General features: G+C 40.3%; 3 protein-coding genes across 8 annotated transcripts; 2 read left to right on the top strand and 1 right to left on the bottom strand.

Moving 5' to 3' along the window:
• Window positions 1–452: 452 nt before the first annotated feature.
• On the top strand, window positions 453–91,120 carry pan2 (poly(A) specific ribonuclease subunit PAN2). 3 transcript variants are annotated; one of them, XM_052009677.1, is made up of 27 exons: window positions 453–587; window positions 3,786–3,834; window positions 4,567–4,886; window positions 6,092–6,261; window positions 6,799–6,919; window positions 7,549–7,626; window positions 19,265–19,532; window positions 20,513–20,855; window positions 22,014–22,110; window positions 23,865–23,984; window positions 24,798–24,917; window positions 26,896–27,024; window positions 31,200–31,399; window positions 31,886–32,034; window positions 33,093–33,199; window positions 34,384–34,482; window positions 35,338–35,411; window positions 37,638–37,779; window positions 41,034–41,171; window positions 43,288–43,347; window positions 44,154–44,244; window positions 44,888–45,045; window positions 48,384–48,527; window positions 48,958–49,137; window positions 52,807–52,900; window positions 54,560–54,760; window positions 90,977–91,120. In XM_052009677.1, exons 3-27 carry the CDS (start codon window positions 4,575–4,577, stop codon window positions 90,994–90,996), a joined length of 3,615 nt encoding a protein of 1,204 aa, XP_051865637.1. In that variant the 5' UTR covers window positions 453–587; window positions 3,786–3,834; window positions 4,567–4,574; the 3' UTR covers window positions 90,997–91,120. The 3 variants fall into 3 exon arrangements, with proteins under 3 accessions (XP_051865637.1, XP_051865636.1, XP_051865638.1); XM_052009676.1 differs by lacking the exon at window positions 90,977–91,120 and adding an exon at window positions 57,172–57,649; XM_052009678.1 differs by lacking the exons at window positions 52,807–52,900; window positions 54,560–54,760; window positions 90,977–91,120 and having other exon boundaries at window positions 48,931–49,059.
• Window positions 62,934–84,627, bottom strand: inpp1 (inositol polyphosphate-1-phosphatase). Of its 4 annotated transcripts, XM_052009682.1 has the most exons (7): window positions 84,349–84,627; window positions 78,452–78,660; window positions 71,622–71,855; window positions 70,344–70,404; window positions 66,642–66,842; window positions 65,775–65,946; window positions 63,074–65,010 (listed from the first exon to the last, which is right to left on the bottom strand). In XM_052009682.1, exons 3-7 carry the CDS (start codon window positions 71,823–71,825, stop codon window positions 64,524–64,526), a joined length of 1,125 nt encoding a protein of 374 aa, XP_051865642.1. In that variant the 5' UTR covers window positions 71,826–71,855; window positions 78,452–78,660; window positions 84,349–84,627; the 3' UTR covers window positions 63,074–64,523. The 4 variants fall into 4 exon arrangements, with proteins under 4 accessions (XP_051865640.1, XP_051865642.1, XP_051865641.1 ...); XM_052009680.1 differs by lacking the exon at window positions 78,452–78,660 and having other exon boundaries at window positions 62,934–65,010; XM_052009681.1 differs by lacking the exon at window positions 78,452–78,660 and having other exon boundaries at window positions 71,622–71,852.
• On the top strand, window positions 91,015–112,271 carry sarnp (SAP domain containing ribonucleoprotein). Its single transcript, XM_052009685.1, has 11 exons — window positions 91,015–91,153; window positions 92,396–92,495; window positions 94,252–94,298; window positions 95,571–95,641; window positions 96,437–96,488; window positions 98,684–98,757; window positions 100,664–100,689; window positions 102,855–102,880; window positions 104,542–104,610; window positions 109,908–109,991; window positions 110,576–112,271. Exons 1-11 carry the CDS (start codon window positions 91,115–91,117, stop codon window positions 110,615–110,617), a joined length of 630 nt encoding a protein of 209 aa, XP_051865645.1. The 5' UTR covers window positions 91,015–91,114; the 3' UTR covers window positions 110,618–112,271.
• The last annotated feature ends 9,625 nt before the right edge of the window (window positions 112,272–121,896 follow it).

Below are 121,896 nucleotides of genomic sequence, written 5' to 3'. Positions count from 1 at the left end.
CCTTCCCTCCTTCCCCCTCCCTTCCTTCCCCCTCATTCTCTCCCTCACTTCCCCTGCCTCACTTCCCCTGCCCTTAATCCCCTGCCATCATTCCCCCTCCCTCCCCCCCCATTTCCCCTCCCCTCACCCCCATTCTCCTCTTCTCATTGCCTCTTCTCCACCCTTCCCCTCATTCCCCCGCTTCCTTACCCACACCCTCCTTCCCTCTTCCCTTACTCCTCTCCCCTCCCTCCTCCACCCTTATCTTCTCATCCCCGCTATCTTTTTGCCCCATCTTTCTGTGATTACGCCCTACCGCTTTATTTCGAGTTCACTTCTGGATACGCGAGAGTCAATTCTCTATCCGGCATCCGTACACGTGCCAATATAAAACCCGCCTTTATCTACTGCTTCAATTGGTTGAAACATATAAACAATAAGGGTTTGCAAACAGTTGATTGGGTGTAATGGTTGTCAATTTGAGTAGGGGTAGCTGCGGTTGTGGGTTCTGGGTAGTAGGTTCGGTTTTGAAGCTTCGGCCTGTGGCGCCTGTTTATTTTTTTATTTGTATTTAATGCGATATGATAAATGTTAAAGAGGAAGTGCTGGTAGGTTTAATACTGAAACGCAATGAGTGGGCTTCGAAAATGGAATTAGTGAAAAGCAATCGGGAAGAACACTTCCGAGATGTGGTTGGGCCTGGCTGACATTTTAGCTCGGATCTCAACGTCTGTGTCGCTGAATATCGTTGGAAACCTAGTCTGGTCCGAGCTTTCTGAGATCTTAAAAATCAGAATAATGGGAAATATCCGTTAGCTTTTAACAAAACTGGTTGAATTATCTGTAGCGTACTAGACGTTCCGGCAGCTAAACTGGTTCTATATATTGCTAGAAGATTTAATTATAAAAACAACATGGGTATCTTGAAGTTTCTACTTGCTCGACGGCCCATGAGAGCTGATGTATTTTTTTCTTTGTTGGCCTTTCCAACTGTGACTCAGTGGGTGTCACTCTTGCCTGTAGATTCTTAGTTCAAGCTCCTAGTCCAGAGCGCACAAATCTGGGTTGATAGTGTGGTGCTGAGGCAGCATTGTCAGAACGATCATCCTTGGAATGAAGTGTTAAACCCTGTCTGCCTTTTTGGGTGAACGTAAAGGATACCAGGTGTTATTTTGAAGAAGAACAAGGGTGTTATTTCCTGAGTCTTGAGGCTAACGTTTACCCCAAAATGAACATCTCTATAAACTTAATCTGGCAATTAGCACATGGTTGTGGGAGCTTGCTGTCCTTGCATTGTAAAAGTAACTATCCTGAAATATTTCATTTTCTAAAGTACATTGTAGTGTTCTGATGGGACATGAAAAGTGCTGTTTAAATGCAATTCTCTTTCTGTAGCTTTTTCCACTTGAGCTCTTTCTTAGGAAAGGCACAAAGTAGCCAGACTTTCTGCACACATTATTTGCCCAGTTTTGTCAAGTAGGTGGTTGCTCCTCTTGACCCTCTGGTATCAGTGTACACTATGAACACTTAATCTTGTTGCCATTCTGTCTTTATAATGCTTTTTTTTTACCATCTATGTTGTGTAAATGATGTAATGAGCCAACTGAGGAATGATGGCAAATGAGTTGCTGTATTATGCTATGATATGTGATCAACTTGGCCTTTGGGGTCAAATTCCACTTTCCTACTGCTACATTTCGAATTGTCTGTTTTGTTCTATGTAAATGTCATAACAGTAGGAAATCATGATTTCCTTGGAAGCAATGATCAGGAACATTAAAGGGTCACGATTAAATAATATTTGACTCCACTCCTGACCCATTCTCCATTCTTAGAATTTGTTTGTCTTTGACCAGAAGACTATTTAATTTCCAGATTCTGTGACATTTTTAAAAAAAGTGTAGATTGTTTTGCTTTGAGGGGTTTCATATAGCATGCTTTCTTTTTGACCATTACAATGGATAAGATTTGAACCATTGATGAAAATGTCAGTGAACTCATTTAAAGTTGATGGTATTGATGGGTGCACTTGGCTGTCAGTGAATTCTTACTATTTGTCTCAGTGGTCTTTGTAATAGGCATTTTATGAAAGAGTGGATGGCCCCTCCTGAATCACTGCAATATTTCCACTTCAGGGATTTGGAATTGGTTTGTTATTGAACGTGTACTGAGGTACATGGGAAAAACTTGTCTTGCGTACAGATCAATTCATTACACAGTTCATTGACATATTACAAACTAAAACAATAACAATGCAGGGTAAACTAATAGCTACAGAGAAAGTGCAGTGCAAGTAGACAATAAGCTGCAAGGTCACAGTAAGGTAGATTGTGAGGTCAAGAGTCCATCTTATCGTACTAGGGAACCATTCAATAGTCTTGTAACAGTGGGATAGAAGCTGTCCTTGAGCCTGGTGGTACGTGCTTTCAGGCTTTTGTATCTTCTGTCCAGTGGGAGGGGGGAGAAGAGAGAATGTCTGGGGTGGGAGGGGTCTTTATGCTGGCTGCTTTACTTAAGCAGCAAGGAGTGTAGACAGAGTCCATGGAGGGGAGGCTGGTTTCCATGATGTGCTGAGCTGTGTCCACAATGCTCTGCAGTTTCTTGTGGTTGTGGGCAGAGCAGTTGCCATACCAAGTCATGATGCATCCAGATAGGATTCTTTCTATGGTGTATCAACAAAAATTGGTGAGGGTCGACAGGGACATGCCAAGTTTCTTTAGCCTTCTGAAGAAGTAGAGTCACTGGTGAGCTTTCTTGGCTGTGGCATCTACATGGTTGGACCAGGACAGGCTATTGGTGATGTTCATTCCTAGGAACTTGAAGCTCTCAACCCTCTTGACCTCAGTACTGTTGATGTAGACAGGAGCATGTGCACCATGCCCCTTCCTGAAGTCAATGGTCAGCTTTTTTGTTTTGCTGACATTGAGGAAAAGGTTGTTTTAATGACGCCATGACACTAAGCTCTATCTCCTTCCTGAACTCTGACTCTTTGTATATTTGAAATACCACCATAGTGGACTGTATCATCTGCAAACTTATAGATGGGGTTAGAGCAGAATCTGGCCATGCAGTCATGGGTGTTTTGGGAGTAGAGTAGGGGGCTGAGGATGCAGCCTTGTGGGGTATCAGTGTCGAGAATAATCATGGTGGAATTCTTGTATTCTGTTGTGAGACTTGAATTAATAGCAAATTTGTTATTGATTTCCGCCTAATTCATTGAAGCAGTTTAGAGACACTTCACTTTGAACCCTGCCTCATTCATTTCCTGAAACTCTTTTTGTTAATCTGCTTGTTTCAATGGTGTGTCTTAGCTCAATTTATATCTTACTTGAAGCAATTCCTGATGACTTATTTATCCGGCAAGTAGCAAACCCATTACAGAACAGGCAAGTTGGCATTGTAAGCTTATCTCAGAAATCTCTGGGTTCAAAGGTGGAAACTTGGTCAGGGCTTCCACTCCTGCTCACTATTCAGTAACCAGCTCCTGAACATATGCAAGTATATTTCTGGAATAAAGTCAATAGGCTGTGATGTTCTATGGTGTTGAATTGCTTGGCAGTATTTACCTTAACAAATGCATTCTGGTCACTTGAGCAGGAACCATCAATTGCCCAGCAACGTATTAATCTTTTGGGCAAGGGAAAATGTTAGGATTTCTGTTTTCATATGGTATTAGGGAAATGTTCCCAGCATGTGAATGTTTCTTCAGAATAGTTTTGATGTGATCACTCTTTAATTAGAAATGGGTTGTAATTTGGAGTGATTTGTATTCTTGCTATTCCCAATGCTTTTGATCTATTTTGTAGCTTTGACGTGTTTATAAATACATGGAAGATTGGACTTTGGAAGCCAGTGGTAAGTGTAAATCAGATGCTTGTATCTGTGTTTAATTTGTGGTATTTACTTTCATGGTTACCTGGCCAAATAACATGGCTTGATTTTAAACATTATTTCTTTTCAATTTATGATGAGAAAATGTTTGTGTGGATGAATGGTGATTAATTGATGCTGTAAAATGGGAAAAGTTGAGTGGAGTTGTACCTTGAGAAACATAGAAGGCTGGAGGTATTACAAAAAGCCAGGTTCTTGTAGGGCTCAAATGAAGAGGGTTTGGGAGTTACCTGAATCCTTGCATATGCCTTGTCTTTGAAGTTCTCTGTCTGCTAACTTGTGTGTTTAAACTGCTAGATTTTGGAAGGGTTGTAGTGGTTTTACTTTAATTTCAGTTCAAGTATTTTTCATGGTGGATTATGGACTCGCACATTTGACTTTGTAATTTGTGCATTGATAGTGTTTCACTGCACAACAAATGTAATAAATACTAGTACTGATTTTAACATGAAAACTTCTGAAGTTAAAACACCTCCTAGTGTTTGGTAATGGTGTGAGTGAAATAGTCCATATTTTATCAGGCCTGTGTACAATGCAGTAACAGAATCTTCTAGCTGTAGAGTTTGTAGGGCAAGGTATTGTCAGATGAGAAAACTTAGTGGGCATACAAAAGAAAACAAAATACTCTGGTGGTTAATGGATTGAAAATCTGTGCCATTTTGTCTGGAATTACTTCCTTTTACTTTTCATCCCCAGAGTAAACCATGAATTTTAATGGTCTTGATTCTGGCCTTGGAGAATACACATCACCCCTGCACCCTGGAATCAGCACTTCCCTGGAACGCTCAATTGAGCATTCGCTGGATCCCAGACTTGACCCAACCTTGCTGCAGAATATGGAATTGGAAGGAGATGGCGTCCAGTTAGATGGCATGTCGGTCTCTGTGTCTGAATCTGTACATCTTGTGGAAGGCATGTATTCAGAGCTGCACACAGTTGTTGCAGAAGTTGGAGTCCCTGTAACTGCATCACATTTTGACCTTCAAGATGAATTGCTTTGGGTGGGAAATCATGGGGTAAGTACAGTACAGTTTCTGCAACCAAGAAAGATTGCTAATACTTGGTTTAGAATGGAGGTTTTGGTGGGCAGTGCTGGATAAGGGATTAGCATGTTGTACTTCCATTGCTTCTCTTTGTAGTCTGGATGATTGCTCGTCACAAAATGACAGTTTGCAATGCACCAATGTTGCAAATTTACCACCTGCTTGCCCTTATTTCTCTGTCTGAAGCAGCAAAGTTAAGCAGCTTGAGAGTTGAGAACAAGCAATGAATGATTGGATGGCATACCGTGTGTGTGCTTAATTAAAGGATTGTAATTAAGCTGTTAAGAACTTCCATTTAATTCATGTAGTGTGCTAAGCTCTAGGTTTTGAAGGAATGATGTATTACTTATCAGCTGTTTGGACCTTGGAATTTCCCCTTTTTCTTTTTAAGTAATGATTAATCCAGTTGAAATTAAACTAATAGCACTGAAGACTTCCCAGAACTTGGATAGCATTCTGCCTGGTTACATCCCTAAAAATGTTTGAAAGTATATTAATTCATTGATGGTGGATGTGGGATCAGAAAGTGCTTGATCCCAAGATGCTCCAATATTGATGCAAGAGTGGCTGTGGGGGATTGATAGAAAAGGCCTTAAGCCACCCCCCCCCCCCCCCATCATTTTCTTCCTTTTATTGAGGAAATCCCCAAATCCCATTCAACTTTTCCCCACAGCAATGTATGAGATGGGGATGTTATTAGCTCTGTTTCAAAAAAGGTGTTTCCTTGCATTTCCCCTTTTCACCCTTGAAATCTGTGTTCTGTTGTTCTTGAACCTTGCAGTAATGGGGGCAGCTTCTCTTGCAAGTTGTTTTAATGCATTCATTTTTGTTTTGAGTGCTTGTAGGTTACTAAATTGCCAAAACACATACCTAGATTCATTTAAAGGTCTTGTTCTTCTTGAAGTGTTGAGCTATTTCTTGTTAAGTTAGTCTTTTAAGATATTCTTCAGGTTTGAGAGTTGACTAAGGCATATGATGAAATTGCCTTACATTATAGGCATTTGATTTGGGAGAAACAATAAACAAATTTGAAATGAAAATCTAAATCTTTGAATTGTCACTGGTGTAAATAAAAAGTACCGCTAGTTTTGGTTTTGCTTGATGCTTCCTTGAGGAGCAAGTGAGCACTTTACCTTCATAGATGCATAACTAAATTTATTTTTGAACTTTCTCTCTAGGGCCATGCAACCTCTTTTTTTGGTCCTACTATGGAACGATACTCATCCTTTCAAGTTAATGCCACAGATGACATACGTCAGATACAGAGCATAGAAAGTGGAGTTCTCTTTTTGAATAAGAATAACCTCAAATGCTTTACTCGAGGAGGTCTTATAATGTTTGATTATGTGTAAGTTTATTTTACATACTTGGTCTGTTGCAGTTTTAAAGTAAAACTATATAAATTTAAAGTGAATACAGAGTGAATGAGTTTACGAAGGTTGTATAGCTGCAGTTTTATTCCCCCCCCCCCCCCCCCACTGGCCTCACTCCTAAGTTTTCATCTTCCTCCCTCTTGTGCAGGTGTTAACTAGAATATTTTCAGTGCTCACTTAAATGGCTGTTCCTGTGTAGACTTGATTGCTTCTTTGTCATATGCTACCATTGGTTTGGCTGCATATCTGCAGAGTGTTAGGAACCAAATTAGATGGCTGCAAAACATTCCTGTTAATCTACCATTGATAAGCTTGCTATTTTTCACTGTGCAAACTTGTATGAGGAATGGACATTTAGGAAATCTGAGGGTTGCTGATGCTTCTGGCATTGTATTCCAGAGTGAGTTGGCACCTCTAAGAAGGAAGAAAACTTCAAGTGAACAAGTTTGTGTTTCTTTTCACATCCTTGTCTGTTCCAATAATTGAACTAAGTGCTTTCTTTTCATGTTTAGTATGGATGAAGCTGAGGATATGCACAGCCTCCTTCTCACTGACAATAATTCTGTTCTACTGGGGGGCCTTCAGAATCATGTCCGAGAAATAGACTTAAATGCAGTACAAGAAAGTGAAAAGGTAAAGTTCTGAGCACAAACCTCAAGTGTAAATATTTTAAAATTCTTTAAAGCTGATCTTCTCACTAATTGCTGTAAAGCACGTTAGAGGATGGAATATTGGAGTCGCAACGTCATTGATGCTAACTCATAACACTTGGTCTGCCTTTGAATCAATGTTAGAAATGATCATGAACCAGACTCTCAACCATCTGAGTGATTTTGATTTCCTTAGTACAGATAATTGATCAGTACTACATGGATGCCACAGCCATCCCTTTCTTCTCATAATCTGAAGAAAATTGTTTATTGGAAATCCATAAATTTGAGTTTAAAATCTACAAAAAAAATTGTGATTTGCTGTTTCTCTTTTGCTCTAATTTTTTTTTCTTCAGGGTCTCTATTTCCATACTTTATCCTTATTACCACCTCCATTTTTACTCCAGTCCTTCATCCCATCATTTTAAATGCTGTTGAAAACTGGATTTGAGCTGTGTGTGATTAGCCCAGTGCTCTATCCAGTTTCCTGCTCTTGTGTCCACAGATCAAGGCTTTATAAACATCTTGGAAACTTTTATTTTTAACATGTTCTGAATGGTGATATTTTGTATTAATATATATGGAGTTTCATTTTTTTTTCTTTCTTTCCAGTACACAGTTGAGGTTCCAGGAGTCACAATCATGCGGCAGTCTAACCGCTTCTTCTTTTGTGGCCATACATCAGGAAAGGTACTTGTGTAGAAGCTACTGAATTTAAAACTATTTGTAGCAACAGGAAAAAAGACAATAGTCTGAACGTACTGATTCCTCTTCTAATTGTTGCTACTATCTTCTTGCCATACCTGTTGTTCCCTTCCCAATCTTAAAACATGTACAACCTGTCTATGCAGTATCTGGTAGGTAAATGTGAAGTTATCTACTTTGGTATTTGGTGTTGTTTAAATTATAAACTAGGAAATATTGATTATACAAAAGGAGTTGGGTGTTTTTGTACATCAGTTCACTGAAAGCAGAAATGCAGGTGCAGCAAGCAGTTAAGGAGGCAAATGTTATGTTTGCCTTCATTGCAAGTTTTACTACATCAGTAAGGATGTTTTACTACAATTACACAGGGCCCTGGTGAGACCACACCTGTCATTGTGTGCAGTTTTGTCTCCTTGCTTAAAGGATGCCATAGAGGGCGTGTATCAAAGGTTCACCACACTGATTCCTGGGATGATGGGACTTTTTGCATGAGGGGAGATTGGGTCAATTAAGCCTGTATTCACTATGGTTTGGAAGAATTGGAAGACTTTATCGAAACATACAAAATTCTGACAGGGCTCAATAGGCTGGATGCAGGAAGGATGCTTGTGGGGGGAGGGCTCTAGAACAAGAGGTCACAGTTAAAGGATAGAGGGTATGACATTTAGGAGGAGGATTAGAATAATTTCTTCACTGGTGACCCTGTGGAGTTCCCTCCCACAGAGGTCTGTGGAGGTTATTGCTTCTAAATGCTAAAGCCACAAGGGGTCTGGGGAGAATGGGAATGTGGTATTGTGATTAAAGGATCAGCAGTGATCATGCTGAATGGCAGAGCAGCCTTAACAGGCTGAATGGGCTACTACTTATTTTCCTTTTTGTTTTTCTATTCTGTCTGCCTTAGTCTTTGCTAGTTTATTATTTCTGTAGCTCTATTTTGTGGATAGAAAGACATTGAATGTGGTTTCCCTTCTTTCTTCTATCCATTTTCCACTCAATTTCTAATTTGTAGTGAATATTGGGGACTGACTTCATTTAGGCTTGAATGAAGTTGCTTGTTCTGTGTACATTAGTAAGGATGTTTTGCTACAATTATACAGGGCCCTGGTGAAACCACACCTGTCATATTGTGTGCAATTTTGTCTCCTTGCCTAAGAAAGGAAGCACTTGCCATAGAGGGAGTGTAGCAAAGATTGTAATTGTAGTCTATCTGGCAAACATTGTTTTTTAAGGTCACATTAAGAGTTCAGGGAGATTTTTTTTAAATAATTCATTATTGAAGGGAAAATAGTATTTAGAGTAGTAATTAGATACTGATTGACCTGCTGAGTTCTTCCAGTGTTCTGTTTATGTTGTGGAAAAGTAGTACATTTGGAAAGTCCTTCTAATCATGTTGTGATATTTTTGTCATCTAGAATATTGAACACTCCACTTCCCTGTGGACATCTTGTCTGATTTCAGAAGAAAGCATCAACTTTTCAAAATATTTCTTATGGGGCCACTGGGAAAACCCTAAAAGGTTCCAATTCTTGCTGCTGGAAAATGTGCTTAAATTTTGGATTTGATGATCAGCAGCTGGGGATTACCTCTGACTGTTATAAGTAAGATCAGCTGAACTATACCAAGTGCAGCCTCTCCTCAAATAATTTCCAAATGTATAACATAGGGAAGTTTACAAACATTACTGATATGGTTATCCATTCCAGAGACTTGAGTGGAATAATCTCTAGATTGATGCTTCCAATGTAGCATAAAGTGCTGCTATTTACAGATGGAATATTAAACCAGGACCCCACCACCTCCTCCCACCCCCCCCCCCCCCCCCCCCCCCCAATTCTCTTGGGTGAATGTAAGAAGTCCAGAGGCTCTGTTTGGAAGAAGAGCAGGAGAGTTCCAGCCAATGTCCCAGCTTGGTCAACATCATTTGGTCTGTTGAGCCTACAGTGAATTCTTATAGAACAATGTGTTCAGTCTCATTCCTCTACTTGTAACCCATGATTCTGCAAATTGATTTCCCTGAAATCCCTATCCTGTTTTGAACCTATGATTGACTGGGTTTCATCAGCTTTATAGGCAATGAGTTTGGATTCATAACCACTATCTAAATATATATTTGAAGAAAAAATCTCTCGGCACCTGTGTCTTTCCCATCATTTTGAATCTGTATCAGTCCTCAAACCATCTGGTAATAGGAATAGCTTCCCTTTATTTACCTTTTCTAAATACAACCTGATTTTGTACAAAAACAGGAAATACTGAAAATATTCAGCAGGTCAGGCAGCATCGGTGGAAAGAGAAACTGGGTTTAATGTTTCAGTTCTTAGACCCTTTGTCAGAACTGAGAACTGAAAACAAGTTAGTTTTTCTGTTTTTGTTTCAGATTTTTCAGCATCTGCAGTTTTTGATTTTCATGATATTGTACACCTCCATTGAATTTCCTTTTAACCTGCCATTTGCAAGGGAATAAGCCTAGCTTCTCTAACCTTGTAGCTGAAATCTCTCCTTGGAACTATTCTAGTCAAACCAAAAGCTATAGATGTTGGAAATCAAATAAAACAATGCTGGAAATACTCAGCAGGTTGGGCAGCATCAATAGAAAGAGAAATAATTAATGTTTTGGGTTGATGATCTCATCAGAAAGGTCATCAACCTGAAACTTTACCTCTGTTTCTCTCTGCATAGATGCTGTCTAACCTGCTGAGTATTTCCAGCATACTTGTAAATCTCTTCTGTGCCCTCTGTAGGACAGACAACCTTCCAAAAGATAAGATTTATAAGGTATCTTTATTAGTCACCTGTACATCAAAACACAGTGAAATGCATCTTTTGCGTAGAGTGCTCTGGGGGCAGCCCGCAAGTGTTGCCATGCTTCCAGTGCCAACATAGCGTGCCCACAACTTCCTAACCCGTACATCTTTGGAATGTGGGAGGAAACCGGAGCACCCAGAGGAAACTTGCGCAGTCATGGGGAGAATGTACAAACTCCTTACAGACAGTGGCTGGAATTGAACCCGGGTCACTGGTGCTGGAATAGCATTATGCTAACAAAACTGAACTGGAAAGCTTTACTCCTCTTGAGGCCTAATTGGTGTTTTAGAAAAGTACAAAATAACCTTCCTGCTTTTGTACTATGCGCTTCTATTTCTAAATCCCAGGAACCCATGTGCTTTGTTAAGAACTTTATCAACATGTGTCTCTTTCAAAAATTTGTGCATATATGCACTCAGGTCCCTCTTGCAGCACGCCCTTTAGAACTGTGCCATTTAAACAATGTTTTTTCTCTTAACTCTGTCAATGTTTCATTTGACACAACTCTATTAAATTTCATCTGCCACTTGTCTGTCAATAATGCCAGCCTATCTGTAGTTTTGCAGCCTGTTACTACTTGAAGTTTAGTGTCCTCTGCAATTTTAAATTTTACCTATATACAAGTCATTAATATATATCAAAAAAATACTGTGGCCCTAGCAAACCCTGGGAACACTTCTGAACCATCCTGCATTCTGGAAAACAACTATTTACCATGACTCCTTGCTTTCTGTCCTTGTTATCTTTTCATTTGTGCTGCCAATAATTCTATAGCTGCCAGCCATATCCCTCATTTCATTCAGGCTAGTCAACAAATGATTTGCCTTCAACAAATCCATGGTGGCTAATTTTAATAACTGGAGCTTCTCAAAGTGCTGATTTTAATTTTTTTATGATTATTATTTCGAAATGCTTTCTTGCACAGAGGTTAAACTGGCCGGTGGTTGCCAGGCATGCACTCGCATCCCTCATTAAACAAGGTATTGGTTTATTACTGTCACTTGTACCAAGGGTTAGGGTTTCTGCAATCTTGTGGCATATTCTGAGATGAAGAACACAAGTAGCCCATTCAGCCCCTCAAGTCTGCTTCATCATTTGATAAGATTGTGGCTGATACCTTAAAAACCATTTTCCTGCCCCTTTTCCCTGTGTCCCTTCATAGAACAAATCTGAGCTTGCTGCCAGGAAACTAACTGCATGTGGCTAGCTACAGTGCACCTGAAGATTTGCTACTCTGAGTGGAAAACATTGTTCCTCACTTCAGTCTCAAGTGGCTTATCCCTTATTTTGAGATATGACTCCCTAGTTCTTGAATTCTTATCCTGGGGAAATAACACCCTACAGTTAACCTGTTGAGCCCTTAAGAATTTGGTATGTTTCAATGTCACCTCTCATTAGAACATAGAACAGTACAGAATAGGAACAGGCACTCCAGTCCACCATGTCTGTGCTAAACATGATGTCAATCTAAACTAATCCTGTCTGTCTGAATGTGGGCTATATCCCTCCATTCCCTGCCTGTTCATTTCTTTCTAAGTAACTCTTAAATGTTGCTATTTAAGGGGGGGGGGGGGTGGTGACTCTAACTATCTACCCTATCTCTGCCTCTCATAATTTTATATACTACCATTAGGTCACCCCTTAGCCTTCAACACACTCCCAGAGAAAACTGTCCAAGTTTGTCCAACCTTTCCTTTTGTAGGTAATAGACTCCAAACCAGGCAACGTTCTGGTGAACCTCTTCTGCACCCTCTCCAAAGACTCCATATCCTTCCTATAGTGTGGAGACCAGAGCCACACACAGTGCTGTAAATGTGGCCAAACTGCAGTTTTATGCAGCTGTAATGACTTGCCAACTTGTATTATACTGTGCCCAGATTGATAAAGGCAAGCATGCTATATGCCATCTTTACCACCCTATCCACCTGTGTTGTCACTTTCAGGGAGCTATGGACTTGCACCACAAGATCCCTCACCGTCCTTCTAAGGGTCCTGCCATTTACTGATACTTTCCTCTTGCATTTGACCTCCCAAAGTGAATTTCCTCACACTTGTCTGGATTAAACTCCCATCTGTCATTTCTTCGCCCAAATCTCCAACAGATCTATACCCTGCTGTATCAATTCACAACCTTTCTTATTGTCCACAACTCCACCAATTTTTGTATCACCTGCAAACTTGCTAATCAGACCACCTACATTTTCATCCAAATCATTAATGTATATCACAAACAACACTGGTCCGAGCACCAATCCTCGTGGAACACCACTGGTCACAGACCTCCAGTCAGAAAAGCATCCCATTGCCCTCTGTCTTCTATGACCAAGCCAATTTTGGATCCAATTTACCAACTTACCACTGATATCATGAGAGTTGACCTTCTGGACCAGCCTACCGTGAGGAACCTTGTCAAATTTATGTTAACTTGTGTTTGTCATGTTTCTAATGTACTGTTCTGCTGCAAAAAGCTAATTTTCATGGTATTTGTACCCTGTGTATGTATGCTTATGCTGACAATAAATTTGAAATTGAACTTGCTCTACTAAAGTCCACGTAGATGACATTCACTGCCCTACCCTCCCCTCATCAATCATCTTTGGCACTCCCTCAAAATAAAATCAATGGAATTTGAGAGACTGAGCCTTCCCTGCACAAAGCCATTCATCCAGACTATAGAAAATGGAGTGCTAGTTTGCTCAATCCCTCCTCACGACAGACTTTCAATCCCAGGAATCAGTCTGTTGAATCTTCACTGCATTCATTCTGTGTTAAGGACACTCCTTTTGCATAAGGAGACCAAAATTGTACACAATATTCTAAGTGTGGTCTTAACAAATTTGTAATAATTGTAGTAAAACATCTTTACCCTTGCACTCAAAACCTCTTGCAGTAAGGACCAGCATTCTTAATGGACCAGCTTTCTTAACTGCCGACTGCATCTGCATGTTAGCTTTCAGTGACTTTTGTACAACGGTACCTGGGTCCCTTTGAACATTAACATTTCCTGGTCTCTTGCCATTTTAAAAAAAAATCACATTTCTGTTTTTCTTTTCGAGGTGGACGACACATTTTTGCATAGAAACATAGAAAAATTACAGCACAATTCAGGCTCTTTGGCCCACAAAGCTGTGCCGAACATGTCCCTACCCTAGAAATTACTAGGCTTACCCATAGCCCTCTATTTTACTCAGCTCCATGTACCTATCTAACAGTCTCTTGAAAGACCCTATCGTATCCGCCTCCACCGTTTCCAGCAGCCCATTCCACGCACTCACCACTCTCTGAGTAAAAAACTTACCCCTGACATCTCCTCTATATCCACTCCCCAGCACCTTAAACCCATGTCCTCTTGTGGCCACCAATTCAGCCCTGGGGAAAAGCCTCTGACTATCTACCCGATCAATACCTCTCATCATCTTATACACCTCTATCAGGTCCCCCCTCATCCTCCGTCTCTCCAAGGAGAAAAGGCCGAGTTCCCTCAGCCTGCTTTCATAAGGTGTGCTCTGCATTCCAGGCAGCATCCTTGTAAATCTTCTCTGCACCCTCTCTATGGCTTCCACATCCTTCCTGTAGTGAGGCAACCAGAACTGAGCACAATACTCCAAGTGGGGTCTGACCAGGGACCTATATAGCTGTTGTACTCCATCTTCCATGTTGGTACCTGCTCACTTAGCTTGTCTACATCCCCATGAATCCTCTTTACAGTGTCCTCTTCCCAACTAATTTTGTATCATCAGGATTGAAACGTTGACATTTGAACCCTTCAGCCAAATTGTTGAGTATAGATTATAAATGGTCGAGGCTGAAGAACTGGTTCATGTGGTCTCGGCCAGTCAACCTGAGAAAGGCCAGCTTATTCCTGCTTTGATTTCTATATGTGAACTAGCTCCCAATCAATGCCAGTATTTTAATGTCAATTCCATGCATTCTCACCTTGTTCACCAGCCTGTGTGGGACCTTATTGAAAGCCTTCTGAAAATTCAGATTCACCCCCTTGTCTACTCTACCAGATACATCCTCAAAGAACTCCAGTAGATTAGTCAAACATGTTTCCCTTTCATAAATCCGCGTTAACCCTACTTAGCTTATTTCTAAGTGTATAGATATCACATTCTTAATAGATTGTAGCATTTTTCCAGCTTCTGACGTTGGGTGAACAGGTCATCAGTTCCCTGTTTTCACTCTCCCTCCTTTCTTAAATAGTTGGCTCACAATTGTTACCCTTCAGTCTGCAAGAACCATTCCACAATTTATAGATGATGACTCGTGCATCCACTATTTTCATCGCCACCTCTTTGAAAACTCCTGGTTGTGGATCATCAGATCCTTGGGATTTATCAATTCTTATGTTTATTAACCATAGTTATACTATATTTCCAAATACTGGTTCCTTTTTATTTCCTCAGTTGCACTGTCCCTTGATTTTCCAGATTTCTTTGTCTTCCGTGAATACAGATGTAAAATATTTCATTCCTCTGCCATTTCCTTATTTCCAAGGTAGATTCTCCCACGTTTGCTCTTGCTAACTTTTTTCCTTTTAGTATGCCTATCGAAGCTCTTGCTATTTGTTGTTGTGTTTCTTGCTGATTTAGTCTTGTATTCAATTTTTCCTTTCTTTATCAATCTCTTTGTCATCCTTTGAAAGCTGTAATGCTCCCAATCTTCAGAGTTGCTGCTTTGTCTGGCAACTTTTGTAAGCCTTGCCTTGGATTTAATACTATCTTTAATTTCTCCTGTAATATATAGTTGGTCCACTCTTTCTGTGGAAGAATGGCAATCCTGAATCTAGGTTGCATCCCATTTGAGCCAGGTAACTTGTTTACTTTGAATAGAGCCAGCCAGCCTTTGTAATTCCTCTCATGATTTCAGTTTCATAATTATTTCTGCTACTTCTGCTTCTATGCTGGTTAGCATTCCGGATTCATTCCCAGGAACGAGAGTGCTTATAGAGTACTAAAAGAGGTCATAATAGCATTACATTTAGTGAGGTGTGTTACCATTGGTGCTGCTGTGCCAGGGACCTGTTGTAAATTGCTGCCCTTTGCTGGAGTTCCTGCAGCAAAAAGTTGCCCATTGCTCGATGTGGAGAGGCTGCTAGTGAGAGCTGGAGTTGGGTGGGCCAAGGTGAGTGGTGCTGAGATGTGGGGTTCAGGGCTGCACCCTAGCTGGGGTTCTATGTGTTGCTAGACTGCCTGGATCTCAGAGGGGAGATCCCATTAATTTCATTCACTCTCCTTATTTCTCTGTACCCCTGCAAATTATTCTCTCTCATGCCCATCAACCCTCCTACACGAATGAGTAGCTTACAGTAGCCTACCAGCATGTCTTTGGGATGTGAGAGGAAACTGGAGCACCCAGGGGAAACCCACACAGTCACAGGGAGAATGTGTAAACTCCACACAAATGTTACTCGAGGTGAGGGTTGAGCACTGTTTACTGAAGCTGTGTGGCACCAATGCTGACTGCTGTGCCATCCATCTTTGTAATCTAGGGATCTCTGGTTGTTGTTCCCCTATATTTCCCCCTTGTGGCAAGATGCCCAACCTGCTCATTACAGCTTTAAACTAAATAAAGTGGGAGAGAGGGGGTCCTGTGGAGATTCATGTAGCATGTTAGAGAGAAAAGGCAGTAAAGTGATTGGGATAAGGATAAACAAGTTGCGTCAGGAGGGGACAGAGCATACAGATAAGAGTGCATGAACAATTAGGGTCTGGGGAAGGAAAAAATGGTAACAAGATGGATTGATAGACATTTTAGCAATTTTGTTTTGCTAACACTATTTAAGATAAAACAGCTGTAAAGGTGCAGTGACGGAATTTGTGAAGCGGTTGTAGTAAGGTAAACAAATTAATGGTGCAAATGGATTTGAGTGGATACAATATAACTGCCATTACAGAGATGTGGCAGCAGGATAACCAAGGCTGAGAGCTGAATAGCCAGGGTTATTTGATATTTAGTAAAGACTGGCAATAAGGAAAAGGTGGCGTGATGGTGCTGTTAGTAAAGGATGAAATCGAAGCAATAGTGAGAAAGACTATTGCTTTGGATAATCAAAGTGCAGAATTGGTCTGGATGGAGCTAAGAAGCACATAGGAGCTGAAAGCATTGGTGGGAGCTTACTATAGGCCTCCAGGTAGCAGTAGTGAAGGGGATGACATCGAACAGGAAATCAGAGATGCATGCAACAGAGGCATGAACTTAATTGTGGATGATTTTAATCTACATATAAACTCTTCAAACCAAATTAGCAATAATACTGAGGTGTATGAATTCCTGGAGCATGTGGCAGATGTTTCTTTTAGATCTGTACATTAAGGTGCCAACTAGGTAGTAGGTTATGTTAGACTGGGTACTTTACAAATCTTATTATTTGGGATCCTTTCAGGAAGTGTGATCATAACCTATTAGAATTCATTATTAAGGTGGAAGCTGAAGTAATTCAATTTGAAATTATGGTCTTAAATTTAAAGAAATGAAACTACAAAGGTATGAGGAGTAAGTTGGCTACGATAGATTGGGGAGTTCCATTGAAAGGAATGACAAGTAATGGCTTACATGTAAGAAACAAATGTAGGAGCTAAAAAAAGTTGTATATTCCTTACTGCAGCATGAATGCAAAAGGAAAGCCAACCCAATTATGGCTAACAAAAGGAGTTGAGGACCATGTTAGATCCAAAGAGTAAGCATATAAAAAGTAGCAGGTCTGAAGATTGGGAGCAGTTTAGAATTCAGCAGAAATGGTCCAAGAGATTAAGAGATCAAATAGAGTATGAGAATGAAGTAGAAGGTGTACTGTAAAAGCTCCTACAATAATGTAAAAAGGAAAATGTTAGTTCCTTGTGGTCAAAAGTGGGAAAATTTATGAGGAGGAACAAAGAAATGCCAAAGCAATTAAAGAAAACTTTGGCTCTGTCCTCACGGAAGAGGACACAAGTAGGTTCTGAGAAATGCCAATAAACCAAGAGTCCAATGAAACGGAGAAATTAAAGGGAATTATTATCGTGCTGGAGAAATTAATAAAACTGAAAGCCAGTAAATCTCCAGGGCCTGATAATTTGCATCCAAGTGCACAAAATGAGGTAGTCATGGAAATAAAGTTTACAATAATAATCATCTCACAAAGTTCAATAGATAATGATACAATTCCTTCAGATTCAAGGGTGTAACAGTGCAGGAGGCCACAGACAGGTCAGAGTGGGATGGAGAATTAAAGTGGCAGGTAACAGGAAACTTGGGGTCACCCCTGCCACCTCAATACTGGATGAATTAAAATTTCCTCCATCTATGTACAGAAAGACCAAAGCTATTGTCTTTAAGGCCATGCCACAAACTCCATTCTCTAGATAATCACTCTACCACTCTCCCTGGTAACTGTCTAAAGCTGAGCCAAACTATTTGCAACCTTATCATATCTAGTCCAAACTCTTTGGGTTCAAATATGTGTCATCCTTAAGACCTCCTATTTCCACTTCCATAACATTGCCTGATTCTGCCTATGCTTCAGCTCATCCCCTGTTGAAACTATTTTCCATTTCTTTGTCACCTCAAATCATGGCTATTGTAAAGCACTACTGGCTAAACTTTACCATGGCCCCTTTGCAAATCTAAGGTCATCCAGAGCTTGACTATCCATGTCCTAATTTGGACCTGTCTCATTTGTTGAAATTAACCTCATTGGAAATGAGAAAAACATTATCCTCCCCCAGTATCTACACTTGTATTATTTCCAGCAATAATGGGTAAACCACTGATGGATTTTACTCTTTCCCCTTGTATCTTCATCTAATTCAGCATCAAATTGAATATGAACTATTGCCAAGACTGTGGTTGGGGACTGAGTGGTATAATCAATCAGTCACTGTCTTTCTATTTTTAGGCTCTGGGTTTAAATTAAGCCCAGTACAATGAAAAGGTAGTCTTCCTGGCTGCTTGTATTCTTTGCAGCTTGTCTTGTTCAGTCCTCCATCCCTGTAGAGATGAGACAACAAGGTTTTTTTTAAAGTAATTTCCAATCTCGGGTAGGGGCTGTAAGTCAAAGGAAAAAAAAGTTCATTTTCCCTCCGTCCACACCTCCACCCTCCTCCAAAGAAATCCCTTCAGTGCTTTGTAATCCTGTTCCTGTGAAGCACATTTGAGGGAACAGTCTTGTTTTTTTTTCTCTGTCGTTGAGCTCAATCTAATTTTGTGGTTTTATTTTTGAAATATTCATGGAGGTAGCAGCTTCAAAACCACCAGCATGTCCAGGGCAAGTGGTTGCAGCTTTCTGTGCAGAAGTAAGACTTTTAAAAAAATTTTACAGCAGAAGCAGAACTGAAATACACTTAAGAATAAAGGAAGAACAAATTAGTGCTGTCAGTTTTTAGAATTGGCAACTAATTTCCCACAAAGGCCAGAATGGCTGACCAGGTCTAATTCATTTCTTTCCCCTCAAAATTCCTCCTCTTTCTCCCTGCTCAAGGTGGTTTGAATGGTGCTGGCTTCCCACCTGAAGCCACTCTTGAACTGAGACACAGTTATGAAGGGTTGATGGGGAAAGGTCATTGCAATTGTGGCATGTCCTAGACTTCCATATGTGCATGTTTTTACTGAAGGGTACTGGATCGTGGCAAGGATCGGACACCCGAGCTGCACCCCGCTGGTCACAACCCACAAATGGTGAGACCAATTTGTGGTATTCCAACTGCTGCGTGGCTAAGATTGAGGCTGGGACTTTCCTGGATTGTGTAACATAATACCACAGTGGTGGTGTGTTCACTACTATTGAATAAGAATGTGCAGATTGCTTTTATTGCTTAATGATTCTTTTGTGCTTTAGGTATCTCTCCGAGATTTAAGAAGCTTTAAGTTGGAGCATGAGTTTGATGCTTACTCTGGAAGCCTTTCTGATTTTGATGTACATGGGAACCTGCTGGTGACATGTGGCTTCTCAAATCGAATGAATGGGCTGTCTTGTGACAGATTCCTCATGGTATACGACCTTCGCATGATGCGGGCTATTAGCCCTTTGCAGGTTCATGTGGATCCCCTCTTCCTGAGATTTATTCCTACATATACTTCAAGGCTAGCCATCATCTCTCAATCAGGTATCTTACAAAAGACGAAAATTATAATGTCTCCATGGAACTTGATATAAGTATGAAGTGCTATACTGAAATGTTAGGAGCATTACATCATGTAACACACACATCATTTTTCTGTTGCTTAGATGAAAATGTGTCACTTGAGTGCAAGGATCAATGAGAGGTTAATTGTTGGGGAAAATTTTATTTTGGTTTGCAACTGTTATGAATCCTGAATTTCTCCCTAAAATCAGTTGAAACCAAAAGGAAATGAATAAATTTCCTCCTTTAAAAGACATCTGCATTTGACTCATCGCCAAGCTCTTATTTATAGTTTAGCTATTACTCTTATTACTTCAAGTACAGTGAATAATAATGATTGAAGCCTCATTCGAGGCAGTTTTTAACGTTTGCTATATCCTTTATTTTTGTTCAAGTCCAGTGCTATTTACTCAATTGAAAGTTTTTCTATTAACACGGCTATATGTCAACTCTGTCAGGGATAAACGTTTTAAAAAGTTCTGGCATCTGATAAAATTGGGACCATGATGATGATAATGTGGCAACATTAAAAGAAAAACAGCCAAATATAATCAGTGCCAGCTGCAACAATCAGAAAGGTGATGAAATGTTAACACTTGGATGTTGTATGTAAATGGGAAAACATTTTGGAACATGAGTAGACTGTAACACACCTGAGAGGTCCAGATGGTGTTTATAAGAAACCTGATCTCTGCTATCATGGTTTGACAGTGCATGAATGCTTCGCAATATCCTTCCAGTTAATTGTCAGGTTTTAACGTTGCGTCATGGTAACACTAAAGCTGACTGCATCCTCAAACAAGCCACTACTGGAGAGTGCCACTGAAATGGTAAGTATTTATGAAATATGCAGTGGATGGGATATGGGCTAAATGTAGCAGGCAAGCACATGCTTTTATTATTGGTAAAAGATCTCATTCGAGCTACAGTTTGTTGCAGCAATATTTTTTTTTCTCCTGCAGGACAGTGCCAGTTTTGTGAACCAACAGGCCTTGCAAGTCCAGCAGATATTTTCCATGTAAACACTGTGGGACAGTTGGTTATGACATTTGATGTATCCTCTAGCAAGCGAGCATTGGTGTTTGGAGATTCTGGAGGGTGTGTGCATCTATGGGCAGACTCGCCAGATGCTACATTTAATGCATACTCCCGTGAGACTGAGTTTCCAATGCCCTGCATGGTAGATACACTGCCACATCTGGACTGGAATGATGATCTCTTGCCTTTATCCCTCATTCCAGTACCTCTTATCACAGAGTCTCTGTTGTCTGACTGGCCAACAGCCAACTGCGTTGTTACACCCAGGTAATTAAAGTTTGTATTAGAATTCTTATAAATGGAGACACACAAAATATTGCTTACATTTATTGAATTTGCTTATTATCAAATACATTTACTCTCTACAACACTGACATTTTTGACTGATTTTATTTCAATAACTTCCATCTGGGCCATTGTTCCTTCAATTGTTGATATCCTTATTATTTCTCCCAGTGGATAAAAAAAAACAAGGCCACTTCATTCCTCTTTTTGTTCACTTCTGGGTCTTGTTTTTTTTCAATTTGCAGGTTATACCAAATGCAGAACCTTGTGCTCAGCCTACGTAATCAAAAGCCATCACATATAAAGGGTTTTCACAAAAGATTGGTGTGTTCGCAAGACTTTGCGCATCAGCAACATGCATTGAATTCTTTATCCCTTGTGTATCTATCTATTCCTCCTAAATGTGTTTAGATGCCTCTCTCCATTTATTTTCCACAGAGTACCATGCAGCATCATATCCATAAGCAAAATGCTTACTCCTAGTATCCAAGAGATGTATGAGAGCATCTTTCTGAATCTTCCACTTCTGATCAAGAATTAAAACTGCTATTCATGTTCCCTCTCCGCCCTCGATCATGTCATAATGGGACACTATCTCTGTACCCAAGTGTGCCGCACCATTTTTCTGTTCTTAAATTTGAGACAGCTCTGAATTACTATTTTGTGATGTGAGGGGGGAATTGAATAGTTTAGAACTCATTTGTTTCAGACCATATCTGTTTAATGTGGTTTGTGCTGATGGTGAAATGAACACAGACTCACAAAAAAAGTATTTTCAGTTTGAAGCAATTTTACTATTGTGGTTGGCAATATCAGATATTGTTATTTTTCCTTTGGTATTTTCCTTGCAACTTGTTCATCTAACATGTTTGGCTGATCATAATGTTGGAGGAGATCTCGTATCTTTTTCATATTCATCATGGCATAATATTGTTTGTACATGAGAATTAGTGTCTAACTTAAGACCGAAGAATTTCTGAAATGGAGAAAAAGCAAGCCAAAATATATTAATATATTTATAGAGTACCAAAATGCCCTAATGTCTTTTCTTGACGATATACAGTTCACTTTGAAGATCTTGTAATCTCCCAGTATCTTACCATGTCTTTTTTATATTAAATCTTCTGTGTACTTTTTCAGACGAGCTCCACCTGTTGACCTTGAGATATTGCGTACAATGAAGAAAGTTGGGTTTATCGGTTATGCTCCAAATCCCAAAACAAAGCTGAGAAATCAGGTAGGGAAAAAGTATTTAATTTTGTACCAGTAATTTAATGATATACTTGAGGCATGTGGCCATGATGACATTGGTTTGATGAGAATGACCAGGAGGTCCAGAAGTTAATTAACCACAAGTGCATGGAAACCATCATGCCTCTAGGTGAATGGTGGGAGGTAGCTCTACAAAACTCTGAAGTTCTGAGGTCCAACAAAATAACTTGTGATTGAAGGAACAAATGGTGGATGGAACGATCAGAGCAGTCTAGTAATTCACTGGTAATTGCAGATACCTTGATTATTCAAATCCATCATACATTTTGATGGACAGAATTCACACCATGATTAAGGGAGTAGCATTTTGTCACTCAGATGTAGTTGAAGAAGACCCTTGTGATTACTTTCCCTGTGGACAACAGTGAGGGAACCCTTTTTGTCATTACCACAATCAGCTGCCCCTTCCCAAGATCGTAGTCATGATTAAAGCATCCAAGGTACCCCAGAGTAGAAGAAAGTTACCCTCGACTCCAAAGGAGTACTGAAGGAAAAGAGGAAGAGTGTTGAGCATATCATGCCACGTAGTTATTGTTGCATAGTAGCTTAATTTGGAAAGTACGAACTGAATGAACTAGTTTCAGTTAACAAAGCAATGGTCCTCATTAAAGAAAAAAAATGATGCCAAGCTCTCTCAATTCCCTGATCAGAGTGCACTTGACCAAGAAAGGAAAAAATGATCCAAGATCCTCAATCTGGCAGTCCCACGTGTATTTTCAATACCTCAAATCTGGCTTAGCTATGATTCCCTTTCTGATTAACAAGCCTAATGTAGCCTAAGGTTTACAGGTGAAGGTTATGGAGGTGGTGTGGTGTGTGTGATACTGATTCCCACCTGGAAGTGAGCCTAATAATCTACAGACACACAGAAGTGGGCACTTTACCATTAACTTGTTTCATTTTTTTCCCCTCTTGTTAAGACAATTCTATAAATTTCCCTTCAAGGAAGTCCCTAACCTCTGGTTCCTTTTCCTGTATGGCCAGCCCAAGATGGGAACTGGTCTGTAATTATGGTCGTGAGTGTTAGTGCCATGATATAATTGTGCCACAACATATTGCCCTGTAACCTTTTAGTGAAACTGCATGTAGGGAAAATTCAACTTTTTTGTATTTGAATTCCAAAGCAATTGCTATTGTGACTTACTTGGATTAGATAGGATAGTTGGCCACTTTGGGAATTGAGTAACTTCAGTTATGATACATCCATATCAGTCCAAGTCAAATAATATTTGCAGTTTAAAATGTATTGCATTTAAATTTTCCAACAGAATCTAGTGCTCTACCTGAATGTAGAATCAACAATTCACAAATGTGCCTTAGCTTCTCCTCTTCTCAAGATACCGATTCATGGTTGTCCCTAAGCTAGAAGCCTGTGGAACAAATGCCAAATGGCTACTCTTCAAATTTTCATTTAGTGCGGTGAACAAGCAGTTCCACTACTGGAGTATAACTGCCAAGGCTGATTGTGTGCGTACCTTTCTGGAGAGATCACTGAATAATGAAACTAGCTTTAGCTATGCTAATTGTAGGGTTGTTCCCACTGCTGTGCCAGGTGAAGTTGTCAAATACAGCACAGCCCAAGAATTGATGCTAAAATCTTCTGATTTATATGATTTAACAATACACTTGCTTGACTGTTTCCTACTAAGCCATTTGTAGATCTTAGTGTATTTTACTCTTTTTAAGATAATATTTCCATTAATAGACATCTCTTTATAGGTTCCATATAAACTGAAGGAGATGGATGTAGAATTTGACAACTACAATCAAATCCCAGAGTCTCCTATTGGAAGGGAAGAAGATACTCATCTCTACATGGTCCCGAAGAAATATCGAAAGGTCTGATGCAAAGAAAAGGCATACTTTTGAGATGGTTTATCATTCGATGTCTGGCTGCCTTGAGTACTTGAGATTTAAAGTTAAATCAATACTGATGTCACCTTAAAGAGAACTGAGGAGATGTGATAATGTATTTCTGAAAGCTAATTTATTTTAATAGAAGAGTAGTTTATCAGGATATGCTCCTGTTCCAGAATACTATGTTTTAAGGAATTTGTGCCCCTGAACATGTAATGTGGTTTGACCTGGGCTGCTTTCTAGTGCTTGGCAAACTTCTGGCTATTTTGTTTTCCATAAGTCAGCCACCCAGATCTCTTCCCCAGGTTTCCATCGCGATGTTTGTCGACCCGCTGCCCTGGAGCAAGAAGATTGAAGTGTTGTACAGTGGTGGGAAGCCCACAGGAGTGGATATGGAACACAGGGATCTTGCCCTGTATTTTGTCAGGGAGAATATGTGGAAGTGTTGGCCAAGTCCCTGAATTAGCTAGCACTGCTCCTTCATTAACCTGGAGTTTTTTGCCTGGTCTTCAACCTACATCTTTTTCCACACTGCCCCTTCCTCCTCTCCCTCCGTCCACCCCTCCCACCTTCCATCCCACCCCCGCCCCTGCCCCTGCCCCTACAGCAACCCCACCCACCACCATCACTTGCTTTGACGTAAATATTTTCTCTCTCTTCCATTATCAATTGGGCAATGCAATAGCTGTATGTATTTTTGGTTATGACTATCAAATTGATTATGAAAAACTCTTAGGTATATTTGCCCTGTGCCTAAATTTATTCAGCAGTTTGATTGTAAATGTATTTGTTTAGGTTACTATCAAATATTCAAAACTTGGCTTGGAAGATTTTGATTTCAAGCACTACAACAAGACCTTGTTTGCGGGGCTGGAGCCACACATTCCCAATGCTTACTGCAACTGCATGATTCAGGTCAGGGGCGTTCTTCCAGTCTTTCATTACCTTCCTTTAGTCAGCACTAATGCATATTAAATGAAAGTGAACTAACACCCTGGCTGTGATAATGGAGGTTGTGATTTTAATCGGGAAGTTTGCATTCTAGTTTTCTATGTTACCATGTGTTAGTACTCCATTCTGCAATTCATAATCACCTTGCCGCAATTGTAATTTTTGCAAAATTTATGGATTCTATAATGATCACAGAATTGCAATATCTTTACAGCATGGAAAAGACCATTTGACATGCCTGACTTTGTACTGGCTCTACGTAAGAGCAACCCAACTAGTCCCATTTCCCTATCCTTGCCCAATAGTGCTGCAGATTCTTTCATTTCAGATGTTTATCTAGCTACCTTTTGAAAACTACTGTTGAATTTGCTTCTGCTGCTATCTGATCCTAATCACTTGCTGTGGTTTTTCTAAAAGACTTTTTCTTTTGCCTGTCATCTTCATTTTATGTCCCCTATGTTTTTTTTGCCCTTCCACCAGTAGGAAGTTTCTTTCTATTTATTCTCTGTATCCCCTTAATGCTTTTAAATACCTCCTGTCAGATCCCCTTGCAACCTCTTCTCTTTTATTTAAAGAGAACAGCCTGAGCTTCAGTCTCTGGATGTAATTAAAGTCCCTCATCCCTGTAATCAGTTTGGTAAATTTCTTCTGCACATTCTCCAAAGCCTTCATCTTTCAATAAGTTTGCTGCCCACAAATGAACACAATATCAAGTTGTGGTAGAGCCAATGTTTTTCTTTTTGAGGGAGGAGCCCACAGAGGGATCCCTGTGTCTGGGCCTGGGTCAGGGTCAGCAGCCAACAGAGAGTAGGAGGTAAATGGTGGGTATGGTGGCTATCCTGCGGAGGTTTCAGGGAGTCAACGTGCCCTGCTACTGAAGGGCAGTTGGTAGCCAGATGTGAGAGGAATGGAAACGGCACCCAATCCTGGCCATCAGTGCTGAGTGCCTCCACTGTTTTCACCTGAAGGCAGAGGAAGGATGGTGCTTGCTTAACAGAAACCATGAGAGAGAACTTAGCAGGTATAAAATGTTATTAATTTTTAATGTACTTCCCCACACCCAATAAGATGAATATGTTTGACCTTTTTCAAATTGTGCTGTTAATAAAAAGTAAATATTTTTCTGCAATTCTCTCTAGTTCAGCCACAGTTCTGTGAATTTCATCCTCCAGTTTAAGTAGGGCCTTATTCTTCTTCTCATTTGTGACTATGCAAGTGCTAATTCATCATAATTAATACACAGAGGGTGCTCAAATTGAAACTATTGTTATTTTTGTAGTGTTTGAAATTCATTTAATTTGCCTTTTTAGAATTTTAGTTCCTTTGCATATTCATTCTTCACTGGTTAATGGATATTACTACTGGTTTAGTTGTGCTTCCACTTTGTTGTGCACATATTAATAAGAAATGGGTTTATTCCCACAGCAACTTCTTCATCTTTGCTATACAGTTTGCAAAGGTGAGAGAATACTGTGAGTAGAATCCAAGTATTTCCTAATGTAGATGTAGGGAGATTTCCAAATGAATCATTATCGCTGAAAAGAGTGGGATAAGCAAATGAATTGTGATTATTTTTTCTTTTCCTGCTTGATACTTAAATTTGTTTTAAATTCCATTATTTCACTATAAATTGAAAATACTGAACTTTACTGTGCAAGTGTGCCAAGCCACAAAGGTCAGATGTGGTTTTGTGCCTATAATTTCTACGTACTACACCCTCCCAATTTCCAGTTATCACTGCCCTGAAGAAGTGATTAGTGAGTAGATAAAGGGCAGGTGTTTTCCCCCAGGAAGGAAAAGTAGAAATAATAAAATATCTATCACATTCATGTGAAAACTTACAATTTAAGATGTGTATATAATCCAAATTACAAACAAATGTTTATCTTGGTGTTTTATGAATTTGTATTTTGTCTTCCTTTGATTTCTTCTCCCATTGTAGGTGCTGTATTTGCTGGAGCCCATCCGCTGCCATGTTCAAAACCATCTGTGTCAGAAGGAGTTTTGCTTGGGCTGTGAACTTGGATTTCTGTTTCACATGCTTGATCTCTCAAGAGGTGACCCATGTCAGGTAAGTGAATGTTGAGCTAGTAAAGTGGATTTGGCTCGTGTACACTTGATGTGATCGTTGATCGTGGTGCTCATGGTGTGGATTGTTTTAACTGCATCATCTTGGCCAGAGTTGCTCTCCACATTTTGTATACCAAACAGCTACTAGAAAGAAAATGCTGGGAACGCTCTTGGGCAACATCTGTAAAGAACAGGCAAAAGCTGTATGGAAAGCACTTTTATTTTGGTCAGGAGATGCAATCATAAAAATGGTCCAATCCAAAATTTTCCTTAATCAATTAATTCACAGGATGTGGGTGTTGCTGGCAAGGCCAGCATTTATTGCCTATTCCCAGGTGCCCCTGGGAAGATGATGAGCTGTTTTCTTGAACAACTGCAGTCCTTCTGGTGAAAGTGCTTCCACAGCGCTGTTGGGGAGAGTTCTGTGATTTAGACCCATTGACAATAGAGGAACAATGATATATTTGCAAGTCACAGTAGTGTGTCTCTTAAATCTCTTGTTCTTTCTCCCTTGGAAATTGGCCTTTCTTTAAGAAGAATTTTTTTTGAAAATTATATCGGTTGTAACGATTATGATTAAACCCAACCACAATGTATTGGTGAGCCATAATTTAATATTGTATTGTACTGGATAAGTTTTAGTTCTGAAATGTGATTTATTTATTATGTATGAATAGATTTGGAGCTGTTTTTTGTTCATGATAACTGGTGGCAGGCACTACAAAGAAGCAGTGAAAATCATACAGGAAGTGCACATTTAAGCTGATATTTTTATTATGATTAATGAAGTGAATGTTGGTGAATTTAATAAATGTATGAACTTGGTTAAAGGTGAAATAACTAACTTCAGTTCTACAATTTAAAAACAGGAAATGGTGAAATTGCAAAGCAGCTTAGTCAACATCTGAAACGAGGTTTCCACCCAAAGTGTTAGTTTATCTTTCAAGTGCTGAATGGTGTGCTTTATTTCTAGTTTCAATTTTTTCTAAAGACAGATTTCCGATACCCACCATTTCTGTTACCTTTTTGCAATTAAATTTTATTTTAATACCATTCTAGCCTGCATTTCTCTCTGATCTTTCCAAGTCATGATCACTTTGCAGGTCTGGATGCCTCAGTTTCTTCTAAGGCAACTCTGTCTAGTTTGTTATGAACAGACACACAGACTAGTAGATAGACCACATTTGCCTGGTTTACCTGCTGTGCCAGTTATGAATTGCCAGCCCTTAGTTGGCACAGGATTCCTGCTATGATTGGTAGCAGCAAGAGTGGGTCATTAAGCTTGTATCCTACCACTTTGCCAAAGTTGTGTGCTATTGCACTCTGCTATTATTAGCATATAAAATGTAGAACAGATTGGGCCCTTCAGTCCACCAGGTCTGTGTTGGCCATGATGTCAATCTAATTAATCCCAAGTGCCTGCACGTGGTCCATATCGCTCTACTCCCTGCCTGTTCTGTCTAAATGCCTCTTTGCCTCTTAAGCATTGCCTTAAACCTATGGCCTCTAGTATTTGACATTTCACTCTAGCTAGGGAAAGACTCTGTCTGTCCTATCTATACCTCTATCATTTTTCCCCTCTGCCACTGATGCTGCAGAGAAAACAGTCCAAATTTGTCCAACCTCTCCTTGGACATAATCCACTCCAATCCAGGCAACATCCTGGTGAACCTCTTCTGCACCCTCTCCAAAGCCTCCACACTCTTCTTGTAGTGTGGTGAACAGAACTGCACGTCGTACTCCAAGTGTGGCCTAACCAAAGTTTTGTAGAGCTTTGATGTGACTTTCTGACTTTTATACTCAATACCTGGACAGATGAAGGCAAGCACGATGTATGCCTTTACTGTCCTATCCATTTGTGTTGCCATTTTCAAGGAACTATGTACCCAAGATTCCTCTGCACATCAATGATTATTGTGCAGAATTTTTGCTGCAAACTCTGCAAACTGTTCAAAACTAATTTAAATAATTCTTGGATGAGTGGAATCTTGTGCATCTTTGAGCCCCTGCTCGGTGGAAAAGTAACTCCAAAAGCAATGTGATGAGCAGCACAGTTCATAAAGTGTCCCAATATATAGTCATCATTCTTGTGACCATGCATACCCAGTGGTTCTAGCAGCTGAAGATGCAGAGCTTCCACGGCAGTTGCTTGCATCTTTGCAATGCAGTGAAAGCATGATCCAAACCCAATATATAAGAAGCAACACTTTCCAAGCAGCTGTCATGCCAGACCTCAAGAATTTCCACATAACAATATCAATTTAGAATGTGCTAGTGCTTTAATCTGGGGCTCATGCCCAGTGCCACATGCCTAGTTTACTAGTTACCAATTGCTTATTCCAGGTCCTTGTATGGAGATGCTTGGCAAAGAATTATGCTCACGTGCTCAACCTGTCCTCCAGGATGCCTACCAGCTGTCACTTTAGACCATAGCCTTCCCTTCTCTGCCAATGTTTCCAATTTCTGCCACAATTTCACCTTTCATACCATGAAGAAGCACTATCTGAACTTAATCATGCTACACCAGATTATTCTCCACTGAGACTTTCCTGTAGTTAAAGGAGAAAGACCAAAATAACCGTTTCCAGCTTGGCCTTGCAATTTATCATGGGTTCAATATTTTAATGTGCCCGGATCCCCAGATATTGAAACAAGTGAACGTGAGATTCTGTACCTTCTAATTGGTCCTTTCCAAATGACCTCTTAAGCCATAAAACAACATGTTAGGAGGTACATACAAAGAATGACTTTTGTTTAATTCATTGTTGAAGAGTTCTTCTCTACCTCCACCCAACTCCCCCCACCCCTGTCAAAAATAAATAGCAGACAAAAATCAATGAATTCAAGAAAAAAAATGGCAGCATACCAGGACATAGTATGGTAGTCCCTGGGTTACGCAAGGGTTCAGTTCAAGAGAACAGTCCATGAACCGAGGGCTAATTAGGAAAGCCAACAGAATGTTACTGTTTATTGCTAATAGCATTGAATGCAAAAGTGGGGAGGTTATGCTTCAGTTATATTAAGCCATTACTGAGATCTCATTAGTACTGAGTACTGTATTGGCCTCCTTATTTAAGGATGTAAATGTGTTGGAAGCAATTCAGAGAAAGTTTATTAGGTGAATACCTGGAATGGGAAGGTTGTCTAATGAGCAAATTTTGGACCGGCAGAGTTTGTCTTTGCTGGAGTTTAGAACCGTGAGAAGGGACTTGATTGAAACATGAGATCCTGCAGGGTCTTGACAGGGTGGTTATGAAAAGAATGCTTCCTCTTGTGGGAAGATTTGGAACTAAGTGTTGCTGCTTGAAAATAAAAGGTTGCTCATTCAAAATGGGTGAGAAAAATGTATTTCTCTTGAGGGTCATGAGTCTTTAGAAGTATCTTCCTTGAAGAGCAGTGGAAGCAGAGTCTTAAATATTTTTAAGAAAGTGGCAGATAAGGTTCTTGATAAGTAAGTGGGTGAAAAGGTTACTGTGGGTGGATGGGAACGAGGAGCTGAGGTTACAATCGGATCAGCCAAGATCTTGCTGAATGGCGAAACAGGCTTGAGGGATCAACTGGCTTGCTTCTCATAATTTATATATGCATGTGTTTGTATATGTTTGTCGAATGGTGGACGAAAATGAGGAAACATTTTGTAATAAGTTTGGAACTGCAACTATAGTAACAAATGGAATATTTTATTGAATTGAAATTGTCAGCTGTACTAAACCAAGAAAACAAGTTGATAGATCAGAAAGACTATCCCATTGTGACTCATCCATCCATCTAGAAAACCTACAATCTGCCCATCATGGGAAGGACTTTGGTGGTGGTGGTGGGTGGTGGGGGGGGTGTGGTGAAGAGAACTTCATCTGGCTCCCTTGATTTACAAAAACTTGAAATGTACAGCAGGTCTGTTTGCATGTCTGAAAAGAAACAAACATTTAATGTTACAGTTGTAAACCTCTCTTCAAAAGGCAGGGGGAAGAAAGCTGTCCCCTTTTGTGTTGGTGGTTAGTGCCATGGCTGTATAGAAGTAAATGATGGTCAACAATACTCTTTTCTCTACTGTTGAACATCTTGTACCTCGTCTCAAACACATGACTGTAGTCCCAGTTAAGCTGTGGGTGGCTGTAAAATTGGGGGTTAAAAAATAATGAAAGGAAATATAAAACGTGATTTTGTGTCTAATAGGCCAGCAATTTTCTTCGAGCTTTCCGAACTATTCCAGAGGCATCAGCTCTGGGGTTGATCTTGGCAGATTCAGATGAAGCGACTGGGAAGGTGAATCTGGGCCGACTTGTACAGAGCTGGAATCGGTTCATATTGACACAGCTACACCAGGAGACACAGGAGCAGGAAGGTCCACAAGCCTATCGGAGTGTCATGGGGAGGTGAGACATTGCTATTGTAAGATAGACTGAAGCCGATTCATTTGTATTCAAAGCGTGGGCATTGTGCAATGGGAATTTTATGCACTTGAGGGGAATCCCTCATTGGTATCTTCACAATTCTTATGTCACAGAGCAGCCATTTCTGAAAAATTATTCTTTAATGATAGATAATATCAGCTATCCACTTGTAATAAACTATGATAAATGGTGCCAGTTTTTGACTGCTGTAGGTAACGCTGTAGATAACACTGTACCTCAGCACCAAAGGAAGATATTTTTATGTGGTTTTGCTTCTGTCTTCACCCTTCACACCACTGCATTCTAGATCTCAGCCCCATTCCTGCAGGGGATGGAGAAAAGACTCAGTGGTTTATGATGCCCCCTTGTCCTTCATACACCAAAATTCATGCTCTGTTTGTATCATGTTGATCATAATATACTATATAAATGCAACACCCTCATGAACTGTTTTCCCTTTAACTTCAGTACATTTGGATCCTCTGGTGAATCTGTGATAGGGAAGCTGTTTGGTTGTGAAGTTGAGAACTGTAGCACTTGCCGTTGTGGGAAGGAAACTGTTCGAGTTTCTTCGAGCCTGCTTTTTACCTTGCAATACCCTGATATAAATACTGCTGGTGAGTAATGCATGGAAAAATGTTTTGTTTTGCCTTTACCATTGCACCATTTCACCAGGATAATTTTAAACTCTTAACATATGAATTTTGTGTGAAATTTCAACATTAATTAACCATCTGTTTCCTGTGGCATTACATCGTTTTTTATTTCTTTTTTTAAGAGGTAAGTGTCAATTCAGGTAAGTGACAGTAGCCCATGAAATGCATTGATCTCAAAATGCTTTGAATGTCAAGAAAGAAATTTTAAAAAAATGTTTATATGTACTTTGTCAGCTTTTACCATTCATAAATTCCTGTGTTCGTACTTAAATTGAAAACGCTGTCTGTAAACTTGTCGCATAGTGATCTCATTGTCCAACTAGTGATATTCAAGCTTTGTGCCTTTCAGTCTGTACTGCAAAGAAAACTCCGAGATTGGAACCAAATCTATCTCTTTCCCAAATTGCCACATGTTTTGCTGCTTATTATGAAAAATCTATACTACATGAAAGTAACAATGTTTGACTTGCATTTCTGCACCCTGGTCCAGTTCTCTATTTTCTAACTTTGTTTTACATGAAGGTTACATGTCGTCTTGTCTTCCTAAATGGTAATCTGCTTGTAATGTATTACTCATCAGGTACAGTGAGCACTCCCTATCAGTCTTTATTTCAATACTTACTCCATTACCCTTAGGTTTGGCTTAAACTGAAACAGCAGTAAATCAGAAGAGGTACAGAACATCTGAATCAAACTGTCAGAGACACTATGATAATCTTACGAAAGTAACCAATTCTGAAAGACCCATCCAGAAAACCTACCAACAATAACTTTAAAAATGCTAATCACGTAATTTGAGGAACAGAACTTGTTCCCTATTTTATGTAGCTGAAAATTGTAACTGTTCAAAATGAGGTTTTGACCAACAGAAACAATTATTTTTGTTGGAATGTGACCAAATTTGTAAATGGGCAGGAACTGACGTGTGAAAAGAAATTTGTGTGCTTTGTATTTATTCTGTGAACTTGATTGTCAAAAATGCTCTTTATGTACTAAAGAAGTGCCTCTTTTTGCTTTAGACAAAGCTATTCGACAGTATGAATTTGCTGAAGTGCTGAAGAGAAGTATTTGCCTTGAACAGAACACCCAGGCCTGGTGTGAAAATTGTGAGAAGTACCAGCCCACGGTTTGTATACTTGGGCTAGGGAAGGAGCAAGGGATGCAAATATTTTGCCAATAAAGTCTTGGTATATCTATTAGCAGCTATGTAGAAAGCCAGAATGACACCATGACTTTGCACATTGGGATGATTGGAAAGAAGCAGCCTTAGGTCAGGAGCTAATTTCTAAGAACTTAAGGAGTTCAAATCTTTGACTTGTACTGGTGCCTTGAGCTGTCTAATCTAGTAAAGTATCAAACAAGAATCAAAAATTACCTTTCATTAATGTCTGCAGTTCAGCACAATCTGACTGGAGATAGTTAAAGATTTCCTGCCAGGTTGTCCTCTGCAGCACCTGTTGTATTGTTGTCCTTATCTTCCATAACCTGTTCTTTTGATTGGCAGGTTGCCAAAGTATGGTTAAACTTTCAATCATTAAATTTTTTTAAGTACCTGTGAGCAGGGCTGTCACTTCAGAATGGTCTTGGGACAACTTGTCTCCAGCAAACTTAAAAATTTTCCTTAATTCTGTTTTTTTTTTCCTAAAAGCTTACTAAATGCAGTGATCCAGCCTGTAGGATCATCTGCTACTTCAAAACTAGTACTGAGAGGTTATTGTGTTCTAGGAGATGCATTCCTTTGGAAAAGCTGTTGAGCTTGAGCCCCATTTTAACAGTTCTAATGCTGGTGAAAATGTGGTTGCATTACTAATTGAAATATTACTAGGACTGTTGACATTCTATTTATGTAGCCAATGCAAAACTTTTGGTGCATTTAAATAGGAATCTTACTGCAAAAAGAAAGCTGTGCACTGTGTGTGTGTGTTTGTGTGTGGGGGCAGGGGTGGGGGGAATAAATTAAATATATGGATCCTTTTCCCTTGAATTCCTTAATTGATTACATTGGAGTGCATTTTGTCATGGCACCTGAGAATATATTTTGGATTTGAATGTAACAGGGCCATATGGCCATTCTACAGAAAATAATAATTAAATTCTTCCAGAAGTGTCTCAAATCAAGGCTGCTGGTTCAATAGTAGTGCCCTGAAATAGTAGATTGGAGTCTTTGACAACTGTTTTTAGTCTTTGAGCTGAGTGAGTATTGGTAACTTTCGTATCACTGTATTGCCATCTTGTGGCACTCTATCAAAATGTGCCATACATTGACTCTTGAGTTTCCAGTGTTGACTGGACATTGTGGTTTTTCTCCAGGTTCAAACCAGGAATATTCGATGCTTACCTGATGTTCTTGTTATTAACTGTGAAGTCAATAGCACAAAGGAAGCTGAATTTTGGAAATGCCAAGCAGAGGTCTGTACAGAGGATTTGATTGTTATTTCAAATATGCATCCTATATAAATCTGCCAGAACTATTTTCAGGGGTTGCATCCCATTTGGAAAATAGGAAGTGTTCGCTCTTTCAAGAAGATTCTGGAATAAATAAATAACTTGTTTGGTGCAGAAATAAGATTATTCTCTGAAATAAGTGATTCCCTGATTGAAGAGAAAGTTGGTGGTTATAACTTTAGATCTCTGCTATAGTGGCTTGGTGAAGTAGTATTGGGAGATGCTTAAGAGCAGTTTGCCTGATTGATGAAATGTGGTGCAGTGATTTTAAGCTAATTTCAATAGCAGAGATGAGCCTTACACTCTGGAAATACAAGATTAATTAGTACTTCAACACCATTTGAGAGTCTGGGCAGTGTTCCCTTTCAAGACCAATATATTTTTTCCTGAAGTTTGTTGCTACAGGGTGTACTATTGAATTGTATTGATGAGGAAAATGTTAGATTTAATGCATTAGCTTTGTAGCTGGGATAGCAGTAGGGGCTTTACTGTTTGTCTTTGCTTTCTATCCTAGTATCAGTCAGGGGCCCCAGAAAGTGAATATGAAGGCATTGTAAGGTGAGGATGGGCTTGAACTTCACTCTAGTGTCCTTCTTGGCAATAGTTTGTAGGTGACTGTTTAGTGAGAATAGGCTAGAGTTTGGCTGTATGGCTTTCTATACCCAATCATCTGACTTGGTTACATGAATAATGAAATGTTAGCTACTGTACATGAGTTGGCACCTTCATGATTAAGAAAAGAATGGAGATGGGGGCTATTCGAATTCAACTGGCAGCTTAAGAATATTCCAGCAGTAATGTATTTTATCTTTGTCACAGTATGAATTGCGCAATAAAATGAGGAAGGAAGATTTGGAAGCAATAAAAATGAAAGAAAATAATCCAACAGAATGGTAGGAATTTTACAAAGTATTTTCTGTCGGCATGAGAGATAAACTCAATTCAGGAGGTTTTATTCAATAACTGTCTTCCCTTGGTGTTCTGATCAAGAATAATGTGTTGTCCCCAACACATGGTCACAAGGAACAAGATTTTCCACCCAAACCTCAAAACAAAACACTGCTTACAAAGTGGGTTAATATTAAAAGACTGATACCCAAGGGTAGATGTTTGTGCTTGTGAATCAAAGATAACTGGGTAGTGTACTTTCCACTTCTGGAAGCGTTTTGAACTACTAATTTGTACTCCTATGGTCTGACATCATTGCCTCCATTCCAATTAGTTTAATAATTCAAATAAATGGTCCTATCAATGGGAAGTGATATGTGCCAAACCCCTTCTCCACCTCACCCTTGTCATTGGTTGATGAGTTCTCTAACTTATGCCACCAGCCACCCTCACAGAATGGTACAGCACAGAAACAGGCCCTTTTGTCCATGCTGATCTTGATCCTTATCTACCTGCGTTAGACCTCTGTGCCTCTTCTATCGAAGTGTCTGTCCAAACACCTTTTAAACATTGTAATTTAACCTGCCTCCATCACCTTCATCACCTTCTCTGGCAGCTTGTTCCAGATATTCAGCACCCTCTATGTGGGGTTGGGAGGGGGTGGCGGGTGAGCAAGGACTTGTGCCTTGGATCTCCTTTAAATCTCTCTCTTCTCACCTTAAACCTATGTCCTCTAGTTCTAGACTTTCCTGCCCTGGGAAAAAGGTTTTGACCGTCTGTTCTGTCATGCCCCTCATAATTTTATAAACCTCTAAGGTCACCCCTCAGCCTCCTACGTTCCAGTGAGAATAAACTCAGCCTATCCAGTCTCTTATAACCACAGCCCTCCATTCCAGGCAACCCTCTTTTTTTTCTGCAAATCGGTCTTAAGTAGAGATTGTTTAACCATATAAACGTGTTAATGTGAAGGCTTTGAACCTTTAGTGTAAACAGTAAATGGAAATTTATCAAAGAAATGAGATCACTAAGGAGAATTCTAGTAAACAGTGTTTGTGAAATGTGGAGCAACGTGATAACAGCCTTGTATGATTTGATTTTAATTATCTGAAGATTTCAAGTGCAGCAGCAGACATCAGTTGGTGCAAACTGGAGGAACGGCACCTCATTTTCTGTCTTGGAACCTTGCAGCCTAACAGCATGAACATTGAATTCTCCCACTTTAAGTAATCCCCACATCCCTCCAAACCCCTCCCCCCCCCCCAACCATACCTCTTCTTTTCTTTTCTTCCCTTTCCTAGCCTATCTCTTTTTTCCTCTAACCCCTTTGTTTTTCTCTCCTTACCTTTGACCCATCCCCTGGTGGATCTACTCTCCCCTACTCCCCTGCACCTGCCCATCACTGTCTCTTACCTGCATCTACCTATCACCACCGTGTGCCCACCCCGCCTCCCCTCTTTTATCCACCCATCACTGCTCTGCTTTTCCCTCCTATATATTGGGCTTCCCCTTTTCCTATATTCAGTCCTGAAAGAGGGTCCTGACCCAAAACGTTGACCGCCGGCTTTACTCCACGGATGCTGCCTGGCCTGCTCAGTTCCTCCAGCATCATTGTGTTTTTCATCAGTTGGTATTCATGGTTTCAGAGTAGATGATGCCTTTTGAACCAAGCAAGACAGAAATTTTGTACAAGACTGGGAGTTTTACAACTTCTGATTAAAGCTAGCCAGCAACTTCCACAGTTAGCAGAGGAATCCCACAAAGCTATATCAAAATGAGGTTTTGGATAAAACTGCCCATTTCTTTTGTTGTCCTATGCAAAGTTTCAACATTCTCTTTTTCTTATTCCCCCCCCCCCCCCCCCCAATAAAGCTTCTCTTTCACAATAAAAGAAACATGAGTTATTTTGTTAATTATTCATTATGTGAACTTGCCAGTTCTATTTGTATCATAATGAATGTGCCATGACTACCTTTACTGATGTGGTATTTATATACTTGGCAAGTTGAAACACAAAGATTTTATGTAATGATATTTCCATCAATACACACATTAATTACTGTATCCCACTCATATCCTTGGATAAACTCTGCTATCACAGAATTAAAAAAAAATGCTTTGAAGTAATCCTGCACCAAAAGAGAAAAAAAATGACCAATTTCATCCTGATTTGTTGAGTGATAATAATGTAAAGTCTTCATTTACCAGTGGATGCTTTGACTTTTTGTTATCAGGGAAGCACTTTGTAATGCAGAAGGCCTGAGTTTCTATACATCAATTGAAGAATTGAAAAATATTTGGATGCCAAATTCTATCAAGATGAAGCTGACTAAAAACAAGGAGCTAGAAGTCACAAACTGGACTGAAAACGAAGGCGTATGTAATTAAAATTTAATCCCTTGATGTATCTTTTCAAACCTTCCCTTAAGAGATTTGATTCTGATGTTTGTAATATTTTGGTAAAAATCAGAGGTGATCAAAAGTGAAATGCGGGTGGTGATGAGCAGAGCTGTAATCAGGAAGATTGGATAGCCAGGTTATTATCTTTCTATGGCATTGGAAAGTAGGGGCTAAACGGTTCTCTCTTTAGCTGGGGGGGTGGGAACGTGAAGATGAGCTGCTCAGAGCAGGGATGTGGAAGCAGATAACATGCACCTCTTTGAGGGAGTTGGTTTCTCTTGCAAATTGTATTTAAATAAAAAGAGCACATTTGAGGACTGTAAATAGGAGGAAAGACCATTTTGAAATAGGGTAAATAGCCAGTGTCTGTTTCCCAAAGTAGGAGTGTCCAAAGCTAAATTTTTCACACAGAGTAGTTGGTATCTGTGATGGGCTGCCAGAGGAGGTGGTGGTGGCAGGAACAATAACAACATTTAGGAGGCATTTGGATAGGCACTTGAATGAGCAAGGGAAATGAAATTAATGCAGGCAAGTGGGATTAGTATAGATGGGTATGATGGTCAGCATAGAAGCAGCAGGGCCTCTTGCAGTGCTGTACAACTCTGTGAAATGTGAAGTTGACTTGACTATTAAGTTTCCAATTGATGTCCTGGTTAATATTCTTTTTTGGGTAAAGAAATGTTTGCATAATCACTATCCCCATAAATTAGTAAACTTGGAATCATAGAGTTTTACAGCACAGAAACAGGCCCATGCCAAGCAGGTGAGCTAGTCGCATGTGGCCCATATCCCTCTAAACCTTTCCTATCTATTAACCTGTCCAAATGTCTTTTAACCATAATTGTACCCACCTCTACCACTTCCTCTGGCAGCTTGTTCCATATACCCACCACCCTTTGTGTGTGTGTGTTTTGGGAGGGGGGGGTGGGGTGTGTGCAAGAAGACCTGCCCCTTGGGTCCCCTTTAAATCTTTCCCCTCTCACCGTAAACCAATGGCCTCCAGTTTTAGACTCCCTTACCCTGGGACAAAGACTGTGACTATCTACCCTATCTACGCCCCTTGATTTTATAAACCTCTATCCGGTCACACCTCAGCCTCCTACCCTCCCGGGAAAACAGTCCCAATCCCTCCTTATAATTGCCTTCAGTCTTGGCAATGTCCTTGTAAAACCTTTCTGTGCCCTCTCTAGCTCATTCACATCCTCCTTATAGTATCATGACCAGAACCCCACACAACATTCCAGGTGCAGTCTCATCAATATCTTGTACAGCTGTAACATGACGTCTCAACTCTTGTACTCAATGGCCCTGTCTGATGAAGGCAAGCATGCCTTATGCCTTCTTCACCACCCTGTCTACCACTTTCAAGGGACTATGCACTTATACCCAAAGGTCTCTCTGTTCTATAATACTCCCCAGGCATCTGTCATTTACAGTGTATGTCTGGCCTGGTTCATCTTCCCAAAATGCATCAGTTTGTACTTTTCCAAGTTAAATTCTGTCAGCCATTCCTTTGCCCGCTTTCCCAGTTGATCTAGGTCCTGTTGTAACCTTCGACAACCTTCTTCACTGTCCACCAAACCACCATTTTTTGGTGTCATCTGCAAACATGCTAATCATGCCACCTATGTTCTTATCCACATCGTTAATCTATATGACACAACAGGGAATCTAGCACCAATCCCTGTGGCGCACCACTGGACACAAACCTCTAGTGTGAAAAACATCCTTCCATTACCACCCTCTTGCACCTACCACCAAGCCAATTTTGTATCCATTTTGCTAGCTCACCCTGGATCCCATGTGATCTAACCTTCCAGACCAGTCTACCATGCAGGACCTCGTCAAATGCCTTGCTAAACTGCAAGTAGACAAGGTCTTACCACCCTGCCATGCAATGCTGACCAGCTGTAATCAGGTCTTGCTTTTCTAAATGCAGATAGATGTAGTCTCTGAGAATTGCCTCCAATAACTTCCACATTACTGATGGTTAGGCTCACTGACCTTTAGTTCCCTGGCGTGTCCTTGCAGCCCTTCTTAAATAAAGGCACAACATTAGCCACCTTCCAGTCTTCCAGTACCTCACCTATGGCTAAGGAAGGTACAAAATTCTCTGCCAGGTTCACAACAATTTCTTCCCTTGCATCTTACAACGTCCCAGGATACACTTGGTGAAGCCCCGGGGATTTATCCACCTTTATGCACCTCAAGACCACTAACACCTCTTTTAGACCTAATATGAAATTTAAGAAAAGCTATCAGCATTTAACTGTAATCGTGCAAGTAACTTGCCTTTGCACAGGAACCGTGAACAGTACTGAAGCATTGTAGTAAGGTTTAGAGTTGCTAGAGGGAGCACTCTTCTTTGCATAATTCTCTGCAAACTTAAATGGCAAAAACCTGGTATCTATATTGATACAAGGTGGATTGCTGAGATGTGCTGGAGAATTGAAATGTTCTATTCTGGTCCTCATGTCCCTTTCTCCTTAAAGGCTGGTTATATCAGATTCCGGTTTCAAAAATGATGTTCATTAATTTTGTATTTTATGGTTCTCGTTTGGAAGCAACTTGTCCTGGATGTCCCTCCAGGGTTTGTTAAAGGATTGAGTTCTGTCTCTCTGGATGATGAATATTTTGCATGTAGTTCTTTCTTTTCAGTTGGAGATGGCAACAAAACAGAATGGAAATCAATTTGTGTATATTCACAATACAAGAAATGAAAACTTTGGAATTCCTATTTTATCATATTTTAATACTGATTTAAAGGAAATTAAAATGCAATTTAAAAGAAAAGCCAAGCCAGATGCAGGTAGTAGATGGATTGCTGTTGTAAAGTTGACCTGTGCAAATTGGAAGAGGGAAGCCCTTCTGAGTTACAGACTTGGGATTTTAGGACAGTGCCCAATAATTCACTGAGTCATTTGAGGAAGGAAAGGGAAGAGATCTGGGAAACATTAATTTTAAAGATGTGTTGGAAATTGCATGCTGTTTCCAAAATTCCAGTTTTATTTTTAACAGTGAAATTTTGTGTTAACAACATAAATCTTTTAAATAGGAATTTTTTCCGATGCCTGAATAGCATCAGAAAGGTTTTTTTTGTTTAAGACAACAAATTAGTATTCATTTTAGTGTTTGTTCAGTATATTTCCAGTGCTATAAGCCAATCACTCGGTCGTGATAAAGAAGTTATTAAGCAGACTGTTTACTACTACTTTGGTCCTGTTCTGTAGCTGTCTCCTTTAGAAGATGAGGAGAACACCTATTTGTACGATTTGGTGGTGACCGTGGCCCATATTTTAGATCCTCGGACAGGTGGCAGTCTTGTGGCTCATATTAAAGTTGGGGAAACTTATCACCAGCGGAAGGAGGTATAGTATATGTCCAAATATGTCTTGACATTGAAGAATTTTAGTGCATCAATGGAGTGGTATTATGAAGGGTAGAAATGTTGATACTTGAAAATCTCAATTTTCTTAATTAACTAGATCAATTTTTTTTATAATTTAACATAATCAAGGATTGCTATTGTTATAACTGAATATGTATTTCTGTAATCTCTACATTGATAAAAGGTGTTTGTCTGGTGGAGTTTACCAATTTCAAATACTGTTAAACATAAATTTAACAAAAGATTTTCCAAACATCCAAATACTTTCTTTCCCTTCTACCACCAATGATCCACAAAACACCTTTTTAAAATTAAAATTCTAGCAACCAAAGATTTTCAGTTTTATTTTTACTGACTAGCATCTCAATCTAATAAGATCATCACTGAGAGTAATGGAAAACGAAGTCATTGAGGTAACCTTCCTTTCCTGCTGCAGTTATTTTCTCTATAGCCAAACGTTTTCTACACATCTAATGAGCATAGACTGGTCTGCAGTAAATTATATTTTGTTGGGTTCAAATTGTGTTTACAAAATGCAAAGTAAATATAGTTATGTAAAGTGCATCATTTTAGGATCTTGGCAGATTATCATTTGACCTTGTACAAATAGTCCCAAAGCTCCTTTGAAAGTAATCTCAGAACCATTATATGCAAGATTTTAGTGAGCAGAGATCAGAAAGATTTGTAAGATAAGATGAGATTTCTTTATTAGTCACATGTACATCAAAATACACAGTGAAATGCATCTTTGCGTAGAATGTTCTGGGGGCAGCCCGCAAATGTTGCCACACTTCCAGCGCCAACATAGCATGCCCACAACTTCCTAACCCGTATGTCTTTGGACAGCGGCCGGAATTGACCCCAGGTCACTGGCGCTGTAATAGCATTACGCTAACCACTACATTACCGTGCCTACCCATGATCTGCTTGGGTAGAAGTTAAAACCTGACCTGATTATGGCCAATCTGAACCCGACCAGAGCCCAGGAATTTATAGATTTTTTTCCCTCCCCTATACTTGACGCGACCATTGCAGTCAATGGGTTTGTCCATAGAATCCTGTCCTGGGCTCTCCATAACATATAGGCATTGAAAAACACTTGCTAAAATGTGGTTAGTGCATTTTCAGCGTGGTAAACATTTTTGAGCTGGAAATTGAAACATGTTGAAATAACACAAGTTAAAACTCATGGTCTACCAGGCAGCAATGATCCCTGCCCTCCTACCTGAGACCTGGTCTACCACCTCGCGACACTAGTAAAATACCACCAACGTTCTCTCTGTAAAATCATCCAAATTCACTGGAAGGCTTAAGCAAGCCAACATTGGTCTCTCTCAGGCCAACATCCCCATCATTGAGACTAAATTACTGGTGGGCTACATTGGGCTGGCCACATCATTCACATCTCCACACTCCTGAACTGTACACTCTATTCTGACCTCAGTGGACAGAGAAAAATGCTGAAAGCTTTCTTGAAGTGCAACATGTTCATTTACTCCTGGGAACCTCTGGCTCATAACCAGTCAAAGTGGAGAAGGAGCTTTTGGGATGGTATTGAGAACCTCGAGGCCATACATTGGGATCACACAGAACCCATTAGCCACCTCAGAATCCACAGAACTGGCGTGGCAGCAAATCATCTTTGATCCTGAAGGACTGTCTGAGAAGGAGGAAGTTAATTATTGTGTCGTCCCTGAAACAGACACTATTGGGTACCCAGGCTCAAGGGAGGTTGCCAAATAGCAACTGCTAAGTTTAGGTGAACCTTTTGCACTTTTAAAAATTCTAAGTTGGTACAAGAGAAAGGCTTTACCACTACCTGAAAAGCACCTTGGACCATAACTTTCAAACTGGGTTCCTGGATTCAAGTCTGCAGCACAACGTCACTGAGGATATCTGTTTATTGATATATAATTTATTTTGCTTTGTTAGTAATACAGATGGTCTATGCAATAATGGAAGGAAAAATAATGCATAATTTGTCTTTTGGAAATGTGTGATATTTGTGAGGTTTCAGTAGTGCAGTAGTGTTTAAAAACTGCTGCCTTAAGTGTAGATATAACATCTGTAGCTCATGCAATGTTTTTGTGTTTCAGGGTGTCACTCATAAACAATGGTATCTGTTTAATGACTTCCTCATAGAACCAATTGACAAGGTAATTGACATTTTTGAGTTTTTTTTAAACCACCATTCTATATTGGTTTTCAAAACAATTTAGAATGTGTACTACATGTGCATACTTGGCCTAAGTATTGATCGGAAATCTGCGTCCATTTGTTCCACAAATAATTTCCCCCTTTGTAAGACTTGCAGAAAATTCTTTGTATGCCTTCCACCCCATCACAGACCTCTTTGTTATCTTTTCCTTTGCACCTCGCACCCACCACCAACCACACGCACCCCTTTCCCCGCATCTTAAAATTTTGTTTTATTTCTCGTTTTTCTGATGATGGGTCATTAATTTGAAATGTTAACTCTGTTTCTCATTCCATGGATGCTGCCTAACCTGCTGAGAATTTCCAGTATTGTTTTTATTTCAGGATGTAGGTATCCTAGTGAAGTGGGTCAGAGTAAGGAAATGTGGTTTTGTGCCTTGATTCTACAAACAACAAGCTCTGTTTGTTGGTTGTTTGGGGTGAGGGGAGGGATCATTGTTGGGCATTACCCAGAAGTAGGTTACGGAGCAGCATCAGCACAAACCCCATGGAATAGCTTGCATGACTTTCATCTTATACCAGAGTGAGGTAAAGTGGGGAGTTCTTTTAATTAGGAGACCAACAAGAAATTTTTGAAGCAACAAACAATCCGCTGGAGAAACTCAGTGGCTCAAGCAGTATCTGTGGGAGGAAAGGAATTGTTGACATTTCGGGTCAAAATCCTGCATCAGGACTCTGATCAGAATTTTTTGAAAATTGTTTAGATTGTGGTATATTTAAACATTTGTATTGTTTTATTTTGCAGTGTGAAGCTGTGCAGTTTGATTTAAGTTGGAAGATCCCCTGCATTCTGTACTATGCTAGACGGAATCTGAATTCAAAGTATGATTTAACCAGTAGGTAACACTTTGTGATTCATGCATTCCCAACTGGAGGTGACTAGGCTGATTGATCTACTCCATCCTCACCACAGCAGAGCTGGAACTATGCTTTGCATGCTGCAGTTAACTGCTTGCTTGCTAATAATACCTGTGTAACTGTGATGACAAAGACATCCTCCTGTCTAATAGCCATTTAAAAAAGGGGAAGCTTTGTCATCCTCGGGTAATACTGAGCTTTGCAGACCAGGTTTAAACCCACAGGTCTTTACTGGTAAGTTGCTAAATATATGGGTTTGGTTTCTCTGTTGAAACAAATTGTCTCTTGTTTGTGTATTCACCAAAATCTATTTAAAATGATACAGCCATAAATAATTACAATGTTTTGCTAAATTACGTTAACTGTGTTCCAACCACTTAAACCAGCGGTATAATTTGAACAGTTTGCATAATCTGCTGCTTTATTCTTGGTATGGAATAACTCAACCTAGCTCATTTGGTAGTGGTGCCTTTTTTTTAAATTCCTGTGAGCAACTTGGGGATATTTTCCCCCACATAGGTGGGCGATTGTTAATATCTTCTAATGGTCATTGCGCATACACTGACCTGCTTGTAATGCTTATGCTTTGTCGATAACCTTTTTTTTCCCCTCTCCTTTCAGTAAAGAATCCAATTGAAGCTAGTGTTTTGCTGGCAGAAGCATCTCTAGCTAGAAAGCAGCGAAAGTGCCATGCAACTTTCATTCCACTAATGTTGAATGAAATGCCCCAGCCCAATGATTTAGTGGGTTTGGATGCAGAGTTTGTCACACTGAATCAGGTACATGTGTTTTTTTTTCTTGGGATAGAGGATGACTTGCTTCAACTTGGGTTCTGAAGTAGCTGATGAGATCAATGTGGGATTGTCCTGCAGATGGGCTAAAGGGGTGGCCAGCTTGGTGTGCTACTTTTTGCCACTTATTCTGGGCTTCTGTGTGTTCATGGACTCAGTTCTCATGCCATCTGGAATGTGCCTTCTCCTCTTTGAGCAGTCATGGGCCAGGGATTCCCAAGGGTCAGTGGAGATGTTGCATTTTTTCTAAGGAGGTTTTGAGCAAATCCTTGATTTTTTTTCTTCTGTCTCCTCTAAGTAATCTTTCTCCATGATAGAATTTTGTTATCGTCTGTCTGTTTCAGGAGTCTGGTGTCGGGTATGTGACCAATGTGGCTGACTGAGTGTAACTAGGACCTCAGTGCTTGGGAGGTTGACCTGGCAGGGGGCACTGATGTTTCACTTATCCTTCCAATTAATTTTGCAACAATAGCATTGTTGTTATTTTTCCAATGTCTTGAGATCTCTACTGCAATAGTCCAGGTCTCCGAAGCAGATAGAAGGGCTAGGATCATTGCTGCCTGGTAGACCGTGAGTTTTGTGCCAAATCGTCATACACCCTTTCCTCAATCGACCAAAGGCTGCTGGTGCCTTGAAGCTGGAGGTGAATTTAATCATCAATGTCTGCCTTTGCCAAGCGGTGGATCCTGAAATATAGGCAATGGTCTGTTTTCCAGGGTCTTGCTGTGAGCCCTTGTTGTCGGAGGGCAGTGTTGTGCATTGGGTCAAGTTGGTCGAGGATCTTTGAGTGCAAGGCCCATCCTCTTGAATGCTTCTGTGAATGAATCGACAACTGCTTGGAGCACCGTTGTTGATTCATTCACAGACATGTGCAAATGCAAGTGTCGTTTGCATTCTACTGCTTGGCTACCCACTTTCAGATGACTTTGGTTCTGGAGTGTAGGTAGTGCAGGTTGGACAGTTTCCCATTAGTCCTGAAGGCCAACTCCACTTCTGTGGAAAGGTGGTTGGAGGTGTGGTGCAACATTATGGCACAAAAGATTGAGAAAAGTGTTAGAGCAATGACTATCATGCTCAACACTGGTCATCGCTAAGGTTAACTCTGTTATAGACCTGTTGGTTAGAGTTGGAGCTTGCATGCCATCATGAAGCAATCATAAAATGGTAACTAATTTCTGCAGGCAGCTGAATTTGAGATTCCACAATCTCTCTCAATTTATGGACTCAAAGGCTTTAGTAAGGTCAGGAAAGGTCATGTATAGTGGTTGATGGTGCTCCTTGTATTTCTTGTGGAGTTACTCTGTGGGGAAGATAATGTCCACCATGACTCTAGATGGGCAGAGTACATGTTGCAATTTGGGGAGCAGCCGTCCTGCCACTGGGAGGAGGCAGTTAAGAAGGACTCTGGTGATGATCTTCCCTATGGCAGACAGCAAAGAGTCCTGTGTAGCTGCTACAGTTGGACTTTTCTCCTTTCTTGAAGGTGGTCATAATGATGACACCTCTGAGGTCCCCTGGTGACTTCAGAGGTGTCACCATTGCGACCACCACCTCCTCTTCTCACATTTGTATATTGAGATTGTGCAGTTGTGGCTAAAGCTCTTCATCACCAAATTTCAGAACTTTAATGGGGATAATGTCTAATCCTGAGGCCTTGCTTTTTAGATGGGATATGGCCACCTTGTCAGTCAGGAGTGGCCACAAGGCTTGACCAAATTGATTGCTGTGGGATGGAGTTGAGAGCAGTTCTATTAAGGGCAGACTCTCAGTTGTCTTCAGTGTTCCTCTCCAGTGGCTGTTGACTGACCCTGCTGTTCAGTTCACCCCATTCTTGGCTCTCAGTGGTGTGGGAATGTGTGTTTGGGCTATAGATCTTGATGGGGCCAAAGAACCCATGCACGTGATGGCTGTCAGTGAGTTGTTGAGCTTCCTTCACTCTATATCTACCATGTGTTCTTCAGATTGCAGGATTTCTGCTGAACCTCTACCTTCAGGTGCCTGGATAGGTGTTTCTTTTTCCTCGAGGGACAGTGGAACATCTAATCCAGAAATGCCTTATGATTGGAATTAAATTAGCTCCTTAATCCACTAGGCATTCTTCTCAAACCGGCCCTAGTTCATCTTGGCCAAGAGTCTCTTTGCAAGTGTTGATTATAGTGAACTTCGGGGCAGCCCATAAACTCAGAACACTGGGGCTCCTGAGGGCTGAGTTGCCAGGCTGTCTGTGAGGCGCTGTCTGTGAGGCACTGTCTGAGAAGAGCTATCTCTGTGGGGTCCTTGAGAGCTTTGATATCAACCATCTTTGCGGCAATGTTTCTGATGACACAGATGTTCTGGAGCACAGTTGATGGAGATAATAGAACGGATTAGGCTGTGGTCACTCCAGTGGTTATTGGTGCCTGTCATTACGCAGGTGATGCAGACACCTTTGCAGTCCCTCACTTGAATGATGATGTGTTTTAACAGGTGCCAATGCTTGAACCAAGGATGTTGTCATGAAGTTTTCTGCTTGTCCTTGTGATAAAACAGGGTGTTAGCAATGACATTGTACATACATTAAGCAGCTTGTCAAAGGCAGTTGAAGTTGCAAATTTTCCTGGGGGTAGAAAAAGTTTCCTTTTTAATGCAATTACCTAAAAATTTTTCTCATGCTTCAATTTCACCTCTTTTTTTTCCTCCCAGTAAATGTTTTTGACTTCCCTTGTTTTCCCTCCTACAAGTCCAGAAGCTGAAATAGTGTGGGCAGTGAGTTTTCCAAGTAACTATTAGCACTACCAACCTACAATTGGGGAATGGCAGGCAAAAATGGGTAAACCTTGTGATGTTATTGCTAGAGTAGGGATTTTCTTCAGGGTTAAGGCAAATTATGTGAGTCAAGTGCATAGTGTTACTGTATGACCCAAACTGGAATTACTTTGATGGTATTGGATGGAAAATATTTCAGTTCTGAACGCTGAGATTAATTGATTTGATTAGTAAACATCGTATCCCAGTGAAGTTTAGTGAGTGTTTAAAAGACTTGTTTTAAGATGATTGCTTGTATATTAATATATTCTTAAAGTTTTAAGATTATTTATATTAATAAGACTTGCAGTTTATGTATGTAATTAGAAGTGATTTTTTTCCCTCCTTTGGAAGGAAGTTAAACATCAATATGCTGTGTTAAATATGTACATCTTTTTGTCTTCTATGTCTTGCTTACTGTCAGTTGGCATTGTTTTATTTGCTAGTTACGTGGTTCGTTTTGTGGTGTTTTATAGTGCTTGCTCAGAAAAATCAGAATCAGATTTATTATCACTGACATATGACGTGAAATTTGTTCACAGGAAGAAGCAGAGCTGCGCAGTGATGGGACAAAATCCACCATCAAGCCCAGCCAAATGTCGGTAGCAAGGATCACATGTGTACGAGGTCAGGGACCAAATGAGGGAGTTCCCTTCATTGACGATTACATCTCCACACAGGAGCAGGTAATGCCATGAGCAATGGTGCCATTGATCTTGCTGCCTAATTTGGGAACTTATGTTTTGTGGTTGATCAAGTATATTGTTTATTTCACCAATGCAAATCATTACAGACTTAATCAGCTGTGAGATGCTCTGTTCTCCGTTCATTCCTGGGCTTTAAGTCCACCATGCTGGTTTTAATTTCTCTTTGCTAAGCAGAAAGGCACCAAATAGAGATCAAGCACCTTCTCTTGGCAAGAGGGGAAATCCTGGCAGCTCGGCGTGGTATCATTGTAAACCTGGCAGCAGGTTGTGCACATTTCAGCTGCAGGATCTGCTGTGTGTGGGAAGAAGGAAGTATCTCTTCTGTTGGATAAATGTTATTTAGATTCTGTCTGAAAATGATCTTGTGTGCTTATTCCACAAGTTTGTCTTTTGGAAAAAAAAACAATAGGTTGTGGATTACCTGACTCAGTATTCTGGAATCAAACCTGGGGACCTTGACGCCAAAATCTCATCTAAACACCTAACCACCTTGAAGTCAACGTACCTGAAACTAAGGTTCCTCATTGATGTTGGAGTGAAGTTTGTGGGACATGGGCTGCAGAAGGACTTCAGAGTCATAAATCTTATGGTAGGTTTAGAAAGTTCACATAAACACAGTACTTGGAATAAGCCACTTGATATGGCACCATGTATTTGTGGACACTTCCGTTGTCTCCTTCCCTCTTTCATCTCCATTGTGTCAAGTCTTGCAATGTTGGTACCTGGTCTCTTTGTTTCCCCTATCCTTAGACACTGAAAAGGGGAAAATATTGTTAACAGAGGTTAAATAAGGAAATGTTCACTTTGATGCAGTGTACAGACTCTTAAATAGGGTAACACTAGATTTATTCTTGGGGTAGGAGGAGAAGAGGAGACTATTTTCCCCAAAAAATACACCAATCACATGCAGAAACTGGCGACTCAACCCAGTAGTTCTCTACTGGCATTTTTCTCCATAAACCATGGTGAGGTAAATAGTATAAATTAGTGGGTGAGGCCTAAACCATTGACCCAAAAATGAGATGTCCAGTGGTCCAATCCCACCACGGCAATGTTAGCATTAAAGTTTAATTAAATAAGCTGACTTAAAAAGCTAATATGAAATAATCATTAAGAAGCTACCATTACATAAACACAAATCTGATTCACTAATGTCCTGTAGGGAGGGAAATCTGCCATCCTTATCCAGTCTGGACTGTAAATGAATCCAGAAACACAGGAATATAGTTGATGCCTAATTATCCTCTGAAATGGCTTGAGGGCACATGGGGATGAGTAATAAGTCCCTTGCCTTGCCAGTTGGACTACTATTTTTGCTTTCTTTTTGTTAAGCAACTATCTCATTTCCTTTTCAAGTTGAGTGCAATGGTTTGGGACAGATTTCTTCCCCCCCCCACCCCCAAATGTTTTACCTCTGATCTTAAGTTGATGTTACCTTGTTACTATTTCACTGCTCTCTTTGGCTATGCCGTGAAGTTTTACACAGTGGTGTTGCTCAAGTGTGCAATCTAATCATTGCCAGTCCTTTCCAACTGCTGCAAGCCTACAATGGCAGCCACTGGTCCTTGATAACTGTCTGATTGCTGCACTACATCAACAAACTTTTCTTTAAAATAACTGCAAATGTTGAATCAGGTCTGCCAGCATCAAAAAGGTTGAAATATAAAAAGCCCCTAAAACTGTTAACATAATTAACATCCTCAAAATGAGAATACCTTGAGTCATATTTCCTTTTCCTAAAGGAGCCCCGCACACTCTCCCCAATTATGTCCCTTTCATCTTTCTCATAAAGACTGGCAAATACTGGGAAACAAACTGGTAATTTTTAGGGGGAGCCCAACCCGCTCCAGTCCCGAATGTGGAAGTTAGATCGGTTTCGGTATGACCTGCATTGTTTTTAATGATTTTGTTATGTCATTAAGTGACATAACTTTGTTTTCATTAGATACGGTGGTAATTATTGCCCTGTAGGGCTTTAAGTGTCAACCACCTGAAGGCCAGACCAGGGTAGGGGTGCTGAGTCTCCTTCCCTGGAGGCAGTACTGAACCAGTGGTGTGTTTTTTGTCTTTTTTCAATCTTTTAATTAGTTTTCAAATTAATACAGATTAATATATCAATGTTTATACATGTAATACAAAGAGATCAAGAGAACAATCATGACATGGATAATTATAAACAACAATAAAGTATAAAAAAAATCTGTAGATCCAACAATCTGTTAGCGAATGAATATAATATAAAAGAAAAAGATTTATTATAAAATATAAAAGAAAGAAAAAAAAACCAAAACAATAAGAAAAATTATAAACAATATATCAAACCAAACTAAGCTAAAGAAAAAAAAATTCTAAAAAAAACAGAAAAAAAAGGACTAAAATTTCTCAATAGAAACAGAGCAATATTATGTCGTCAACTCCGTTCCTCTAAATTGAAAGGTTACTATAAGGGGATCTATATCATGTGAAAATATTGAATAAATGGACTCCAAACTTCCTCAAATTTAAGCGAAGGATCAACAGTACCACTCCTAATTTTTTCCAAGTTTAAACATGATATAGTTTGAGAGAACCATTGAAAAGTAGTAGGGGGTATTGGATCCTTCCAGTGGTGTGTTTTTTTCTGCAATTTTTGAAGCTGTTTTCTGATGGGGATCTACAGATGGCCAAAGTTATTGAATTCTATATCACAGCTTTCTTTGGGGTTTGAAATCTTGACCTCTGGATTGCCAATGCTGTACCTGTATCACTCAATTACCATTGCTCCATGATTGCAGTTGCTTAAGCTGGATTCACTTGCTGTTTGTGGGAAAAGTGGGTGTGGTTCTTTTCTCACCTCTCTGCCTCTCAAGGGTGCTGATTCACGTTGGGGTGATGTTCTATAGGAGCCAATGTCATCTAAGTTATCATTTTTGTTATGATGAATGGCAGCAGTGAGTGGTAATCTAACTTGCTGGGGGGGCATATTGGAAAGTGAGACTGGTCTTGCTTTGAATTCCCACCACAAATTAGAAGGAACCCTGACTTTTAATCTATTGTTGCGCAGACAAACTGAGATGATTCTCATGCTTGTATTGCTTGAGAATTTCACTCTAGCACATTGCAGTACATTTAACAACTGAGCAGCCTTGGGGGTTTTGGAAGCAGAAATTCTTCATTTCTGAAAATGAAAATTAGCCTGTAAAACTGCAGTGGGGCTAGTTTTCTGACCCACTGCCCGTACTTGCACCCCTGTAGCTGCCTGGCTGCCAACAACCTCAAGACTTTGGCTCTTTGACAGTCTCATGAGCAGATCATGCCAAGAGGGACAGCCAGGCCGTTACATGTTGCATCCTGAGACCCTGCTGGCCTTTAATAGGTTGTATTGTCGAAAGCCTGTTTCACTGTTTTTAAAGGTCTCAAATTAATTTTTAAAAATTAAATAAAATGAAAACATTAAAATATTAATTAAATTAAAAACATGCACAGAGGAAAAAATATCTCAAAAGCTGAATAAGCTTATTAATGAAGGCTGGCGATCCCACTTGCATGAAAGGATCTACATGAAAAGTGCCAGTTATGGTTTGTCTAAAACAGAGTTGCAATACTATTGTATTTGGCTCCTTGATTCAGTAAGTTATTGAATGCTCCAGTGGTGAATCCAAGAATGGAGCAAGAGTTTGGCCATGCCTGTATCTGACCTCCAATATATTGTACTTTTGCATTGCAGTGTGCAAGTAAGTAAGTCTGGAATGCACTGATGTGCACGCTGCAGCTAGCTGGCAGTTTCTTCAGTACAGTCTGGCTCATTTTTGGTTAAAAATCCCAGATGAGCCAGACTGAAAGTGTGGTCCAAGGGCTTTATTCTTTGGGAGTTAATGTAGCAGGAAGTTGCTGTTTCCTTTTTGATGGAATTGCTCTCTGTGAATTGTTTATAGTGAGATAGTTGGGCTCTGGTGTATTTTGCAGAGAATAGCACCCAGAATTTGTGTTAGTATTGCAATAACCATCAAAAAAAATAGTGTTAGCAAAGATTAAAGAAACACAAGCAGAATAAACTCCTTGCAAATAGGAGGACTTTTATAAATTGCCATTGTTTGGTTATAGATGTGCCACCAGATCTATTGAGTAATTTCAGGATTAAAAATGACTTTCAATAATATTCTCCTTTTTCTGTTCAGCATGGTATAAAACTGCTGTTCTAGCCCAAGGAAATCTTGGTGAGTTGGTTATAAAACTTTTGGTTTGAGTAATGTATTTCTCTGCCTATTTCCATCTTCAGATTCCAAAGGAGCAAGTGATAGATACAGTCTATTTGTTTCACATGCCTCGGAAAAGGATGATTTCATTGCGTTTCCTTGCATGGTATTTTCTAGGTTTGTATATATTTCAATTTAAGGTTTTTGACATGTTTGTTGATCAGTATGTGCCATTCCGAACGTGATTTATCACTAGGATTAAGAGGTTAAGATTACTGATTGCATTGAAGTTACAAAATAGGTGGGAGGGCATGTTGTGATGAGGATATTTGTATTTTGCATCTGGATATAGACAGAGTGAGTAGGTGAAAGTTTGGCAAATGGAGTTTAATGTGGGGAAAGTGTGAGGTCATGCACTTCAGTAAAAAGAGCCAAAAAGCAGACTATTATTTAAATGGAGAGACGCTGCAAATGAGTGGAGTACAGAGAGATTTGGGTGTTCTTGTGCATGAACCTCAAAGGTAGCAAGCAGTGCAGCAAGTGGTGAGGAAGGCAAATTACATCCTGGCATTTATTGTAAGAGGGTTGGAGTTTAGAAATGGGAGGCATTGTTGCAATTGTTGAGGCCATTCCTGGACTACTGTGTGCAGCTTTGTTCCCCTTATTTAAGAAAGGATATATTGGCATCGGAGGCAGTCCAAAAGCAATTCACTGGGTTAATCCCAGGGACACGAGGGTTGTCATATCTTGAGTGGCTAAAGAAATTCGATCTATATTTTTTAGAATTTAGAAGAATGAGGGGTGACCTTACTGAAACTTATAAGATCCTTAAGTGGCATGACAGGGACCAGTGGGAGAGTCTCTAGTGAGGGGACATAGTTACAAAATAAGGAGGTGTTCATTTAAAACTAGTGTGTAGGAGTTACTTCTAAAGGGTGGTGAATTTCTGGAATTCACTACCCCAGAGGGTTATGGAGGCTGGATTATTGGAGGTGTTTAAAGAGTTAGATACATATTTGAGAGACTGGGGAACTGAGGGCTCTGGGGAGCTGGCACAGAAGAGGAGATGAGACTTGGGCATCAGCCATGATCTTACTGAATGGTAGGGCAGGCTTGAAGGGCCATTTGGCCAACTACTCCCATTTTCTTGTGTTTTTACTGAATTGTGTGACGTTTAGTTCTTCAGTTGAACCTGTAGGGGAAAAAATATTTCCCAGCATTTCAGTAATTTGGGCAGTTGTCAGTGAATTTGCTGCCTGATATGTGGAAGTTGTGCCCTATGGACCTGGAAGGTCCCATACTTGGTTTGTTATATTACCTGATCTCGGCTGGGGCAACAGCAGAGGCACAACTGTTGGCCTTGAGGCACTGTCCAGCATCCTAGCCCTGAAAATCCAAACTGAGGAAGGCCAAGATCAGGCTATGAAGTTCTCCGAGTTGAAATCATCTGCTCATGCTTGTTTAGGTTCAAGTGAAAAATGACTGCTTTGTTAATAAGAACTGGTGCCAAAGCACAACTGGGAGTCAGTACCTGCAGGATAAATGGTAAGAGTTGAAGTAGGATATACAAAATGAAAAGCTGATAGAAAGCAGTGAAGAAGTCTTTTTAAATCACTTGTTAGGCCTCTGCTGGAGGATAGGGCTCAGCCTCGTAGATTGTGCGATGCGAGGGTTGTTGTATCTTGAGTGGCTAAAGAAATTAGATCTATATTCTGTTAGAATTTAGAACGAGGGGTGACCTTGCTGAAATGTACAAGATCCTTAAATGGGATGACAGGGTATATGTAGTTAAATATGGAAAGACTGATCGGCTTCTTCTGTTGACTTCTCGGACAGAACTCAAAATTCAGGGCGAAACACATGACAGCATAGAAGATGCGCGCACAGCACTGCAACTCTACCGCAAGTACCTGGAATTGACTAAGCATGGCACGGATGTAGATGAATTCCGAAAAATACTGAAAGGTCTATATGAGAAAGGCAGAAAGATGGACTGGAAAGTACCAGAGTCTGAAGAAGTCCAGAGCAGTCCAAAAAGTAAGTACCTTGTTTATTTCCTATTTTTGTGCAATGACATTTTATTGCATAAAGTTAAAATCTAAGATGTTATGCTTGTCAAAAGATTATGCTGAAGCCTTGGAAAATCATACAGTTGGAGAACTGGGTGGATATTGGTCTTCCCCTGCAGCACACTGCTGAGGTGGAACTGTCTGTTTGACTGTAACAGTTCTACGTGAATTGGATTGGGTAATTTTAATCCATTTTGTGGAATGTGAGCTCAGCACAAAATTCTCCTTAATTCAGCACTAATTAGCTTTCTCAGTGAGACCGCAAGGCAGCCAGAGTGAGAAATAGGGAAATGTCACGTGGGAATGGTTTTCTGCGTCTCGTTGTGCTTGCTTTACCTCGCTGCTTTGGCATCAGGCACTCCTCATCTTCTGATTTGCTTTTTTCTGCTCTCATCCCTGCACTTGGAAGTCTCTCCTTAAGTTCCTCTAAATGCATCACTTTTATGCTGCTCAGTTGCAAATTTTCTCTTTTTGTATCATTGGCTCAGTTCAGTGAATTTTTTTTATTCCCTGCTTCTCTTCTTCCCCTCTTTCTCCTCACCTTCCCCCCCCCCCCCACACACACCCCCAACCCTTGTTCAGAATCTGTGTTTTTCACTACTTGTAAAATCCTTCAAGATGTCTTTTCTAGACATTCTGTTAATGCTAACACTGGATGCCCAACACAGAAGATATTCCCTTTCCCAGCAATGACACCCTTTGTCTTCATGAACAAAAAATGGAAAGTTTCAGGAACTTGATCTTTTATTTTGTGTGTTTATTCCTTTCTATTTCAAATCTATTTTGTTTGAATAGTGAGTGCAGGATGGGATGAGTACAAAGACATTAAACTGCAGAATATTTTTGTAGTTACTGACAGATGGCTGGGCACGTATTATATGATAGGATTAATCCAGCCATCTGGATATTCCAGACTAAATAACTGCTCTGAACTAGTTCCTCCCAAGACCAAGGGTAGAATCATACAGCTCGGAAGGTTGCCATTTGGACAATATGGTGGTTCTGAACAGTATTGTCTTGTATCTTTTTGAGACTCAACATGTGTTTTATTCTCAAATGTTTTTTTGTTCTATAAGGAACTTTTGGCATCCTGACTCTTTAACCATCACCACCCTGCCTAGGCTTGAAGCAAAACACTTTGGGTAGAAGCACTTATTTCCCTAGCAGTTGTTCATACTTGTCGTAACCCAGTGATCTTTCATATTTTCTATTCTGTGCAGTTGGTGAAAGATTTTTTACTGCATTGAATGTTGCATAAAATAAGAGTATGTGGTTTTGGAGAGATTATGAAATGCTATTTATAAACAAAACTTTTTGGGCAGGTTGCAGCATAGAGATGTGCTATAAATTGTTGTGTGATTAACAGCCAGATTTAAAGCTAATGATGTGCTTAATTGCTAGTTCTCCTTCAGTTTGGGTCAGTAGATTGGAGGCTCAAGCCCTGCTTCAGTACTCCAGCTCTCTTAACGTCTTGCTAATGTTCCTGTAATTTCAAATTACCTGGTTACTCATCTTTTGTTATTTATGGGACCTTGCAATGCGCAAATCAGTTGCTGTGTTTGCCTGCATAAACTCTACTCTTTCCACCATTTCAGCACCACCCCCCCCCCCCCCCCCCAAAAAAAGTGTTCTTTCAAAGAAATCAATTGGGACTTCCTGAAAACTTTAAGGTGCTACTCAAATGTACATGGCTTGTTCTTTGGTTAAGCAACTTTTGTGTCAAAACTTCAAATCAATCCTGTTTCCATTTGCTGAATATCCCCATACCAACAAGCATGCAGCTGAGAGGGCTGGGTGCCTAGCTACAACAATTCTGCTGGGTAACTAGCATACATATGCATAAGAATGATTGGTTATGCCATTCATTCCTGCAGGAAAGCAGCTCACCTATCCTCCTGTTGCAAAGTTGTAACATTGATTAAAATCTGGAATACTACATGCAATGAATCACTGATTAATTTGCAACTGGATCTGGCCTTGAATCTACTGCTGAATGATGGAATGGAAGTTTCCATTGATAGCTCCTGTGAATTGGTTTGGGCTGCCTTGTAGGTATAGGCTCACAGAACACAGCTAGCCATGGTTGGTACCAAATTACCAATGCTCCCCAAAGAGAGAGATGGGCAGCTGGCATGGGAAATGGAAATGTCATGCTGTTGCATTCTTTGGCGCAAAGTAGAGGGAGCTCTACCCTACAGTGGGTGTAAAACTTAGAAAAATGTTCCATTTCCCAGTATCTCTTTTGTCCTGATGAGCGCACAATATTGGAATCCACTTTACATGCTCTTCGTTACCCATGATGAGTTAATGGGATTAATCTTGATGGTTTTTTTTAATGCCGATTCTACACCTTCAAGCTTGTTTTTTCTCTTAAATCAGGCTCCCAATTTTCCCACCTCTGATGGGTTAAAATGTGAAGACATCTGAATGAACTATCTAACCTAATGAGGAGTGAATCTGCAGCATTTGAGGGGAAAAAAGTTTGTATTTTTTAACAAATTCCAGAAGAAACCCGTTTCTAAATGAGACGGCTTGCAATGGTGCTTGACTGTCACAGTATTTTACTATGGAACACTGATCTGACTGGATGAAGAATGGGAAAGAAGGTCAGAATCTTAGGAAAAAAGAACAATAAGGAGTCACTTTGAGGAAGATGGCAACAGTCATGTTATGATATAAAACTAGAGAATGCTGGAAATGCTCAAAACCAGACAGCCTCTGAGGAAAAAGAGTTGATGTTTTCAGGTCATTGACCTTTGCTATGATTGCACGTGTCACTGTTGAGGACTGGCATTTTGTCAAGGCTTCCAAATCTCCAGAGGTTTCTTGACAAACATTCCATGCTTTTTGTTTTGGTAGTGGGGGGGGGGGGGGGAGGGGGGGGGGGGAAGAGAAATATTCATGTTCTTCCCTCTATTTTCTTAAGCTTCTCCTTCACTTTTTATTTGCTTCCTTTAAAAACAAGTGCCCACCTGGAGCTGTGCTCATAGGACAGAATAACCTTCCTGTGAAGGTGAAGGCAGAATGCTTAATTCAAATAGCACAGACATGGTTGGTGGATTTTGGCAGCTCTGAGATTGGATGAAAATCTTTAATATACCCCAATATTTGCCTATTCCAGGAAGAAAGGGAAGTAAGCACATGGGGTTAATAAACATGGTAATGGAGATATTGTCATGCATTGCCACCTGATTGAATATGCATCTGTTACTCAGTAAAATCATTGCTTTTTAAGAAATGGTCGTCTTCCCCATTGTAGATATTATGTTTTGTATCCTGTCATGTTGAATATGGTATTCCAGTGATTTTAATAATTCCACAAATTTTTTTTAGATTGTTTAATTAAACAATCAGGATATGGGATTGACGTCATGATGGCAGTCTCACCAAATGTAACAGTCCATGCTCTTCCGAGATTGTATTTATGTCACTCAGTCCTTCCAGATAGCCAGCAGGATGATGTAGAATCTTCAGTTACACTGCCGAGTTTCCTGAACTTTCAGGACTTTTAAAACTTAAAAGAAAATGTGGCCTTGAGTTTACAAACCTCCAAATGGCTAGCAATCTTTATTACAGTATTTTACATATACATGTCCATATGGTGCAAGGCACTATCAATATTCGGCATTAAGTTACCCACGTACCTGCATTGGAAGGAAAAACATTTGCACTTCCTATATATATATATTAAAAGAAAATGGAAGCTCTTTTTAAAAATTCAGTTGAGAAAGTTCTCATCTACCTTGCTTTTCTGAAGATAATAAACTTTATTTTTTAATGAAATTCCTGGTCTGTATTTTATTTTCCCTAATTTCTTGTCAGTTCTACATTCTGCTAAAAGCAATTGCTGCAATTGAGCCAGGACTGAACTTGCATACAAAACACTAGGTTTCTACCTTGTTAGTTGATTTGGGTTATCCTAGTTCACGATTTGAAAGTGATTTCGCTCAACCCAAAACTAAGGTATGGTGGAGAGGGTGGAAGTTGACTGTGATTGATTGATTGGTTAACTGCATTAAAAGATATGACAGCAGATGGACAGTAGCTAGCACTGAAAGAAAATGTACGTGATTCACAAAAATATATTTTAAGGCACAAAAATCCAGCAGGACAAGTGGTCTGCATGTAGCTGACAGGAGAAATTAAAGATGGTGTTAAATGAAAGGAAGAATCTTAAATTTGCCAGAACAGCAGTAGGCCTGAGGATTGAGTGCATTTTAGAACTTGGCAAAAGCAGGCCAAGAAATTAATAAAGAACGGGAAGCTGGAGTAAGAATAGACTATTCAAAACCAAGTACAACCTGTATTGTTCCATATTTACAGGATGGCACTGGAGGCACACTCTGTTGTAATGCAAAATACCACACAGAGAAAGAAAGATCTCAATATTGGGGTGGGGAGGATTTGTATTTTGGTATTTAACCTTGGGTCATTTTACTTTTGTTAAGGAAGTAATTTATTGAATACTTCAAGGCAGTGTCCTAGGCTTGATCACCATCAACTGCTTTATGACCTTCTCTCCACGAGGTCAGAAGTGGAGATAGTTGCTGAAAATTGTTCAGTTCCATTCGCAACTCCAGAAAAAGAGGCAGTCTATGTCACACATTCAGGCATAGACTGGTAGCTGGTGATTAATGTGTGCATCACTGACTTGCACCTCCTGGATTTTTATCCCTCAATTTCTGGCTATTTCCATTTGTCTGAATGAGTAGCGCTCCAACAACACTTGAGAAGTTCGACACCATTCAGGACAAAAGTCTGTTTGATTGGCACCCCATCCTCCACCTAATAAAAGTTGGCAATCCAAGGTAATAAAGGATACACCATTGTTCAGAGGAGACATTAAACAGAGGCCCTGCCTGTTCCATCGGGTGGAGAGGAGTTCTCCCCAGTATTCTAAGCCTCGGTTGTATGTCAGTCAATCTCATTAGAACAGATTATCTGGTCATGACCACATTACTGCTAGTGGAAGCTTGCTGTGCATAAATTGTCTACCTAATTTCAGAAGTATTTAATTAACTATAAAGTACTTTGTACCTCTGCTACCTCAGGTTGTTTCAATATAAGTGCTTATCTTTAAGCATACACTTTACCTGCCGCTTGTGCAGTATGGCTGCAGTGTATGCCATCTGTAAGTACGCTCCAGCAACTTGCCAAGGCTACTTTAACAACGCCTCCCAAACCCATGATCTCTCCTGCCCAGAAAGACGAGGGCAGAGGATGCATGGAAATACCACCCCATACAGGCTTCTTTCCATGTTGCATGTCATTCCTGACTTGGAAATAATATTGCAGGTCCTTCATCATTGCTGGGTCTGAATCTTGGAATTCTGCAACAGTGCCTTCAGCAGAACTGCAACAGTTCAAGAAGTTGGCTCACCACCACCTTGAAGGCAATTAGGAACTGGCAATAAATTCCGGCCTTTCCAATGATACCTACATCCCATAAATGATTTTTTTGAAAAGATAGTCAGTTGGTAGGTCTGTTGACAGTCTGTAATGAGACTGTAAGAAGCATGGCATGATTTTTTTTCTTCCTTGCCATGTTAATTTCTAAGAATGCATAGTTATCAAGTTTTTGACTGTTGTACGTGAGACATAACGTGAACCAAATACTGCTGAGATGTTACTGCCACAATGACACAAGACCGGAAATTCCAGGATTTTAACCTGGCGATGACTTTAAATAAAACCTCTTCTTACAGCGCAAAGCATGCAAAAGTTTCAAACTGACCTAATTCATCTGCTGGTTGCGTAATATTAAATCTAGAACTGTTCTGAAGCTTATCCAATATGCTGCTGAGGAAACTGTTTCTCGATTAAGCATGCATCTTGCAGAAGTACAGTACAAATACCATTGAAGTTGAAGGGGATGCACTCCTATTCTGCTCCATCTCCTTTTTCAATATTAGATGAATAGCTAATGTTTGACAAAGGGACATGCTGCTCACAATACAATGTGAAACCTGCGGCCAGTTAACCTAATTAGACATTAGATTTCATATGCATTCCTGAGTTTATCACACTTTGTGATTGCTGTCACAACTACAATATCTAATCCCTGAGCTCTCAGCTCTTTCTTTGAGAAGTACTTTGTGTGTCCTGAACTCTCGTATCATGATCTCAGCAATTAAGTTAAACATTTTTTTATTGAAGAACAATCTACAATTTTGGGCTTTAAAGGGTTAAGCAGTGATGAGGAATGAGGAAAATGTGTAACACCAAAGCAGACATTGATTTCCTTTGATGTGGCTTTGGCCATAGTACTTGGAAGTGCTGCCTGAATTCCATTATACCTTTCTTAATGTTTGTTCACACACATGGAAAATACCAAGGTTGCTATAGCTCATAAAATAACCTGGTGAAGAGTAACAAAACCCATGATTCCATCAATTTATTGCACAAAAATGCCACATTGTTTTTCACATTCTGTATAGTCCAAACTGGCAAGAAACTGAACAGTGAGACTTTACTATTCCAGTCATCATTTTAGGTGTTACACTAAGCAGACTATTGCTTTTTCCCTTTCCTTGCACTTATTGCTCTCTTTCACTCAGTTCCTCATTTAACTGGGCAGTTGTGTGTCCATTGTGTACGGATGTTCCATTTGTATTGTCAAGCATAGCTAACGTCTTCTGCTCTTCCCGGTGATTAAAATATTGCTGCTTTATAATCAATTACTTTCACTCCCGCACTTCCCCACCCACCCCCCCAGGATTTAGATTAGCTATCTTGCAGGAACTGCATTTTCTTTCTTCCTAGCCCTGTACCAGTACCCAAAGCCTAAAGCAATACTGAACGGCTCATCATTTCATTTTTTTCTATTGGCCCCGATGAAGTGTATCAAGCATCTAGGGCTTTACCTGGTGAGTTTATGATGTTGACTTACTGTTTGTCTGTGAATCTCTTTTGCTCACAGTTTGAGCTTGACCATTCCTTCTCAGTTCTTCCAATATCATCAGTTTGGTTATCATGGCGTAGGTCTTCCTGTGCATTTTGGCAGTTGTTCATGTGATTAAATTCATGAGGTCAGTAAAAATGCAACTTCTGTTTATGTCACTTGGAATGCAATTTGAACAGAGCAAGTTTGGGAGGCCATTCTCTCTTGTTTCACTGCTGAATTTTCATGTTTGTGCTGTGTTCACTAAACCCTGAATTGATAACCCTACAGTTCCTTCATGCTTCCTTTTGTTTCCTGCCAAGGGATTTGTGCTCTGGTACATAAAGTCCAGACTTTAGTTCACTTTTGACAGAGGCAGTCCCACATGTAGATTCTGCCTACAGGCAACAAAGGAAACAGGGTCACTATTCTCCCATGATGTACTGAGAAAGTCCTGGAAAATGGCTTTCCTCACTGCACTTTACAAGTTTAGAGCAGTTGCAGAGAAGATTTTTAAACTGTAGGAAGAGCATGATGTGAATCATGATCAGAAGAGACCAACTTGGGGTTTAAAAATGTTTAAATGTCGCATGAAAAAGGCAGAAAGATGAATTCTACAATGAGACTCTAAGAAAGAATAAGTAGATTAAAAATAGGAGTAGGCCATTCAGGCTTTTGCATCTGCTCTGCCATTTAATAAGGTCACATCTGATCCTCTGCCTCAACTTTACTTTCCTGCTTAGTTCCAGTTTTGTGGATTCTCCCAGTGTCCAACAATCTATTGATCTCAGCCTTGGATATACTCAATGACTCAGCCTCCACTGCCCTGGAGTGGAGAATTCCAAAGATTCACAATCCTCTGAGTGAAATGTCTCCTTATTCACAGGCCAGTATGGCGAGCCCCCTGATCCTGTGCCCCTTAGTTCCAGAATCTCCAGCCCATCACTTCCTCTCAGAATCATCATGAGAGGATCAATTGGAACACATCTCATTCTTCTGAATCCAAGGCCAAACTAATTCAATCACTCTTCATAAGGCAACCCCTCCCCCCCCCCCCCCAGAATCACTCCAGTGAATCTACATTGCACGGACTGTAAGACATGTTTATCTTTCTTTAGGTATTGTAAGAGCACATGGTGCAATGTGTTCTAGTTTCAACAGTAATGGAGCATGTTTACACTCACAATAAGGAAGAACATCAGAAGCTAACTTTTTTGACGTTATCTATTTTGTTAAAAAAATAAAATGCAGGGAGGGACTTAAAATATAAAATAATTTTATACCCTTTTTGAGGTCAAATTTATTACAAGAGCCTAACACAAATTAATTTTTGCCAGTTTTTAAGTTCCACATTTGAAACATTACCTAATTTGCCACCATAAAATTTTATTTCTATAGTAACACAGTGACCAAAATGTGACCCAACAACATGTAGCAAACGTTTAACTTGTACTGAGGTAAAATCATCTGTGAATTAACTTAAAATATTGATTCTGGAAAAAGCAAAGCCCAATGGTCTTTTTGAAATTTCAGCTGTACGATACTGGACAATGAGGGGGCCAAAAATACCCCTCTTGTATCCACCTCCGTCCCTTCATCTTGTCCCCCTACTCTCGTTTCTCCAGGAGGCTAGTGAAAACATTCTGTTACCATATCCTCACAGTTGTAACAAACAGTACCTACTTTTTCTTTCCAGAGCCTTTCACATGATGGAACTTATCTCTTGGTTTTCCCCAATCTTACAATCTTGAGCTTTGCAAAGCTTAAACCTGATGTTGCCCTAATTACTTTCTCTATTTTCAAAACTGTGTCTTAAACTATGGGCTTTGACCCTTTATCTGTTTTGTTTTAATTTAGACCACACATTAAAAGGCATTCTGCAAATAAAAAAGGCACTAGCAATGAAAGCAGTAATGGCAGTTTTTTTGTATATCAAATCTTTAATTTTGTAAAAAATGATGTAGAGTTAAATGTTTTATTACTTTCTGTAACACAGATTACAAAAGGCAGTTTAACTTCAAACAATACTGATTTATTTTTGTTGTTATTTGGGCTCAAATTCAGAGATTTGCCTTGGTTATTGTGTGATTTAATTTTAACGACTGACTGGCACTGACTTGAGGGAATGGAATGCCTTGTAGAGAATTCTTATCAAATAAAGCAGAGGCACGCTAAACGGCTACACTGCCCATAGATTAGGTGATGACACAAGGACAAACTCTTGATCTCTGTTTAGGGTTTCTCTGCCAAATACTGTGTGTAGATATATTGAGCTCTGCTGTACCATCATAATCAAATAAATGGCTGCTCATACATTCTTCATTCACAGTGGGCTGATGGATCCTTGACTCAGGGATCAATGCTTTCCAGCGAAGAGGAAAGAAATGATCTCAATTTTAAATGAGTGGAGCATGCCCATAATTGTTAGTCTTGGGCAAAACTTATGGTTTGCCTACTTTTCAACGATGCAAGAGGCCAACAGGAGTATTTTTGATTTGGCAGAATGGGTAAAATCTGTAATAGGGAGAATTTCAACCTGCTTCGGAACTTTTCATTGTTTTGCAGCTGCTTTGCAAAAGATAAGATTTAAAATTGCAAGAGACCTGTTATATAGTTACTACTCTTTCCTTACTCCTGCAATTTGTTTATTTTGAAGAACAGTGTAGATCTGATTTCTGGTACATTGTCTAAGTGCTCTAAAACAATGTCTATTAAATCCATTTTACTTTTATGAAAAAGAGAATTGGCTAGGGATGGGTCAATTAGATTCTTTGTTTAATAAAAAGCACATTTGTAACCTATTGTATCTTAGTTGTAGTGTGAAGTAGAACTCTACCCTAAGTGCGTAGAATTAAACCAAGAGTGCATTAATAATAGCCTCTAACTGTTGTTGAGACCTGTAGGCCACAAGGCCTCCTGTGTTGGCCCATTTCTCGGTTTCTTTTGACCCTTCATCAGGCATCTTGTATTGGACTTCTGGAATAACACCAGGGCCTTTCTCCTTCACCTCAGCCAGGACTTTGGCAAGGTTTACAATTCCCCCTCCTAAGGATTTCAAGATAGCATGAGGGGCACAGGTATCCCATTTAAATGTAGTATCTGCTGTGATGACATACGCATCTGCCAAACCAAGGATAGTACACAAGATTTTGTATCCTGCCCCTGAAGCATAGAACATTCTTTCACCACAGATAGGAGCTAATGCTTTCTTGATGCAATCCTTCTCACTTGAGCTCATGACTATTGAAAGTTGGTTGTGATGTGCAGGAAGCTGCTTTGGTATGGAGTGGACATTGATGTCGTTGTAGGAAATACCCCAGTAATATTTTCCCTGCCACCTGCAAAAAGAAGAAAAAAAATCCACGTGAGATTTTACATTTTGACAAACCTAATAAGAACTGCTTGTTTTAATAGAAATCTTGCTTCCGTCAAAAAGCCTTGAAATGGTTTTAGGTATCACTTAATTGTAATCTAGAGAAAGACTAAAACAGACTAATGGTTTTCCACAACATGGAAAGTTCCTTTTTTCTCCATTCATTCTCGGAATGCAGTATCATTGGCAAGGCCAGCATCTATTATCCATCTCCAAATGCCCACGAGAAGGTGGTGGTGAGCCACCTCTGAACTGCTGCAAGTTGTATGGTGATATTCCTCCCACAGTGCTATTTGATGGGGAGTTCCTGGATTTAGACCTGGCAATGATGAAGGAGCGATGATATATTTCCAAGTCGGGATCGTCTGCAACTTGGAGGGGAATCTGCAGGTGGTGGTGTCCATATGTTCCTATTGCCCTTATCTTTCTAGGTGGTTGAGATCACAGGTTTGGAAGGTGGTGTTGAAGAATCGTTGGCTAGTTGCTCCATTATACTTTGCAGAATTTTACAAGATGTGAAGAGTTTTCTCCACATTAAAAGCTTTCCAAACTAACAGAACAAGGAGCTGCCCTAAAAGAACAATTGTCTTCAACCAGTGCTTGTTTTGATAATCTTCCTTCCAACATTTATTAGCTCAGGGTGCAGTATTTAGATTGGACTCACTAGTCAAACTACCATCTGATTGGCCAATGATACCCTTTTGTTGCAAACACTGAAAATCACTGTACCTTAAATTTGGGTCCGCTTCATTAAATGGGACATTAATAACTCCCATGATTGGCTGCCCTGAGTTTCTGTCAAAGACTCCAATAAGTACAGCAGCAGATTTCAGACCGTATGGGTGGATGCCAGATTTGAACTTCTCTTCAAGCTGCCCTTTGATGTATTGATTGGTTGAATCTGTAAACGGAAACATCGGAGATTTTAAAAAAGACAAAAAATTCTTGAAAGGACAAGAAGGCAATATATGTTCAGTCAGTTCAACTTCATTCAGTTCATTGAAGTGTGCAGACCCAGTAAATCTAAGGCATTTGTACTACTTCCTTTCTCTTTCATATTCTCTCCCAGGATGCAGGTGTCACTGGCAACAGCAGCATTTATTACCCATTCCTGATCACATCTTGAGCTGCCTTCTCAAACAACCCCACTGTGTAGCGAAGGTGTTCTCCCACAACTGTATTTGGCTGAACTGAACAATTTGCTGGACCATTTCAGATGGCTGCTAAGGGTCAATGTTACAGTAGTCACACTGCAGTTCTCATTTTTCACTTTCAACACTCTCCAAAGGAATCATTTTCCAATCACTATTAGTCACCTGCTGGAGGAAGAAGTGAAAGGGATTTGGGTGGTGAAGGGGCAGGGAGCATCTCTTATCTGCTCGTGTGGCTGCCTCCAAGACAATCAACGTCTTGATTTATCGTAGTGATGCCCTTCGCAATGGACAGGTTCCCCGGTTATAATACAGAAAGGGAAACTCACAGTGACTGCAATCAACAAAATCAAAAGGGTTCCACCTTCAGAAAACTTGAATCCCCACAGCTAACTGTAGGGTGGGGAGAATTTTTTTTTGCAAGATGATTGAAAATTTTGCTTACCAATAGGATCAACCCATATCCCTATGGTGTCCATAGGAATGTCTATATTTAGTTTTTCCAAGTCTGGACCATCGATGTGGACATCTTCATGGATGCACTTAGCTAGAAGGCCAGCAGCTTTCAGATTCCCATCCAGCACTTTACTTATCAATTCTGCAGTTGCTTGCTCTGTTTTGCAGACTTTCACAATAATGGTTTCACCTGCAACGGAAATAAAGAGCACAGGATTGTAATTCAGCAAGCTTGTCTGAAGAATACTATGTAGAGTATTGGTCTCCTTATTTAAGGAGGAATGTACTTGCTTTGGAAGCAGTTCAGAAAAGGTTCAGTAGGTTGAGGCAAAATAAGTTCAGATGCTGGAAATCTGAAACAAAAACATATGTCAGCTCTGAGGCGACTGATGAGGTCAACGTGAGAATGGCAGACTTGTCCACAAATGGGGCAGGAACACTGAGGAATTTATTCTCCCAAAAGGGACATGAATCTTTGAATACTCTACAACAGGGAGATGTGGAGGCTGAGCCTTTGAATATATTCAAGGCTGAGGTAAATAGGTTTGTGGATTATGGGGGAGTTAGTGGATTATGGGGAACTGGTGGGAAAGTGGCACTCAGGCCAAGGTCAGATCAGCCACAATCTTATTGAATGGCAGAGAAGGCTTTAAGGACCATATGGATGACCCCTGTTCCTATTTTTTTTAAACGTTCTTATAAGTGGGGATCTCAGTTTAAAACTGGAGGAAAACCTAGCTTGTCCATCCTTAGACCTATTACTGTAATTGGGGAGATACACAAATTCCATTCAAAAATGAGTATCAGCACATCAAGGCAATCCAAGGCTGCAAATGAGTCTTGCCCAGAACATCAAGAGTGTTTAGTCTTCTTGTGCTCTGATAGTTGTTGAGCAATTGCAATGAAACTAGCTAACTTCTTGGACAGGACCTGAAAGCCTTTCACGATTTGGTGCAGACCCAAATCTCAGGAGATTTACCTCCATGTCAGCCTGTTGTCAAAGCAGAAACCCCCATTCCATGCACACAGGGTGCTTTGAATACTGTGTGCGCCTGATTGTTTTAAACTCAACCTATCTGATATAAAACATGTACATAACAATGCTCATTACAGTCAGTTTAATACCAATGATATTTGCATATTTGAATTCTGGAATTGTACAGTCCATTACAGAAAGTGCCCAATATATTTCCTTTCAGTTTGGCACACCAATTAGCTATAAAATGACTACTGAGCTCTAGGGCAAGGTACTGGTTTGTTCCGTGGTGATAATAGTACTGCATCAGTAGAAGTGCCAGAAGGGAGGTGTTAATGAACCATTAAGGTTGACCTTGCCCAAACTGGTTCAGCTACCTCCTTCTTCCTTTGCAGTCCCTTGGGACCCAGGATAACTTGCCTCCACAGTTTTGTGGGCTCTGAGGTGACTGATGAGGTCAACTTGAGAACGGCAGACCCTTCCACAGATGGGGCAGGAAGTGCTTGGTGGGGTGGTAGGTGGGTAGTTTGTGAGGTAGGATGCTCCTTCTGCTGCCTACAGGACTTCTGTGTGCTCCTGTTGTATGGTTCTCAATACCATCCCAAATGCTGCTCCTCCACTGAGCAGTTATGTGCCAGCGATTCCCAGGAGATGTTGTGCTTTATCAAGGAGGCTTTAAGTATATCTTTTCCCCTGTCCACCTGGTACTCTCTTCCTGTGACAGAGCTCAGGATAGGTTGTCTGTTTTCAGAGTCTGAAATCAGGCATGCAAATAATATGGCCTACCCAAGGTAGCTGGCCAAGTGTAACTGGGACCTCAGTGCTGGAGATATTGGCCTGGGAAACGATGTTGATTTGCTTGCCCTTCCAGTGAATTTGGAAGATTTTGCAGCAACAACATTGGCAGTATATTTCTATTGCCTTGAGATGCCTGCTGTATGTAGTCCAGGTCTCAGAAGCATATAGGAGGACAGGGATCACTACCTGGTTAAACCATAAGTTTTGTGCCAGGTCTTGATTTTCAAATACCCTTTTCTTTGATTGACAAAAGGCTGCACTGGTGTACTGAAGGCAATGGTGACTTTCATCATCAATGTCTGCCTTCACTGAGAGATAGCTCCCAATATATTGGAAGAGGTCCATGTTTTAAACCCATAACATCATAGTAAACCGGTGCCCCCATGTGATATTGATACTTGTAATAAATTTATTTAAATCCTGGTTTGCAAAACAGGGTAATTCCTTATTACAACTAATTATTATTTTGAGATTTGTGATACAACTAGTCCAAGAATCCACCGACTTTTGATGTGTAGATCTCCAAGCCCTTTTTCAGCAACAACTGGCAACAAGTTTGTTGACTTCTAGTTAACCGATCTGAAACTCTAGCGGGAATGCTTCTTAGGATTTGCTGCTTTATGCCAGTTTAGGAGCTTAGGGGCTGTATTATCCATCCCCGGAATCACATCGTATTACCCAGAAAATTAGACGTTGAAGGGAAAAGCAGAAATATTGCAGCATGACTTGATATAAATTGTGATAGAAAATTAAGGGAGTATAAACTGCTATTGAAATTACTAAAAGCAGTTTAAATATTTAAAGCCCAGACATTACATTGCAGAATTATGCAAATAAATTCTCATTCTAATGCTAAAATAACACCAGGTGGTTTGTCATTAAAAAGCTTTAATAGGCATATTCTAACACTTCCATTTTTCAATTATACTCTGCTGATTCTGTGATCAGTTCCAACGTTAATCTTTTGACTGCAAGGCATTGTTGTGTAGCCCTCAGAACTAAAGCTAGATGGCCCCAATGTGAAAGTGCACTGCTTAGTGTGGTACAAAGTCAGACAGCTTGGAGGTCTTTGGTTTGGACCGTTTTACCTGGTGTTATTTGGCTCAGGGACTGGTGCTACCCTGCTGGGATAGAAATCAGACAGTATGCATCCGTATGCATCCAATCATACGAAATGGCAGCCCACCAAACCTATCCCAAATAGTAATTATATAGCTAAACATTGGGATCCCAAGTGTTCCTGTCCCACCTAGAAGAGGTGTAAATGACAGTTTTAAGAACAAACTGAAAATTAATTGGGGGGGGGGGGGGGGGGCGCGGGTGGAAGGTGACATTCTGGAAAATTGCTCTCTCATCTGGTCAAAACAAATCCAGGAGAACAGCAGCAACCACAGGTTGTGGTATTTGTCCTATGATCCCTCCTGAAAAGTGTTCCTGCAGTAGCTACTTGGGTTCATGCATGAAGAATGCCTGTCTGAAGGAGGTCCTGTGGCACACCCAACTCTCAGTGGAACCGTACACCATCAAACAAGTCAGTACTAGAGGAAGTATTAAAAACCAGGGGAGAAATGTAATAAGTGACCTGAGAAGCATTTCTGCAAGATTAGATTCTCACCATGAACAATGCTTGTAAAGTCAAAGACAGCCAAGAATGAGGATTGGTACAAACACCCCTTTGTTTTGTTCCATGTACTTTGTGAGGTTTGCCGGAAAACAATGAGGAATACTCCAGGGCACCAAAATAAAGGAGTACTGAGCCCATCGGTGGGAAGGGAATGAGTTAATAGCAGCTGATGAAATAATTCATCTAAAACTGGTTCAGCATCAACTGAATTTGTTACTTCAGCTCCCTCACACTTGAAAACCTGACTGCACTCTACATATCATGGAATGACTGAGAAGCATTTAGTAACATACCCAAGCCATTTTCAAAATGATTGGATTCCTCTCCAGCGATGTGAGATGCAAGCTCCGGAAACTAATTGAACAGAAAGATACCAACTAAAGTATCTGGAAGTTATAGAGTTAATTTAAACACATTAGCCAGCAGAATATCAGATTTTAAAAGAAACCTTTTTATGAGTCCGTCATAAGGCACCAACCCAAACTCTCCCCAAGCTATTAGCCCAGTGAAGCAAAGCAGCAGTTGAGGACAAAGTGGAAGCTGGGTTCTCTCACTCTTCCCCTTCCTTCCAATTAAAATTCAAGTCTCACCTGAACTCGTATCAATATTTCATACATTGTCTCTTTTGAAATGTAGCAATTAGAGTTCAAGACTTTTTTAAAAATGCTCTGCTTTTATTTACAGCAAAGCCTGGTACCTGGTGCCACTCAGAACAACTTCCAGTGACATTTGTCATGTCAAATAAGCCACTGTGTCAATGTGTACTCCAATGGGTACACTCCCTGATCAAGTGTAATCCATTTCCAGTAGTTGAAATAAATTTACACACACCCAAGTAAATTGCAAACAAAGCACATTTATATTACATCATAACCCCAAGCACGACATAATCTTTTTTTTTTACAACCTTTAAGCTATTTTTTCCCCAGCATTACAGTTACAAACAGAACAACTATGAAAAATATGTGACATAGATAAACCTTGCCCCTTTCACCTCATCTTTTAGGGTCATACAGACAGAAACAAGCCCTTCGGCCCACCATATCTATGCCAACCATCAAGCAGCCATCTATACTCATCTCATTTACCCACATTAGATCCATCTGCCTCCACCACCCCCTCAGGTAGTATGTTCTAGATTCCAGCCACCTTCCGGGGGAAAATAAATTACTTGAGCTCTTGGAGTAACTTTCTTGCTCATTAAGATGAGAGGCCAGAACATGGTAGGCTGCCCCTAAGAAGTGGGAATGAACCATTCATTAACTGTCAGCCTAGGATTCTATTGAATCAGCTACAAGGCAGATATACTGTTGTGCTTCAATCACATCACTCAAGATGTGCCTCAGCACCTGACCCTCCATTGTGGATGACAAGAATGTTTCCGTTTCCAACTCTGCACCAGAGGAAACTATTAAATAACTACTGAATTTGGGTGCATTCTTATACTCATGTGCTTATGTGACTTGGGAACTACAAGGTGATTGCTGATTACAGAAAAGGGATTCTTTTTACCTAGGCATGGTTCAGGCATAGTGTTTCACCCAGCCTACCTTTCTAGCAATACTCAGTACCTTTTTCCCAATATCATGCTTAATCACTTCTTGAATGATGACATCTGCCAGAGTCTTGAAGTCTTGCACAAACTTCTTGTTTTTCTCTGGCCCTTTCTTCTCTTCGATCAGGAGCTGGAAGAGTGTGTCTTCTCGTTTGCAAGCCCGAGCTATATTTGCAGATTTCTCAGAGGCACAGATCAAGGCAGTTAGGAGAGCAGCCATAGCTGTGATGTGGCAATCTTTTAAGCACTGCTATAGAAAAACAAACAATTGTTACGGCACGTGTTGCTGATTTACTGAAGGTCTCCATCGTATGAAAGGAGCCAAATGCTCTAATCTTGCCTACCAAGGCTATCTAAACGATAGGAAATAAATCCATCTCAGTGGACACCCGGTTCTAAATATAATAATCTCAGCCAAATGAGATTCTTGGTAAGCATGTTCTTTCTGATTCTGGTTTCCCATGAGAAACCTATTAGCTAATAAAAATGGACTTTCAACTCCCATGCAAGCCTCTCCTCCTCTGGGTTGTAGATGCATACATTTTAATTCAGTATCAGATCATTCATGATGGATTGTGTGCAAAAATCATTACATACATAAATTAAGACAGACACAGCGGGGCAGTTGATGTGTTGCATACGCAATATGTGCGAGCCAATTGAAACTAAGGTGATTCACAATAAACACGTCTGCAGTAAGTGTTAGCAACTTGAGGAACTTCGGCTCAGAGTTGAAAAGCTAGAGTCTGAGGTTTGAACAATATGATGTGCCAGGGATGAGGGAAGTTACCTGGATAGATTACTTTTGCCTGAAGGCAGTCACATCCTGTAGATTAAGTACCGTAGAACTAGTAGGTGAAGAGGGACAGAAAAGTGTGACGAGGAGCGAGGCAAGTGTGAGGATCAAAGGTAATGTTGGAGGAGCCTCATGTCCAACAGGTACACAATTCCTCAAGCCTGTCTGGACAAGAGCAAGGAGTGTAGGGTGGATGAGCAAACTGACCATAGCACAGTGGGCAACTTAAGTTGAGGGAGTGAAGAGGAACATGGTGGTAATAGGGGACAGTGTAGTTAGGGGGATACTGTTCTCTGTACAAGTTCCAAAGGCCATGTTGCCTGGCTGTGCCAGGGTTAAGAAATCTCCCTGGGGCTGGAGAGGCACTTGAAGTGGGAAGGGAAAGATGCAATTGTCATGGTACACATGGAAACCAATAATATGGGCAGGGCAAAGGAGGTTCTGCTAAGGGAATATCAGTAGCTAGGGTCCAAATTAAAAAAAGAGGGAGAAAGGTAATCATCTTTGGATTACTACCTGAACCAGGTGCAAAATTACTAAAGATCAGAGAGTTGTAAGTGCGAAGACTAGTGTGGGAGAAATGGATTTCAAGTCATGGGACACTGGCACCAGCACTGGGGAAAGAGGGAGCTGATGAATTGAAATCAAGTTCACGAAATCAAATACTAGTGCAAAGGGTGATGGGGGTGTAGGTGGTGTAGTTTAGGTGAGAGAAGATTTTGAAAGTTAAAGAGAAAGGACAAAAGTGACAGTATAGGGTGGTGAAATAAGTAATGATAACCAGGGTGTACAAACATAGGAGTACATGTCAAGAGCAGAAAAAATGTCAACAAGACAAAACTGAAAGACCTTTACCTGAATGCAGTCGTAACAGGATAGATGAATTCATGACACAAATGGAAATGTGTGCTTTGATCCAATATCCTTTGCAGAAATGTGGTTGCAGAGTGACCAAGGATAGGAATTAAATATTGCAGGATACTTAACTTCTGGAAGCAATAGGGAAAGAAGCAGTGGTAGTCTTGATATTAAAGAATGGAGTACAGGCAGTAGAGAGAAAGGATCTTAGCTTAAAAAGGGAATTCATGGAATGTATGAGAGATGGTTTTCTAAATCAGTGTATTGAGGAACTAATGAGAGAAGAAACTATTTTATATCTAGTATTGTGCAAGGGTTACTTGATGATCTTTCAGTTAGGAAGCCTTTAGAGAAGAGTGATCATAATGTAGAATTTTATACAAAATTTGAAAGTGATTTAATTCCATCTGAAATCAGGGTCTGAAATGTAAAAGCAAACTACAAAGATATGAGGCACAAGTTAGCTATATTAAATTGGGAAATTATATCAAAGAATGAGAGCAAATAAGCAATTGCTAACATTTAAAAATTAATACATGTTTTACAGCAAATATGTATCCCTTCAAGGCAAAAAAAAGTGGCCCAGGCGTGGTTAACAAGAAAAGTTAAAGATAGTTAGAGATCAAACCAAACTCTTATGTTGCCGCTAAGATGAACAATGAGCCCAAGGACAGGGAAAATTTCCGTCTTCAGCAAAGGACCAAATTATTGATTAGGAAAGGTGAGAAACATAACAAACAGACTGTAAAATTTCTATTGATATGCTAAAAGAAAAAGATTAGCAAAAGTTAACAAAGGTTCCTTAAAGACCGAGACAAGAGAATTTATACTAGGGAATAAAGAAAAGGCAGAGATATTAAACAAGTATTTTGTGTCTGCCTTCATGGAAGAAGATAAAGAAAACCTGCAAGAAACAGTGGAGAGCAAGACTGAATGAGGAGCTCAAAGAAATTAATACTAGCATACAAAAAAAAAGAAATCAGTGGGACTGATAGCCAATAAATTGCAGGTCATTGGGTCCTAACATCCCAAGGTTTTGAAAGAGGTGGCAAATGCACTGGTTCTCTCCTTCCAAAATTTAATAGATGCCAGAACAATTCCCACAGATTGGAAGGTAGCAACTGTAACCCCACTATTTAAGAAAGGAGGGAGAGATAAAAACATGGTACCACAGACCAGTTAGCCAGATATCAGTAATAGGGAAAATACTGGAATGTATATTAAGGAAGTGGTAGCAGGGCACCTGGCACCTAAAAAATAATGAGATTGAGCAGTCAACATGGGTTTATGAAAGTAAATTGGTAACTTGGTTTATTATTGTCACATGTACTGAGGTACAGTGAAAAACTTATCTTGCATACCGTTCATACAGATCAATTCATTACACAGTGCATTGAGGTAGTACAGGGTAAAACAGTACAGAATGTAGAATAAAGTGATAAAGTGTTACAGTTACAGAGAAAGTGCTGTGCAGGCAGACAATAAGGTGCAAGGCCATAACGAGGTAGATTGAGAGGTCAAGAGTCCATGTTATCGTACTAGGGGACTGTTCAATAATCTTATAACAGTTTGAGCCTGTTGGTATGTGCTTTCAGGCTTTTGTATTTTCTATCCAATGGAGGGGGGGGGGGAAGAAGAGAGAATGTCTGGGGTGGGAGGGGTCTTTGAATATGTTGGCTCCTTTACCAAGGCAGCAGGAAGTGTAGACAAAGTCCATGGGGGGGGGGGGGGGGGGGGGGAGGGGGGTGGTGGTGGTGGTGGTGGTGGTGGGAGGCTGGTGTCCGTGATGCGCTGAGCTGTGTCTACAACTCTCTGCACTTTCTTGCAGTCCCGGGCAGAGCAGTTGCCGTACCAAGCTGTGATGCATCCGGATAGGATGCTTTCTGTGGTGCATCGATAAAAGTTGATGAGGGTCAAAGGGGACATGCCAAATTTCTTTAGCCTTGAAAAAGTAGAGGTGCTGGTGAGCTTTCTTGGCCGTGGCATCAATGTGATTTGACCAGGACAGGCTATTGGTGATGTTCACTCCCAGGAACTTGAAGCTCTCAACCCTCTTGACCTCAGCATCATTGATGTAAACAGGAGCATGTGCACTGCCCCCCTTCCTGAAGTCAATGACAAGCTCTTTTGTTTTGCTGACATTGAGGGAAAGTTTGTTGTCATGACGCCATGTCACTAGACTCTCTATCTCCTTCCTGTAGGGAAGTGAACTCTTGTTTGACAAATCTAGGGTCTTTTGAGGCTATCGCTAGCAGAATAACAGGGTAAACCAGTTGATGTGTTTAGATTTTAGGAAGGCCTTCAATACAGTGCCACACTAGAGGCTATTATACAAAATTTGAGTGCACTGTTAGGGGTTAATATACTAGTGTGGTTTGAGGATTGGTTAACAGACAGAAAACAGTAGGAATAAATGTATTTATTCCTGTAACTAGTGGGGTGCCACAGGGATTAGTGCTGGGTCTCCAGCTGTTCACAATCTATATCAATGATCTGGACAATGGGACCTGGTGTATATCCAAATTTGCTTATGATACCAAGATGGATGGCAGTGTGAGGTATGAGGAGGATCTAGAGAGGCTTTAAGGGGACATAAACAGATTAAGAGAAAGGGGAAGGAATATAATGTTAAAAAATGTGAGATCACTTTGGTAGAAGAAAAAAGGACAAACTTTTATACACACACGCACACATAGTAAGTACTGCTGATGTTCAGAGGAACCTGGATACACAATATGCAGGTACAGGAAGCAGTATGGAAGGCAAACAGTTTGATGACTTTTATTGGAAGAGGATTTGGGTAAAAGAGTAAAGATGTCACATACTGAAATTATATTAGAGTCCTGGAATATTGTGTACAGTTCTGGTCTCTCTTCCTGAGGGTATACTTGCAATACAAGGAGTGTAAAGAAGGTTCACCAGATTGATACCAGAGGTGAGTGGATTATCCTAGGAGATGAGAGATTAAGCACAATGGGCCTATACTCTCCAGAGTTTAGAAGAATGAGAGGTGACCTGATTGAAATATACAGAATTCCCCACAGAGTTTAACAAGGTAGATAATATTGCAAGGGTACAATTTCCCTCGGCTGGGTTGTCTAGAATCAGCAGTCACGGTATCAAAATAGGGGCTGGCCATTCAAGACTGAAGTAGAAAGAAATCAGCTCTCTGGGATAGAGAATTCCAAAGAGGGCAATGGATCTTTGGAATTCTCTACCCCAGAGGGCTGTGGAGGCTCAATCGCTGAGTATATTCAAGATCAATAGACTTCTGGATGTTAAGGGAATTGATGAATATGGGATTAGAGCAAGAAAGTGGTGCTGAGGCAGAAGATCAGTCATGATCTGATTAAATAGCAGAGCAGGCGTGAGGGGGCAAATGGCTTCTATTTCTTATGCTTTTATTTGTGCTGGTGTAGATGTACAGGAGGTTTACTCACTACATGACAGTAATCCACAGATTTAAAGACTTGCATTTTGAAAGAAATTCCTCCCATCTTTTAACATCTCAGTACTTCAGGTGCAATTCCTGACTTTGAAGTGAGCAACAGCAATGAGATAAATTATTAATTGATTTGATTTTTTTTGTTGGATGGAGTTACCAGCAAAGGAATGTTGGCCCAGACACCGGGAGAACTCCCTTCTACAAAGCACAAAAGAGAATTACTATTCTCCAAATCCAAGTACAGATGTCTTCTCTGATAACATTAATTACTAGGTGGCACTCTAGATAATTACAGCTCCCTTAAATTGTAACAGCCATTTGAACCCAAGCATTAGACTCCTTCCCACTTTTGAGACTGTAATAAAGCACCATGTTATGTGGGTTTTAAGGCATTTTTATTGTGGAATGGAAAATAAATTCTATTGCACTGCAAACTCAGTGCATTTGGATTAGGATCCTATACAGGGAAATCAAAACAGGAGCTACACATATACAGTATATAACCTCCAAGTTCAGTATAAGAGACGAAGACAGCACATAACGTGCCAATGATGATTGCAATATTTCTCAAATATCTGCCACACACGTAGTGTGCCCAGACCGGAACCCATGTTGGGAATCCCTGCACAAGCCACCACTGAAAACGCACCTTCACCGAAAGATTTTCCAGGATGTTTTTTTTTATTTTCTTCCCTCAGGTACTACCACATAATTTTCCAAGTTGACTCAGAAGAATATAAATAGATTATTCCTTCCTCCATACCAATAATGGGCTAAAATTACTAACATACTTGGGTGACAATTTTCATAAAGCATGTTTTAGTCTTGAAAAAGCTTTGCATCGCAATTAAAGGAGGAATTCATTGAATGAAGTATAGTCTTGTCACCTTGATTTAATCTGCAGTGCATTGTAACATTGAACATCAATTATCTCTGTCTATTCTTTTTTTTAAGTAGAATCTCTTTTTATAGTCTGCCATGTGTTTCAGAGTAGGACCCAAATTAGCTCATCAGAGATTTCAGGTTAAAATAAATTTACAAATAGGGCTAGTGCTAGGAGACCCATTTACTCTGCCACGTGTCAGAGCATCAAAGCAAAGGAGGCCATTCCATCCATCATGAAAACTACTACTGAATATATAAATGTGTAGAAATTCATCCCTGGTCAGTCATGGTAAATGTACTATATATAGTAGTGTCAGCTCATTGTAATTTGCCTCCAAAATTCATTCCATTGAAGACTTCCAGAGGCGGAGTATAATGCCTGACAGTATCCAACAAGGATGAATTTCTGGGCAAGAGTCTCAACTGTATCTGCTGGAGTTTAGCCAAGTGGGAATTGACTGAAACATACAAGATCCTGTGATGTCTTCACAAAGTAGATGTGGAGAGGATGATTCCTCTTGTAGGAGAATCTATAAGTAATGGAAGCTATTTATAAAGGAAGGGATCGCCCATTGAATACTGAGATGAGAAAAATTTTCTCTGACAGGGTCATGAGTTTTGGAACTCTTTTCCTCAAAGGGCGGTGGAAGCAGAGTCTTTGAATATTTTTAAGGCAGAGGTAGAGAGATTCCTGATAAGCAAAGGATGAAGGGTCACTAAGGTACACAGGAATGCACAATTGAGGTTATAGTTAGATCAGTCATGCTCTAAGAGGCACGGTAGGCTCAAGGGACCGAGTGACTTACTCCAGCTCCTAATTCATATATTTAAAGTGGAGAATTTATAAGAAAGACAGACTTACATTCAGGATTTCCCAATGCACTTAAAAGAAAGTGAGGGACTTTGGAAGCAGAGTCACTTCTGTAATGTTGAAAGGCAGCAGCAATTTACAGACAGCAAGCTCTCTCAGACAGCGATCTGATAATCTGTTTTAGTAACAGAATCCCCAGGGCAAAACTGTCTTGCTTTTCTTCAAAATAGTGCTGTGGGAAATTTTATGTGCACCATTTCCTCCATGTAAGATAAGATTTCTTTATTAGTCACATGTACATTGAAACACACAGTGAAATGCACCTTTTGCATAGTGTTCTGGGAGCAGCCCGCAAGTGTCGCCACACATCCAGCGCCAACACAGCATGCCCACAACTTCCTAACCCATATGTCTTTGGAATGCGGGAGGAAACCCGAGCACCTGGAGGAAACCCATGCAGACACGGGGAGAATGTACTTACAGAGAAACTCCTTACAGACAGCGGCTGGAATTGAACCCGGGTTGCTGGCGCTGTAATGGTGTTACACTAACCACTATAACTACTGTGCCTAACATCTCATCCAAAAGCTAGCATTCCCAACAGTGCAACCCTCTCTCAGTACTGGACTATCAGCGCTGATTTTTGTCCTCAGATCTCAGGAGTCGGACTCAAAGGCAAGAGTGGTACCCAGTGAGCCACAGCTGACATTAGGGGTGGAAGCTGTCATCTGCATCCATCTTAATTTACCGGACTAGATTGCAAAAGTCCTTTATTTGTAACAACATTGTGCATACTCCTTCCAACCCTGTATTTATCTGATACAAGCTAATCTAATTCTTGGAGCCCGACTACATAACTGCTAAAATTCATTGTCGTGCAGGTCACTCTTCTCTCCATTTTCTCCAAAACCCAAATCATTCCCCATATTTGGTGATTAAATGCCTGTAACATATTAGTTTTTAAAATACCACATTTCCTGAAAAATGAGCAGAGTTTGACATTAGGACCACTGCAATGTCCGAAATGTTTTCAGAGGTTTCCCTTTCACGCTGGTGTAGAACCTGATACTAGGGTGGGGGTTCATATTGAATTCAGGAAATGAGACCCAGAATTTTAGAGTCTGCAAGAACCCCAGCCTGGCAATCAACTTAATACAAAACTGTCTCTCTGCTGATTTGATCAGATCCAAACTAAACAAGGTCAACAAATACACTTTGGAGTGGAGAATTTATTAAATCTAGGTTCACCAAAATGCCACCAATGGGCACCACAGCCAACACAAGCAGCTGCTTGCAAAGGGCCTTTGTATACTTCCAGGATGCAGCCTTGGAAAAAAATACCAGAGATGTTCTGATGGAATGCAACATTTATTCCAACACATAGTTTGGGTAAAAGTACACAGGAGAATCTCAACATAAAATATTACAGCCAAGGCACTCTATCCCAGAGCATGATTCCCAAACAGGCAGAGGTATTAAGTAGCCTCACAGTCTGGCTGTTACACAGGGAAATCATGTCAACTTGACTCAAGTGGTCTCATCCCTCCATGTCAGAAGATTGTTGTTTCAAGCTCCACAATTCTGGATTGACATTACAGAAGAATGCTGCTCGATGAAAGATTTGCTTTTGCAAAGAGATATTAAACCAGGACTCCATTTCTCTCTTTAGGCAGACATTAAAGATTCCCAGCTTCAGTTGAGGGATAGGGAGTTTGCCAAGTCCTCTGGCCAATGATTCAGCTTAATTGAACATCTCCCAAAACAAACCAATTAACTCATCTTCAAATTCAGAATTGGTGTTATCTTTCTCCATATAATAAGTACTCCAAATCAACTCATTATATAAAATGCACAAGAGAACACTGGGAAATCTGATGAGAAACTATGGAAATCCAAATGATATTAGACAAGCAGCTATCTGCTCACTCTTCAATTCACATTCAGTTTCTACTGCCAGCCAAAAACTGGCATTTATGCTGTTAAACCAGTTTCCTGAAGGCCAACAGTAAACTTGTAGGCTCAGAAAAAAAATGTTAAAAGTTTGGCACTGCTATATGGAAAGCTGATTTAACAACATAAACATGGTGTTGGGTTCACAGAATCCCTTCTATCCTTTACGAATTTTGGGTTGAGACACCCTAGGGACATAAAGTAACTGCAAATTCTGTTCTTGATGCAGTACTGGATTCAGTAGCATATTGATCACCAGACTTGTGAACCAAAGATACAGAAACAAGTTCAAGTCCCAAGCAACAGTTTGGGAACTTAAATCCAGTTAATTAAATTAATCTGTAATTAAAAAGCCAGTACCAGTGACATTGACCGTGAAACTAGCAGACTGATGTCAAAAACTTTCATTAGCGAAATTTGCTCCCTTTACAGAGTCTGGCCTACATGTGGCTCCAATAATAAAAGCTGGAAATGCTCAGCAGGTCAGGCAGCAACTGTGGAGAGAGAACAAGAGCTAACATTTCAGATTGATGGCTTTTCATCAGAACCACAATCAAATGTTAACATTTTTGACCTGAAACTTCAACAATGTCCCTCTCTCTCTCCACAGATCCTGCCTAACCTGCTGAGTATTACCCATTTTTATTTCAGGTTTCCAACATCTGTAGTATTTTGCTTTGGGACATGCGACTCTTGTGGTTGACACTGCAGTGGCCCAGCAAGCCACTTGGTTCAAAGACAGTTAGACATGAGCAATAAATGCTGGTCCAACCACTGATACCCACACCCCATCAATGAATTGAACACATACATAACAGTCCTACCATTACCATTGACCGCTCCCTCAGTGCTCCACTGGAACTCAAGTGTCTGGACTGGAACTTGAAGCAGCACTTTCTCACCCAAAGGTAAAAGTGTTGGGAAGGTGTGGGGCTATTTGGATTTGAAATGCACCATCAGAAATAGTGAAAAGTCAGAATCCATTTATCAATTTTAAAAGGGGTGTGCATAATTTTTTTTTAAATGTTCAGAGGTTATAGGAGAAGTCCAGGGCAGTGGGTTGAAATGAATTGCTGTTCAGAGAGGCAGCACAACAACAAGGGTCAAAAGCCTTGAGTGCTTTAAAAATTCTGTTTCACAGACAGGAAACACCAAGATCTGGAATGCATGAGCCTATAGGCACAAACCTACAGTGCCTAATGCATTTAAGGCACAGACTGATTTGAGGGTGGTACATTCCATTGTAATTATAAGGCTGCATGTAGAACACCACTTGCCAGCCAGAGTGCGGAGATTCAGTAATTCCTCTCACTCGAGCTCGGTGACCACACTGCTGTAGTTGACTACAATTATCTCATGCACATAATTTACATGTAACTATACTCTGCATATTGCATCTTTCTGGAGATGCAATCTTACTCTGCTTTTATGAGGAGAAGTTGCAGTAGTTTGTTTCCTCTGCTCTTTTAAACATTTTACATTGAGTTAAATTGACTTTGTTTGCTCGAAAATAGACTGTTGTGAGTAAATTGCTCTGTCCCATCTCCAACTCATTACCTGATAAGATAAAATAAGAGGCATGTTGTCACTAAGTATTCTGCAATTATAAATGTTGTTATAAAGGGAGGTGAGTGCAAATGATTTACTAAATGTCAGGGGCGTACTTGTTTACCAAACTTTAGCCTTGCACGGATAACCTTGAGAGAATTCTCATCTCAGTGAGGCAACTGTTTTAGGTTTTAAGCTCATGACTTGATACACTTATATTGATGATTTCAATTACAATAAGACAGCAGTGTACTGGTTATGTTACTGGATTCACTTATAAACACCCCTTTTAAAGTTCATAATAGATTCTGACTTTTCACTACTTCTGATGGTGCATTTCAAATCCAAATAGCCCCACACCTTCCCAACACTTCCACCTTTGGCTGAGAAAGTTCTGGCTTCAAGTTCCACTCCAGTACTGAGGCTGACACAAAAGTCCTAATATGCTCTAATGGGTGGACATTGAAGATATCATGGCACTATTTAGATGAAGAGCAGGGGAGTTAGCCCTGTTTGCTGACCAACATATAGCCCTTAACCAACATCTTTAAAACAGTTTATCAAGTCATTAACATACTTCTGTTTGTGGGAACGGGCTGCATGCAAACTGGCTTTCCTTTATCATTTCAAATTAACCCTATCCTTTCCCAAAAACTCTTACCTTCTCACTTTGTTCTTTGCCAATCTTTCTCCAGTTCACCCCAAGTCTTTTCCCTCCCCTCTTTAGTTTCAACATTTGTTTTGGGCTTTATTTCAATATTATCATTTGATTTGTCAGTTGCCTCATTTTAATTTTCTCATCCAAGAAGCTCCTCTGTGAGCTTCATTTTACCTGTGGGATACGTGGAACTGCTTAAGTCTCCGGTTTAAGTCTTTTCCATTGTTGGGCCATTGTCCAATATACCACTTCCCCCCTCCCCCCCAATATAGCCACAATTCCTTTATAACAGTACATTTTCCCCTATTAAAGTACATTTATCATTAACTGTTCATCTCTTTTTCATTTGTTATCTATAAAATGTTGAGGTGAGGGATACAACTGCCCTGACCAATGAACCTACTGCATTTTATACCAATAGTTTCAACTCTGCCTCCTAGTTACTAATCTAATCAACATGGCAGAGCAATGATCCTGGCCAGATCTTCAACATCTCCTCCTCTCTTTAATCACTGGCATCACCCCCATCTCTGATTCATAACCATTAGAGAATGCTGGGGTAATTAATTGGTAATTGGTTTATTATTGTTACATGTACCGAGATACAGCAAAAAGCTTTTGTTTTACGTGCCATCCAGACAGATCATTCCATTTGCAACTGCATCAAGGTAGAACAAAAGGAAAGCAAAACAGAATGCAGAATAATGTTAGTTACAGAGAAAATGCAGTGCAGGTAGACAAATAAAGTGCAAGGGCCACAATGAGGTAGATTAGGAGATCAAGAGTTCATCTTTAGCATATAAGAGGTCTGTTCAAGAGTCCGATAACAGTGGAATAGAAGCTGTCTGTGAGCCTGGTGGTATATTTTCAAGACAGAATCAATGGAGGGGAGGCTTCCAATGGAAGTTGTCAACAGGGAGTTCACAACTTCCTGTAATTTCTTGGGCTGAGCAGTTGCCATACCAGGCTGTGATGCATCCAGATAGGATGCTTTCTATTGGGGGGGCCTAGCTGATGACATGGGACAGCTTAGTGAGAAAATTCCAGTAGAGAGATAATGTACCAGCCTTTTGTTGCGAGGGTTTATAAGCCTTGCTCCAGTTGTTCCAAGGCTTGGTGAGGAGCAGTTTTGATTGTTGTACCCAAGTAATTATATACTTAACAAAAAACAGAAAATGCTAGAAGCATTCAGCAGGTCAAGCAGCATCCATGGAGGGAGAAGCAGAGTCAATACTTCAGGTCAAGGATCCTTTAAAAGAACTGGAAAGCTGAGAAAACAAGTGTGCTTTAAGTTGCAGAGAGGGAGAGGGGTGAACAGAGGCAGGAGATCGCCCTAGGAAGTGAGGTCAGATAATAAATATTGGCTTCAGAAAAGTGAGGAGAACTCTCCTAGTCCTTTTCGATATTATGCCATTAGATCTTATACCCTCACAGCAGAAAGACGAGATCACATGTTATCATTGAGCATACTCAAGGCTGAGACAGGTAGGTTCGTGTATTAAGGTATCATCAGTGGGTGCGGACAATTGAACGAATTGAAGAAGCAGGTTTAAGCGGCCACCTGCCGCTGCTGTTTTTGTTGCATCCAGAGGGACAACGGACGCAGCGGCCTGCGCCTGTAGCGGGTACAGAGCTTCCCCTCTGCGCCCAGGCCCGCTCCCTACCCCTCCCCGCGCCGCCGACAGCACCGAATGCCGCCGATTTATGAACGGCTTTTCCGGCTGTTCCAGCGTGGGTGATCGAATCCATTGGGGTTGACCCGGTAGTGAAGCGCTGACACGTTATCACTTACCTGCTCCTCGCCGTCACCGCAAACCTTTCCCTAGCTCCAGTCCCCGTCACTGCTGCTGATCAAGGATGTGCGGGGCGGAGGGAAGAATAAGTCAACAACGCCCACCCAAAGGGAATCCCAACCTCCCACGACGGCCCCGGAAACGTGGCCAGTGCTTTAAAGGGCACTGTCACTACATATCAGGGAAAGGACAAAATATTTCCGGCAAGGGAGTGGTTTTACTTAGCGGAGAGAAGGCAAATGCCGAGGGAGCGCCGCGCTACAGGAGGGGCGGTGCCGAGGGAGCGCCGCGCTGTGCTGTGTGAATTCTAATGGAGGGCTGCACTGTGACAGGGGGTGGCGCTGTAGGACTGTAGCACCATCAGGGCGTGACGCGGAGGGAGCTTGCGTTTGCATATTGGAGATGATAACATGTGATCTCGTCTTTCTGCTGTGAGGGTATAAGATCCAATGGCATAATATCGAAAAGGACTAGGAGAGTTCTCCTCACTTTTCTGAAGCCAATATTTATTATTTCTTCAATATCACTTAACATCTGTTCAATATCACTCGTTTGTGGGAGTCTGTTGTGAAAATTAGCTGCCCATTTTTTAACAGCGAGGTCTACATTTTTTTTTAAAAAACGCATTGCTTCTAAAGTAGCTTAAGGCATCTTCAAAGTGACGTATAAAATGTCATAAGGCCATAAGATACAGGAGCAGAATTGGGCCATTCAGCCCATAGGCTACACCGCCATTCAATCATGGCTAATTTTTTTCCCTTAACCCCATTCTCCCCCCTTCTCCCAATAACCCTTAACCCTTTTAACTGATCAAGAACCTATCAATCTCTGCCTTAAATAACCCAATGACTTGGCCTCCACCACCCTCAGTGGCAATGAATTCCACAGATTCACCACCCTCAGGCTGAAGAAATTCCTCCTCATCTTTGTTCTAAAGGGATGTCCCTTTATCCTGAGGCTGTGCCCTCTGGTCCTAGACTCTCCCACTGATGGAAGCATCCTCTCCACGTCCACTCTATCCAGGCCTTTCAGTATCCAGGAGGTTTCAATAAGATTCCCCTGCTTCCCCCCCCCCCCCCACCCCCCCCAACACCACACCTTCGAGTGCAGGCCTAGAGACATCAAACGCTCCTCATACGTTAAGCCTTTCATTCCTGGGATCATTCCTGTGAACCTCCTCTGGAATGTCTCCAGGACCAGCACATCCTTCCTTAGATACAGGGCCCAAAATTTCTCACAATATTCCAAATGCAATATGACTAATGCCTTATAAAGCCTCAGCAGTACATCCTTGCTTTTATGTTCTAGTCCTCGAGAACTGAATGCTAACATTGCATTTGCTGCCTTTACTACTGACTCAACACAAGGGCTGGAGTGGCTGCTTGAGGTTTCAGGGTTGAGATGTTTCAAAAGGGATAGAGAAGGGGGTGGCATTGCTAATCAGGGATAATATCACAGCTGTAGAAAGGGAGGACATCAGAGAAGGATCATCTATTGAGTCAGTGTGGGTGGAAGTCAGAAAAAGGAAGGGAGCGATCACTGTATTGGGAGTATTCTACAGACCCCCAAATAGCCATTAGGACACTGAAGAGCAGATAAGTAGGCAGATTTTGGAAAGGTGCAAAAATAACAGGATGGTTGTCATGGGTGACTTCAACTTCCCTCATTTTGATTGGCACCTCCTTAGTGCAAAAGGTTTAGATGGGGCAGAATTTGTTAGGTGCTTACAGGAAGGATTCCTGACGCAGTATGTGGACAGACCGACTAGAGAAGAGGCCATGCTGGATCTGGTATTAGGCAATGAGCCTGGTCAGGTGACAGACCTCTTGGTGGGTGAACATTTTGGGGATAGTGACCACAACTCCCTGACCTTTAGCATAGCCATGGACAAAGATAGCAGCAGACATTATGGGAAAATATTTAATAGGGGGAGGGCAAATTACGATGGTGTTAGGCAAGAACTTGGGAGCATAAACTGGGAACAGATGTTCGCTGGTAAATGCTCTGCAGAAATGTGGAGGTTTTTCAGGGACCACGGGGTTCTAGATAGGTTTGTCCCGCTGTGACAAGGAAAGGATGGTAGGGTGAAGGAACCATGGTTCACAAGAGAGGAAGAAGGAAGAATATTTAAGGTTTAGGAAGCAAAAATCAGATAGGGCTCTTGAGGGTTATGAGATAGCCAGGAAGGAGCTTAAGAAGGGACTTAGGAGTGCTAGAAGGGGACATGAGAGGACTTGGCAAGTAGGGTTAAGAAAAACCCTAAGGCATTCTACACGTATGTGAGGAACAAGAGGATGACGAGGGTGAGGGTAGGACTGCTCAGGGATAAGGGGGGAAAATGTGTCTGGAGGCAAAGGAGGTAGGGGAGGTCCTAAATGAATATTTTGCTTCAGTGTTCACCAGGGAGAGGGACTAAGATGAATGTGAGGTTAGCGTAGAGCAGGCAAATGTGCCGGAGCATGTCGAGGTTAAGAAAGAGGTAGTGCTGGAGCTACTAAAAAGCATTAGGATAGATAAGTCCCCAGGGTCAGACAGGATATACCTTAGGTTACTATGGGAAGCGAGGGAGAGATTGCTGGAGCATTAACAATGATCTTTGAGTCCTTCCTGGCCACAGGAATGGTACTGGTGGATTGGAGGATGGCAAATGTTGTTCCACTGTTCAAGAAAGGTATAAGGGGTAATCCCAGGAATTATAGACCAGTAAGTCTTACATCAGTGGTGAGAAAACTATTGGAGACAATTCTTAGGGACAGGATTTATGAGCATTTGGAGAAACATAGTCTTATTAGGGACAGTCAACATGGTTTTGTGAAGGGCAGGGCATGCTTCACGAGCCTAATAGAGATTTTTGAGAAAGTGACAAGACAGATTGATGAAGGATTTGGTATATATGGATTTTAGCAAGGCACTTGACAAGGTTCCCCATGGTAGGCTCATCCAGAAAGTCATGAGGTATGGGATCCATGGAAAATTGGCTGTGTGGATTCAAAATTGGCTTGCCCACAGGAGGCAGAGGGTGGTTGTAGAAGGGGATATTTGACCTGGAGGTCGGTGATCAGTGGTGTTCCGCAGGGATCTGTTCTGGGACCCCTGCTCTTTGTGATTTTTATAAATGATTTGGATGAGGAAGTGGAGAGGTGGGTTGGTAAGTTTGTAGATGACACGAAGGTTGGTGGTGTAGTAGATAGTGAAGAAGGTTGTCGTCGGTTGCAACGGGATTTAGACACTTTGGAAGAATGAACTTGAAAGCAGAGTACATGGTTAATGGCAGGATTCTTAGCAGTGTGGAGGAACACAGAGATCTTGGGGCCCAAGTACATAGATCCCTCAAAATTGCTGCACAAGTGGATAGGGTGGTTATGAAGGCGTATGGTGTGCTGGCCTTCATTAGCTGGGGGATTGAGTTCAAGAGCCAAGAGGTAATGTTGCAGCTTTATAAGACTCTGGTTAGACCACATTTGGAATATTGTGTTCAGTTCTGGTCACCACATTATAGGAAGGACATGGAAGTTTTGGAGAGGGTGCAGAGGAGATTTACAAGGATGCTACCTGGGTTGGAGAGCATGTCTTATGAGGAGAGGTTGAGCGAGTTAGGGCTTTTCTCTTTGGAGTGACGGAGGATGAGAGGAGACTTGATAGAGGTATATAAAATTATGAGAGGCATAGACAGAGTCAACAGCCAGCATCTTTTCCCCAGGGTGGTAATGGCCAATACCAGAGGTCACCCATTTAAGGTGTGTGGAGGAAAGTTCAGGGGGGTGTCAGAGGTAGGTTTTTTTACACAGAGAGTGGTGGGTGCCTGGAATGCACTGCTGGGGGATGGTGGTAGGGGCTGATACAATAGGGTCATTTAAGAGACTCTTAGATAGGCACATGGATGAAAGAAAAATAGAGGGTTATGGGAGGTGAAGTAGAGAGGGGGATCGATAGAATATGGATAAGGTTTATATAGGTCGGCACAACATTGTGGGCCGAAGGGCCCATACTGTGCTGTACTGTTCTATGTTCAACCTACAAGTTAACCTTAAGGGAATCCTGAACTATCCCTCAGCAGCCACTTAAAATGACACGTTCAGAAGCCATTGGAAAATATGCTTCCTTGGAGTGATACTTAGATCTGAAGCCTGCATGCACTGCTTTCTCTCTCTGTTGACTAGCAGTTAGGATGAGTAAAACATTAATCAACTAGAAGTAAATTAACAAAAAATGCCCCAATTTTTGAGGAGGTCTAATCAATAAACACCACCTTATGAGTAAAACAGAAGGAAGTATGAGATATTATGATATTATCTTTCAAGGCAGGTTGAATTGGAGAGCCTGGAGTACATGATTAACAGCTGTGACCACATTTTAATTTCCAAAGTTTTCCTTAAATGGTTTATAATTTATAGTTTATTGTTTCCATCCCCTAAAAAGTGTGGGGGTGCACCGAATAACTCTTTACAATTGTAACATCAGTCATCCTATCTGAAGATTTAAAGAAAATATTTAACATCATTCTCTGTGTTCACAAGATACTCTCAACACCTTTTCAACTTCTCATTTTTACATTGTTTAGGTGTTCACGTACAAACTGCTGTTGTCTCTGATCTGACTGGCCAGTTTGAATTAAGTTTCAAACTCCCCCCAGGGATTTTGTGGCTAAAGGTACTGCATAGAATCAAAAATTATCACTGACATACGTTGTGAAATTTGTTGTTTTGCGGCAGCAGTACAGTGCAAGACGTAAAAATTACTATAAATTAAATAATAAATAAATAGTGCAAAAGAGGAATAATGAGGTGGTGTTCATGGGTCCACAGACCGTTCAGAAATCTGATGGCGGAGGGGAAGAAGCTGTTCCTGAATCATTGAGTGTGGGTCTTCAGGCTCCTGTACCTCCTCTCCAATGGTAGTAACGAGAAGAGGGCATGTCCCAGATGGTGAGGGTCCTTAATGCTGGATGTTGCCTTCTTAAGGCACTGCCTTTTGAAGATGTCCACAATGGTGGGGAGGGTTGTGTCCGTGATGAAGCTGTCTGAATCTACAACCCTCTGCAGCTCTTTTCGATACTGCACATTTGAGCCTCTGTACAAGGCGGTGATGCAACCAGTCAGAATGCTCCCCACTGTACATCTGTAGAAATTTGCAAGAGTGTTTGGTGACATACAAATCTCCTCAATCTCCTAATGAAGTAGAGCCACTGGCGTACCTTCTTTGTGATTGTATCAATGTGTTGGACCCAAGATTGATCCTCTGAGATGTTGACGCCCAGGAACTTGAAGTTGCTCACCCTTTCCACCGCTGACCCTTCAATAAGGACTGGTGTGTGTTCTCCCAACTTCCCCTTCCTGAAGTCCACAATTAATTCCTTGGTCTTCCTGATGTTGAGTATGAGGTTGTTGTTGCAACACCACTCAACCAGCCGACCTATCTCACTCCTGTACGCCTCCTTGTCGCCACCTGAGATTCTGCCAACAACAGTGGTGTCATCGGCGAATTTATAGATGGCATTTAATACAGGCCAAAAAGTAATTGATCCTTGGGTCTTAAACTGCTGCAGTGAGGGTCGATTAGGGGGACCAATGGTCAGAGAAAGATGTCTGACCTGATATGGGTTGTGCCATTTTTCAGGAAATTGCTGGCAGCTGCCTAAAGCAGCCATAAGCCCCCTTCCATTGTTAATGAAGGGCCTCAGTGTTAGATCCAGCCCCCATTTGGGCCTTTGCAGCTGCTGCCACCAAAAGGTACATTTTTTGGGGTCATAAGAGTAGAACTACAGGAAAAGAATTGGATTCCATTCCACCCCTCTGAACTTCTCAGGCTATCTATCATTGTGACTCCCTATTCCCTTCTCTCAATATCCTCTCATGTGGTTGACAACTGCATCCTTGGTTCAGGAGCAATTAAGAATGGGCAGTAAGTGCTAGTGTTGCCAGGGATGTCCACATCCTGTTAATGAATGAAAAAAAAGGGGCAAGGAAAAAAAATGAATAGGCAAGTGCAAAAACAGCAAGTTTTAGCCACCCTTGAAGATTCCTGAAACCATTGGTCGTCACTGGGGCACTTGGTTAGTCCTGGAGAGGTGCTGCGAGCATCACGGAAAGGTTAGAGAAGCTGCAGATGCTGGAATCTAGATGAAAAACATGGTGATGCTGGAGGAACTCAGCAGGCCAGGCAGCATCCGTGGAGAAAAGCAGGCGGTCAACGTTTCGGGTCAGGACCCTTCATCAGGATTCATGTTATGGAAATAAGTCATTCGGCCCATTGACATCTATGCATCACTACCTAGCAGGAGACACAGTAAATTGCCTAGTGAATTGCATCATCTTATCATAAACTATGCAAATTAGTAGAAGGAAATTACTGCCTTGCTGGTAAAAGGGCGATCTGCAAAAAGTGGAGACAAGAGAGACTGCTGACGTCCTGATGCAGGGTCTGGACCCGAAACGTCGACAATTCCTTTCCCCCACAGACGCTGCTCGGCCCGCTGAGTTCCTCCGGCACATCGCGTGTTGCTGCCAAAAGATACGACCTCACGCTGCTGGCACATTACCTGTGTTGATTTTAAAGTTCAATTTTCAGTTGGGAAATATTGTTAAATGTATTTTCTCCATTAATGCGTTCGTCTCTCCATTACCTCAGGTCACCATAGCAACGGTTGATTGCGTTGTCATCGCTCTCTCGCAGGAACCAATTACGCGGCGGCTTGTTGGACGTGATCAAAGCAGCCTGGGATTGGACAGGTGGTGAGTGGTGGTGGGAGGAGAAGAGCCCGGCAAGATGGCGGACAGGACGGGGGTGGATATCAGCAAACTGAAGGTACGGGGAGATAGCGTGAGGTGAGGGCGGTTGTGGGACAGGCTGGCACAGGGGTTGATCAGCCAGGGACTGGGTTCCGGTGACGAAACAGCCGCCACACTTCAGCTTCTTGTTTTTCCTCCCGGAGTTCTCCGGAGACGCTTTGGGGGTTTTGCGGCGGTCAATCTACCCCCTCCCCCCGTCCCGTCAGCTCCCCTCTGAGGGTCGGGCTGTGTTACTGTTTCAAAGTGTCCCCTACCACTGCTGCCTCCCGCCACAGTGCTTCAAGCAGAATAAATGCCGTGATGAGGAGCAACACATGGCTCCCACACGGCCTAGTGGATAAATGAAGCACCGGAACTAGGTCCAATCCACGTCTGTATCCTCATCGTGGGCTCGCAGCCCGATCGAATGGGGTGTAAGTCCCGAAAGCGTGGGGAGATTGAGCAATTTTTTTTTGTTACAAAAACAAAGACCATTATCACTTCGTTATATTGTAGTGTAATGGTTAAGTTACTGGACTGGCATCCAGAGACCTGGAGCAGTGACGTGTGTTCATACCACTGTAGTAGCTGGGAGATAATCAATCTAGAGTAAGTAGTTCGTGTCAATAATAATAATACTCATAAAGCTACTGAACCCCATACTGAACTACTGAATAAATCTTCATCCTTGTGCAGTCTAGGTTATATGTGACTCCAGACCCAGCAATCTGACTCGTAACGGCCTCTTCAGTTCAGAAGCAATTAGGGGTAGACAATAAATGGAAATGTCTGTTTTTTTAAAAAAAGAAAAATTGGATTTTGGGGTAAAAGGGGAAATGTACAAGAACAAAATATTGTACAAACGATTGATTAATCTTCATAGTGTGTTGTCCTGGATGCCCCACTGTAAATCATTAAAGTTGTTTGCTAGTATGATAATGGTTTTGGAAAATATGAGGAAGAATTCAGATGCTATTTTGACTAGAGCAAAGTATTAAGAGGAAATTCAGTTATAAAGTTTTTTAAAAATTTTATAAAAGGCTGTGTCCTGCAGTTGAGACTTTGATGAAGGGTCGTCAATTTTAAAGTCTTTATTGTGAATGAGTAGAGGAATTAAACACTTTAGAGTTGGAACGTAACATAATTGAGATAGAAACTATTGTATAACAAGGGAGTAGGGCTGAATTTGCATTTTTACAAGGGTATGGGGAGACAGAGTGCGATAATGGGATAAATGTAAACCTCCACAGTTTTAACCTTTGTTTTCATGTTGCTTCAGTTGACTGAACTAAGACAAGAATGTGTTTCAAGAGGATTGGATGCTAAAGGAAACAAGCAGGATCTCATCCAGAGACTGCAGGCTTACCTGGAAGAACATGGTAAAATCTTGATTGTTATTTAATCCCATATTATAAGGATCGTTCAAAATTTGCAATTTAATATATAGTTTATTATGAATTGTGAATTTTTGCTCGTTAACCAGAGCTATTGAACTCGCAGACAAAAACATTGAGATCCTGTATTGCTAAGTGTTACTCTGGATTAATTCAACTGTAAAAGACAGTGGGCCTGGTTAGCGGCATTGACAGTAGTTGATCAAACTGCTCAATCTGCACACTTCCAAGTTATAAGATTCCTTCCTGTCACTAATTGTTGGAATGCTGTTATGATTTACAGTGGTTTTGTCCTCAGTGTAACTGTGTTCTAGCTTTAAGCATACTACCAATATATGAAAACATCTTTAAATGTAGACCTTGTACCCAGTTATCCTTCGCACAATATTCTTTTGAGTCTGATTCAGTGATGAAAACATGGCGCTAAATATTGTATGTTTAGAGGAAGTCAATTATTTAAGGATTTTTTGGGTATAGAGAAAAGTAGACAATGTGAAACAAGCAAAAGACAAATTTAGGATTTTGAGTGAAGAATGATTAGAAATAGACTTTTCAAGCTAATGAAGTCAAAAGTTCTGGCATCACTTGTTTTAAGAAGCAGATGCTTTGACAGGACTGGATGTTTTAGACAAATTTGTTCAAGTGAGCCAAACAGTTTCTTCACTTGTTTATCATATGTATGTTGGCAAGGATTTTGGATATAATTGCAGCTCATCCCTGTTGAAAGTGACCAGAGTGGAAGAATGTGCTCCAGTCTTTTTAATAGCCCTAGTTTAAACCAGAGTCTGCTCCTTGTGAATATCTACTGTATTTTTTCATCCTAGCCTATACGTTAATGTGTGTGAATTTCATGATGTGTGTAAATGTGAAAAGGATGTTAAAGTTAATCATTTTGTACTTGAATTCTGATGGTGAGGCTCTTTGAAAACTGTAAGTTTTATTTTAATGTACATGTGGATTTGCAGTTCTCTCTCAGAAGATTGTTTTGTATTCAGCAATACTTTGGGCTTGCTTTGAAATGCATTCAATTGCAATGTGGTTTAATATTAATAGTAAATTGATATAATTTTAGGTTTCTGTACCGAGTTAACTGTCCTCAACCAAATGGATAGTTGGATATTTCAACAAAAGCTCACCAGTTCAGACTGTATCCATGGAGAGGGGCAGTAGTTAGCATTTTGAGTGCAGTTGCCCTTTGTATTTCAGGGTTAAAGTAGAAAATTGGTCTTGTTCTTGAATGGGCTTCATTTTATGTGCATTTGTCTGGTTATGATGCCCCTTTTTGGTTGAATATCCAATAAAACTCTGAAACAACGGAATATGATTAATGCCTTAAGAAATGTAGACAAGTCAGCGGAACTGATTAGTGGTTAAAAATCTTGGATCTGTCTAGAAATTTTTTTGTTACATTCTGTAACACTGGCCTGCAATAAATGTTGTTGAAGTAATTACAATGTGCTAGCTTGATGTCAATACTTACAGCAAATGCAGCATGTAAGAGGAGGAGGGGGGGGGGGGGGGGGTTGGAGACATTTTGATGTTAACTCTATACATGCCCTTGAATGCTCCTTGTAGGAAAAGTTCTGTATCTTATACTGTTAAACTGCAATATTCTAGTACTTTATAAAGTTGGACTTTCATTAGAGTGACTGAACGTGGGGGTAATTAACTTTTATATCTAGTTCTTTTGTAAGTTCAAACTAGTACAGGTCCAGTATCAATTTGCTTATCTCTGTTACAGCTGAAGAAGAAGTGAATGAGGAAGATGTTCTAGCTGAAGATACAGAGGTAGATAATATCTTAGTGCATTGTTACTTACTATAATGTTGTGACACCAGCATCAAAAGGCTTATTTATAGCCATCTTTGTCTAGTTGAACATATGGTAGTTCACTTCTGGGTTTCTGCCATGACTCAGTTTACAATAATACTGGAATTGTGGCAATGGGTATATCTGCAGTCATTGCACATTTTTGAGTATTTTTCTCAAATAGAATAGCATTGAAACAAAATTCTTGGACCTTGTCAAAGGAGTTGCCAAGAAAGTCTTGAACTGGGGTGCAATGGGAGCAGTCTCAGGATAAGGGATTAAAGAGCAATTTCTTCAGAGTTGTGAATCTTTTGAGTTCGAGAGATCTTAATGCTTAATTTTTGAATATCTTTGAGGCTGAGATTGTTAAATTTTTGGGCACTGGGATATGAGGGTTGGGGTGGAGGGCGGGGAAGTGGGGTTGGGGCATATGATGATGCTCGCAGGGCTGTATAGGTTAGTAAGTTGGAACTTTGAATAATGGATTTCTGGGAAAGATTACATGGCAGTATCCACGTCCTTGAATGAACCTTGAGCTTGCATGTTGCCTTGAAACTTCCAATAGGAATAGATTACTGTCTAGTTTTCCAGTGTATTCTTGATTAGTTGGAATAATTCATGCTTTGGTACTGGAAATTTTTATAGCTGGCCAAAAGGTCTCTTGTATATCAGGAAAAAAAATGCCTTTATAAGAAAATAACCAGGTTCCATGTGGGTAGTTGTTGAAGAGTTTTGGAATATCAAATTCAAAGTTCATACGGGAAACCTGTAAAACAGCAGTTGGAGTGCTGTACAGTTTTAGGGCTTTATAGTCCAGGAAGGATGTTGCAACAATTGAGGAAGTACAGCACATTTTTCATGAGGGTGCTGCTGAATATGTGGGAATTATTTGCCAGAAAGACTTAAATTAGGTATATTTTAATAAGAGTGAACAAGATTATGGTTATTTATTAGATGTTTGTCCATTGAAGGTGGCGATGTGGAACAAAAATGCTACTTGTGCTTAGAGTTGACCTCTGCTCTGCCACTGTTCACAGAAACCAGTCAAAATCTTGAAAGTTCTGTAGATGTGATAGAGCCTGATGTCTCTATATCTTGTGCTAGCCATTGGAAGCCAGTATCCTTGTGCTGCATTGAAATTTGTACGCAGACCTGTGTGTTTCAGCAAATACCCAAGGATTTGGTATTTTAATTGTAGAATATAAATGCTTCATTCTTGGAAACATTCTCTTTTTTTCATTTTCCACATAGGAGGAGGAACAGCAGCAAAAAGTTGAGCCAGAAGTTGAAGGTCAAACTGTTGCTGTCAAGGAACCAGAAGAGTAAATATTCACTAATTCCAGTTTTACATTGTTTTGAATTGAAATTATTCTATGACACATTCTAATAACTCTTTAGATGCAATTTCTTAGGGAAAGTTCTACTTCATAATTTGGCCTGGTCTGTGTTCATTTATGGCTTTGGCTATTGAGCACCCCTTTGCAAAGTCGCCAAGTTAGTTGTGTTCAAAATTAAACACCTGCACTTGCGCTACAAAAATGTATTGTTCATAAATTAAATTGTTAATACAAGTCAGGACTAATCTTAGACTTTGGTTACGTGTTGAATATTTGATGTTTAAAGTTGTGCCATTAAGATTAATTTATCAAAATTGCTTTGTCTTTCTGCCTGCAATCAGTCTTAATTTTGTTCTGACTGAGCTGTTATCTTAAGCTTGGGGAATCAGGGGAACTGTGCAATATATATTGTCCTCAATATTTGTTCTTCATAGGTTGATTAAAGAACACGAGTGACTAGTTAAAAAACACTTGCTTGATTTCTTGTCTAACTCTTATGTGAACTATTGTGCAACTGTTTCTTTATGCAACGTGATTGGATGATGATCCAGTATGGATTTCAAACTGGGTCTTTTGAATGTGAATCATTGTCCCATTCCTAGAACTGTATGCAAGGATTTTTGCAAATTGTAGTCTTATAATATTTTTTCTTAATTTAAAAGCTGTTTCTTCTTGGACGGTGGGGGGTGGCGGCAGTGGGTCAGAGTGGAGGAGGGGTGGTTGATATTTAAGATGATCATGTTTGTTTTTACATAAATTCTAAAAGTATTTCTTTTTCAGAATTGTAGCAAAGAAGTTGGTTAAAATAATGGCACCAATGACAGAGAGCGAGGTGAGTATCAAGGGACTTTTGCAAGTATCCATGACTTTGCATTTTACTTGCACTAATTATCCTTTTTATGACTGTATAAAGGTTATGTAGACATCTGACAGCCACTAAAACGACATTCAAAATCATCTTTTGTAAATGGTTTGGCTCTCTTGGGCATTCACTTGTTTGACATTCAGGACTTCCCACAAGTCTTGTATTTTTGTATTCGGTGAAGACAATTAAACATATGACCAAATGGTATAAATAATACTAGTATCCGTTTTATTATTTTAAACATACTTTTCACTCTTGTACCTCTAATAACTGAGGGTGCTGGCACAGTCCCCACCACTTGCAGCAAGTGTGTTCATTCTACACAATAACTGGCAGAACTTGTACAGTATGTGGGTTGTGTTCATGATGCAACAGCCTGGGGTACACTGCTGATGAGTGACACCAGACGGGTAGTCAGCATAAGACCCCTTGACTCCTTCACACAACTGTAGCATGCCCATGGCCTTGCCAGTGTGCTTTGTTTATGTGGTACATGTAGGACCCATCTGCTGAATTCTGTTTGTTCACTTTGATCTTTACTGAATTTTGAATACAAAAGTCTGGCTATTTATTGTACAAACTATATAAGAACAATGAAGAGTAGACACCAAGATTGGATGAGGAGGTGTAAACCTGCTGGTAACCAGAGTTATGGCAATGTTGAACTCTGGACAAGAGCAACAAATTATAACAGTGTTGACACTGGACAATACAACCAGAGAGTTACAAGTTTAAGTCTAGACAACGGCTGCAGGTAAATCTGCCAAATTCTGGACACTGGCAGCAGATTATAACAGTGCTAAATTCTGCACAGTGGTGGCAGACTGTTAAGCACTGAGCTTTACAATGATAGCAGATTACGGCATCATTAAATTCTGAACAATAGTAGCAGGTAAATGCATTAAATTCTGGGCACTTGTTGCAGTTTATAACAGCACTATATTCCAGTCACAGGCAAGAGACTATATCAGCTGAACACTTGACAATGGCAGCAGATTATAGCGGCATTAAACACTTGACAATGGCAGCAGATTGGTAACTCTGGACAATGGTGGCGGGTTATAACAGCACTAAACTGGACAATGGCAATCGGTGATACAGCAGTAAATGCTGGATGGTGGCGGCAGAGCAAAATCGCGCTAAATGCTGAGCAGTGGCAGCAGAGTGAAATAGCGCTAACTGCTGGGTGGTGGTGGCGGCAGATTATATCACCACTGACCTGGGCAGTTGTGGCAGCAGTAAACTAAATGCGCAGAATTTATTGCTATTACAATGGTAGCAGATTGTGGCAATGCTAAACTCTGGACAATGGCAGTGGATTATGACAGTGCTAAACTCTCATGGGCAAGAGACTAACACTATCACAGCAGTACTAAACTCTAGACAGGTGCAGTGGTAAGTATGCTAAATTCAGGTCATTGGCAATAAATTATAATGGTGCTAAACTTCAGATTCAGCCACTTTTCTCCCCGTGGCACATTGTCTGATTTTGAACGTTTGAGGTTTTTGTTGCGTAATTTGGCTTCTAATGAACTGTTTGAAATCAAATACAAAAAAATTTTAAGAATTAAGTTGGTTTGTCATCTCGACTTCCTGTGTACGATATTACAGATAAGTGAGTACAATTGTTTCTGCGCAAAGTAATTGGAGCATTTAAGATGCTATAACAGCAAGTTTTGAAGTTGATAAAGGAAGTGGATGAGTGCGGTTTGGTCAGTATAAATTACTACTTGTTGTAAACATGGATATTTTGAGAAACGGATTATTTCAGATTTCTATCCATATATCCTCATCAAAGGACTTCCCTCATTTATTTAAAAAATGGGAAGGTACTGAGGTGATGTTGGAGTGTTAATATTGGATGCTCTCTTGGTGCAGTAGTTCTGTAAGTGATGAGATTCTCAGATATAAGCTCGTGCTTGGTATCTAACTGTGCCATTATATAACTCGATTGTGACCGTCGTGATCTGAACGGGGGGGGGGGGGGGGGGGGGCAACAATTGCAAACATGTTTTCACCTAATCCAGCACTTCTGACCGTTTAAAATTAGATTTGTACTTAATACGCTTGGGGTTAGAGTATTAGGATTATTCCCCCCACGATTTTAAATTTTTCTCCAAATGAACTTTGTGTTATTTAACCTTTTTCTTCTCTACATACAGAGGTTAAAGAAAAGAGCAGAGCGCTTCAATGTACCAGGGACAACTGAGAGTAAGAAAGCTGCTCGTGCTGCACGGTAACTATTGCACAAAACCAAGATTTGCAAATGATATTCAAACCTTAAGTGTCTGTGTAGTGTTGATTTTATCTTGGGTGGGGGAGGAGAGGTATATTAAACTTTTGGTCCTTTGTGCAGTCAAGCCATGGTCATGTGATGCTGCTGCAGGTAGGTTTTCCATTGCATCTGTGCATACATGTACTTGTGCATATGACAGTAAACTTGACTTTTGACTTTGATATGTTGTGCAGGTGTAAACAATACAGGTATCATCACTGTGTAAAAGTGATGTTTGGAGCAATTATATAGACGTTGCTTCACTTGGCCCATTCGGTCATTGTTGAGCAGTAATGGTAAATCTGCTTCTTGGTACCTGAATCCCTTTTATTCCATTTCCTTGTATCAGCTAAGTAATCAGTTCTTAAATGTTGGCTCGGCATCTGCTGTAGTCATTAACTTCAGTACTCGCAGCCTTACACAGAAAATGTAATTACACTAAGCTCCATAAATGGAAGTATAAATGAATAAGTTATTTAAGCAATATGCCATTTAAAATAACTTGTTAGAGGGGGCTAGGAATTAATATAGTTAACACAGAAAATGTCACTTGGACAGCATTCACGGGTTGAAGCACATAATTGGAGTAGAAAAAGGGATTGGCAGGAATGTAAAATTTTCATTTTTCTTCCTCGCCTGGTTTTAAACCCCATGGGGTGAAGCTATTCTTTATGTAGTCTTCATTCTCAAATATTGGATAGTTTTTTTTGGCTTGTATCTTTGAATAGGAAATTTTGCTTTTGCACTTTTTGATTGTGGTACTTTTATCCTGTTGTTTTCATCTGATTTTTGTCAGTCTAGTGAACCAATTGACCTCGGCAGCTTTGCTAGAGAGAGCAAATCTGTTCCTGAATGTTGCCTAGTATTTACTAGAAATGTATGCAGGCTTTGGTGAAAACTGAATTGGCCTCTCTTGTAATTGGTGGGTGGGGTGTGGGTGAGGAAGGGAAAGAGAGAAAGCTGTAAAGGGGAAGATGAAAACTGCTTTCCAAAGGTGAGTGTCCATTGTCTGCCTGCAAAATATTAATAGGTTTCATGTGTGCCTCTGTCTCTCTAACTTGTAATGCACAGCTAATAATTAAATTCCTAAAATCAACGAACTAAAATTTGGAGACCACTCAAATGGTAAAGGAGTTAAGCTTCTGAGACATGGATTTAGTTTTCATCCTAGACCGTTCAATTTCGGAAGTTTGGCATTCACCAGCAATTCGTATAGAGGATATAAAAGAAATTTGCTAGATTGGTTCCAGGAATGAGGGATTTTGGCTGCCAGGTTGGATTGGAGAAGCTGGGGTCGTTCTAGAAGCAGCAAAGGTAGAGAGGAAATTTGATCAAAGTGTACTAGACTGTTTAGATGGGATAAATACAGGGAGATTGTACTTTAGTAGATGATTCAAGAACCTGGCTATGTGGATATAAACTTTGGGCAAAGGGGTTAATGTGAGAATAAACATTCTTATGCAGAATGGTTATGCTATGGAACTTGTCACCTGTTTGGGTGGTGGAAATGGTCAATCTAGGCTATGAAAATGGAATTGGATAGGCACGAGGCAGAATAATTTGCAAAACTTTGGAAAAAGTGCAGGTGAATAGGATAGATGGAATTACTCTACATGAAGCTAGTAGGAATGGCTGCCTCCTGTGCTGTTATGATTCTGTGATTTGTTTCACTCTTCAAATCATTCTTGGTATTTGAATTAAATCCTGCCCAGCAGATGGCAGTATTGATGCAGTAATTAGCTGTTTTATCCCAATGGCCTTTTGGAGCAAGCTGAATCTAGGAGTGAGACTGGCAGTGGTCTATCCCATCGTACCTTTTACATTTTTTGGAGAATCTAACCATTTTGTCTATTATTTCTTACAACAGATTTGGGCTGCCTATTGCAACAAAAGGTATGAACAAAGTCGTGTGTTCTCAGTATTGTAGATGTGGTTTAACATAGAACCTACCTGAGGAAAGAAAAGCAAGAGAGAAATATCTATTCCTTCCCTTCATTCCCCCAACCCTTATTTAAAAAAAACTTAGTAAAGTTGGGGTAAGTGTATTTAAAATAGCAATGTCTGTGAGTCTGGACAATGGGAGGGTGGATGATAGTGGTGGAGGAGAAATAAGTAATGAGTGTTTTCCAAAGCAAAAAAAAACAAACTGCTGGATGAACTTGGTGGGTCAAGCAGCGTCTCTGGAGGAAAAGGAATAGTCTTGACCTGAAACTCTGCATCAGTCCTGACCCAAGATGCCGACTATGCCTTTCCCTCCTCAGATGCTGCCTGACCCACTGAGTTCTTCCCAGCAGTTTGCTTCAGATTCCAGCATCTGCAATCTCTTGTGTCCTTAATGAGTACTGTATACTTGCCCTTTATTCTCATTGTGTCTCCAACAAAGATTGTTTGTTGCAAATTTTTTTTTAATCTTTCTGTTGGAACCTTCATTGTTTTTTTTTTGCTTCCCTGCAGCCTCCCATTGTTCCCTGTTGCCAATAATCAGTTCCTTTTGCAAGAAAGTTGTACATTTTACCTTCTGGATTTTGAGGAAAAGCACTGGATTCTGGTCTATAAAAGTACTATTCTCTTGCACCATCTTGAGTTAGGATTTGGACTCAAAAAATATATTTCTGATCATCCTTGCCCACCAGTGATGTAGGAGTATCTCCACAATGTAGACTACAGTGGTTCATGAAGCTGGTTCATCACTACCTTTCCTCAAAATTGATTAAGATTAGTTCTGCCAGTGTTGCCCACATAGCATGAATGAATTCAAAAAAAGTTTTAACAACCTAACATTGCCACCCCTGGTTTTCAACTCTGTGCCCCCGGAGGGTAGAAAACGTCTACCTGACTACCCATATCTTTCTTGTCATGAGTCCACCATGGTGGGAAGGTGCTTGGCACAAACTAGGTGTTAGTGTTCACCAATGAGAATAGAAAGGTTGAGTTTTTTTTTAAATAGTTGAGCGATTAGAAGGTATTGGTGTTCATAAGGACCTGTCTGTCCTTGTACATGGATCACTGGTTAACGTGCAACTTCAGCAAACAATTAGGAAAGCAAGTGATACGATAACCTTTTTTTGAAATAGGATTTGAGTACAAGAGTAAAGATGTCTTGCTCCAGATATATAAAACCTTAAACTGTATCTGGAATATTATGTCTCCCTACCTGAAGAAAAGTATGTGGAGTGCAGCGGAGGAACACCAGATAGAGATGGTAGGTTTGTTGAATGAAGGGAGATTAAGCAGATTAGGCTATACAGTCTTGAGTTTAAAAGAATGAGAGATGATCTTATTGAAATGTACAAAATTCTTGGTGCTTGACAGAGTAGATGTTAAGTTGATATCCCTTCTATGATCAGGTTCACAATCTGATCGAAGAAGAAAAAAATCTGTAAGAAGAAAAAATTTCTTCACCCAGAAGGTAGCGAACCTTTGGAATTCTGTACCTGAGGGCTGTGGGGGCTCTCAGTCATTGAGTATATGAGAGAGATTTTTAGATATTAGGGGTTTAGTGCAGGAGAGTGGTGTTGAAGTAAAAGATCAAACGTGATCTTATTGAATGACAGAGCAGACACAAAGGTGTGAATGGTTGAATCCTGCTTTTATTTCTTGTGCATGACTCCCAATACCTACACTTGTATTAATTCCATTGCTATTGCATTTCATGTATACCAAAAATTTATTTGCTGGCGAACAGTCTTTAGCTGCTTGACAAAGAATCCTATTTCTGCCAACTTAATTATACTGACATTGCTGATCCATGAAACTTGATCAATGGTTTTGTCAACCCACAAATTGGTTCTTGTGCCTCTCATTAAAGCCATTATTTAATGACATTTTGGTGCCTGGAGGCATTTGTGTCTTGCTGTTGCAATTCAAAATTACGTTATTGTATCCCATATTACTCCAGCATACTTAATCTACACAATTCAGTATTTAGTGTCAATGCTACACAAGGCCATTGAATACATAATCATACAATAATATAGTCAATATTTGAGCATGTCTTTACTGTTCCCATACTTCATAAATGTCGACCAGGCTGACGGATAAATCACTTTCTATTTCAGGTACTTCTGGGAATATCAAAACTGTGGTAAGTCTCTGAATATAATTCGGTCTCATCCAAATTCTCATCTGTTCTGTGTACCTGACTTAGTCAAATTTTTTTTCAGTAATTGTTAATATATTCCCTCCAAACTTGGTTGTGTTCCTATGAAATCAAATGTGGTCCCAAGTGAAGTGCTTTTAGAGTTGGTTATACAGCATGGAAACGGGCCCTTGTTCCCATGCCAACCAAGTTGCCTACCTGAGCTAGTCCCATTTTTGTCTGTGTTTGGGCCATATCCTTCTCAACCTAAACCTTCCCTCTCCACGTACCTGTCTAAACATCTTTTAATCATTGTAATTGTAGCCACGACTACCACTTCCTCTGGCAGCTTGTTCCATATAACCACCACTCTCTGTTTGGAAAAACTTGCCTATCGGGTCCCCTTTAAATCTTTCCCCTCTCACCTTAAACCCATGCCCTCTAGTTTTAGACTCCCCTACCCTGGGAAAAAGATTATGACTGTTCAACTTCTCTATGCCCCTCATGATTTAATATACCATATCACCCCCTCGGTCTCCTACACTCCAGTTTGGGGGGGGGGGGGGGTGTTGCTGAGAGGAAAGAGCCCCCAGCTTCTCCTTGTAACTCAAGCTCTCCAGTCCTGGCAACATCCTCAAATCTTTTCTGCACCCTGTCCAGCTTAATGATATCCTTTCTATAGCCAGGCAACCAGAATTGCGCTCTATACTTCAAGTGTGGTCTCACCAATGTCTTGTACAGCTGCAACATGACATCCCAACTCTTGTACTCAATGCCCTGACTGATGAAGGCAAGCGTGCCAGATGCTGCCTTCACCACCCTGTCTCGTTGTGTCAGTACTTACAGGGAACTATGGACTTGTAGCCCTAGATGCCTCTGTTCTATTTACTATGTCAGTCCTGCCCTGGCTTAACTTCCCAAAATGCAACACCTCACACTTGTCCAAGTTAAAATCCATCTGGCATTCCTTGGCCCACTTTCCCAATTGATCCAGGTCTTATACAGTATTCTTGTATAACTTTTTTCTCTGAATACTATACCACCCAATTTCGGTGTTATCCGCAAAGTTACCAACCAGTTTATTTCAAAATGACTTGACTTTCCTGCAGTGTAGCTGGAAAGAGCATTGTCCACTGTTTAAAATGGCTTCCAATTGGAACAGCTAGCAACCTGTGGTCTAGAGGTGGAGTCAATCACGTACAACAATGCTCTAAACTGATTTGACCCTTGTTAGTATACAAATTTGTATGTATTTGATGCAACATGTACAGTCGTGTATTTAAAATTAGTCTGGAATGCCTCTAGGTTTTTTAATCACTTTCAGATCTCTCATTGGGCTATCTCTAATCTTTTCCAGCCTACAATTCTCTTAGCTCGGTGTCAAATTTTGTGTACGTTTCTGCACAATACCATAATAAGATCATGTACATTCAACACCATTGTTAATCTCCATGCTTCACAAATTCTGGCCTCTTGAACATCACTTTTTTTTATCGTTGCCCCCTGTTTGTGGCTGTGGCCTTTATTAATTGTCCTGTGAAGTGCTTTGTGTATTTTACTGTATCATGGGTAGTGAAAACAGACCATATTAGGAGTGAGAAGTACTATTTAGCTTGATTGTAATGCATCAAACTTGAATATTCTGAAGGATAACTCTTAATTTTCAGATCAGTGCAGAAAAATTGAGAGAGAGGGCTGAAAGATTTGGTATGAATGTATCATCAATCTCAAAAAAGGTAGGTACCAGCTCTCAATTTAAGATGCAAATTGGTGTGTCCTTTTTTTTAGTTGGAATTTTAAAAAATGTTGTGCCAACTTTGATTTGTTATTTTGAGTTTTCTCCTTGTGTTCCTTTGGGGTGAACAGTTTTCAAAACAAGAAAAGGGAGGTTTTAGTTTTTAGTTTTTGCTTTTAGTTAGAGTACAGAATTATTTAACTCTATAATAATAGTGCTACGTTCACTGAGTCATAATGTTTAAATGTTTCAGCAGTCGCTCCTGTAATAAGTAGGCATTATTTCAAAAATATTATTACTTGCAAAGAAATGGCACCTTAACAGGATGTAGATTCCATTAAAAAAGATGACATTTGTGTCTAATCATTATCAAGAATTGTAGTGGGGATTCTGGATATGGATTTATTGATCATGAAACATTTGATTTCATGTTTGTCGTAATGAGCTTTGCGGGAATTTTGAATAAGAATTCATTTCAGAAATGTTTTGAAACCGTTCTCAGATGGTGGTATAATTTGTGTTACTGAAACCATTATGTAATGTATTGTTTAAGCTTTAAGAACCTAATGGGAGAGTAAAAGAACAGTAGACCCTGTAGTTTTATTATGCTGTTGCGGCATAGAACAGTGACTGTGAATCAGTCCCTTCTGTAATTTTTAATAATTGGGGGCATTATTGGCTCTACATTTTAAATCCAATTCAATTACTTTGTTAACTTGAGTGCCTGTTATTCAATTGGAATCTTTCATTACCCTTGTTACAGCTGTTGCACTTGTAATTACAATATTTGTATGATGGCTTCCAGTGACCAAAAGATAGGAATAATACTTCAGAAAATGACAGTTAATAAATTTTGAGCATTTATTTGCAAAGCGTTGGTTGTAGCATTACTAGTTGAGGTGATGGGTAATGTCAGTTTGAGTGGGGGGGAAAGGAGTGGATGGATGGATCTGGCTTGTAGGTTGAAAACATTTGTCTGTTCCTTTAGCAGACTGGTTAGTCATTTAACAGTTTCTACTGTACTTGGCCTTTGATAGGTATAGAAAATGTTATGTTAGTAGTTATGTATTTGACACTGCCCTCTTGGAGAGAGTGCACATGTAGAACAAATTATTATAACCTCCTTTAGGTGGGAAATGTTTTGACCAATGAAGTTAGAAAATGTAATTATCATGGGGTGCTTGAAGTTTTGTACACATTTAGAACTGAGGTCCTTGTAGCATGTTGTGAGATTGCATAAAACTGAAGTCACAGTTCTCTTCTACATTAAATATCCAGTTTGCCATTTCTTTAAAACAACACAAATTTTGGCTATCATCCCACTTCATTTTTGCAGTGAATGTAAACTTTTATTATGCAGCACACTTCAATGGGCTCCATCTGTCACCTGGGCTTTTGCTGCCCTGAGTCCACAAACAATTTGGCTTTGTATTAAGAGTGCTGCTTGTGCGAGCCACTTAAGGCAACAATATGTTCTTTCTACCCCCTCCCGAGTTCTTGTGGAGCTCTCCGTCAAGCCACGCTAGTTGATGTAATGAGTGTTGACAGCAGGATGAACACGACTGGCAGCTACAAAAATTGTAGCCCAGTGAAGTTGTCATTGTCATTGGACACTTGCTGTGCGAAGGGGCTTGTGATTGATGTGTGCACCATCTCTTTGTCTGTCCACAGCACAGTATCGATCTGCTAGGCCCCACTCCATAGCAGAATGGTAATGACGTACAATTAAAACCTGAGAAGCCAGGGATTACAATATCTAAGCCAATGAACAAAACATGGTCATCAAAACTAGGCACAAGCATGCGCATGTGTGAATTTGTTCAGTCCCGTTTTCCTTCCTGCTTTTTCAAAATGAGTCTTATGGAGTCATTTAAAGAAAAAGAAGTTACTTTCAAGGTGGAAATGGGTCATATTATTCTTAATGCATTCCTGTGATACCCTGAGTTGTCAGCCTCCAAAAGGTGATGAACACGTTGAAAATGTAGTTGTGTAGTTCTGTGACCAGTGAACTTTGGCAGTCCAGTCATATTGAAAAATCTGCATCTAAGGTGCAGTCTCCAAAAGTTAATTCTAGTATTTGGAAGTGAAGAAAATGGAGCTCAACTGCAAGAGAGGCTGGCTGTGATTTTATTTTCTCTTTGTTCATGCAGCTTTTAAAGATTATTTTTCACTCAATGGCTTTCCATTTTTTTTAAAACCCTATCTTGAGATGCACTAAAAATATAGTTTGGAATTGGTATTTTGTAATATGGTAGTTTCTGAATAGATGTTGATAATGCGAATAGGGTGTTCAAATTATTAAATTGTTTTAAATGTCATTTTTCTTGGAGTTTAATGACTGTAAATTGGTGTTAAGTTGACTACAGCATGGGTGCTATTTGAATTTGTTGAATGTTTCCTGCTGTTACCAACCATATTTCCACCTTCAGAGCTTTGTCACTGCTTGTAACTTGACAAAGATTTGCTTTGTAAAAATTATTTTTGAAGGGGAATTGTGATTGCTTTATCATTTTTTAAAAAATCTCCAATTACTTTCTATATTATGAGCTTTTAGTTTCTCAGTTTAACATGCGTTGAGGGGGAAGCGAGTGAAAGTTTACACTGCTGCTAAAAGGTAATTCTTTATCACCAATGCAGTTCAACCAGCAACACTAGTACAGTGAGGCAGAATTTATGTGGTTTAAAAAGTTCAGATTGCTGTAACAGACCAAGGTGCACATTCAGTGAACCAGGTCATTGAAGTTGTTTATGAGAATTCTTTCCATACTTTTTTTTGATGCTGAATTATTCTGTTCCCTTTTTAATTTGTCTTTTGCGCAAGTTATGGCAGAGACTCTCTTTAAATTCTTTTCATCTTTTGGAGTTGAATGTAGTGTTTTCTTCTGTTTTAAATGTGTACTCAAAGTTCTTTCTTTGCTAAGTGCCATTGGCCACAGGGAAATGTGATTTTTTTTTTCTCTTTGCCTGATTCATGCAAGTGCTCTTCAGCAGGTATCACCAAGCAGGAATTAGGAGTGGGAGCCTTTTTTTCTCTCCAGTTCCGCAACACAGTTCTAAATACCAGTGAATGTTGTACGCTCAAGCCATGCTGTATAATTCACATTGTTTTCTTGTCTGTTTGTTTGTCTTTGCTCATGTTTGGAAGCTGCTTTTCAAATTCAATTGCTTGGATTGTTTTTGTAAATCACAACTTTGCACAAAGTGGTGTAATGGGAACTCCAGCTTTAATGTAGCTAAAACATTTCTGTTCTCCTGTCAGATTTGCTGTGATCTGCATTGTATAAGTATTTGAACTTTGAAAAGTAAAGGAAAAAAGAACTAGACTGAATCCTCCTGTACTAGTTAGCTCATTGATCTTTCATTTTTTAAAAACAATTATTTGTGCAGCACCTTTTTACTAGTTGGATCTTGCAAAGCAGCACACAACAGCAATTTGCATCTACATAGTGCCTTAGCGTCTAGGACTCGAGTAGCATTAATGTGTGCTACTGGGAGAGGTGACCAAAAGCTTGGTCAAAGGGAGGTTGAAGGAGTTGAGAAAACAGCTGTCATTGGTGGACTGATTTCAAGTTAGTGCAAATATTCTGGGATGTGGAGAGTCTAAGGAAAAAGGTAGATGGGGGTAAATCAATAGAAGTAATTTGAGATTTCCAAAAGGTATTCAGTAAGGTGATATACACACTTTGTAGAAAGTGGGAGAATTAGGAGACAATAGCTAGACATCAGGCATCAAAACATTAAACAGAGTGGCAGAAGGTAGAGGGGGGCTGCAAGGATCAGTGCTGGGACTTTGTTCACAGTTTATAACTATTTAGACTTTGGAATCAAAAACACCCAAAATTTTCATATGGCATTAAATTGAAGGGATGGACAGTTACTGAGGAGGATTGGAACAAATTACAAGGGGGTAATAAACATGGAGAATGGGTGTATGATTGACAAATGAATTTCATTTATTATTATGTACTATACTTCAGTAAGAAGAATAAGGTTATGTATGACTTGGAAACTGATCTATGGGGTAAGGGGGCGAGATCTCAATGGATACACATCACTAAAAGTAACACTGCAGAGTGAAAAGGCTATTTCAAAATGCAAGTTAAACTTTAGGTTTCATTCTAGAGTGATAGACTGGTGGTTAAGATTTGCTAAACCTGTTTCTAACCTTGGTTAGACCATACTTTGAAGTATTTTTCATATTATGAAAAGGGTATGCAGACAAGAGGATACAGAAAGGAATTGTGTGGATGGTTTCAGGAATTGGATTATACCTATCAATCCTTCAAGATAAAAAGGCTGAGGGATAACCTTTGGGCCTTTAAAGTTGTGAAGTGTTTTGATGGAATAGGTGTGGTGTTTCCACTTGTGGGAAAGAGCAAAACTAGGAGCAGTCACTGCATGATCTAAAGTCTATGGAGTAAATCAAAGAAATCTGAATCAGAGTGGCAAAAATATGGAACTTGCTAGCACGAGGAATGATTTGAGGTAAGTAATATAGATGTATTTAAAGGGAGATTAGATTAAGTATGTGAAGGAGAAGAGAAAGGGGGTTATGCTGAGAGTTATGGAAAGAAGGGAGGAAACTCAAACTCTACAGCAGAAACAGGTCATTAGGCCCAGCCAGCCCACACCAGTGTTTATACTCTATTTGTATGATCTTATGTGGAAGTAGATGGTCTTAGTGTTGAATGGTTATTGGTCAGCAGTACATCTTGGAGTCAAATTGGGTGTGAACTTGGGGTGGACACAGATATGGGGAAATTGGGGAACAAAGTTGTGCTAGGGACCGAGGACATAAAGCTCTGGCCTTCTCAGTATTAAGTTGGAGGAAACTGCTGTTTCTCCAGAGCCAAATGTCAGGCAAGCAGTATGATAAGTCTGAGTACTGGTAGACTAGAGAAGGGCTCTGCCAGTAAACACTTCAAATGCAGCCTGCAGACCAAAGGAATGCTGGTAAAGCTACTGAGGGAAAGCTGCTTTGTTCTCCCTGATTCTAGCTTAATGTGTTCCTTTTAAATTGAAAAGTGCTTTTTAGGACACTGATTCTAATCCAACAAGTTAACCTATCACATTGCAGCTGTTGTTTATTGATGTAGTCAACACTAAATCATTTGTCATCACTAAGATTGATTCTTGGCTGCTGTACAATCCCAGCCCTCTGGAGTTTTGCCCAAATGTCCATTCTTCAGGTACTAATGTGGTGCCTTGTACCATATTGCATTGTGTGTGCATGTTGAGCTGAATGTTGCTGTCCTCAATCAATTTTGGTCACTAACTCTGGTGTGTGTTTTCTTGTAGACTGAAGACGACGAGAAGATGAAGAAGAGGAAGGAGCGATTTGGAATTGTGACCAGTTCAGGAGGAGGTGGCGATGATGTAGAGGTAATCAAACTAGCGCAATTATCTAACACCTTGGAAACCCACCAGCTCTGATCTTTAGATTTATTCATAATCAATTACATAAATGTCAGTGTATTAACTTTTGGCTGTTTTAGTACTTGGGAGTCTAGAGAGTGGTAAAATAACAGAATTATGGTTATAACTGACAAAGTCTTGATTTAATCACTTTAAATCCAAATTGAACAGACTTTTGCCAGTCCAGGGTTTAAGAGGGAATGGAGCCAAAGCAAGCGGATTGCGTTAACATGCAGTTCAGCTGTGTTGTCATTGAATGGCGGAACAAGCTCAATGGGCTCCTCGTGTTCCTATGTTCTTCAAACTAATTGGATTTAATTACCTTATGGTTAAGTGGCCATAAGGTATGGTATTAAATATGCTATATAAACCTTCCATAGGCTGTGCATAATAAATCCAATCAGGACCAGAATGATGGTAGATGTGATCACCCATCAATCCATGAGTTGTCATAGTGGGATAATCACAGTAGTTAAAATCATTAGAGTCAATCTCCATAGTAAGAAAATTATGGTAATTGTAAATCACCTTTTCCAATCCTTTTTTCCCAGGCAAAGAAGAGGAAAAGAGCAGAACGTTTTGGGATTGTCTGATAACACCTTGCTTTTTTTTTACCAAGAATATTTTAAACGTGTATCAAGTAGATTTTTTTAGGATACTTTTTAAACTGAAAATGTGCTTTATTTCCCTATTGTGTATCAGTTTGCAGTAATGGTGTTTGCAAGGTGTCAGAAATTAGATGACTATTTAATTACAACTGCTAGATTTTACAATTGCTTCAAGGAATAAGATGCTGTGATGGCATGGACCACACATCACTGTTGCAGCCTGGAGATAATCTTTGTGGAACTTTGTGCAGGTACTGTACAATTGAGTGGAATTTGTGAATTAAAGAGGTTGTGTTTTTGTTTAAAAACATTGCAAGCTGAGAAAAAAAATCTTAATTTGTAAATGCAAGTGCACGTGATTTTTGTCGTGAATACTATTGCCTCACCATGTTTTTAAGCATTTAAGTGAAGTAAAACCTTGATGGACAGAGCAGGTGGGGGGTGTTGATCAAGACTGATGTGGGGATCTCTTCTATGTGGGTTATGCCAGAGACATGATGCAAGCTGTTCCAGAAGTTAAGGCTACTTAAAGAAGATGCACCATACAACCTATTCCTCAACCCATTGCTGAACATTTAAATTTCATTGAGCACAAAGGGTAGTTTTATGACTTTTTTTTATATATAAAGACAGATGGTGGTTAATATTTTCTATGATATTTGAGTGTGAGCATCGAACAAAATGGGCTTGGAGATATTGGTAACTATCATGGACATCAACTGCCATCCATCCGATCACTTTCTAATTTATACTTCATACCACATGACTGGTCATTATTCATTCTCTGTCCAACCAAAAGATGGTGAAAACCTGATGACCAGGGGTCACTTAATTTTTTTTAAAGAAAACTTGGGCAGCTTGTTGTACTAAGATTGTGCACAGGTGTTTGTCTTGTTATTGTAAACTGCCGGCTATGTTTTTTTTATATAGAAATACCTGAAGTAATTGAGACTCCAAACTTGTGTATCTAATCAAGAAATGAGATTGATTTGTGTCTCTTGCTCCTTTTGCTTCATTATGGCTTTATTTTGATCCCTATGATGGATGACGGCAACCAGCATAAAATACATCTTTAATGGTGGGATTATTTTTTAATGTTTTGTTTACTTTACTAAAGGACTAATAGCAGATTAGCTGGTCCATAAGTAATGGATAGTAAAATAACATTGGGTGATATCCAGTGTGCCATGTACAGATGTGAAATAACCTCCTAAACCCTGTTGTACAGAATTTTTATTTTGAAATTCGGTTGGCCCAAAGCATTTTAGTCTCCAAGCACCTAACTATCCCTTTTTTTTTAATTTAGAAATAAAACAAAAAAAAGACATTCCATTCTCTTTTCTTTCCACCTCTTTCTTCAACAAGGCTTGATTTACTGGAACAATGAATATTTGATCATTAACTGGTGGTATGTGATAGAAACCTGGTGACTTGTATCATACAGACTGGCAGGTAGTGTGATGTAATATAATGCAAAAGTCTTGTCTATGCATCATTCACATCCAACTACTTTATAAATTTGCAATTTTTTTCCTGTTAGATGTATCTACACATGGTTTGGATTGTAATTGGTTTGAAGCCTGTTTTCTCACTTTTAAAAAAAAACTCCCTCCAATTCCCAATAAAGTCAGCTTTTCAAGTTGCTGGACTACATTTTCTACAAATGCATGTGCCAATGGTCTTTGTCTTTTTAAAATATTTTTGTTTTTTATTTGATCTCTAATGCAAGTTCTGCAGTGAGGCATTTCATTCTCTGTCCATCTTCTCCCGAACCTGGCAGTGCTGATGCTTGTTTTGTGGGTAACTTGTTTATATGACTTCAAATGGATGCCTGGTTTTTGTTTTTGCAGCAGAATATCGAACTGTAAAGACATTGAGGCAAGTCTTCTCTTGTTTGACTCCCACATTTAATGGCCTCTATCCAGTAGGCTGTCACCAGCCCACCTGTTTAACCTCCAGCATCCATCTGATCAGTTGTGCAAATGTGGTGATAAAAGTGGTTAACTAAAAAGCAGTTGATCCTGTGCTTGCAGCAGAGGTTACTGGGCAGAAATCTGGAACAGAAGGCCTGTGGATATTGAGGCCAAATCATGCTGCTGCAATCTCAATACAAACCAGCAAATGAAATTGGGATCTTCATTTATACCTCGACTCCATGGTGAGGAAACTGTCATGGAGTGATTCCCTATGTCTCGAAGTCTTGAGGGTATTAATGTATGTAGTGGAAAGTGGTTATAAAACAAATTAACTTTTCACACCCTTTTACTGACTCCATTTTAGTCCAGGCATGATTTGAAATGCTGCCATGGTCTGTAAGCATCCTAAATGAGATTGGACATTCTCAACTTTTGTTCCTTGTGGGGCATTGGCCTGCAGTGTATGGTTTAGCACTAACCAAGTAACCTTTATCTAATGATCAGAAGGTGAGTCATGAAGGAAATGGAAAAATATAATGCTGGTGCAAGAGGAGTGCTCTAAGATTTGGATGCATTTTTATTTTTCTTCGATTGTATCTGACTTAGAACTGTAGAAATTTACATTATGGAATGGTCCCTACTGTCCTGGTCTCAGTGTGAAGCTATATATATATATATATATATATATATATCCACTTTCCCAGCTGGAGAATGGGCTGGTCTTTGCTTCAAATATTCTTTGGGACTGAACACTGGAAGTGTAAAAGAGAAGGTGTTTAATTCCCCAGTACTAGCTTCTGCCTTTTGTGAACAAAGGTCAGCTGATCTACCTGTAATGTTATTTTGGGACAGCAACTTTCATTTTAAATTGATTCAGTGCAGGGCAGTTTTTCATTCAAGAAGTGGAAATTACTTAATTACACTGGTGACGGTATTGTAAATGAGTGCTTTATCTCTTGTGCTGTATCTTGCTTTCTTGCTCAAAAACTTGCAAACTGACTTCTCCATAGTGCAGAGAGATTCTGGGCTGTTTAAGCCTATGAGCAAAGGCACTTCAGGGCTTTGGTGTAAGAAATTTTGAGAAGGGATGGTGAAGAATATTATCACCTGACTTGGATGAATTGGGATGGGATGAGTTTCCACCACAGAGGGGTAGATTGGTTTGATTCCACTGCTATGGAAGCAAACAGTGGAAAAATGAGCCCACTGATCCCACAGTGCTGGATGCTGTGGCTCTGTCTCAATGTATTTATGGATACGTGTAAAATAGGAAAAAATGTTACCAGTATGTGATTTGGCACTCAAACTGAGTTCTGTGACACCTTTGACCTTGTGTTAAATAGTCAAAAGTGCTCTTGTAGCAAATTGTGGCATGTGTAACAATCCTCAATTTGTCATGCTGTGTCAAATTACTTGCTCTTCCCATCATGTTTCTCCTGTTAAAGTGTACTCCTTCATTAGGGAAGTAGATAAGTAGCAAACAGTGTGTCCAAACAGTCCTGATGTCACCCCTGCCTTCTGAGTCTTAAATGTGTATTTTTCCCTTATTCCACTGTATTTGCAGGAAACCTGCATTATAGCTTTTCGGTCTGGTGTTACGTTCATGGGTTATTTTTATAAACCTGCTTAGATATTTGATTGTAAAGATTCAAAAAGGAAAGTTTTTTCCCCAGTTGAAACCAACCTTGCATTATAAAGGATCTTGCTGCTATCCTTCAAAATCAGAGTACAGTTTTTAAAGTGTCAACTTGGGAGAATTGAAGGAAACTAGGATGTGCAGAGTGGCTTGTGTTGTCTGTTCACACATCCCTACTAGTTCCGCTTGCTCTATTAAATAGCTCCTTGCAGGTAGATGAGAGAATGAAACTGAGTTTCCTTTCTCACAATTCCCTTTACAACCAAGTGTTTAACTCTTTTGAGGACAACACCAGCTCTTCCAACTGGTCTTCAAGCTCAACAGCTCTCTTCATGGTCTTAATGGTACTTTTTTTTTGCTTTGTTCCTTGCCCACCCTCAATTGCCAGTAAACTTTGTTCTACAATTCATCTCGTGTTAAGAGGCTGTCTTAACTCTTGCTCTAATTTTCGAACCACGTGGTTCAAATTGAAGATTTGGATTTTGTTTGGTATTTTGCAATATTAAGAGGGTACATGCAAATCTAAAAGCTTTGTAAATGTAAAGGTTTGATTTGAGAAAAGAACACTAGTTACATGAATCCAATAATATCTACTTAACAAGGTGTCAGTCCCTCTCCCAGCTCTCTGCTTCCATTGTATCGACTTCAGAGCTTTTATCAAATCCATCCAACCTTGATCACCTTTTTTTACTGGCAATATTTACCAGTGCTATTCCTCTGGAGCTTCTATAGTTCTTTTTCTCCCAACCCCCACCCAACTCGCATACTATCAGAAGCCAGTCTTTCAACCACTGCTTTAGTAACCACTTGCAAATTGGAAGGGAGGTCACAGAACAAGCAGCTGATCTATTGCCACTAACTTTGCACCCGTCCAAAGTGAATTTTATCCCTTTTCGTACATAGTGAGGTGTAGAGCTGGGTGTCTCATGTACAGTATTGAGTGGTTGTTTCATGCAGCAAGCTAACCCACTAATGTTGTATTGTCTCTAAGCCTTCCTCTACCTGTGTGTTTTCAAACTGGTGTTCAAACATGTAACGTAGGTTAAAACTACAGTTCATTGGCTGCAATATTTGGCAGCTTTAAGTTAGCAGCAAGTGTTGGTCAATTTTGCAATGATACAGTTCAATATTTCTCCAACAATTCCAGTAGTTGCTGAAGTCAGGATGTAGTAAAGAAGGGCTTGTGAAATGTTGGAAAGCTAACAAGTTTTTTTTAAGAAGTTTGGAGTATCTATCCTTGAGGCCTGGGTAGGTAAGAGTTAAACAGTTTAGCCCTATTTTGCCACCAGAGAAGAATAAACAGTAATTAGAGAGGAATTCCTAAATGTGTTCTTGTGTTGTCCTTGGTTTATGGAGAACAAGTAGGGGGTCTTCCTCCTCACATCTGTTGCATGTGGGAAAAACCTGGTCTTAAAACAGAAGGAATCTTGAACAATTTGCATCTAAAGGGCGCGTGGGATCAAACCCTATACCTTTCCTGTCCCTAGGTCCTTTGTGAAAATCTGAGAGTGGTACCATTTCATTTATTGAATGTGTTGCAAAATGCATTTCTTCACATAAAAAAAGTGGTGATACCTAATGTCCTGAGGAGTTTGCATTTCACATTTTGTCATTCCTCCTCTCTTGCACCTTTGTTCACTCCTAAAGTACAAGTCCATGGGCTTTCTCCTGTACCTCAGGTGAGCCCTCTTCATTACCGATAGGGTATTTGAGCATGAAGGGAAACTCTCCTCAGGCACAATAATACATCTGAGTGCCTGAGGCCACAGCAAGGCTTGGTATATTCAGAGATGCTGTTAGAATGTTGGTACTACTACCATAATCGGTCTCACTGTGGGATATGAGCTGTACAACACAAGCCAGCAGACTGTTACTGGCAAACCTCAGTTTGAAGTTTTCTCTGCCATGTAGATCAAGTGTGCTGCACTTTTGGATTTATGCTCTCTATCACACTGGTTGCTTTTATTCAGAACAGGAGTTGCACAGGGTGAATTAGTGAGGAAGGAGAGAATCAGCTAGGTTCCTGCTCCTGGTCACTGTCCAGCTGCCCCTCTTGGAAGTTGTGTGAGCACATGCTTGGTTGTTCATGAAAAATCGGCAGTTCACGAGAGCCATTGCCACTTACAGAGCTGCAATAGATGGTGCTTCCTGGAGAAATGAGCAGTTTACATTAGAAAAGAAAATAAGTCGCAAAGTGAAGGGCTGTAGCAGGAACAACCTCACTGTTGAACCCTGCAGGTGGTGTCCATTGATTTATAGCTTGCCCTGTTTGACTGTATGAAGCTCGAGTGCTGTTGCGTGACTTTGAGAGCCAGTAAAAGTTTGCTTCCTCCTACTTCAAGGTCTTTAGATTTTCAGAAGTATTTGAGGAAAGAATAGGAGGGTAGCAAAAGTTCCAAAATGAGCTCGTAAAGACTCCATGCCTGAGGGAGAGAGAGGGCAGGTATGCAAGCCTGTTGTATTATGTTTCAGTTGAGATTTATAGCACAATGAAGATGGCTTGTCCTGAGGACACGGAGTCGGAAGGATGCGAGGGCAAGAATTTGGCATTCTTGTTTGTGCAGCTAAAGGGACATATTGAATGAAAGACTGCTCCTCTAGTGCCTGCAAATAAAACCACCAACCTTTTCTGGTCTTTGTTGTAATGTTTTGTGGAGCATTGAGGTTGTACTAGTACAATAAAACGGGAGGCCATTCGGCCCATTGGCTCATGGGGGAGCAATCCCATTCCCTCTATTTCCCTGTAGCCCTGCAACTTGCTTTCTCCCATACATGCCCATCAACTCCCCTTTGGTTCCTTTTGCCATTTACCTAGGCTAAGGGGTAAATTGCCACAGTACATCTTTGGGTTGTGGGAGGAAACTGGAACACCCAGAAGAAACCTGCACACTCATGAAGAGAATGTGCTGACTTCACACAGCACCTGAGGTTAGCATCGGAGCAGTGAGGCAGCAGCACTACCTGCTGCACCAGCATGCCGCCCTTCATTTTGTTGTAAAAAGTTTTCTCTGATATTCCACCTGTTTCCACACTCCTCACAAGCTTGAGCCTTCTGTGTTGTTTCCCTTGAGCAGGAATTACAGAGCATTGCCCTAAAGTTGCCCTGTTAATAGTTAATATTTTAATTTACACCAAGATTTCCTGAGGAGTCTCAAACAGTTGAATTGAAAATATTTATCTGTTAGACACAGTGCTAGAGCCAGTGCAGGGTGGTACAGGTGTAGGTTGGGTGCCCATACTGTGTTGCAGTTGACCAGCCTGGTTGTGGAGAGGCAGCAGGTGGAGCCTGCAGATCTTCCAGGGGAAGAGGAAAAATCATAAGGAGAGTATACAGTTGAAGGGTAAACAACAGCATAGGCCGGTCCACTGAAAATATTCTACATGGTAAGTTCAGTGGAATCAATCTCAGTGCTGGGTTACACCTAGTTTTGTGTTGTACACCTGTACCCACTAAGTAACTGAGATTGTCCAAAGTTCTTTCACTTGCAGTAGGAAATAGATTTTTTTTTTGAATACACGTACAGTTCTGAGGTCTAATGCACTGTACTCTATGACATTTTATTTTGCCATGAATCTTCTGTAGATCTTGGCCTTTCCTGTCACAGTCTCAAAGGACTGTGGCGTTTTAGTTCACCTTTTAGAATGCAATATCAACACTGTGTTCTGTATAAATGTTTTATTGCTCCTTAAAGATATACTCCAAACAACCACAAACTAAATCAAAAATCAAAACATTTCAATAGTTGGCAGAAAGAACATTTTCTTTCTGCAACACACTGAGATTTCAAAGAGACAACGCAATCTAGTTTATAAAATAAGCCCCCTACTTTTAACTGTGTAAATATTTCATTGTACTGAGAACAAAATTGGACAGATTTAAAGGGAATAATGTACACAATATGAATAGAACTAACTCAAGCAACTATATTAACCAGTTTATACAATATTGTATATGTAAAGCTTGCACAACAGATTTACAGCTCATTTAATTTTATCCTCTGAGATGGTTCGTGAAGATTATTGGTGTGCCTAGTCTATCGTATAATGGTTACAATGAGTTGCCTCCCTTCAAAAACAAAACTTGGTTGCTGTTTGAAATCTGAATAGTGCCTCTGGGCTGCTTTCTGGATACATGATGCCAATCTTGCTCAATGCTCTGTGCTGAACCTTTTTTTGTTCTTTTTACTATTGTAATCGTTGGCCAAACAGCCTGCAGGCTAGCTCTATGGTTCTCCATCCTCATTTTCGTTCTATCAGTCCAAATGCTATCATCTACAATACACTAAGTTAATGTATACAGTCATATGGCAACTGAGCATTTCTAAGATTTGACATCAATGCACCGAACTGTATAACTCGGACTCTGAGGGATGAAAGGTTCGCTAACATTGGTCTTTAATGGTGGTGGTGGCTTATGTTGGAATTTTGCCAGATTAGCCATTACACCCAAATGTTTAACTTTTTGTTTCCATTAAACTGGCCCAATATAGCTAAAAGCACCCACCTGGATTCTAACACACCCCTACTTGCAAGAGTTGGTTTCATAAACCACTGCACACTATAATTTCACAAAACCTCAGTGTGATTATGTACTGTATTATTAAAGACCCTATCTTAATATACTTAGAGTTATACTTGCAAATGCTTAATAAAAATGGCTTAACCCCTTGTATTTCAGTTTAGCGTGATAAGATAACTTTTCCTGAAAAGCTGTCTAAAATTTGAGACTGTTTTGGTACTTCAAACCATATTGCACCGGAGAGCTGAATGGGCACATAATTTTATTTGTATTGAAATCTAGGACACTCGAATGGTAGTGGAAGTTGGTGCCACTTTCCCCACTACAATACAGACTAGGTAAAAGCTGGTATTAACTCAATACTTGATTTACACAATAGTATCCACAATCACACTTTGCACTTGTACCACAAGTTGTGCACAATAGGAGTGTAATGCAGTTGTGTAATAAACATCCTGTCTTTGACTTTCCATAGTGCAACAGTTATCATTTCCAAGACTGAATCTGAACAAGCTTTCATACATTCAGAAATGTCTTTTGCCATCTTTCCGAACAATGTTCAACGGCACAGTACTTCTATTGCAGCACAGCTATCCCAGGTACTTCCAGGTTACTTTTAGGCTTCAGTTATTAGCTGTGAATTAATAATGATCTGTGTACAGGTGGGGAAGGAAGCAACCAAATGCGCAATAGGGTGGAATTGGGAGCAAATGTGGGAAATAGGGTGATGCCAGCCACTGTTCTGTCTTCAGGTTGTAGTAACCTAATAAAGGGAGACATTATTTCCTTTATAGTCGATGGAGGGGCCCTTAAACTTGAGAAACGTTTAAGACAAGGGTGATCCTAAAGTTTTTAACTCTAATTAGCATTTGAACAACTACTACTACAAACATCCTACCTTTTTGATAACTGTGACTAAAAAAGATTTGATACATAAACATCAAAATCCTATGTGCAAGACTTGGAAAAAGAACTTTTTTTGAAGCAAATGGGAGTTTGCTAGTTTTTAAGTAAGGGCCAGTTACAATTGAACTGAACCCAAAAAAGAGTGCTGTACTTCCAAAACTTGTCAGATTTTGGATCTTTAAGTACTTTGTACAGCAGGATCCACCCTTGTGCAGCAAGGACAGTCCAGATTTTCCACCCTACTGAGCTTTAACCTGGGCAGGATCAATTTGTCATGAATATTTTGGGCAAAGAAAGAGGCAGTTAGACTTGCTCATACCTTGGGCACGTTGCCTGTGATTTTTAGCCTCTCCTTACAATCCAAGAGTCACCCTTCAAGGTTTTTGTATAGAAATGAGCTCCCTTCATAACCTGTGGACTATTTTCCTTTAATCAATTTTCAGAGATAAGGTAATACCACAGTCACCAACGCAGCCCTCCAAACCTGAAGGTCCTCCATCATAATCCTATTCAGTTATATACAGCATTTCATTCAATGCAGAAGACTTATTAATAAAAAGGCTCCTAATTAAAATTGACTACCTCCTAGTAAGACAATAATCTAGATGAATATTTAAGTTCTGATTTGAATATAATGATGAACTCAAGACAACAGTCTAATCTTGGAGTTTTTATGGTGGACAAACACCTTCAGCTTCCAAACTACACTACGTCCTTGGTTGAATTCCAGACCATGTACCCTTCACCTCTTCGTCAGGCTTGCTAGATTTTGCTTTTAAACATGAGACTACTTGTTGATGGAAATGTTAGGCAACATCTCGTGGGTTGTACTAAGCTTTCAATAGTACCTGCTCTGGCTAACGTCCAGCCAGCAAGGCACCGGTATTTTCCCTGTAGTTAAGAATGGCACTGGTATTGGAGAAGAGGGAATGGCCCACCCACCACCTCAAACTTTGGTGCTACAAGCTAGTCTGGACCTTTGACTTGCACATACTAACTTCTCCCTATATGTTCCCAATGATGAAATCTATCTCCTTTACATAAATTCAGAACTGTAGATAACTCCACCTCCATGTTTCCCTTTCTCCTACAATCTATTGGCTTTTAAAAACCCAAGTTTGGTGCCATCTAATTGCTAATCCTGATTTTTCTCTCTTCAATTCTGGGTGGGGTCCAGCACTTCAGCCACTCACCTTTGGTCCTTGGTCGGTCGGTCTGTCTGTCTGTCTCTCTCTCATTTATTTATACACACACACACACACTGTTCAACAGCTTTGTTTTAGTGTGCAAGGCTGTGGTGGGGGTCGGAGTAGTTGTAATGTGTGAATCTGTGGTGGGGGTTGGTGGTTACAATGTGTGAGGCTATAGTGAGGGCAGTTATGATGTTTGAAGCTGTAAAGGGAGCAGCTACAGTTATGGGCTGAATCATTTGATACTCACCCAGTATGCAGTGGCCTATCATTAGGACTAGGTGATGCATCTGTAGTACTCCTCTATAGTACTGAATACCTGAATTTGAATCCACTTAGTAAGGCTAATATGTCTATAATAAATAGTGTCAGTGATAAATTTTAAATGGAATTCCACCCATCCCCAATCCTCAGTAATTTAGTGCTGATTATTTTAAGAAAAATGTTGGAAATACTCACCATGTCAGCCAGCATCTTCAGAGGGCAAAACAGTGTTACATTTCAAGTTGATAACCTTTCATTAGAAATAGGAAGATTTTAAAAATCAAATGTTTTAGGTGGCAGAGAAGGCAGAGGGGTGGAGAGAACAAAGTGGGTTGTTTGTGATAAGGTGGAGACCAAGAGACACTGAAAGACGCAAGTGCTGGTACCAGCTGAGAGAGGGCAGTGAAGACTTGTCCATCATAGGTATAAATAGGACAATAAATTAGGGCAGAGGAGAGAGGGAAAAGCAATTCTGGAATAGTGAGATGCAGAACAGTGCAGTTGCCGGAAATCTGAGAGTGCAGGATACTCAAGTCAGACAGCTTCTGTGGAGAGAGGCAGTGTTGATATTACAGGTTGATTACGTTTCATCAGAACTGCCCAGCCTGTCTGAAATTGTTGAACTCAGAGTTCTGAGGGCCATAACATTGCCAGGTGGATGCTGAGGTGCTGTTCCTTGCGTTTACACTGGGCTTTGTTGGAACAGTGTTAGAGGCCAAAGACAGAGTCAGAGTGGGAGGGGGATGGGGAATTAAAGTGACAGGTAACTGAAGCTCAGGATCTGTAAAGTGGTCACCCAATCTGCACCTGGCATCTCCAAGTAGGGACCACCA

The sequence above is a fragment of the Pristis pectinata genome, chromosome X (assembly GCF_009764475.1).
Source record: "Pristis pectinata isolate sPriPec2 chromosome X, sPriPec2.1.pri, whole genome shotgun sequence".
Lineage (NCBI taxonomy): Eukaryota > Metazoa > Chordata > Chondrichthyes > Rhinopristiformes > Pristidae > Pristis > Pristis pectinata.
Note: the sequence above shows the minus strand (reverse complement) of the source record. Positions and strands in the feature narration are given on the sequence as shown.

Coding starts and splice junctions, on each gene's coding strand:
- pan2 (XM_052009676.1), top strand. CDS start 4,575: ATGAATTTTAATGGTCTTGATTCTGGCCTTGGAGAATACACATCACCC. Junction 24,918..26,895: donor ACTGCAACTGCATGATTCAG/GTCAGGGGCGTT, acceptor CTCCCATTGTAG/GTGCTGTATTTGCTGGAGCC. Junction 27,025..31,199: donor CAAGAGGTGACCCATGTCAG/GTAAGTGAATGT, acceptor TGTGTCTAATAG/GCCAGCAATTTTCTTCGAGC.
- inpp1 (XM_052009680.1), bottom strand. CDS start 71,825: ATGGCTGCTCTCCTAACTGCCTTGATCTGTGCCTCTGAGAAATCTGCA. Junction 70,405..71,621: donor AGCATGATATTGGGAAAAAG/GTACTGAGTATT, acceptor CTGTTCAATTAG/TTTCCGGAGCTTGCATCTCA. Junction 66,843..70,343: donor TCATTTTGAAAATGGCTTGG/GTATGTTACTAA, acceptor TTTCCGTTGCAG/GTGAAACCATTATTGTGAAA.
- sarnp (XM_052009685.1), top strand. CDS start 91,115: ATGGCGGACAGGACGGGGGTGGATATCAGCAAACTGAAG. Junction 94,299..95,570: donor TTCTAGCTGAAGATACAGAG/GTAGATAATATC, acceptor TTTTCCACATAG/GAGGAGGAACAGCAGCAAAA. Junction 109,992..110,575: donor GAGGTGGCGATGATGTAGAG/GTAATCAAACTA, acceptor CTTTTTTCCCAG/GCAAAGAAGAGGAAAAGAGC.